Raw genomic sequence first — 121,896 nt, 5'->3', positions numbered from 1 at the left:
ACCCAGTTAAGTGCTTGATTGCAGGCTCTAAGAGTGTTGGAGGAATAGTAAGGGTGAATGAAGCTTAAATAATGGATTAAAAACAGGTTGTTACAAGGTGAGGCTAATATAGAACATGGAATGAGTTTGCCCAAATCGATGCTCTCTGAGTAACCCAGAACCATTACCATGGGACCAGTTTTCAGTTTTGCCTCTCAAATTGCTTTTTGATATCATTCAGCAAGTGAAATGATCTGCATCCTTTGAAGTCTCACCCTCCTTCTCTCCACCTCTGGCCATCAGTGCTTGTAGATTTCTGCCTTCACTCCTCATTTCATTAGGATCAGGCTGTGAGGCAACTGGGAATTTACCCCCTGCTGCTCAGGTTTATTGCTTGTTTGCATGAAAGGGAAGTTTGAGCAGGACAGAGTTAGTGTAGCATCATTAGCCATATGCCTTGTTCCAGGTGAGCCACAGCTGGTACCAGAAAAGGGAATTATAGCAGTGGCACATCTGGTCCAGCTGTTCCCACCTGCAGAGAGTGTCTCAGTGGCTGCTGTTAGTCAGAGCAACATGACAACTTTACTAAATGATGGCTGGAATCAGACCAAGACATGGGTCAGGGGGCCATAGAGGCATACTTGCCCCTGCCCTTTCTCCCTATTCCACATGTGCACTTCAGCTGTGCTGAGGCACAAGCCTGAATGTGGACTATAGGCTTCCTAAAATCAGAAAACTGTAGTGTTATAGGGGCTCTCCTGGATATTTGATTTTCTGCTCAGCATCAGAGAGTAATGCAGTGCTTCCCTACGAGATGACCGGGGCATGCAGGAAGACATGGCTGTGTATGGACGTGGATAGGCACTTTGGGAATGTATCTTTTCACCGTGGGATAAACACCATGCAATATGATATCTGTGATATCATGATCCTCCTCATGATCAATTAGTGAATGGCCTCCTGGAACTCACTAGCTGATAGGACAGTAGAAACTTCCTGACTGTCTTTTCAAAAGCAAACACAATCCCACAAGGATCTTAGTTTCTATTTCAAGAGGGAGGTAGAAACAGAGAATGAGTTACCAGAGAACTAAATTCAAATTTGGGAAAAAAAAGTCCATATTCTTACATTTGTTTTCTGTTCGTGGTATTACATTTAGAAGGCAGATTTTCTAATTTGATACAGAGCACATAAGCTGAAAATAATGTGGAAGAAATACTGGAGGGTTCTTCTCATTTAGCCAGTGCCGTTTGCTTAGTAATCTAAAGGCAGAATATCTAAACTAGCCAAAAGTATGTGCAAAGCTGAGAGATGCTGTGCTATTCCCAGTCTTCACACAACCTGGAAACGGTGATCTGATTGTAGACAGTCTTGCAATTCTCAGACTTAAACAAGTGAAACAAACTCAGCCATCAACCCAGCGAGCCAGGATTAGGCACCAGTGGAAGACAGGGATTTCTGATTGTATCCCGTCTCGCCAAAGATTCACCACTGCCCCTGTAAAAACCTACACCGCATTAGGGCAATGCCCAACATCAGCACATTACAATCATTCCCACAAAGATGTGCACATGGTAATCCTACACTGGAATGGCATCCTGGCTGTGAAGCACCCTTGTGTGTAGGTAGAAAAAAGTAGACCTAACATTGTATTGTCAAGGATCCCACTCTACCATGAACATGTCCCACTTATGTACCTATAAACTACCCACCTGATCATTAGTTGCTCAAGAACAGTGACATAAAAAGAAGAGCAGGGGAAATCTCCCCTGCAGTAAGCCTCTAGGATTGTTCTGTCCTTTTCTTTCATTTCACAGTTGCCTCACTTTGTCACCACATGCAGTCGAAGTGAAACTGGCCCTTGTTGAACGGACTAAGCGCAAGTGATTACGTGAGGTTAAACTCACTGAGCAGGGGTAGATGTAAGAGTGCTTCTCCCTAGTTAAAATCTGCTGGATTGGCTCAGAGTGCCTTGGTTGTTTGGTGAAGTCAAACTGCAGAGAAGTCCAGAAGCTACAGCAAGGCCGAGGAAGCATTGGATACTCTGCGGCAGCTCAATTGTGGCCCTATTGGTTCCTCAGAGGTTTGGGGTTTGCTAAGTTTAGGTAATGTCTTGCTGTGGTAGACCCTGTCTGGAGCAAGCACTGGTGTGGGCAGCTAATATGTTAGTCATATATATCTGGATACCTGTGGTTTTAGGGGTAGGGAATCATCTGGGTGTCAGCGTAGAAAACACTGCTGGTATTTTAACACGTACGTTGTACCGAATCCCTGTCCCGCTGTCCCTGTAAACACCATTGTGCTTTTCATCTGCCACATTTGCAGCAGCAGCAACAGGGAGATTTCCTCTGAAATGGGACTGCTGACCCAGCAGCCGCCCGGACAATGTGACGGGTGCTCCCAGGCAGCACAAAGCCCCCCTTCCAGAAAGCCGTCGCACAAAGCCGAAATCCCGCGCGAGCCCCAACCTGCTGGGCTCGGCACATCCCTGCCGCCAGTGCGGGGCCAGGCGGCCGGGCTGAGCGGCGGTGCTCGGCAGGCTGGAGCGACAACATGCCCTTGCCGAGGCGCCGGTCGTCCTTCCTGGGGCAGCAGCCCTCTTCCTCCGCGGCCGAGAGCTCGGGGCCGCCCGGCCGCCGGGTGAGCGTCGGAGGTGCAGGGAGCCTGTCGAGACCCCCCGGCGTCTACGTGGGCACCGTTCCCACCGGCGGCGTGAGCAGCCTGGGCACCCGAGTGTCCCGTAGAGCCCTGGGCATCAGCAGCGTCTTCCTCCAGGGTCTACGCAGCTCCGCCTCTGCCGTGCCCCTGGCCCCGGGGTTGGATAAGGGCAGGGGTCTCTCCTACGAAAGCCTGAATGGCTGCTTGGTGGAGTACATCGAGAAGGTGCGAGCTCTCGAGCAGGTCAACCAGGAGCTGGAGGAGCACATCAGAGTCTACCTGGACAAGAAGGCGGCGAGCGTGAGCAGCTGGGGAGCGCTGCGGGAGAACTGGGAGGCGATTTACCACCAGGTGAGTGCCGGAGCGCTCTCGGCAGCCTGGGGATGGGGACTCGGGGAGCTTCACGAGTCATTAGCAGCCCTGAGCGGCGAGGGTGGTGCTGCTGATTAATGTCGCCTGATTTCAAGGCGCGGTGCCCTAGACAGAGGGGTTTAAATCTATCTTCATGATAATTAGCATTATCATTTCACAGTGTGTTGTGGAAAATGCCTATTAAGCAGGAGAATTGCCTCCAGGCATCCTGCACATGGGAGCGATTGAAATGCACCCCGAGGCGCCATAGTCTGGGCTGATTAGAATGGGTGGGGGATTTTTCCTTATTTTTTTTAATCTGTGGTTATTACACTGAGTATTAAAATTATTAAAAGAAAACTGCTAGGACTGAATTAGGTTATCCCTCAACATGATATCATTACAAGCACTTTGGGGTTCTTTTTAATTAGCAATTCAGATTTTTACTTTATTGCCTTGTTTGCTTAATCACATTTTCAAAGGCCCTATTTATTTAAAAATAATAATTACATGGCTACAAATGAGTGACTCCTTTCCTTCCCTTTGTCATCACCCCACCATCCCTTACTCCCACCTTCTCCGTACGGCACAAATGTTTATTGTGAAGGTGCAAAATAGTCTCTGTATTGACCTGATGGACAAGAAACAGTTCCTTTTACTGACCAGTAAAACCAGTAAGACTTTGCAGACTGATGTCCTGCTTGCTGTGAACACAGGACTCTGAGGTCTCTCTCGGTGCACCATGCAAGTGCTGGCTTCTCAGCTCCCAGTCAGTGGGAGCGTACGGGACTCTGAAGAACTGGAGTCCGGCGTGTTGCACACATCTTCCCAGCATCACTTGTGCAGGTGCAGCAAATGCCATCGGTGGGTCTTCAGAAAGCCCGAAAGCCAGCTTTAAAGTTCCTTGGGACAATTCTGTGTTTTACCTTGGGGCTGTCCAGTTTTACTTGGCATTATTAGGTCAGGTCTTCCTGTAGAACGCTACAAATGTCATTTGAACTCTGAATATGGGGGCATAAGATCATGTCAGAAACACCCAGTTAAGCACCAACTTTTAAAGTTGCTACCTTTTTGTACTGGTAAATGACATAGTTGCTTGCTGAAGGGACTAGCTGCTGGGGTGCTCTGAGTCTGGGGTGCTTACGAAAAGCAATCCCCTCAAAACTGTTATTTCGCTGAGGCAGATGGGGACTTTGCTGAGGAGCAGGGAGTCAATGCTTTGCAGCCGCCATCCCATTTTTTTCCAGATGAGTGTCCCATTTTGCAGTTGTAGACTTCACCAGTAAAACCTATTGGGGCTTATGGTTAAGACCAAAAACGTAGGATGGTAAGTACCTTAGGAAGGACTATTTGATTTTCTTTATATAAAACCCCAAAAGTGCAGTGCAGATAAACCTGCTCGTATAATAATTTTTCATCCGTATTGCCTTCCTGATGACCTTTTTTTATAGTCATCCTTGCACCTTGCCTCTACCTTTCTTTTTTACAAGTAAGAGCATCTCATGATGAAATATGGCTTGAATATTGGGCTCTTCCTATAGAAAAATCAGAAAAATAAAGCTATGTAGTAATAGCATTCGTGATTAACTTAGAAAATAAGAGAAAAAGATCAGCATAATCCATATCTGTTTAAACATCAAAACACATTAGAGAACACAGAAAGTTTTCCCAATTACTTCAAAGTGACATCTCTTAGTGGCTTTTGTCTTTCCCAGGTAAGATCCAAGCTGTTGTGTACAATTCTGATTAATAGATTCCTTCAAATTTGTTTTCTGAGCATCTAACCAAAACTGAAAGTAGGACCTCATCCAGCCCAAACACCGATTAACTCATTCATCCTGGGGTTAATTGGAAAAATTATGACAGCATCAACATCAAAACTGTCACATTTATTAAAATAATGTCAAAATCAGCTGCTGCAGAAACAGCTGAAACCAAGTCAGAACCCTCCTGCCATGACACATTCCAGTCAAAAAAGCAAAAGGCATTTAGGAGCAGGGTGTAATGGAAATGAGAGATACCTGGCAGATACATTTCTGTGGGTAATTTTTATAAATATATTTAGATTTTCTGTAGATGTCCATGTCCACCTTAATTTCTTTAAGAGTCACATGTCCTGCTTTCAGCCTCCAGTAAAATCTGAGCTTTTGCTTTGATTCCTGGCCAGCCCCATGCATTCAACTGCGAGGGATGCCCAGCAGCCATAGAAGCCCCTGGGTACCATTCGCATGAAGCAGCTGTGAAAGTTTTGGGGTGGAAAGCCACTTGAGCAGCCACCTGGTTTAACCCAAGCACTCGTGATAGGAACAGTTTTTGAATAAGAAGCAGCAAAGAAAAATATGCAACTGGGAGGGGGGTTGTCTAGACAGGAGCCCTTTCTTCTTGCCCTGCTAGAGAGAAGACAAGGATATGGCCACGTAGGACTCTCCTGGCTCCAAAATCAGAAATGTGACAGGCCCATTTCTACACTGGTGCAGAAGGGGTCCCAGTGGACCCAAGTTCCCATTTCCCTCCCAACCTTCCTGAGATGTGCTCCGGCATCCCAAATTTTGGGTAGTTGTTTTCCCAGCAGTAACAACTGGGTGCCAGCATATCTCCCAGATACAGAGCTGAAGGAAAAAATGTGTCAGTGAGCGTCTCAGAGGGCATGAGTCCTCAAGGGAAAAAAAAAAATTGTGTTTCCTTGCAATTGTCAGAGCTATGGCTACAGCAGGGGATCACTAGTGGGAGCTGAATGATGGGAAGCCACTATCCAGCTCACAGCATTAATTATCTGCCTGGGCATCTGGCTTTTAGCAGAGCAGGTGGACACATGCTAATTGGGAGGATTTTTGAAGAAAAAAAGAGGGAAATGAGAAATCCTTGCCAAGAGGAATTCATATGACAGAAATAAAATTTCATGAGAGAAACACAAATCCATGACAGAAATGCAGATTTTACCCAGTGCATACTCCTCTCCTCCAGGCTACATCCCAGTCTTCTTATGGAAAATACTATTTCCACTCAAATGTGTCTCTTCTGAAGAACAGGAGGTTCTTTGCAATGACAGTTCCTTCCCATAGAACAGGGCAGCACCTGGGAAAAGTGGATGTTTGAAACAATCTCAGGCTGTTTACAAAGAGAAGAGAGTAGCTCAGCTTCTGTGATCGTTCAATTACAGTTGTGTGGGAGACACAGAGACTTATTTTGTCTATGAGATGGCACGTAGAGCAGTTCAGATCACAGGAGTAAACACACAGGCAGAAGGAATCAATGTCCTGGACCAATTTTATCACTGCTGTGACTGATCATGACACCCTGTGCATGGCTGGGAGCATTTGAAAGACTTCAGAGCTTTTCCGTAGAGCTACTTTTATTTGCACTTGGCCTTACTGTAAGCACTGAACTCAGGGTTAATATTAAGCCTGGAGAATATAAAGGTCTAACAGCCCAAGGAATTGCCGCATTTGGACTCAAAGTCAGTAATTTATTTCCTGTGGGGCCAGGAGAGCCACTGAACGTTACTTGTAACACCCTCGAACACAACACAATGCATGATCAGTGTCTGTAAATGGGTGAAATAGCACTCTGCTACTCATCTAAGGGTACAACAAACTCCCACAAAATGGCACAAAGCTTGATCAGCTGCTGTACAGAGCATGGCAAGAAATCAGTTTTAATTATGTTCTCTCAGCCACCTCCAACAGCGCAAACTTGGGCTGCCTTCTCATGCAGCTGCGAAGGGGGTGTGAGATTTTCTCCTCATGCTCGGACAACATTACAGTTTTACAGATCATTTCTTTAGGAGGTGTCTCCTGCTTTGAGAACCAGGCATTCTTTGATGCAGTCCTGTGTACTTACAAAATATCCAGTGTATAAATGAAGTCAGGTTTCCCCGGCTGCAGCAGGAATCAGCAAAGGACCAAGAATCTTCTCAGGCTCTCTCCTGGTATTACCTTTCCCAAGGCAATGCAACAAATGCTGCTCTTGTTGCCTTTGAGGTTTCTTCCTTCAGGCTCTGAGAAAGGGTTTGACATGGAAAGCATGACCAAAAGCATTATGAGTTTACTGCTTGGCAGTGAGCTGCATGGTTTTAGCCTGATTTTAGCTGTGAACTAAAATGTGTTGGAGGCAATGGTCTGATATCAACTATTTCCTTGTGTGTGTGGAAGGAAAGACTAGAGTGGCATCTTCTGATCTTTCTTCATGGAGGCATCATTTGTTTTAATTGGAGCGAACTTAAAAGCCAGAGAAGTTTCCATTACATGAATAATTAAACCATGAGATTCATTATCACAGGGCACACCTGAGGCCATAAATTTAGCAGCAGTCAGAAAGGATTCAGGCATTTGTAAGAATAGCAAAACTATACAAAACTATAGATAAAGCACAGCTAAGAATTTGAAAGATATAGTAAATCTTGCAATGCCAAATTTGGCCAGATCTCTGTTAAAAATTGAAAGTTGTCAGTCACCAGGGATAAGGGATAAATTCTCCCATGTGAGTGTCTGTATCACATCACACTTTATCAAGTCCGGAGTCTGCACACTTCCTTGAAGCAGCTGGTTTTCCTTGATGCCGACTGTAACCCAGCAAATGGGCCAGTATGTTGATGCAGATTTTCGCGATATTTTTTCCTAAAAATTAACGTTGCATCTTCATGTCCGTAAAATCACAATGAAATCAAAGGAAATTGTTGCTGCTTTGTAGTTAAGATGTTTAACACCACAAATATTCAGTGCTAATTCAAGAGCTGAAAAAAATTGTGATCAAAAGGTGTATGTGCATCACAGATCCGAGTGTTGAAAGACAATAAAAAAGCTATTATTAGTAATAGTATTTGCATTTTTTTAACACTTCCCATTTTGGCTCTCTAAATGCTCTATAAATGCCACATGAGCATCACGGTGACTCCCAGAAGCCCTGTGAGGCAGGACAGCACTGCCTTCTGCTTTACAAGCAGAGGAGGCGACATCTGAGTGTTTGCAGCATTGCAAGCCATCTCATTTCTGATGGACACAAAGAAGGGTGTTTCCTAAACTGCTGCTTCATGTGTTTTAGTACGTGTCAACAAAGTGGCTACGAATCTGTCTCACTAAGTCTGTATGCTTGCATCCAGCTGTTGATTATTATGACAATTAATTAAATCAAAAGAGCCACTAGATGGAAGTCTTACATCTCTTCTTCTGGAGCCTAGGAAAGGGCTTTCACAGCTCATGCAAATCAGAGAGAATTATTCAGGAAACCTGGTTTCTACATAGAAACTACTGTGTCATTACTTATCCTTCAAGTTCACCGTTGGATTTAAAGGGTACCCTACACAGGTGATTTCCAGGACAGCTGAAAAGCTGATGCCTGCTGGCTCCCACTGCAACACTCATCCCTGAAGACTTCCAAGCATTAGTTTGGGGGGTTTTTATACCATTTCTACTTACATGGCAGAATTCAGGTTCTTGTGCAGTTTTGGAAATCCCTGGACTTTTCTCACTGTGACATTAGCCACTGGTCTGTGAAGAGGAGAATCAGAGTATTGACCAAGTCATCAAGAGTATGATACCATGGTTCTGGTAAAGACATCCACTGTGGGGCAGGTAAGAAATCACCTCAAATGCCTCCATAAACCCACCAAATCACTACTAGAAAGCCCTTTTAAAAACCAGTCTATCTCCACATAGAGGCAGAAATCCAGGTAGCAGCAACTCACCAGCTATCCCCTGCTTCCACTTTCATTGTGGTCCCAAAGCCATTTTACAGTGGATTCAGGCTCTAAACTTAGCCATTAACGTGCCTCTGAGTGGCACTGTGCAGCTCACAGGATTTAATATTACTTTTGCTCACAGGATGTTCCCAATTCCCTCAAAGACATTCATTTTCATCAGACTTTAGGTCAGATGTTATAACCACATGGGATCCCTGCCAGAGGCAAATAGGTTTGTTCTAACAGGGCAGGGCAAATCACAAGGCAGCATTTCTGCTCCTTGATTTGAGTCAGGAAGAAAAATGAAAGCTTCTGTGAAGATCCACACAGGTATGAGTTTGCAGGAAGACAAAATTACCTCTATAGGAAAAAAGAAAAGGAAAAAAAGGAAGAAAAATAACCAGAATTTCAGAGCTTGTATCAAAGAAGTGCCTCTACTTCTGTGCTGCTGCCATGTAAAAACTAAATGTTGTTTCTCCATCTTTCAGGAGAAACTCAGGTGTCCTGGTACAAGGGAACCTGAGGACAGCAGAGTAGTATGTCCCCGAAGTCTCATCCCTGCTCAGCTGCTCTGAAATGCCACAGACAGACAACGTGGGGTTTGGGAAGTTAGGCTAGTGCTGGTAACGTGGGGTCGCACAAAGTGAGGGAGAAGGAAATAAGGGGTTGAACAATGAAGAAGAGACAGTTCTGTGTGCAAGTGAGCACATAAAAGTCTTCTGTACTCGTGGGCTGCACAGCAGGGCTGGCTGGTGTCTCATGAGGGACCATCTCTTTGCCCACACCTGTGGCTTTCGGGACATCTCTGACTCCTGCACTTTTGCTGCACTATCTAATTTTGCCATGCTGAAACTGGGGAGTTTGTTTGGTTTTTTTTTTGAGTGGCAGTATTCACGGAGCCTCTCTCCTCTGTCTCAATTCTATTTTCATGAAACTAGATGTTTCTGAGATGGCCTATCACTCTATCATATCAGTTGGAACTGGCCAAGAAATCCCATAGTTGTTAAAGGAAAGTAGGTTGCCCACGCAATGGCATGAAACAAGTTCCATTCCAGTCCCAGGCTTCCAGCCCCAGCCACCTTCTCTTTTAGTTCCTAACAGTGGTTGAGAATTAAGAAAAACACTTTTTTAACTCTTGTTCCTCCTCAGATTGAAAAGATGTAGAGTGCTTTCAACTTCATGGCATTGACAAGTCCATAATGGATAGTTGAAGGAACAGGTTATTCCTCCACATCTTTCATTATCAGATGCCTTCACTTATTTGATATTTGTTTGTCCAAACATCTTTGAGACATTTGGAGCAGTAAACCACTCTTCATGAGGGTAAATGTTAACTACCACCTAGAAATTCTTCAGCCTTGCATGCCCACCTCCACCCCATCACCAACAGCCAGACAAAGAGCAGGTAGGAACATACTAAGGCAACAGTACCACTAGTGGTATTTGAGATCACTTGTCTGGATGCAGCCTTGATGTTTCCACTTTGCGTGGTCTGTTTCACCTCGGAGGTGCAGAATGCTTTGGGGGATTCACAATCTTATTTAGTTGCAGAATTAGTTATCTGAAGAAAGATTTTTCTGCTTCAAAAACTCTCCTTGCCGGCTTAAAAATCTGCTCTTGTTCATGTGGTGATTTAGTTTCAACTGCAAATTTTCATGGGTGTCTCCTGAAAATGGCCAAAGAAATGTTCAATACTGACTTCAGGGTGTCTTTGGTCACCTCCATAGCTCAGTGCACATGTGACTCCAGGGCAGGCAGTGGTCTGTTTTTACCTTTTTATCATTTTATGTAACCTTCTTGAATCACAACAAGCTGCTAAGTCACAAATCTTTCAGGTTTTCTTACCCCTTCAGTGCCTCTTGGACGTTAAGAGATATACCCCAGAGCCATAGCAATGATACCACAGTCTTATTTGACCAATCTTTCCAATCAGTGTAATAATCTTTGAAGACTGCCTGCTTCTCAGGTCTCATATCTATCGCAAGAGCCTTCAGGATCCCATCAGAGAAGAAAAACGACGCTCTGGGAGCTGAGGAGGGCTCGCAGGCGGCATGAGCAACAAGTATTCCATGGCTCACTGAAGAGGACGACCCTGAAGAGGACTGCTGATATGGGAAGTAGAATAGGAACTGCATAAGTCTACTTAATCTGTATCTAGAAAGTATAAATGGGACTTAAATGATGAACCTACCTTGCGCACAGCAATGAATTTTGCCGCTTGCAAACCGCTGATGATCAGAATAAATGTGTTTCTACAAGAAGATGCTTAGGAGGAATGAACAGTTTGATGACAAATTACAGCCTATTGCAAAGAATTTATATGTACAAAACTAATTGATTAAATTATCTGGAATGAGCACTTGAACAGCCCTAGGATAAAGGATTATTTTCAGAATCAAAGCTGTACATCTGTTAAAGATCCATGAACAGTGCACACAGCACATGCGCTGAAGTTTTTCATTGCTTGAGCTCTGTTGTCTCTTTCTTCTAGGTGGGTGAAGCAGTCCTTGAAAATGCTCGTCTTATGCTGCACACCGAGAATATTCAAGCCTGTGCTGAAGATTTTAAAGACAGGTAGTCCTGTGGTGGCACCTACCTGGCCACTTTCTTTGAAACTTTGCCTTGGCAAACACTTACTTTGTAGGGGAGTAATGCTTAGTTTGTAGAATGGGTTTGTTTTTTAAATGGTATATTCAACCCCCTGATTTGGGAGGGGTTTTGCAACAGCAAAATTATTGTGGTGCTAACATTATTTTGGAGGATTTTGAACGTTCATAGTAACAAAAATGTGCACAAGCAATATTACTTAAGCTATTCTTTGATACACAAGTATTGGTCTCTCACTGAGAAGTCAGTATTCATTTAAAATTGGGTTGACATTTTATAAAGGCAGACTTCCATGTGCTTCTTAGTTGTAATTTTCAGTAGCCCACAAGTGGTTTTGGAAGCAACAATCATTCTGCTACAGCAGCTGAAAAAGAAAAAGCTGAACCACCACAAACATCAGTGTGGAAATGTTAGATAAGAAAACAGAAACAGGCTGCACTGATTTTCCTTGTCTTTAGTGAGAGAAAAATAAGTAGTAAAAGAAGATATGAAATACTGGCAAGCTACTTTTTTAAAGTCTTTCTGTTTGAAAGGCCTAATATTCATGTGCGTGAGTGCATGAAGGTCCTTTAATTTTACTCAGGAGACAAGATCCTTCCAGCTTATTACTCATAATGGACTCGTTCATTTACATATAGCTTATTGCAAGAGCTGACACAAAAATTGTATTTCAAATTATTTGATTTTTATTTCCTATGATATTTATCATCCCTTAAACTTCTTTTTCTCTCCCTGTGGTATTATTTTATTTAATCATATAAAAAATATGTTTATCATTCTTAGGTTTGCTTTTTATTTCAGAAAGGTGCAACTCGGAGGTACTCATTTATTGCTTTATGTCCAGCAAATACTATTGAAAAATATCAGCTGACTTGGGCAAGCAGTCTACATAGCAAAAAACAATCTCAAATCAATCCACTGCATAGTAAAAACTCCTGATTCTCACTGGGATCAGTGCCACTTTCCCAAGCTGTTGAACTCCCAGCAATGAAGGTTACTCTCAAGGAGCAAAATGCTTAGGAAGCTGTTTCCCATCAGCTTTCAGCCCTCCTGTCTAACCTTCCTGGCCACCAGGTCCTGAGGTTGGATGGGTTTAGCACAAAAGTTTCATACCCAAGGAGATTCACAAGGCAATGCACATTTTTAATGGAAAGGTAAAACAAAAGGTTATAAACAAGAGCAACACAGCAAGCCATGCTGTGGAATAGAACTGCCTGCCAAAATTTCCCTGCCATTATAACCATGGTTTGGAAATGAGCCATTTGTTCAAACAGCAATTCTAGTTGACAAACCAACCACTGAAATTTCATGTTCATTTTGACTACTGGGATTTGGTCTGAAGGATGGGCCGGGACCCTGGAACCAGACTTTCATCACCGTGTCCATTAGTAAACAGTAATGCTTGATGAGCATGTGTTTTCTTTAAGCATTTCTCTGAAAAGTTTTTATGTAGACAAATGAGTAGTTATTATCATTTTACAGTCAAGCAAACTGAGAAAAAGCCACCCGTAGTCATACTGTATATAAATACTGGATATAGCAAGAGACCACATGCCTCTCTATGCTTATTCTGGAATCCTACCAGGCTGATAACCACCACAGTGAACTAACTTGGCCTGTTTTCTTACACTCTGATTTAATGACAGGGTACTTCAGGCAGTTAAAATCAAGTATAGAGAGACAAGGTGAGAGCAAAGTGTATTGTCTGTGTTTCTGTGCCTCTGTCTGGGACACACGAGCTAATTAGCACAAATGGTGTCATTAAAAAAAAAAACACAACAGGTTTTTCTTGCTGAGCTGTGCTTTGTTAAGGTTTGGCTATTTTTTTTTTCTCTGCAGGTATGAAAATGAGCAGCCATTCAGAAAGGCCGTGGAAGATGAAATTAATTCCCTATATAAAGTGATTGACGATGCTAATTTAACTAAAATGGACCTGGAGAGTCAGATAGAGAGCATGAAGGAAGAACTAACTTTGCTGTCAAAGAATCACGAAGAAGTAAGTCCAGACTTGGGACACTACAAAGCCAATGTGTGCCTGTTTCATCTGGTTGGTATCATACCTCTGGTGCAAAGCAAACATTAAAAACTCTGCCTGCCTTGTCTGGGTGGGGGAATTTTCCTGAAACCTACCCGTATTTCTTTCCTCCCTGTTAACTTAAAGCACTAACCCCTGAGGCATGATCAAATTACTTACATTTAACTTTTAACTCTTTCTTGTTTGATAAATATGACACGGAAATTATGTCATCATTTCTTGTCGGACACCACATGATGGTCATGGGGGTTGCACAGTCTTGTAGGTGGACATCTCAACACTCAGATCCGATGTGAGGAGAAAATGCACGTGCTCTGGTCCTGCTGCTCTAATGTTGAGCATTGACTAGGTTCTTGGGAAAATACCCTGCTTGGCTTAGCCAGCTGCTCAGTTCCCAAGCTGAGTCTCTCCTGAGCAGCACACCACTGAAGCAAGTTGCAGGGACAGTGGCACAAAGGAGGGGTTTAGGCCCCTTCAAAGAATCACCATCGAAGGTGTTAGCAAAAGCAGGTTTAATGAGTTCTGAAAGCGCAATTTAAGTTTGATGGCAAGGTTCACCCTATTACTTACGACATAGATGAAGCTCACAAAGGAAAATAGGATTAGAATCAATCTAGGATGGTTTACACAGAGGTGCAAAGGGTAAAAGTGCTCAAGGGTAAGGGCTCAAAAGGGTTAGGGGAGGCCCTCCTGTTGAGTCACGAGGTTCAGAACAGACCCCCTTGCTTTCTAAACTCCTCATGGAGACTAGGTGCAGCTGAGTCCAAACTTAACCTCAGACTTGGTCAATAGTTTATAGTTCAAGGGTTTGCCAGCATCTGATCATTGACTAATTTAACAATTACAAAATGATCCAATAGGGTTTCCTATTCAATAGTCATACTATACTTTGCTATAGGGTATTTAAATCAATTCATACACTCACACACACAGACACAAAGAATATGTAAAAAGGAACCTGTTAAAACTTTCACCTCAAGTTCAGTGAAATAGTCGTTCAGATGCTTTTGCATCTCTCAGCAGGTGAGGGTTGAGCCTTGAGGAGTAGCAGGGATATCAGCCTGGGCCCCATGATCAGCTTTTGGCAATGGTCCTCTGAGTATTGCAAACTTGGAAGCTCACGAGCTCTGAGAGGCCCCACTCAGACGGATATTGCTGCCCTCAGCCCACTGCAGTCAGGAGAGCTCAAAGGGCCTCACTCAGAACCACTATTTATAGGGTCACAAGATGATTGGCTCTTGTCATCTGTCAATCTCCATCCTGGTCATCATCCAAGATGGTAATTACTGGAATTTTCTTCAGAAATCTTGTAGCAATAATACTGTTCCACTTGGACTATGATTCAGGCAAACTGAAGGCTACCTGAGCATAACTGAACTATCTCTTGTCCCTTTCCTTGATTAGGCGAGAGAAGTTTGTTAGGCAACAGCAGTTCCTGGGAACAGTGTTTCTGATAAGCTCAAGGGGAGCTTAACTGCCCAGGAGCCATTGACTGATCGAAGCTGAGGCCTAATGAGAATTCCTGAGATCATAGAGCAGCCCAAGGGGGTGAGAGGAATGCACCACTGCAGAGAGGCAGCTAGAAGAGAAGCCCTTTACTACCCAGTTTTGGAATACTTTTCCACTTACTCATTACACTCACCAGCACTATTTGCATGAATTTAGTTTACTCCCTTCAGCAGAGGTTTCGGGATTGAACACAAATCAGCGTCTTTACTGATGGGGGCTTGAATATAAAGCTGTTACTAATCCAACATAAGAGACAGCAAGCAACTGTGCTGGTTCCTCAAAAGTAAAATAGAGCTTGAATTGGCTCATGGAAGCAAGGCACTATCCTACCGTATATTTCTTATGGGTTGTTCCTCCAGCCACAAGATTTCAGCAACACTGGTGGGCATAGGGAAACTTGGTTTGCCAAGATGTGGTTGCATCACCCTCTCCCTGCTTGCATCAGTCTAATCCCATTGCTGGTATTTTGCAAAAAATAACCAGTGACTTAATCTTCAGTGCATGGCATGAGAAAGATGGATGTTGTTTTAGATAAGAGGGAAAACATAAGATTGATAAGAAATAAACAGAAGATTGATAAGAAATAAACAAGATTGATAAGAAATAAACAGAAGATTGATAAGAAATAAACAAGATCCCCGATAAACTTTCAAGCACAGACCTGGTTTTCCCCTTTCAGCAGCACCAGGGGAAGCTGCTTAAGAGAAGTCACAGAACAAAGGCTGGAAGTAACTACTGCAATTACTCCAGCTGAGCTCTGGCTCAACAAAGTCCCAAGGACTTTCCCAAACTGATTCAAACCTTCCTTTCCCCCAGTGCTCCCACTAGGAAATCCATGCCAAGTCCTTTTGAAGCTTTTGTGAACTCAGAGTGGGCACGTTTTGAGGCTGTCATTCTTGCAGGTTCATAATTCACATGACTCCCATCCATTTTTTCCAGTGTTGTCACTGTCAGGAGCCACTGCTTACAAATACAATTCCTAGGTGCTTTTATACTACCTTTTTTTTTTTTTTTGCTTATGCCAATAGCACATAGAAACAGGTGGATGTAAAAGGATTGCAGTGCCAGACAATTCAAATATCTGTGCAAAACTCATTTGTTCTCGTGTTCCTGAACACGATGTACAACTGATGTGCTACCTTTAGGCGTGCAGCTCTAGACACACTAGTTCTCTACTGATTACATGTTTTTGGAGCACTTATATGCAAAAAAAGGAACAAAATGTTGTCACAGAGAAGGAGAATACTCTTCATCTAACGTGCTCATGCATAAACCACACGTGGTTCACACAAGTTACAAGCCTGTAGAGCTCCTGCTGTGTTGCTCCTGCTTGTTGTGTCTTCCAGTAGATGCCTGCCTATGCTACTGCATGATGCAGCAGAGAGGGAAGAGAAGGGTTTGTTATCGTGTGAGCTGTTACCTGTTGACCCAGAGTCCACACTGCAGCTTTACTGGCAATACAGTTGTGGTGAGTTTGGGTCCCAGGTGCAACAGTGTGCACGTGTCAGGCTCTGACTGCTGGAGAAACTTGCCACTGTTGAGAGGGCTGTTCTGGGTAGTGCCTTGGTGCAGGGCTTCAGTCTCCTTCCACCAAGGGAGAAACCACTTCCAGTACTCCAGATCTGCACTAAGAGGCCCCATGCAGAAGCAAGGCAAATCCACATTTGAAAAAGAAACCCTCCAGTGCACTAAATCATTAATGTAGAGACACCTTCTGGGACAAAATTTAATTACTCTCTCTGTTTATGGCACCAAAAGAGCTCTTCCTCGAGCTTCTCTGAAGATACCATTCAATTGTCCAGTTCACTTTCTTTTATGTCTGTTATTTTTGTTCAAGGATGTGAAGGTATTATACAAACAGCTTGCTGGATCTCAGCTGGAAGAACTTGATGTTCCCATGGGAAGTGGCCTGGATGACATTCTGGAAAAAATCAGAATCCACTGGGAGAGAGACATTGAAAAGAATCGTGCTGAGACAGGTGCCCTTCTCCGTACCAAGGTCAGCACTCTGTAACCCACTCCCAACATCACAGGATTTGAAGCAAACACAAAATATTTCTAATACTCTGCAGTATCTTTGGGGTTTGGTTTTTTTCTTAATACGAAAGACAATAGAAATCTAAAACATTTTGGTCCAAGTCCATGATAAAATACACTCATAAACATCAGTGGCTTTCTTGGGATGCACAGAATTAAACAGTGGTGGTAATGGCCCTGTTCATATTGCAGGTATCTGTGGGAGCCTTTTAAGGGCTCTGAAATGTTGGCTAAGAAAAAAAACTTAATCAGTTGATACCTTCTGTGTAGGATAAGTCACAGTCATTACCCATCTTACTAGGACCGTTCCTCCACTGAATAATTTACAGGGGTCTGTAAATCAGGAGAGGCAAAATACATTCCTCTACACTGCAGACTCCATATGGGTTTCTCCTTGATATTGTTTCCTTTGGCAGCAGTGGGAAGACTAGGTATTAACTAAGAAATGAAAAGGCATGAAGATAATAGCCCTTCCCTTTAAAAGTTCTCTCTCCTGCGGCTAAGTTGGAAATATCCTTTTAATGCAGCTTTTTCTGTCCTGAAGTGTCACTCATTTTCCAGAGTAGCTGTCTGAAGTCAGTATTTTTGCAGAGCTGAAGCTTAAGTTCAGTGGATGATCTTATATGATAGAAGCCATCTCACTCTGAGTTGGCTCTTACAGCAGAGCATGAAAGAGCTAATCATAACTACAGCAGTGCTATGGAAATACTTAGCAAGAATATTTCCCCCTGTTCCAAGGTAAAGAGCTGCCACGAGAGGCATAGGGGCTATTGAAATAGCAAGAAAAAAAAGAACCAAAACCAAGAAATATGTTTGCAGGGATATATGTAAGTTCTGAGTTAATTTTCAAAATAAAGAAGAAAAATCCTGTGACAACAGTTGCTAAGAAATATACAAGAAGCCAAGCAGAGGAGTTTATCCCAGAGATCCCATCAAGTTTGCAAGTGTGCCAAACTGTTACTAAACAAAGTTTTCATGAGGGTAGTCTGCAGAAGCCTGATTTTCAGCTCATGCAATCCAAAGGAAGTCAATGACACAGTAATAAAATACATAAGCCTGGAGAGTGTCTCTATATGAAGCACACACAGCCCTGAAACACAGAGCGTCTTCAGTAGCCTCCTGAGCTTTTCCCCAAAAAATCTGTTCCTGACCCACTGACAGGTTTCAGCAAAATGAGCATCACTCTGATGGCACCAAATTCTTCAGTGTTCTCACTTTCCTGTCCTATTTGTTTTTCCTTGTTCTACTCCTGTGCAAACACACCCTTACAACTTCTTATTTCTTTGATGCCTTCAGTATCTGATCTTTCAGCTGCTCAGAGATACCATTTGGGGACAAAATTGCCAGCTCATAATGGAATGCTCTATCCTGTCTTTGGTACCCAACCCATCCCTACCTGGCCATCTTAGTCTAAGCTCTTACTAGTTTCAGTTGTTCCTGGTTTTGTTTGGTTTTTTTAGTGGGAGGAAGAAGCAGAATATCACAGATTTCTGGAAAGATCAGTTCTTGTTCTGCACAGGTTCTGGTATGATATTCTAGGGCCTTTTGACCCCAAATATAACTCTCATTAAATCCAGATGATGCAGTTTTGTATCTCATATCTCATGCAGATACAGATCTATTTAGATTGTTACTATTTGTACAAATACCAAGAGTTTAGCTTTTATCAACTAAGCTTGTGGACTAATGTCATCTTTTGTGGCTAAGTTGTACCATTGGGTTATCCACACTGTGCAAAACTTGCCCTTACTCTTTTGTAACATCAGAAGAAGAAAAAGCAGTTCCCTCCACTTCTTTGCTCTTCATTACCAGTTTTTCAGTGTGTCTCTGTGAGGGTTTCCTTGGTCCCTAATATTTTAATTTCCATTTTCTGCACTGACTCCCTGGTGTAGCTATGACCAGGTCACAAGGTGTTTCAAATGATATCCTAATACTGACATGAGGGCAGTATTTTTGTTATTTTCTGACTAGTTTCTTTGCCTTTTTTGCTTTGCCTTGTGATTAGACTTGCAGTCTTGGCTAGATTTTTCAAGGGTATTCGGGCACCAAAACACATCAGTTTCAATTCATACCTAACGGGGTTTCACATGTGACTTGATGAGTAAGTAACCTCAAAACTCCAGTCTGTTGGTTTCACCTGTGCACTTTTTTGTCCGCAGTGCTCAAAACTTTTCCCTGAATTGACACAAGTGATTTAAACCCTTGTAAGACATGCAAGCTATTTAATATTTTTCCCTGGAAAATGCTTTACTTAATGATGCACTGTTCTCTGATGTAGTTTGATTCTACATGTCCACTATTGCTCATTGCTAATCTGTATTGTTTTCTGCCATCCATAAGTCTTTCTACTTCAGAATTCATTCCCAAAGCAGTAAACCTTGACGCATCAAGCTGTTAAGGTTCTGTCTTAATGGACCTAGACCTTAGTCTTCCTCTTCATGTGCTATCTCTTGACCAGCTGTTGATCCATGGAAATGTTCTGCCCTGAGAACATGATTACACAGCTTCTTCTGTTGTCTCCTACACTAGAGAGTTTTGAAAAATCTTGTGAATTATGTCAGTTGTTTCTCGCTTCTTTGCTACTCTGCTAAAATGTTCCCAGAACTCTCAAGAGCTTATCAAAAAGTAACTTTACTTCTTTAGATATCATGCTAATCAGACCCTGAATGTTGGTGTTCTATCCCTAATCATCCTTTCATTATCATCCTTTCATTATCTGAAAAACAGACTAATGGGGGATTCTGCGCTCATACAAAAAGCCTGGCTCATAACTGTACATATGTTCTTGAAATCCACAGATTCCTAGGAAACTTGAGCAGCAACATGATAAAAATTTAGGATGAAGATTTCATCCTCTCCCTCCTTTAATCCACTTGTTTGTGGTCATCACAATTCGATATACCCTTTCCCTTATGGAGCATCTCAGGAATAAGAAAACACAAATTACTTAGTGAAGAGGGCACAAAGATTATTTCTGCACTTCTCTACAGAAGGAACCCCAAAACTGAGGCCAAGTGCCCAGCAGCACCCTACGCATGGACTCTTGGGGCTGGCAATCCTGTAAGGAGGATGGGGAAACCTCGTGTGTCCCAAAAGCTTTAGAGTGCATTCAGTGTGTGCTTGACACACTTGCTGTGTCATCCTCAGTATTTAGAGCCTGGTGTGGCCACCTCCATCTACTCCATCTGCCTGTTCTATCATTCACACCACTAAGGTCAGGTGGCTGTGACAGCTTAGGGTAATCCTGGAGGTGTTTCAGTGTCACCTGTGGAGAAGGCAAGCTGGATTTATAGGTAGCATTTGGGCCACCAGCAGGGGAAATGTGAGAAAGATGCCAGGCTTCAGATAATTTGTGTAGGCTGTAAATATAGATGCAAAGGCACCTTCCCTTCCCTGTGTATCTCGTTAAAAAGAGGCATTTGTAGTCCTCATACCGTAATAACTTGCAGACTACACTCTCAACACAATTTACTTCAGAGTGGAAGGTCCATGATCACTACGCTGGGTTCACCAGCACTAGTGAGGTGGAATTCTGTCACTGAAGCACAAGTCCCTACAGAGTATTTCTAGAAAATACAGGCTCTGTGTAATTTGCTGGAAAGGACAGGTTTGGTGTTTGGAATGAAATTCAGCCCTACACAACACATGTTCCTAAATCCAAAGTTCTCTTTGAGACTTAACTGGTACTTAAATTACCTTTTGCAACTATTTCATTCATGATGTCCAAGGTGCGGGTTTCACATGATGGTACAAAGAGAATTACAAAAATTATTTCTGGTGCATCGTCCTAGATTTTTAAAAATTTAATCTTACTTTTAAAATAAAAGAATGAATAATCAGAAAAGAAGAACAGGATTAAGACGAATTTTTAGAGTGGAATGGAAGTATTTTGCATAGTTTAATTTTAGCATCAACTACAAGAAATACAGGTATTTGCTAGAAAGCCCAGAGCACTGGATTGAAAAGCCTTGATCTCAGCCCTTATTAAAAAGTATAGGCATTTTATTTTTACTAAGGTACTTTTTCCTTCTCCTATTTTCAAGGAGCCTGAACCAAACACATATAAATAATTCCCCAAGCCACAAGAGTATGAAATTGCATAATGACTTAATTCAATTAACAGAAATTATTTTTCTGACCTCTGTGATACGACTTGCTGACTCATAGAATCTTATGTGAAAAATCGAGGTTTGAACCCTTCTGGAAACCAATAGACTAAGTGAAAACACTTAATTTTTAAAAAAATACTATAGTATAGCTACAAAATGAACAATTATAGCAACATTTTCTTTTTATAGGTAATTTTAAATTCTAAATTCTGAACAGCTGTTGTTGACATGGATAAAATATATGAGCTGTAAAATGCATAAGCCATTTTACAGTAAATGCACAGAAAACAGGATAATTTTGACACTAGGAAGTATCCAGAATTGTTTAACTGAGGGATTTAATATACAGGAATCAAACTTAAGGTCAGAATTGGCACAAACTGTGAAAGCATTAACCGTCAGTTTGGTATGTAAGGAAGCCAGAACATAATTTGAATAGGCTGCGATGACAGTCACCGTCTTTTACCAGCAGCAGGCTGAAGCGACGGCTGCTGTGCGAACCCAGGAGGAAGAGCTGGTGGAGGGCCTCAGAACCGAGTTCCATGAAACCGCTTGCAAAATACAGAGCTTGCAAGCAGAAACCGAATCCTTGAGAACCTTGGTAAGCAATGCTGGGCTTTCAAGTGGGTACATTCTGTGAGATGTCAACATGCCTTCTGAGGAGAACATCCCCATTTGGGACGCGGAGTCAAGACTGAGTCCCATTTTCCAGTGGATACTGCTTCCAGAGATGCCAGACATTTCTAAGCTCTTCTTGATTGACATGGTGCGCTAAGTGTCCCATATTTGACAACCAGGCTCTAAACTTCAATCCTCAGTTTCTTCATACTCAGTAATAATTTCACTGAGATTGCTGGGTGGGTAGTACTTGACAATGTGAGCAAAATCTGCACCTTTTAAAAGTAGTTCAGCTTTTATAATGATAATATCTAATATCAAAGTATCTAAAGAGAGGAATTCTCAAAACATCACATCTCCACCTAAACATAGTCAGTAGCGACATTGGCCAAACCTGAATAAAAATCACTATGAAGCATATGAAAACTGACTGACTTATCTTCTGCTGTCCTGCCCTTACAGAAGAGGGGTCTGGAGAACTCTTTATATGACGCCAAGCACTGGCATGACATCGAACTGCAGAATCTAGGCTCTGTCATTTCCAAGCTGGAGGCAGAGATGGGAGAAATCAAAGTAGAAACCGAGCAGCAGCAGCGGGACCGTGAAAATCTGCTGACCAGCAAACAACAGCTGGAGAAAGACATTGCTGCATATCACTGCCTTCTGGATGGAGAGCAGAGCAGGTACTTTTCCTTAAAAGCAAGTGTGCCACAGGGATGGAGACCATGTGCTCCCTGGGGAGGGGTTGCATGGCTGCTGGAAGCAGGAGTACTATAATCGTTCTCTTATTCATAAGGCTGGGTGGTGGATGGTGAGGTTTGGAGAAGCTGCAAAAAGGGAAGAACACACCAAATCCCATCAAACAGAGATTCCTAATGTGTTGGAGAAGGATGGTTTCCAGCACTAAGAGGAAGGGAACATGCCATGAATTTCACTTTGACAATTTAAGATGTGATAGTAAAAGCTACTGCAGCATCTGGGAGCTGCATTAGTTGCTGCAAAGAAAATGTGTTGGTTACCTTGGGTACATTATGCCATCCCTCCTCTTCCTTCTACAGTCCAAATATTAAAGCAGTGATCCTGGGGAAACTCCCTTTCTAAGCAAGTAAGTTCTCTCTGAAGTCCAAGGGTAGAATTTGGATCACTGACCGTACCTTTTGTAAAGAAATGTTGTTCAGGCTCTTAACATTTGTCCTCTAGGAATAACCTCTACAATGTCAAGTACAGTAAACACCTTTACAGTGGTTGGGTTGAGTTGCTTAGTTGGGCTTTGCTAAGATCCTTAATCACCATTAGTCATGGAACCTCTGATAATCTGATCCACAGATTTTGACTTGCTCTTCTTCTCAAGCCAAGGAGAATTTTTAAAATAATCTGATCCTGCTGAAGCTGATAAGATTTCTTATTTGTAGTAGAGACCAATTTTTATTTTCTTACTTCTTTTACTTCCAGCTGATTATGAAACTCCCAGCCCACAGAAGACCATTGCCATTAAAGCAAAAGAAGATGTCACTGCCAGTTATGTTCGTGGAAGCTAAAAACCCATCAAAGCAGCCTGCTTTATTCAGTTTGATTCAACAATCAAAGTAGGTTGTAGCTTGAACAACTTTATTAGACCCTTCTCATGTAATTGCTTTGCTTACAGATTTCAATTTACTCATGTTGTTAAAATTATAATAAAAATAAAGAATATCGGGGGTTGTTTGACTTTTTCTTTCCTTCCCGTATTTTTCATGATAGCTGAAGGGGGTTGGATTAAGAACATCAGCCCTCCACTTCCCAGCAACTTAGCTCTTTTCTTTTGTAGTACAAATGTATTAAGACTGAACTAACCCTCCACTGCACACACAGCACCTGGATGGAAATGGCGAGTGCTCTGTTGTGTCACAAGACCATCAGCTCAGTAGTGTGAAGTCTAATTCAAATAACACTGAAGCAGTCAAGTGCACTATTAACTCAATGCAATTAATTTTGCAACACGTAAACCAGCAGAGTCATTAATGTAAACATGCCAGCAGTACTTTATAAACACATTTTTAACTCTGGACTAAACTTCTGGAAAAGCTGAAGGCGCAGGAGAGCAACAGCAGTTCTGTGTGCAATCCAGGTCACATCCTTTTACTAGATACTGGGAGTCTTGAGCCAGGGTGTCAGTCTGTGCAAATGGGATATATATCTCGATATATTTTTGTTTATTTTGTTTTGTTTTGTTTTGTTTTTTTTCTGTATGCTTGGCTTTTTCTTGATATCAACATCCCTCCAAGGCAGGTCAGCCAAACATCTTCTGAACAGGCACCCACATAACATCAACATGATGGGTGACCCTAAGTAGTTTCCTTTATTTTGATGGTACTGTGATGAAAAATATTTGCCATCTTTCACTTCTGACTTTCTTTTATATTTTAAACATTGATAACTTCATTGTATTGCACGTGCAGTATGGTCACATAAAGTATGAAGACGGATCCTGCATTTTCAGAGAAACATAATGACCATTTGCCCCTATCACACAAAATTTTAGGAGATGGCTGTCTTTCCTTCACAAGTCTCCACACAGGAATGAAGTTAACCATACATGCACTCACTGGATTAAGACTTTACAATGGGTGACAACACAGTTCATCAAGCAGACTCAAAGACTACTAAGAAATGGCACACAGCATATGATAAAATCACATACCCTCCAAACCCACTAAACTCAATCCACCAGTGAATTACAGAAATAGGCACACAAGTGTTGTCATGCGTTTTCTAGCACATTTCCCCACACATGAAAAATCCTTTCTGATATAGTTACTTGACAAACAATCCCTCATTCAATCTCTGCAAAAAGTCCATCTGGCATGTACCACCTGCAAGATTTTGATCAAAAAATTGCTGGATTAAAAGATTACCCAGCAACAACCAAAAAAAGAAAGGTAGAAGATGGCAGATTCCCTCTTTTTTTTTTTTTTTTTTTCTCACAGAATGTAGGCTCCTCGGAGCAGCAATATTACTTTCTCACACATCAGTGCAGACAACTTACTAAACTTGGACTCTATCAGGAATAGTGATGATGAGATAAAATATAAACACACAGTGGTACAAGAAATGAGATAGCACAGACCCTTGGACTGTGGCTAACTGGATGGTGTCTAGGAATGGTCACTTTTTGGCATTAATAAAACATAGCCTCCCCCTCATTCTTGACACAGAAGAGAGAGCAATTTCCCTGTGATTTGAAAATGAAGAGGGACTTCACAAAGCATAAAAATACACAATCTGGATTAAGATCTCTTTGCTATCTTATAGTGATGCTTCAGGCATGAAAAGCAACTGCTGGCTATCACACTGTGAAACTGCTCTTTATAAATGCCACTGATGGAGATAAACCTGATGAAATTCTGAGTCTACAACTATACTGCCATGTGAAACAAAGATTTATATTTTTTTAGGTTTATTATATGCCATGATCCAGCATATTTCATAAACATTAAATTAGGTTCATACTGAGATGTTTATTCATTGGAATGGAAATAGTTTCTTGCAAAATGATCAAGGTGTTTCAGCATGGGGCAGTATCTGGAAAAGGAGGAAGCATCTAAACATAAATAATGAATTTCCAGCATCTTTTCTCTCTATCCTTAGCAAAGACCAAAAGCCACAGAAAAGACTATTTTTGTCAGTAGTCCATCAGAAGTCAAATGTAGCACGTCTGGCCCTTCTAAATCAAAGTGCTTCCACATGAAGAGCTAAAGCTCTTGTGAAGAAATCTCTCCGTACTTTTACACAGACTGCAGCCAGCTGCCTAGGAGCCCCTCCAGCACGCCTTGCCAGCCTGAATGTTGTCTAAGCATTAACAGCCTTCACCATGTGAGACAGGAGATTGAGAACGTGAGAGACTAAAGGCTTTCACAACTATTTGTACACGCTGAGGTTCATAAACTGATTTAGCTGTATATTTATCCCCTAGTCTAGCAGTTGCTCTATTAGATACATGTGAACATGTTTCCAGCTGATTTTCCTTAGAAAACCAGGATGAGAAAACAGATTTTATGATGCCTTGCTACAGTATCTCTGACACCCATATTCCTGTGAAGGGATTTGTGGCATTTGCTGTTATGAGCGTACAGATAATACAGTCTAACAGCCAGCTGCTGCACAAAAGGACATCTCTACTCCCCCCCACATGCTATGTATTCCCATTGCACTATCTTCTGTTAGCACCAACACTTGGCTAATGTCTCAGGAGACAGTTCAAGAATCAAAATCAGCAGAAAATTAGCCTTGCAAAATGCTGGGAAGCTTTCCTGCCACTCAGTCCCCTGAATCAGGCCACTGCAGGGGCAAACCTGTACCAGTAGCAGCAGAGAGATGGGAGGAGAAGAGGAACTAGTGCAGACTGTAAAGCATGGCCATCTCCCTTGGTGACAGCTAGTCACTAGGTCAGATGAGCTGTACTATGAAACCATTTGTGTACTTTATCCTCCTCCTCAGCCAGGCACAGTTTCTTCTGCACTACAGCTTGAGCAGATGCTGCGGCATCCTTGGGAGAAGCAGAGGGCACCAGCCCTATGGGAGTCCCTGCCTCACTGAAGATTTCACACTGAGCAGAAACATAGCACACCAGATGATTGAATTGGTACTGTAGCCTATCATTCTACTGTTTGCATTTCAGTATAAGCATTATTATACTGATTCTATGGTTAAAAGATTATTTTTAATGTCACTTTCAAGCTGGCATTGTCTAAAATTTACACTTTAACAAAACACCATGCACTGCTGCCACCACTACCTGCTTTCAGATAGCAATTACTGGTGGAGAAATGGGCATGATAACACTTCTCCCTTCTGGTTGTAGAGGTCTGGAACTACAGCAAACTCTGAGAGCCCTGGAGCTGAGAGGAAGGTTAAGCTCCAAAGAGAACTGGGGCCCATGCTGTGACAAGAACTCCGCCAGAACTCTTCTGCAAGCTGCTTTGCACCTAATGGCACCTTTTCCAATTTCCTCAAGCAGGTATCTGCCAGAGAGTTACAAAATGAATTATTCTTCTGCTTGTGCTCTGCAAATGTCACAGCAGTTTGCAGCGCTATCACCTTCATGTCACAGAATGATAATTAGGTACAAAGAAGTAACAGTAAGATGAAACACTGGGGGACTGGAAATGGAAGTCTGCTCTTAACTCCTGCATCACCCACAACTCACTTCGACTTTCCTCCTTTCGGTTTCTCCACACGAACAGTGGCTGCTGCATTGCTTCCCCCACATGCGGTAGTGCTTCGCTCCTCAGGGTATACAAAATGCACCAAGATGCACAGGGAACAGCATCATGGCAAGACTGGCCATGCTATAGGATGGAGAAGAGAGGCGGGCAAGCACTATTGTGTGCCATGACGGGCGTGCTGCACTGTGCACTTCTAATGTAGGAGAGGAAAGAGACAACGTCCTCAGTGCTGTGTCTTGCCAAAGGTGGGTCACACAGGTCAGTGATACACAGTGCAGCAGAAAGCTGTCCTCTGTGCAAGTACTGAGAAATGTTGAATTTGAGAAAGGAAAACACAAATACTGACCTTTTTTTCTGCATCTAACTTTTTACACAGCAACAGTCTTAGCTGTAAAAGCCAACACAATGCATTCGCAGAGAACTACAAATGCCATGTGTCAGCACATTTTCACAATTTTACATAAAAATAAAACTGAAGGTGGGAGGCAAATCCAAGCATAACCGCATAACTAATGCTTCCTTTAAAGCGCCAACTGAGACATGCCTTTAAATCTGGATCTAAGCCTTCTGAGGCCTAAAACGTTGCTGTTATTTTCCATGGTTTCCGCTGAGTCTGTTCCAGATTTAACAGCTGAAATATTTCTTGCTACTCTGCTCCTGACAGGTATTAAGTTTCTAATCCAGAGCTGGGCATTCCAGCCTTGCAGCACTGTGTTTGCAAGAGAGAAGTGATGCAGATGCTAAAAGCAGCAAAAAGGCATCAGGTTCACTTTCATCAGCCTGATAATGGGGTTTTCCACAATAATGCAACTAAAATATTTTACCAGCTGCAGACATTCCAGAATCAGGCACAGCACTATACTTAGTGGCCATTATTAGCTTATCTGCCACAAAAGCCGAGGGACACAAACTGTCTGCTTAGTTGCATGTTATTACCAGTGCTGAGCCTGCAGGTCACGGCACGGTGCAGTGCGGAGGTACGTTGGCTTCCTGGGCAGTAATGGATCACAAACAAGGGAATGCAGCGTTTCAACAAGAGGAATGTCAAACACTCTTCCACACCCAACTGTCCTCTGTCACCTTCCACGCAACCCCCTATCAGCTGAAGGGGACAGTAAGAGGGGAGCGCCAAGGAAGCACAGAAAATGAGACTTAGCTACCAGATTTGTTCCCTACTTCAGTAATTATTTCTGTCACAAATAGAAAATGTTGTTGATCACATGGCATTCTAGGTGTTACCAGATGAACTGTTACACTTGCAGCTTTTAGTTCTCAAGGCCTGCTCTGTGCAGGCTCAAATCCTAGAAGAATACAGGTAGTAGAGAAATAGAGGGAAGACATAGGATGACACATAAAAATAGGACTGTAACACATCTCCCAAAGGCAAAACACTTGGCTACAGTGACTCAGTTACTCGAAGCTACTCGATGCTTCACGAAGACATCGTGTATTCAACCTCTTTCTGCAATATGACAATGGCACCTCCCCTGTTTTTCTCAAGCAATATGGATGGAAAACACTAAATAACAGTACTTTCATGGACACAAATTGAGGCTGTCACTCTCCAAAGTTTGGAAAAACTTTTCATTTATATGTTAATATATAAACATATATGTAACGATTTGAAAAGAAAATATCACAAAGCCCAAAATTATACCAAATAACTCAAGAGTACAAACATGCTTACTTTTACATAACTGTAATACAAACCAATACATATTTGATAGGGAATTCTCATTTGGGCTTACACTACCAGTAGGAACTTCTATCTCCTTTTGATGGCTGACCAACGAAGTAAGTAATCAGATACAGTGTTTCATGTAATTATTTATGACTCATGACAGTCTGAGGCTGTTTTTCCAAATGCCCTGCCTCAAAACTTCTGACAACGCGTTTTGAAGCTACAGTAAACTTTTTAAATACCCATGTTTTTTTCCAGAGTTAAAGGTCACTACAGTACCCAAATGGGAGAGGTGACAATCTGCAGACACCCACTGTAAAGTCAGTTTTCCAGTAGATATTCCCTAGGCTTCCATGTGAGTCAGGAAAGCAGTTAGGAAGCTGACGCCAACACATCCGGACATCCTAGACAGAGTGGTGTTTCAAGGCTTACTCACTTAACCACACCATCTCCAAGATGAAAGCTAAATTACTTCTTTGCACCCTTTACAATGGCAGTGTAAGCTCACGGCTCTTGCTGGGGTGCGGGACCGCAGTCCAGGCTGGGAGTGAACATCACCTCGCCTCACGGGCGGGGAGCTGAGCAGGCTGAGCAGCGCCCGGAGCCCAAAGGACCGGCTGAGGGCTGGGGCCGCTCCAGCAGCTCTCTCAGCCTCCTCGACAGTGACTCTGAGTCCAAGCAAAATGTCCCTCTCTCACGGCACAGCCCGATGCACGACGCAGCCATGGGTTTCCCCAGGAGCCGCGGCCGGTCTCGATCCCAGAATTGTTAGGGTTGGGAGGGACCTCTGGAGATAATGTAGTCCAACCGCGCCGCCGAGGCACAGGTCACCTCGAGCAGGTGACACAGGAACGCGTCCAGGTGTGTTCGGAATGTCTCCAGAGGGGAAGACTTCACGATCTGCCGGGGCAGCCTGTTCGGGTGCTCTGCCACCGTCAACGCAAAGAAGTTCTTTCCCGTGTGAGGGGTAACTTATGTTTTATTTTATGGCCATTACTCCTCCTCCTGTCTCTGGGCACCACTTAACAGTACGGCACCATCGTCTTGGTACCTGCCCCTGCGATATTTATATGCAGCGATGAGACCCCCTCTCAGCCTTCTCTTCTCCAGACTCAACAGGCCCAGCTCCCGCAGCCTCTCCTCATAAGAGAGATGCTCCGGTCCCTTAATAACCTCTGTGTCCCTCCGACGGACCCTCTGCAGTAGCTGGGCACAGTATTCCAGATGTGGCCTCACTAGAGCTGACTAGAGGGTCCCTCGACCTGCTGGCCACAGTCTTCCCGATGGGCCCGAGGACAGGACTGGGCCCCTCTGGCAAGCCAGGGTGGCGGGGTGTGTCACACCGCACGGTTCGCGGGCAGCCTGCCACACCCACACGGAGCCCATCCCTGCCCGCCGGACCCACCCTGCCGCACGGGCCATCCTGCCCGCACGGAGCCCATCCCTGCCGCACGGAGCCCATCCCTGCCCGCACGGAGCCCATCCCTGCCCGCACGGAGTCCAACCCTGCCCGCACGCCCAGGGGCGGGAGGTGCCCGCGCGAGACGGGCCCTTGCCGCGCACGCGCCGCCCCGCCCCGCCCCGCTCGGCCAATCCGCGGCCGCGCCGCCGCCGCCCTCCCCGCGCCCGCCGCGCGCGGGCCTCACGCGCGGCAACGTCAGCGCCTCTCGCCCCTTTCTCGGAGCCGCCCCCCGGGGGGGCCGGCGGCGCTCATTGGCCGGCGCGCGGCGGCGCATGCGCCCGCAGGGGTGCGGCCCCGCCCCACCTCTTTCCGAGCCCCTCCGTGCCCGCGGGCCGCGTCAGGCGTGGGGCGCGCGACCCGCCGGGCGGGCCGGGCCGGAGCCGCCGCAGCCGCCAACGCCGCAGCCGCGGGAGCGCCGCTCGCCTCGCCCCCCCCCGCCCGGCCCCGCCATGGCCGAGACCGAGGAGCGCAGCCTGGACGACTTCTTCGCCAAGCGGGACAAGAAGAAGCGGAAGGAGAAAAGCAGCCGCAGCGCCGCCGCCGCCTCCTCCGGCGCTTCCAACGCCGCCTCCAACGCCGCGGGCGCGGCCGCGGGGACCCCCCGCCCGGCCGAGGGCGGCGGCTCCGGGGCCACCGCCGCCTCCAGCGCCGCCGGCGGCTCCTCGGCCAAGGCGGCGAGCAAGGTGCGGGCGGGGAGGCCGCGGGTTCCTGCCGGCAGGGGGCGCCGCCGCCGCCCGGCCATGCGGCGCCCAGGGCCGTGCGGGGCCTGGCGGGGAGCCCGAGCCCCAGCCCGGCCCCACCCGGGGCCGCCGGGACGGCGCTGCCGCTCCTGCTGCTCCTGCCGGGGGGGCGGAGGAGGGGGGGGGTCGCGGGAGCCCCTCACCGCGAGTCCCAGTCTGGCGGGGGGCGTGAGAGCAGGGCCCCTTCCCCCCTCCCTGTGTTCCCTCCCGGGTTTCCGGGTGCTGCGGCCGGAACCGGGAGTTTGCGGCAGGTGCCAGCCCTGGGCCACCTGGGGCTGTACGGCGTGGCCTGTGGACCTTGGCGATAAGATTTCCCCGGAGTCCGCTCTATGCCTCGCTGCCAGGAAGGGTTTTACTGCCAGTAATTTTTTTTTTTTTTCCCTCGTACCGTATTACAGCGAAACGATGAGAATGCAGGAGAAGCTTAAGTGCCCCTAGTTGAGTTAGTGCCTCTGTTTCTTCCTCTGCCCTTCTCTGCTCTGGCCCCACCATCAGCACGGAAGTAATGTAACTGAAACCAGAAGCATTTGTAGGAGCTCTAATGCTGTATATTTCAAAATGAATTTTAAGAAATACTCTTCTGTTTCCTGATGGTGTTTAAATTCGGGAGCTTGACATATGCAGTAGTTTTCTAACGTATCTTTCTGCTTTAGACAGGACAGATAGAACCTAAAAAATAGCTTGGACCTTTTGTTTCTTTATTTCTGCTTTGGGTGGTTTTTTGCCTCGATACTGTTTTCCTTTGGGGGCTTTAACAAGTAGTAATCTGAGGATTTCTTCTCTGTTTTACTGCTACAAACCAAATCTTCATCTGTCCCTGTGATAATATTGTACACTCTCAGAATATAAAAAGGTGGCTTGTGAAAGGGTTTTTGGAAGTCAGATACCTTGCTTCCTTCATCATTACATAGAGGATAAATGATTTAAGGATATTTTCCTGTGCTAGGTTAAATGCCGAAACCAGAAGCAGAGATAAGAGGTCTAATGCTGGATATTTCAAAACAAATTTTAAGAAATACTCTACTGTTTCCTGATATTTAACTCTGAGAGCTTGTCAAGTGCAGTAGCTTTCTGAGTAGATCAAGGTCAGTGGTAATCTTTCAGCTGCTGTTTTACTCACTTGCTGTTAAAATAATACATGGCTTTGACTGAAGCTTGTGCTTGAATTAGAAATAAAAATCACTAAATGTGAAAGGTACGTTAGCTTGGAAACTGTGATGTTTCCATGGAGATGGGAATATAAGAAATCTAAAATATTTTAGAGCTGTAGGTTCATGTCTCTTCCAAAAGACTGAATGTTTAGCAGACGGTGCAGTTACATGGGGTCACTTTCTACTTCTGCTGTTACTCTAAAGCAGGTCAGAGTTTTTCTGCTGGAGATTGGCAGTGTAGAAGGTCCTAGCACAGGGCTCTAAAGGAAGCTTTATTCCCAGCTGTTCCATGGAAAGGCGACTGTACCTTTGTCAGACCTTGTTCTCAAGGTCTTCCTATTTAAAGTAGTATAACTGCATTTCATGTAGTGTGTAGGAATTATGTAAACTATTAATTAGGCTCTGCATGTCTTAAAGCTGTGACTGGGAACATGGTGAGGCCTGCTTATCTGTTCTGGTCCATTTCTGGCCTACCTCAATAACCCCAGAATCTGCTGATGACACAGTAGGACAAATTTAACTCCTCTTAGGTGAGTCCCTCTTTACCCAAACACATAATCAAACTCCTGTTTTAAAACCCTGTAGTGATGCTCTCGAAAGATACATGTTTTTGTGTACTAAGATTGCTGTGGGTTTGAAGCTGACCTTCTTACTGCTATGAAAACATTTCTAAGAAAACAAGACTGTAAACATGACTGTGAGTGTGAAAAAAATCAAATGTACCAATATTAATCTCTGTCATAAATCCACTGTAAGCCATTCCAGATGTTCTTTACTGTTTTGCTCATGAAATAGGTGATGGAAAAGTAGATTTAAAGCTTCGTATGCATTCAAACTGTCACAAAAGCTTACTGTGAGTGACAGAGAGAGGGTTTGCCTTGTATTTCCCTGGTCATGACTGCACGATCCTCTTCCATGCTTTGTGTTGTCCCTTGACTTCCTAATGGACTTTTACTGAGATGATGTGGTTTTCTTTCACTTGAACGACTTCTTTGCTGGGGCATTTCTTAGCTGTTGTAGTGAGTTAAAGTCAGCTCGCAGGTGCGTCCCTGGTGACACTTAGTACATTAGGGGAGGAGGGTGTGCAATCCTCTTCCCTCCTGGCAGTGGGTGGACACAGTTTGATTTCTCCTAGAACTGTGCCTTCACCCTCAGTTTTCTTTGCATTACCTTAGTTACATTCCCTTTTTCTACTTTTGTTGTAAAGAAAGTGACAACTTTATTTTTCTCTTCTTACAGGAAGAGGATGATTGGAAGGAGTTTGAGCAAAAGGAAGAAATTGATTATAGTGGTCTTAGAGTTCAGTCCATGCAAATAAGGTACTACTTTTTCTTTATTTTTTTTCTCCAGTGTAATCATTACCTATGTTTAAAAAGAATGGATTTTTTTTCTTTAGAGCTGCTACCATGGAGTCCAGTTATAGAGAGGTTTGATATATTTCTGATAGTATAGAATTTTGCTGTTGGGTAACTTATGTTTGACTGATCTCTGCCAATATTCTCTATATTTTCTAATTTTCTATTCATGTTCTAGGTCTGTCTGTTTTGCTTGGGACTCAGATTTTTACTACAAATGCTCAGCATTCCCCTCCATAAAGATAGTAAAGAATTTCTCTGAGGAGTGCAGGATAGTAATTCCCACTGAATCATTTGGTTGCTGTTAAGGGTATCTGACTCAATCTATTCAACATCTTGAGTTTGGGAGCAAATTCCTGAACCATTGCGTCTTTATTTCAGTAAAACAAAAATATAAATCTAGTGTCCCATGATAAGATCCCAGTGGACTGCATTTATGAGTCTCATCCATGGTTTCTTGTTTGCTTTTTCATTAGACATTTCCTGTTGTCTGGTCCTAAGTAGGTCTACTTAAGTCTGTCCTGGTTAAGAAAAACTTTTCACTGGGTCAGAAAATGGGTTTTTATGACCCCAGTCATAGCCTGAGAATGCCAGATAATCCTGGCAATTAGGTGCCATGTCCAGATATAATGATGTTCAAAATAATGTTGTCCTAAAATCATCATATCTGTAACCAATGCAGTAGATGTTTTCTCCACTGTGTGGGCAGGTCTGATATAATCTTTGAATTATTTGCTTTTTTGGATCACATAATTCCCCCTACTCCTTTCAGTTAACTAGTCCTTTTCGGTTGTTTGCTGTCCATGCCATTGAAGTGTCACAGTGGATAATCACATGTCTGAATAGACAAGTAACCAGTGGGCTGCAGCTTCACTGACCACTGGTGCTGTTTGACTGGAAAGCCAGTACTTTGGTTTTCCAGACAAAGGCTGGCATTCGAAATGCTTTTGGTGCTCTGGCAGATTTCCAGGCACATGGAAGTTTCTGTCACAGGACTTAGTAACCACTCAGTAGATTGAAGGGAAGAGCGGAGAAGTAAATGGAAGAAAAAACCACTAGAGGTTGTAAATTATCCATCTCTGGAGATCTCTTTGCTGAAAATAAGATATAGAGTGTCTGTGGGGGTGGGTTGTTACTTGTACTGGCTCTGTTGTAGTTTGTAGGCATCTGCTTCTGACTCTCATTTAAAATGGGGTAGTGATGGGTTTAGGCCCTTGGACCACCTTACTGTGATTGTTAACGTGTTTGGATGAACAGTAAAAGGCCATTTAGTTTTCAGAAATTACAGGCGTATTTTGCTGTTCTCTGATTGCTGTTTACACAGAAAGCTTTCACAGATCGTGATTAGTAGAATTTGGTCTAGTACAAACTTCTGAATTAACACTTTTTGCTGTTGAGATCAGCGTGTGGATTTTTTTCAACAGCCTCACCCTCCACATCTGTCCCATTCTATCAAACAGCTTTCTGTAGTAGCTTTGACTAGCAAATTATTTTGGCTCTCTTGACTATTTCTGTGCAAAATAAAATAGTCTAAATAAAATACAGTCAAGCTTTTGCATAGGATTTATCTTTAAAAATGACGTATTTTATTCTCTTGTGGGTTTTTTTGATTGCCTGCTTTAAAAAAAAAAAAAATCTGAGTTCGAGTGTAGAATATGTGTGTATGGGTAATATGAGAGTGTTTCTCACGTGGTTGTGCCTATAGGGAACGTGAGCTCAGGACTTGCTTTTTTCCCACCAGTACTCCGCTATTTCTTCCTCTTGACTAAAGCATTTTATGAAAGCTGGACTTGTAGACCTTTCCTGCTTTGTGTTCTCAACCCTTTCAAATGCATGACTGTCTTACTAAGAAAAAAACATTGAAGCTCAAAATAAGATACCAGTTTCTTTGATCACTTAGTTCAAGGTTTTTTTTTTTAAGTTTTCCTTCTCAAGTACTTTTTTCCTTCTCAGTTGCCAAGTTATGTAGCAGCGTGCCAAAAATTGTTCAGATGGAATTACTAGTACAGTGATTATGGGACTAACGTAGTCTGATTTAAGCTAGTGCCTTAGTACAGCAGCCATGAGGTCTTGTTTATGGGGACTCTGTAATCTCTGGCAAGTCTTAAACCTCTGCTTGTAAGGTATTACTCATCATTTCTTTTTTTATAGTGAAAAGGAAGATGATGAAAGTGAAAAAAGAGAAGAACCTGGTGACAATTGGGAAGAGACTGGTGGTGGTGGTGTAGACAGATCATCTGGTCCTTGGAACAAGTCAGCTCCTGCACCAGCACCTGTCATTGAACCAATTGGTAAATATAACTCAGAGTTGTTTTTTCCAGTCGGAAGCACATCAGGTTGAATTGAGCTGCTCTCTGGGTAAAGCTCGAGGAGCAGTTCTTGTTCAGGCACCCATTAACATACTAGAGGCTTATTTGGCATGCTAGTAAATGAGGGAATTTTCCTGTGAAGGCATCTGAGGAACTGGATTGAATTTAAAGTATCTGCCTGATACTTTAAAGCACAAGTGGAAGTATTTTTATTTTTGACTTCAAAGGGGCAGGGGGGAAGCATTCTGTCTTTTCAGGAAGTCCATTTACTATACAATCTGCAAAATATCTATGGGAAGCATTTCTGTTGATCTAAAAATACTGCTTTAACACTTTTGTGGATGTTCAGCCAATATCTGATGTCTAACGTGGCAGTTCTTGATTAGGCTTCCATGGTTAGTAGCACACTTTTCAAATCAGTTCTAGGATACAGAGAACATGACATTGCAAAATTGATTCTTTAAGTAGGGTAGAACTGTAGATTTTTAGTAAGTACAATTTATTAGCCATGATCTGTGTTCAGAATATTCTTTTCCACTGAGAAATTACTGAAAAATAATCTGCTTTGTTCTTCCTTGTTTGTACAAGCAAGGAGGTAAAGTTAATTAGTCATGTTTTAATTTGACTACTGAGTATAGATTGAATTAGGTGATAGTTGATTTCCTACTTTGTCTAAAATATTTGCTTCCAGAGCTCTAAAAGGTGCAAAAACATACTTAAAAGATTTGTAGAATTTGGTTTGTGTGTTGATTGTTATGTTTGGTTGGGCTTTTTTTTTTTTTTTTTTTTTTTTCAACTATGAATGCAAACCCATTCTCTTGTGTAACTCTTGTTCTTGTAACTAGTTACAGAAGCCCCAGAACCAGTCCAGACTGGTGGTGTGTACAGGCCGCCCGGTGCCCGGGAGGGTGGCAGGCCACGGAGAGCACAGCAAGGACCACCAGAAATCTATAGTGATACCCAGTTCCCATCACTGCAGTCCACCGCCAAGCTTGTAGACAGTCGAAAGTAAGTACATTCCACTGATTCCCTAAGAGACATAAGTTAGCTGCCTTTTCTGAGTTCTTATGTTGTGTAGGACTTAAGCCTGAATCTTTCCACAGAGAAAGAAATTACTAAGAGGTCTTAACTGTATTTTCCAGCTCTGTTCCCATGAAATAACTTTTGTAGGACCTAGCCCAGTAAGATAGCCAAACAAGACTGCTAGTTATGTTATGTTTGATGGCTGAAGGATTTCCCTGAAGCAGAATATTTATGCACTTGACAGCATCTGGTTCCCTGAGACACTAGCCATGGGGAGGGAGGCTCTGTGTTACTTCCTTCAGCACACATGTAGGAAGTTCTGAGCACACTACCTTCACACTACCTTTAGAGATGTGAAGGTAGCTGAAGTGGAAGAATGGGGTTTGATACAAATACAGTCCATGCACTTGCTGTCTGAGCTGTGGTAAACAGTGATGAGCTCCCCAAGTTTTGCTGAAGTGTTTTGTGTTATGTGGTGCTGAAGACTTGAGTCTCACCCTGCTTTTGAGTCCTGATCTTACCATAACCTCAAGAGGAGAGATAGCTAGGCCAATACTTAATTCACTTGGGGTTTTTTGGGTGTTTTGTTGAATTTTTTTTTCTTTTTTTCCTTTTTGTTATTGTTGTAGTTTGATTCTTTGGGTTTTTTTTTTTTGTGCTTGCTATACTACTGTTTAATACAGCTTAGCAGAAGCTCTGGGATTTTTTTTGGTATGGCTTTGTCTGCTTGGCAAATCAAACATGCTGTCATTGATGCTTTAGGGTTTGAATGTTACAAATTGAGTCAAGGTGAAATTCTGAATGAACATTCTGGAAATTGACTTCTGCTTTCTAGAACCTCTTTTTCGTAATTGCACTTAAATTTACTTTTGAGAATGTTAATATTGACATTTATAATCTGAATCGTACTGGGTGATGATCTTATTTTGGAGATAAGATTTGCTTGAGAATGTTTGGCTATTCTGTTAAACTTTAGATCTTAGTGTTTGTTTTGTGTTCATAATGTTTTTGTTGGGATGGGGTGGAAATAGTCTAGAAATTCACAATTCACAAGCCTAGTGATAAGATATTTACTGATTACATTTATTTTCCCTTAGGGATAAAGAAATGGAGAAGAGCTTTGAAGTAGTAAAATACAAAACTAGAGGTAGGGATGAGGTGTCAAAAAACCAGGCACTTAAACTTCAGCTAGACAACCAGTATGCTGTGCTTGGGGATCAGTAGAGCCGCACACACATTACAATTAAGGAATGCATTTTTGGTAACCCTTCTACTAAGGTAACTAAACTACAGCTAACAGCTATGATGAACTTGCCACCTTATTTCTGCTGGATCTACTGCAGCGAGTGCAGACTACTTTGACGTAAGTGATTGGTTCTCCTGCACTATGGAAGCATAATATGTTGCAACTTCTCCATTGGATATGGGGCAAATTAATGTAAATGATTGAACAAGAGTCATCAGTGTTCTTTAATTGCTCAGAAAGATACCTACAGCCAGTGGTCATTTCAAAATCTTTTTATGTTCAGATACTGAGCCTTCGTAAAGGTTGACTACCTCAGACTTGCTGCACTCATTGTGGACACCATGTGGATCACAACTTCTGGAAGAGAAGGTTACAGCTGTTTTAGTGGTCATCTGAAACTTGAAACCAGCTCTACTGGATTCCTGTCAGAAATCCTGCAGAAGTCAGCCATTTTGTTCCAATTTGCTATAACAAAGATTTAAGTGACCTTAACGACAAACCTGTTTGTTCCCCTTCTGAGGAATCCTGTCACGTGTAGCCATAGCCTACTAGAGACTTCTGGAGCGTACCATACCACTCATACTATCCAAGTATAACAGAGCTGTAGTTTGTTTACCTTTTTAGACAGCTGTACAGAAGTAACTACAAAACAAATTAAAACTCATTCGGTATCAGATTTGAGGAATGATGGGTTTGAATGGTCTGTTTGCATTAGCCATTTTCACAGTTGTCTGTTTAAGTGTTTTTTGTTTTTTTTTTCTATTGTCCACAAAAAAAAAAAGCCTGCCTTGTTTCTGGTATCAATTTGCAGTATATTTGAATGATGATGAGATGTTGTAGTGAAATAGGGTTTATTTTGGTTTTTGTCATGAAGTTTATCTTTCTCACCCTGAAGCACTGAGAGTTTTTTGTTTGACACAGAAGTATCTGGACTCCAACTACAGGCTTCAGAATTTGTCCTTTAAAATGAGATACATGGCAGTAGTGATACTACATAAAAACTGTCTTCTATCAAAAATAATTATTTGTTTGCTGAAGAGTGATGGTTACTTGACAACCAAAATAACTTAGCACACAGAGGGATAACTAAAGCTGGTAAGCCTGATGTGTTTGGCTACTTCTGTGAAGCATGCAGGTTCTTTGAGGCAGAAATCCTCCAAGTATGATTCATAAACGATGTCTCTTCACAGAAAGTTTAGTAATAATGGAAGGCAGTGACTTCCTTAAGTTAATTTAGTGGAAGTAGGCAAAATGGCACTGATACACTGAGAATATAGGACATTGCCTGTAACTCTATTTTGGTGAACCAAACCTGTCAAGTACCAAAAGTGTTCTGCTGTAACTGTTTTTCTCTTCTCTGAATTCTTACACCAAAAGCGAAATGAAGTACAATAGTGGTGTGCTCCAGTGTTGAGATGTTTCAGAGTAAATGCCAAAAAATAGACTCAACATCCCCAGGAGTTGCCAATTGCGAGAAAAACAAGGGAACAAAACAGAGTTTGCTTACGTGTGTGGGAGTACTGTGTATGTGCAGAAAATGAGGATAGTGCAGGAATCACCTAATTGGGTTCCCTTTGACTAACTGCTGACTTGCTTTAAAACTGCTTCTCTGAGGCCTGTGTGGATTTTGCTGTTGACTTTGGTGGGGCTGGGGTTTCACCTGATTTTTTTGTGCACGGACTAAAACTGGCCTTGCCCTTGCAGAGTTCACTGTCTCTAAACTTCTGCTAGAAGCTGCTATTAAAGAGAGGGCTCAAGAGACTGTTCTTAAAGTTGGAGACTTCATTTGGAAACAAAACTCTGCTGAAAGACTGATACCTTGGACTCTGAGCTATGTATCTTCCTTGAAAAACCATTGTTGCCAGCCAAACTGTTGTTGTCACAATTTCTGTGGAATTCATGGTAAATGGACATGTCTCTTGATGGGGTAGAAATGTGAAGTCTTAAAACACTTTTCCTAAAGTGATCTAAAGAGAGTGAGGTCACCATTGCACCTGAATGGAGTTTTAGTCTCCTGTGTAGGGTGGATGAGACTATCCATTGTACCACCTTGTGGTGGTTTAATACCTCCCAGCTGTGAGTGGTATAGAATAGCAACACAGCCATGCCCACATGGCTCTAAGCTCTACCCCATCTCTGCAACCAGGACATTATGCACCCCTTATTCTAAAGTATCTGTGTCATGCCCAAATCTTAGACCTTCCACGTGTATGTGTGTGTGTGTATATATACACATAACTGTACACAAGCACAGGCATCATTTCACTAGTCAAGGGCTGTCCCCCAAGACATCTGTTGAGTTCATTTAGTCCCTGTCTGTGGGCTCTGCCCACCCTGGATGTCTTCCATGTCAGGAGAGCTGTTGTGCTGTCAGTTGGTTGCAGGCTGCATCAGGAGCTCACAACTGGTGTAACTGGAGCAGTCCATACTCATTGTCCATGGTAGTTATGACACATGGTGGCAGTGTCATTCATCAGTCAATATTACATACATAGTTCAACATTACAGACTGTTCTCTCCCAAAAATCAAATCCCCTTGAGGTGCACATAGCATTTCCCTGTCCCTCTGCATTACCCACTGAAGTGCACCCAGGCTCTTGGGCAAAAACAATCCCACAGATGGGTTTGCCTTTGCTTGAGGCAGGACTAGTCCAAACTGTCTTCCCTGACTTCTCATATGCACCATGGGGATTTCATCTCCTCCTGTGTTCTGAATGGGCGGAGTCAGCGTGATTGGCAGAGCCTCGTAGTGTTAACTAACCAGGTGGCCTTTGCTAAATATAGATCCCAATGTGTGAAGGTCCCACCATCTATTGCTTTCAAACAGTCCATTGTACATTCAGCTTTCCCAGAGGCTGGTGCATGATGAAGAGTATGATACATCCACTTAATTCTGTGCTCTCTGGCCCAGGGGTCTGTGAGGCTGGTTTCGAAATGAGTCCTGTTGTCTGACTCAGTTCTCTCTGGGGTGCCGTGTCACCACAGGGACTTGCTTGCTTTTCAAGGCCCAGGATGGTGTTCTGAGTGGGGGCATGAGGCACTGGGTATGTCTCCAGCTATCCTGTGGTTGTTTCCACCAGTGTCAGCACATAGCAGTTGCCTTGGTGGGTTTGGAGCAATGTGATGTAATCAGTGTGCCAGGCCTCCCCATATTTATATTTTGACCATCATCCCCCATACCACTGGGGGTTTACTCACTTGGCCTGCTTTATTGCAGCACATTTCACAGTAATGGATAACCTGGGCAGTTATGCCTATCAGCATGCTGTGTCTCTTCCATAATGACCCTCAGGGGCCCACTGAGCCAGAAATAATTCACCCTTATGTTGCCAGTTCAGATCTGAGATGCTTTAATCTTGGCAGCTTGATCCACCTGTCCATTGTGGTGCTCTTCAGTAGACCAAATCTTGGGTATGCATGCATCTTTATGATGTACTTTTACAGCCAGCTTCCCTACCCTGGCAGCAATATCTCATCACAATTCAGCAGCCCAGTCTCCACTTTCCACTGGACTTTAGCACTTATAGGACTATTAATGGGTGAGTGAGTCTTGCTGCCCACTCCCTGGCTCTCCACAAATCATCTTATGAATGGGGGTGTTAACAACCTGCTTAGGTGCAGAGAGGTGAAGTGTGCTTCTGTGTAAATGTGGGAAGGAATTTAAGTTTGAATATACCCGAAAGCGAGATTAAGACAGAAACGAGGTCAAATGTTGGTATCCAAAACAATAATTCTACTATATTAACTAGAAAAGAGGCAGAGAGAGAAAGAAGGAAAAATAAAAGTGGAAAAAGGTAAGAATAATTATTAGAAGCACAGGAAAGAGTGTTATTACCACCATGAACTAGACGCTGGATCTTGTCCTTGGTGATGGCAGGGGAGATCTCTGTCAGGTCATTCTCTGGCCTTTTGTCTCTGCAGTGTGAGTGGTCCAGCTCATCCTGGGTCCAGCCAGGCTGGTCACGGTGCTGCACAGGCGGTGCTGGGGCTCAGCTCATCTGCATCCATGGAGTGTGTGTCCGTGGTGTGTGCCGGGCAGTGAGTGTGTGTGTGTGGGCAGGGTTTTCCGCCTTAGAGCAGTGCAGCCCCGGCTTGCTGGAATGTGGGGGAATCTCCACAGCCGCGCTGAAGTCCTACAGCCGCCTTGTACGTGTGGGGTCAGCGTGTCCCTATGGCTCGTGAGGGGCAGGGCTCCTGCCTTCAATCTTCCATGCGAGGTGCCGGATTCCGAGGCGTGTCTTCAATCTCCACTCCCAGGCATGTCTTAGGCACTTGCTTATATAGGGTCAGAGGTGGCAATGCCTTATGGCAGGTGGTAACTAAGTAGCAGTGGCACATTTTACGTGCACTGCAGGCAACTGCTGCTGTAACAGTCAAAACAATTTGCTTCCCACATCTGGAACAAAGACAAAAGGCAATTACAAAGCATGTGCTGCTTCTACCAGTTCTTTACAGGCACTCACAGTCTCGGTTCATGCATCATTGTTGACGAAGCACTCCTGTGGTGCATCAGTACCTGTTCTTCAGCCCTTGGCAGTCCCACAGCAGAAGGGTTCTGTGAGAGACCAGGCAAGGTATTCAGCTGTCTTAATTTCCTCTGTCTCCATAGCAGCTATCCCAAAAGCCCATCAGTGCCCTTTGGGTCCTTGAAGTACCCTCTCCTGAGATAATCTATGCCAAGGATGCACGAGGCCTCTGGGCCAGTCACAATGGGGTGTTTTGGCATTTATTCCCAATCAGGCTCACTGTAACCTCTAGTACAGTCAGCTCTTGGGATTCCCTGCCACCACATAAATATAGGTGGATTCTGTCCCTACATATCTTGATGGCATCAGGTTACATTGTGCATTGGTGTCAACTAAAGCCTTATATTCTTGTGGGTCTGATGTGCCAGGCCACACAGTCCAACAGGTTCGATTGTCCCTTTCCTCCACTGGAGGTGGGGCCACTCTAGTCCTTGCTCACTTCTTCTAAATATGACTTGGAGGTGCCTTCAAGAGGACTGGATATAACATCATCCCTTCTTCTTCTGGACTTATTCTTCCTCTTGACTCACGTACCCACGTTACTAGGGCAGAGATGGGTTTTCCATCCCTCTTCCTCATGTCTTCTCTGTGGTCATGCAGGTAAAACCCAGGTTACCTCATGGTGCATACCCTCTCTCTCGAGCAGGCTCTGCTATTAGGCTTGCTCCTAATAGCGGAGACTCTGGTCTGTACTGGCAGGGCATGGGACATTTCCTCTTTATTTACTGGAAGTCCTTGGACAGTCTCTCCATGGATGAGACACAGGCCTATATTGGGGAGGAGATACTTTATCCATATAGCTGGAGTTTGGTAACCAAATTGTCCACTCTTTATTCTCCTTCCTTCCCTGACATCACTGACAGTGAGTTGCCATATGACGATGGCATGCTCCGTGGGAACTCCTGCCCCATGGTTTGGGTGCACTGGATGTCATTTAGATTTATGGGGGATTGCTCATTATTTGAATCCTTACAGATCGCCTCCAGCACAGCTAATTGCTCCTTGGTGTTCTGCAGGTCTTGGTGCACTAAAAGGTCATCCCTGAAAAATACCTTTCCCTCATGCAGAGCTTGCAGAGGCTGAGAGTTTCTGGTCTTTTCCCAGTCCCCTGGCCAATCCCATCCCACGAAAGGGATCCTATTGTTTGGCCACATAACCATTTAGTGTCACACCGTTGGCCACAATATCCCAGCATTGGAGCAGCCAGGTCACCAAGGACTCGCCTGACTGCGGAATGTTTTTGCCTAATTCACAGCTCACCCAGGGATAAGGATTGGATGATTATCTCTGGCCCTGTCTCTTCCTCTGGTTGTGGAGGTCCTGCTTCCTCTTCATCACTCACTACACAGACTGATTTGGTATGGGATTTCTTCTGTATAAGGGATGACTGCAACTGGCATAGGTTGTTCCTCTGGTTCAGCTTCAGTTTGAGTGGCCACAGTGCCTGTTGGTCTGCTTTCCTCCTCCTCCTCCTCCTCCTCCTCTGAGGGTGCTGTCAAGTAACGAGCAGTGCGTGGTAAATAGTAGCCAGGGCCCAGCACATTGCATAACTTTACAGCCCTCTGGAACTGACAGCATTTTTCTTTCAAATATTCTGCCACTTTTTCAGGGTCCTGTGGTTATTCAGGGGTGAACTTCCAAACCATTGGATCAGAGTACTTCAAAACTGGCCCATTTTGTCCAACATTCCATGCCACTCATGACTATCTACCCCCATGGCAGGTCCCTGGACAACATCCCTAGAAGTTTCTGTCCTGACTCTAAACAGGATGTAGATCACACTGACTCTAAATGTGTTGTAGGTGTAATAAGGAGACATTGCAGACACAGCAACAAGAACATGCTCTCCTTAATACCCAAAGGGAATTCAAAGTTTTCAAAAGCTGTTGTAGCAGGCCTGAAGGAGGAGAAGGGGGTGAAAGGCTGGGGAAAATCATCCTCCCACAGGCTGGGTACGGTTATTACCTCTGAATTCGCAGAGGTAGCAGCCAAGACCAGGACAGGTGAACACACTGTTTTACCCCCACATGACCTCCGTTGCCCTTGATGTTATAATGCCGTAGACTGATACCACACAGGACATCAACAAAGCAATCCTGATCCCTCTCCCTGCTTGAAAAAGGACATTGTAAGGAACACACAGTTCATACCCTGAGGTGTATGCAGGGTTAGGTACCACACCCACATGAACAAACCAAGCAACATGGTAACCAGGGAGTTCTGTACTTAATACACAAATGCTTAGATCAAAATTGTTTCCAACCCGCTTTTGGCAGATCCATTGTTATCTCAACCCTCTTGTGCCTTATGCTGGGAGCCAATTAAATGTGGTGGTTGAACACAGGTGGGAATTAAACTCCAAGTAAGCCACTCCCCTTGTTATCTCCTAAGTCCTCAGCTGAAGGTTTGGCTTCCTGCCCAGTGACTTTGAGTTTAATGTACTTCTGCCCCCACCATCTCCCTTCAGTGAGAGAGGGACAAAGGGACTGTGGGTTGATAATAATTTACTGAAAGCAAACAGCCGTGGAATAAGAAACACACAGTAACGACTACATTAATAACAGAAGTATACAAGAGAGAAGGTGCTTTCCACACAAAAGGTGTTCACCACGTCAGCTGAATTGTACGTGGCCACTGGGACAAAAACAAGGTGGTGGACATTCCTGCGGCCTGGCGGGGACACGCAGTTATTCCCAGAACAAAGACCGGGTGGTGGATGCTCTCCTTAGCCAGTGCCACATGGCCCTCCCTAGACAGTGGATGGGAGGTGCTGTCTGTGGCTAACATCCCATCCCCAAGAAAATGAAAAACAGTGGCAGACAACCCCCCCTCCCAAAAGCTGGATCATCTGCACTGCGCCACCTGCTCTTCTGGAGCATTGGGCTCGGCTGTGGTTGGCAGTCTTTGGTTCAGCTCTGCTGGGCTGGGCTCAGTCTCGCTGCCACTCCATTCCTGGACTACACCACTTTTTTTTTTTGGAGCTGTGTCCCGGCTACATTCACCGAGGAATGGGAAGGGATGGGTGGTGGAGGGACAAAGTCTTCAGCACTGGTCACTGAGAGTCTACAGCGCTACCGCAATTTCTCCGAGGAAGAGAGGGAACAAAATGGTGCCACTTTGGGGTGCGCTCACCTTTTCTCCCCCTAAAACCACCCCCCCAGTGTGATATGGATGGTACAGAATAGCCCACCTGGCTCTGAGCTCTGTCCCCTCCCTGCAGCCAGGACATCTTTATTTGAGTTTTTTGGGCATGAATTCTGGCAGTTCAAGAAAACCCTGTAAAAGTCTCAAATCAAATAAAATGGTAATATACATGGATTCTGGAGTCTAATGAGTCTTTACGTTTTAGTTTGAGATCATGACCATATGGTAGCTGAGGAAAGGCAGAGCATTTGGATCTCTTATGGGACAGGCCATGGAACGGTCAGTCAGCCGATCAGGTGGGCTCTGTTTCAGAGCTTATAGCAGTGCATATCAATACAACTTTTATTTATGGATAGAAGTTTAGTTTGATACTTGCCACAGTGTCTTCTTACTCCACCACCATGTAGGACTGGTTTGAGATTGTGAATTGAGTACGAATGAAGCTTTGATTTGCTTTTCACTTGGAAGTACCTCTGCTAAATTAAAGAATGGGGAAAAAAACCCAGCCTCTGGATGGTTGCTCTCACTAGAGTCCACCAGGTACTGATAACTGAAGGTTTTGGGGATTTCTCTCAAGCATATCATTCCAGTTTCTTTCTGGAGTTAAGAAGAAAAAAAGAACCAGAAACGCAGCAGATTTCCGTAGTACAGAATGTTAAACTGTTTTAAAGTGTTCCTTGTGTTAAATATCGTTGCAAACAACTATCAAAATGCCAGTTGTCAGTATCTTCCTTGTACCAAGTAATTGTTCTACATGCCTGGAATTTTGAAAGTGGAAGCTTGGTACACTTTTGAGACTCTGAAGTCCAACTTTATCTGGTTTGTTGTTGCATTCATTAGAGGCATGCTAAGAATACCCTTTTCATTCCTCCAAAATGCTGGTTGAAGGCTCATTCCATAAATGAAGGGTTGTCAGTTGTAGAAATAAGATTCTTGATACCAGTCAGTAAAATGCAGTTGTGTGCTGCTTCAGGAACTCCCTAGCCTGTGGCATGATCTTATTATGGGTTACTTGTTAATTTCCAGTTTAAAGGTTCCGTTTTACTTGCTCTGGGTTAAATAAAAGCACAACCATAAAGTTACAAACTTGCTAATAGAATATTTAAATGTGCAGTGCTTACTGGGAAAGAAACAATTTGGATTTGTGGTTCTCAGTGATACAGTTTGTATTTAAGGATGTTAAAATGCCAAAAACTAGATAATTTTAATAAAGTTGGGCTTCCCAAATGCCTGCTCTAGCAATCTGGCATCTGTATTTACTTGAGCTGATGATAAATGTAGGGGAGGATTAGATTTGCCCCACCCCACCTCTTCTGGTTCAGCTGTGCCAGGTTTAATCTTATTGGCAAATGAAGAGGAACTGACAACCAAAAGTGACTGTCTCCTGTTCCTTCAGTTTTGTATTTGTAGCTTTACCAGTCATGGCCAAAGCACCTTTCTTACAAATAGGTGAATTTGTAAGGATACAAACTGTGTTAGAGGCTGACACCCCAGGGACTAGAGCTTTTGGTGTTTGACTGCAGCTGCCAGCTCTTGGAAACACTTGCACCACACCATGGCTGAGACAGCCGTACTGTTCGGGTCAGGTAAACACAATGTAAATTTGACTGGCCTGTACATTTTGGAGTTCACTTATCTGAGATTTTGCAGTAGTAGCTTTTTGTCTTTCTAATTTCTAGATTAGAAAATCTAATTTCTGCCTGGTTGAGCAGTTTTAGACTTACTTGTGGTTTTCTGTCAAATACCCTAACTAAAATGGAGCAGATGATTGGACTAACAGGGCTTCATATGCTTTAAAGGTTGCTTATTTAGAAGATAGTAATATTATTCTTTCTAATATTGACATGGCCAGAGAAATGGATACCTCATTTCATATGATCACGTTGTGTCTGAGGCCCAAGAAACTAAATTTCACCAAAACTACTTTGGATACTTTGAAATCTTTATTAATAGCCACAGTCCAGGTTTTTTTGCCTGACTATAACTTAGTTCCCAAACTATCCCTCCCTGTTTTCAGCTTTTAATGTCACAAATTGGTTTTAATGGTAAATAGGGGCTTTTATTTGGGAGTATAAGAAAATAATAACATGCTTATTTAAACTTCTGGTATATGAATTAGATGTGTACAGAGGAGAGGAAGTCATATATTTGCAGATAAAGTCTTCAGAAAAAGTTCAAAAGACAGCTTGTCTGTATTGAGGTTAATATGAGAGCCTGCAAGCTTTAGCAGGTGGAAGAAGAAAGGACAGCAGAAAACAGAACTGAGGAGTCTTAAGTCATAACTAAATATCTAAAGTTTGGCTTCTGAAGCACCAAGTGTAGTTCTACCATGGTCTCTTTGAAGTGAAATAGAGCAGGAAGGAAGATTTAAAAAATCAGTAAATTAGGGAGAGTAGTAATGATGCAAATAAAACACAGGCGGTATAAGTAGAGAGGAATTAGGAAGGCTGTTTTCTAAGTGATAGTATTAAATGCATTACCTGAGATAGGGAGTGAAGTGTAAGATGTTGGATAGGAGAAGTGCTGTGGGGTAGGCACCGATTTCACAAGTGACAGGTCTATCTGACTAAATCAGCCAAAATGTTTAAATTTCAGTACTTGGGGAAGGCATCCTGTTTTATTTCTTCCTTTCAAAGAAAAGAACTGGGAAAACCTGTCCAGAGAGAAAGTAGAATTTTGCACTGCTACAAAGCTGTCTGGTCTGTTGTCTAACGAGAGAACCGAGAAAGGACAAATTCCAAGATAGTCCAACAATCTTATTAGGAAATAACTTGTCTATTTAAGAAAATTAATCTTCACTTCTGCATGATAAAAAGCTGAGATATTGTTTCAAATAGCATCTTGTAAATGGTACGTATATCATGGGTTTATGTTCAGTTGCTTAGAATATGTGTTTATACAGCAAGGTATAAACAGTGTTCAGTAAAGTGCTTCTTAGCCAGAATGCAAATATTAAAAATGTATCACAGTATTAATGAGTCACAAGAAAAAGTAGCACGTCTGGAATATTGGAATGGGAGGTATCATCTAAAACAACTGCATGCACTGAAGAGAAACAAGCTGTTTCTGTAGCAAGAGCATGGGAAGCATGGGACCAAGAGAGTGGGATTTGGCCTTGTTTTTCTACTGAGCTGCTATGTTCAAGTAATTTTTCACTTTGCCTCAGTTTCCCCAGCTGTACCAAAAAAACCCAACAACCTACCTCACAGGGGTGTTGTGAGGCCAAAGCTGTTTGTCAAGGGCTGGGGCTGATGGAAGTTTCTACAGAGGACTCTAACTCTTTATTAAAAGATCTTTATATTAGCTTTCATTATAGTATTTTAATACTTCTTTGGCAAAGGCTTATTTCTACAGAATGTAATATACATCCTATTTAAGTATAATGTAATTAGACTTATTTTAGTATGTATGGGTAAGGGGAAAGTTCAGGCTGAGTACTCTATCTGGTATTTCATCTCTTCAGTTATCTGTGCAACCCAAGTGGCATATTAATATGAGGCTCTTTGTTTTTATGTGGAACATATTAAAGTCAATATTGCTATATTTTGTAAACTCCATGACTGAAATAAAATCCTGCTCACAGTTGATAGCCATCTCTTATAATGTGGCTGTTTTAAAGTTTGTTCAAACCACGTGAAACCGGAGATGTTCACTCCTAAGTGGTATTTTGTCATAGAAGTGTAGTTTTCTTCCCCTTTCCATGTCCTGCTCTTTATTCTTTCACATATTTAAGTTGTAGTGGCATGCAGGTACAGTGGAAGTAGAGGAGAGAGAGTAAACTTCAAAACTTGTAAAATCTGGTACTAAGGCAGACAGTGGTGGAAGAAGATGAAGGGAATGAACCAAAGGAAAATAGTTGCCCATGGAAAGATTTCTGTGAAACAGATAAAGAAATGATCAGAAAATAGAGCTGAGAGGGGTAAGCAGAGGGACAGGTAAGAGAGAAAGGAATGTAGATAAAGAAGAGGCGATTACCATATTTACTATTATCTCCTGTTTTATCAGTTAACTGCAGCCGAAGGAACATGAAGAAGTAACTTATGAATATGCCCTTGTCTGCTGTTGCTGTCGATTTCAAGGTTCATTGCTCAGCTTTTACAGTGGGCCCTCAAATAGAAGCAGAGAACACAATGGTGGCCTGCATGCAGACAAATTAGAGCTCTGGTGGGTCCTGGACAGAGATGAGGCCCAGCATCTCTCTTCTCCTACTGATATTTTTATCATTGCAGCATCTCTAAGGCAGTTTTTATTGTGCATCAGCTGTGACAATTCTCTGTCAGAAATGATAACTGTTAAATTTCAACAAACAATAGTTGCTTCAGAGGAAATGTGTAACTAGCTGAATGATAAGCACTGAAGAATAACATGGGGGCTTTTTTGAGTAATTATGGTGGTAATGAGTGATATTCAGATCAACATATTGGCAGGTGGCTTAAAATTACTTTGAGTTGATATCTCGTTATACAGAGGGAAGGAGAATTACTTTTTAAGATGTTTATTATCTATTCCCCTCTTAAATAAACTACCTTAGTCTCGCTGTCTTCCCAGCTACAAAGAGCTGATTCTACTATTCTCTCACCCTTTTCCTCCCTGTGTTTTTCTAATATGCCACTTTTTTTTTTTAATGCTGATGAAAGAGCAGATATTCATTGAGGACCTCTAAGAGAAATAGATGCTGTAATATTTTTCCATATTGTTCTGTCTTTAATACAGCCTAACATCTTACTCGCTTTCTTGACTGCAACTTCACACTGAGCAGATGTCTTCATCAAGCTGTCCATGGTGATGCCTAGATCGTCCCCCTGAAAGATCACAACTAACTCAGAATCCACCAGAGCATGTATGAGTTGTGTAAAACCTTTCCAGTATTCATTGCCTTGGATTAATGTTCTGTTGACATTCACTTGCCCCTTAATTGCCAAGTTTACAGAGTTAGTTAGAGTATCCTGGCAATCACCATCAACCTAATAACTTCTATGGGGATTGGCTTTTGCCATCTGATGTACTGAAATCTTCAGTTTTGTGTACATAATTCACTCTTCTCGCCAGTGATTAGCATGGCGAGCTCTTACTAATTTTTACTCAATCACCTGACCTTTTCTGTTCCTTTTCCTGTCTCCTATCTTGTGTATTGCTAGCTCAGTTACAGCAATGAAGTCATTGAGTTGTAACAATTTGCTTTATTTCAATTAACTTGCCTACAGAAAACCGTTAGTTGAGACGTTGTCATAAGCTTCCTTTTTTAAATTAAAACAAATCACTTATTCTGTATCTCTTTCAGAATATGTACAACCATAGCAAAATGATTCAGGTCATAAAACCAGGCTGATACAAGAGAAAAATGTATTAAGAGAGAGGTAAAACATACATGAATCTGGTCTCCCAGAGCTTAACTTCATGGGTTTCAATGGAGTTACTTGGTCACGAAGTTGGTTTCATTAAACCTTGATTTAAGAACGTCACTTGAAGTCTAGGTTGAACAGCTATCAAGTGCAAGTGAACAAGGCGTGTAGCAAACTTGTTTTTAATTTCTGGGTTATTCTCCTCTCTGTGGCAGATGAAGCAGATGTATTACTTGGGCTCTGGCCAGCAACCAGCTGGGCTCAGCCATGCTTAGTCTAATATACCTGCTGTAGTATTCAACTGGACATCAAAACTAAATTACAGTATTTGAGATGAAGCAACACTGGAGGGCAGGCTTAGTCTTTGTGGTTTGTTTCATCTCTTCATTCTCACCTTGTGCTTTAGAGAGCGTGCAGCTGTAAGTAGTGTTCAGCCTCCAAGCACTGACTGCATTTACCAGTCATGTTACATTTATAGATACAAAGGAGGTGTTGTCAGGGCAAGCTCAAGCCTGTTTAGATGCAGAGCCTGCCAGTGTCTCAATATCAGAAAACCATATCCTAGAGAACAGCTGCTTTCCAGTACTGGTTGAGAAGAATGTACCTTGGATTTTGCATCCAAGTAGCTGTGTCCGTAGGTGTTCTATTACAGGAGGTGGTAGTATTCTGTCAAAAACCAGTTGTGGCTGCTGGGGGTTTATTAAGGTGTTGAGGGTTGGGATTTTTTTTTTTTTTTTTTGGTTTTTGAGGAAGTGCAGGGGGAAAATAGAGCTGAGGAATTTGACAGTTGTTCATACCCTCTCCCACACCTCTAAGAGACTCATCTCTGCTGCTACACTCACCAAAGCCGTGTCTTGCCACTGTAATTCCGTATTATGTTAATTACTAACCACCCAGTAACTTTCAGGACTGACAAGTTCTTTGACCACGCACTGTGTCTTAAATCTGGGAATGAGGTAAAAGGCAGACTGGCACAACAGTTTTCTAGGTAATTGGCTCTGCTCATTTTTTTTTCCTGCAACTCAAAACCCAGCAAAAATCTGATTTGACCTCTCTTCACCCTAGGGTATTCCCTCCTTCTGTTCATCTACGTTATTACCATGCCAGGGATTTCTTAGTCAGGTGCCTGAATTATTCACCACTTACTTAGAAAGCAGCAGGCAAGAACTCCTGAGTCTCTATCATGCTGCATTTCTTCTGTCAGGGTTGTAGTATCACAAACATGCAAAATTGCCTAGGAAGTAAATGCAATCTCCTTTAAAAATTGAAACCTAGAGCCTCAGAGGCTACGTGGGAGCCCAATTCCCACTGAATACAGCAAAATGAAGGCAGTAGCGCTGCTCACAGTACAGCACAGCTCAGCTGTGGGAAGGAGTAGGGTTGCATGACTTGTAACGTGCTAGCTTAAACAGAACTGTCTTACCTGGACAGCAGGGTCTAGCCTAAAGCATTTTAATTTTTTTTTTTTTTTTTAAGAAGAGAGGACTGAGGGAAGAATAGTAATAGGACATCTCTGTAAGTAGGAAAAAAAAAAAAAACAACGAACTGAATTTGCTTTCAGCAATGTACCAGAATGTCTCACCACCAGACTTCACATGAAGAAAAGAAGATAAAGCCATTTGAGTGATTATTGTAGTGCAAAAGAATGATACTGCCTGGATGGGAAAATGGTTTGGCTGGGAGCCCATGGAGCACAGCAGAAACTGTTTCAGCAGAGTACAATACGATCTATTTCTGAGAAACCCTGTGTGGACCCCCACAGTTAACACAGGAACCTAATGGTGCCTGTATATTTATATAATTAAGTTTATAGTCATAAATTAAGTTCAAAACCTGAACTATATATATATATATATATTTTTGTCAGTAGATTTTTTTTACCCTGATTTACCTATCATGGCTTCTGCATATGACAACTCCTAACTGTGCAGTGCACACACCTGTTGTTGTCCTTTTGTCCCATGTTAGAGTAATGGTATCAAACTCTGTAAAGCACTTTCGTGATGTTTCCTGTGAAGAAAGCTGAAGAAAATAAATTTATCTTAACAGCACCAACTGAATTTATACCTCCCAAGTTTGTCTTGCTTTTGTTGCATTTGTCTCTGTGTGACATGCAGACAGCAGCGTGCTGGATTCCAGGCTCAAGGCAGAAGAGGGGCTGGCTCTGGCTGGAACAGCTGTCTTCTGCCTTTGTTCCCCCAGCACTCCCTCTCTGTCTTCCTGCATCCCCCCCTAAGTTTAAACCAGTGTCCACCAGGGCAGTCCACACTGGTAAACAGGTAATGCTCAGATCCCACATTACTGGTTCCACTGGGGGTTGGTATGTGGCTGATTTTAGCTGCTCCCCTTCTGCCCTGCCCCCAGGATTCACAGCAGCTGCAGGAATTGTGTTTCTCCAAGACTTCTTTAAAGCTTAGCTAAGTGGGTCAGGGAGTGATTTTTTTTATCTGTAAAGTGAGAGTAGCAGCACCACCCTTACACAGCAGCTTCTGGGGACTGGGAAGAAGAAGTCACAGAAACCTTAGGTCTTGCCTGGTAATATTCACACCTATTTAAAATGGCTGAAATGCAAAGCAGCATTTCAGAGGTAGAACAGAGTGAAATACATGAAGTACAGTTAATTCAAAGTTAATTTAGAGTTAATTCAAAATGTGATATAAGGCATTAATAGCAGCATTATTTTCAGTCCATTACTGGACTTGGAACAACAAATCAGAGATGCTTGACATCCTCAAATAACAAAAAGCATCAAGCTGTTATGAGCAAAAAAACCAAATCAGGTGATAAAACTGAAGTCACTGCAACTCAACATGGCAATCTTGCCACAGCCAAATCCTCACTGACTGGGGCACAGATTTCACTTTTTAAAAAGAATTAAATCCCTCACATTCATGTGCAATCCTTCGTGACAATTCCTTCAGGTCATCCTGACAGTGGGCCGCAGAGCTCGCCGACAAAACATCCGCTGCACTGAAGCAGGAAGCAAAAGCAGGAAGTACAGCCTTGCACACAAAGACAAGCTGCCTTCCTATTCCCTCTCACCTGGAGACCCACAGCTCAGGTCCCTTGTCCCTTGCCCCAGCAGAAAAGGGTTGGTTCTCCCCAGCCTAGAATGATTTTCCAGGTTAAAGCGCAGGACTTAGATGCTCGTGGCTCAGTCTTGGATCTTCAACAGATACTGATGCAAAGACTTTCCAGAAAACGGTATTCAGCAGCTAGAAAATGAAAGTAGAGTACAACCCCTGCCTTCAAAACAGGAAAGAGGCGAATTAAATAGACTTCATCTGTTACTTATATTTTCCGAGACAACTCCACTGCTCCTGTGCATATGGATGCTGTGCTTTTCTGCTCAAACACACTGCAGCAATCCCAGCTGCTTAAATACAGCTCTTCAGATTCCATGAGCACGGACTAACTCAGTGCACTCACGTACATTAAGTTCAGTAAACAGAGACCCAGACCCCACAGTTACTGAAAGATCAAATACTTTGTCAAATATTGTAGTTGTCTGACTAAGAACATTTCCAGCTGCTGGAAATGGAAGTCTTTGGCTCTGGTTTCTGCCACAGACTCAAACAGGGAGGAGCATGGTCAGACAAACTTCACCTCTTGGATAACAAGAGTTGGCTCTATGTTTGTTGAGCAGATTCATTAGCACTCAGGACGGTAGCACCTCAACAGCACCTCTGATCCATTGAAATAATTTATTACACCCTCTATGAGTACAAAAATTTACAAGCTCTTTTTTTTTCTCTGGCTTCCCCTTCCCCTCCAACAGAAAATACCAAAAGAGGAAAAATTAACATATTAATGTAAAATCTAAGTCCATTACTGTATGTGAAATACAAGAAAATTCTTAGCAATTTGTATTTTCCCCACAATGCACAGATGAAAGATGTCATAAGCATCTTACAAAGTATTTCTTAACTATTATTATACAATGGTGTCCCCAAACAAAATCATTAGTGGGATAGTTTGGACATTTAGGAGACAAAGAATTTTTTGGATGAATTCTTGCCACATATTTAGATGCTACTGGTAACCAAAGCAATCCTTCCTATGAGTATTACTGTAAAGTTATTTTAATCTCAGGACAAATTAGAAGCAAAACTCAAGGCTTTTAATTTTTTGGAGGAGAATAAAAAATATAAATATGAATTTAAAAATGTACAAATTAAGAACAGAGAATTTGCTCAGTGTATTCTGGATCGCTTGACTCTGCTCATTTCTCCCGTTGCTTTTCTTTTCTGGGATAATCTGGTTCCAAGAGCTGTGTTATTCTGACGGTAAGACTCAGCTTCTGGCAGGCAGTAAGAATCCACAGGGGGAGGTGGGTCCTTCAACAGAGGAAGGAAAAATGAGTGGGTTAGTTCAAGAAGCTTCCAAGAAGAAAGAAACAGCTCATTAGTTGCCTAAAACTGAAAATAACGGACATTGCACACCTAACATTTAGAATATGTCTTGTGAGCAGTTCCATACCCTGCAACAGATCCCACTGCCAGCACCAGAACATGTTACAGCAGTTAAATTTGAGGCCACAGGTCAAAGCACCTCAGTATAGGCACTCAGTGGCCACAGTTCCTGGCCAAGGAGGGACGTGACTGGATTCAGGGGCCTGTGGGGTCGTGGAGAGCACCCTGAGGCACACACACCTGGATGAGATAGTCAGCGATGTATTCCGGCTTCACACAGTTCACTCCATGGGCCGCTGCCTCTGCTACATTGACCCTGGCGTCATCTGGCTTCAGCTTACTGAAGTCAGCAAAGAGATGAGTCGCTTCTTTAAAGAGAGACACAGAATGACCAGAGAACACCTACAGACAAAACACGACAGGCAAAAGCGAGTTTAGTTTTGTGTTACTTCCCCAAGACAAATGCAGTTCATGACCTTTAATTTCACTCATCAAATTAACCTGAAATCAGTGGGAAATAAAATACCATTTACAGCTGCATTCTGTACCATCACGTACCTTCCCAGAAGAGTGATCCCATCAGAGCTGGGCACAGAAATCCTATCCTCAATTCCCACCAGCACTACTGACTCGTGTGACCTCAGACAAGCTGCTCTGCCTGACCACTTGCAAAGTGAAGATGACATATCTTTTTCCTCCCACCCTTTGACTGTCTCAGCTACCTCATGTAAGCAATTTAGTTCATGAAGGCCTTTTACTCACGTGAAAAATGCCCAGCACACTTTAACAGAAAAAAACCCAAACCAAACCAAAAAACAGTTAAAGAAACACACATATATTTCATTATTATTTTCAATCAACTACATACTTCTGCTCCTCCTGACTGAAGAAGGCGCCTGAATCCTGCTTCCTTGGTTTGATCAACATTCAGGATCACTTTCCAGCCACTGAAAGCTCCCTGGAGAAAAGACAATTTAGTCAAAAGTTTGCTGGTACTGAAAAAGTACAAAGACTTAATGGATGTATAATTTGCCCCTTTTGAGAATATCCATCAGATAAAGATTTGCAATTACCTAGTTCTGTCTTTAAGTGAAAATGCCAGAAAAAAAATTCACAGAACATACAGCTGTTGGGCCGCAGTCAGGCAGCTTGCCACCAAACCCTCTCACAGCCTGCACAGCAAGATGAGCAAACCAATGTATGAAAAGACCCTTGGCAATGAGTATGTTTTCCAGAACACGAGACACTCATTTATAGAAACTTATCTAAAAAAAAAAAAATTACTTTGAAACATTTCCCCCATTCCCCCACCACGCACTTAGTTACAGTAACAGCACCGAGGGCCAAGTGGTTGCCTCCTACAAGCACTCACAGTGGTTTCCAAGTAGGCAAAGAGGTAGGCAAGATTTGCTACAAGCATTCATTTAAAAAAGATTACTGTAAAACCCACACAAGTCAAGATTTATCCTGATGTAACTGAAACACCACCTTCCTATGAATACTCAGCTGCAATGCCTGATTTGAGAGAAGAGTTAATTTGGGGAGTTCAAGTCCCACTTCCAAAAATCTCACTGAAAGACTGTGGAACTTGCATCACAAAAACCACAGAAGGTGATTTAGGAAAGATTCCAGTACCAGTCATGGTTTCCTCACAAAGCTCAGTGAGGTTGGCTCCTTAGTCAGAGCTCTGAAGCATAAACATCATCTTCCTGGCTGAGAGATGTTTACATACATAAGTAGCCACATTCCAGCTTTGCAAAACATGAAAAACGGTTCGAAGGAGATGAGGACTTTTAATATACCAGCATAGAAAGTTTAAAGAAAACCACCCAAAATTACTTACTGGAATATATTCAGGCAAGACATTTTGTTCTTGATAACAAGACAGGTTACCTTCCCCTGCCAGTTAAGTTTCCAAGTTTCTTGTTGACAATCCCTGTCCTGTCCACCCACATTGTACCACTTATATTACAGGAATATCTATATACCTCAACAATACCCATTTCTTGCCTCCCTTTATGAATTTTTTTCCTCCACCTCATGGCTGCCAGTGCTAGTTTCTTCTGGTTTACATTGATTGCAGGCAAAACATTAAGTATGGAATTACTTCCCCACTCATAATCTTCTTCCTGGAACAACCATTAACTCGAATTACAAAGGAGTCCTGCCAACTTTACCAGCAGAAAAACAGATTTAAAAACCCCACACCAAATAGAATCCCTTCAAAAAAAAACCCCAGAACAAAACCATCTCACTCTTCTTTTGTATATGGATTTTATTTGACCAAAACAGCTCTAGGTAAAATGAGAGATACGGCTCTTAATTGCACATACGTATCTAAATCAACTCACGTTTTCTGTGACATCAAATCAGGTACACAACCAGATTCCCACTGCAGTTATCCAAATGGAATTCAACAGCAGGGCAAAGCAACTCACTACACTGCACACCATGATTTTTTATTTCTCTAGTGTCTTCTAAAACAATGAAATTTGGTTTTGCTGCATTAAGATATGAACAGTCTACAGGCATTATTTTAAAGTTCACCTGGTCAATGTAAAAGAACTGCTTGACCCAACAAAAATAACTGGGAGGTGGAGCCTGAAGAACTGGCGTTCAAAAATATTTGTGCACATGGTCATAGAGTCAGATTGTTTAAAACTAATATATGTCCATTTATTGAAAGGATCAACATTTAATTCCTGGTGTAACAAAATCCATGTAAATTTAGCTGTGATGCCAGTAAGAATTTACCAAAAAGTACTCAAACCCCTCAATTTTCAAAAGCAACTATAAAAAGTATAGGTATTTCATTTATCTTATATCAGGAGTTTGGTCCAGAACTCATTTTCAGACAAAAACTTCCCTGAATTTGGATTCTCTAAAACTACCAAGGCTCAGGCACCGTAAACTGCTAACTGGATTTGAGAGGCTGTCTTTTCCTACTAGCACAAACAAAAAACAAATGCAAAAAGTACAACATGGTAGTGTCTCAATAATAGGGTCACATGCCTGAACAAAGCAGCCAGCTCCTCTACATGCCTCCAGGTAGGAACGGTGAAGCACCCACTTTCCAGCTGCCATCGAAGCCAAGAATTTTTCATTTCGAAGAGGATGTCCCACAATAATGTGTGTACAACTTGGATCAAAGTACTGCTTCTCAAGTACTATTCCACCTTGAAATGAGGAATGACTTTGATTCAAATTATCCAAGAGTCATGCTAGACCACAGAAAGGATCAACTCAAAGTGAGAATTATCTGAATTCAGATAAAAATATACTCAACTCAGATTTACACTGTAAGTATTGTCATTGAAATGACACGGGCAGAAGCTGGCAAGGACGGAGAAGCAGCCAGGAAAGAGCAGTTCTGTAAAGTGCCACTGCAACACAGACAGGAATGGGAGACACCAGAGGACAGCAGATCCTGGGTACTCCCAACAGTAAAGAATGAGGCTTTTGTGGAGACAGCTACAAGAAAACTGCCAGAAGACAAACCCATTGCTGTTTTTATGGCAAAGCTGATCACTTGCATAGTAATAATACTATATTCAAGGAATCGCTCACAAGCACAGAAGGCCATGAATTTGAGACCTCAGATCTGATGAGTCACTAACAGAAGCCCTTTCTTTTCCCCAGCAAGCCACAACTGAGCAGACACATAGTATTCTTTGCATTTCACAAATATCTGGTACCTAATTCCTCAATCAGATGGGAGTAATCAAATCTTTCTTGAGGATTAAGGGAAGACAGCTGAAATTTACGGTGTTTTTCTGGTTCTTCGTCAGCCTTCTCATCCTCTGTAACAGCCTAGAAATACAGCAACAGATTTTGAAAATATGACAGAACGATTAGGTTGACAGCTGACTATGTCTCTGCCAAACATTCTGGGTTATTTTTATATTAAGTTTTCTTTTAGCTGGGAAAAGCAGAATCAAACCTGCCAATCACTTGACAAAAAGCCTGAATCTTACAAAATCATCCTTGGGCTCCTGCTGGAACATCCTCTTGGTTCTCCCTTTCTTCAGGGCACAGCTGAACCAAGCTGTCAGAAAAACTAATCCTCCACTCACAGACACTGAGTGCCAGGTTGAACACACAAGGAAAGCAGCACTGATCTATCACACTGCCTCATTCATTCAGACTTTCCATAAAGTTTGAATTCTGTATTCTTTGAGGGCCTTTCCACCAACATGACACATTATGGCTCTGAAGACACAGGGCTGCCTAAAGTTTGAGCATTAGATGATGAACTGCAGGCAAAGGACTAATCTCATTGTCCTTTCCCTTTCCAAGTTCAGAATAAAACAGAATTTTATACCAGGTTTTTGGCAAAAAAATTTGTCCATTTGTAGCTAAACATAAAATTCCAGATACCACCAAGGAAACCTTGGCCTAACCTTTCTTCCATCATCCTAATGTGGCTGGAGGAGTTCCAAGTAATACACAGTTACTCTTCACTCCAAAGCCTTACCTTAGTGTTCCAGCAATAACTAACAGGACAAGAAGGTTTATTTGTCTGAACAAACAAGCTTTATCTATTTGAGCAAACAGTATTTGTTCAAAATCTTGAAAAAAGGGGGAAAAGAAATTGAACTGCACAAAAGTAAACCACTTCAAGATTTTAAATGCACATATTCACCTATTTTATACTTAACTGTCAAGTTCAAAATTTCTTGAAGTGTCACTACATCTGTCAGAACACAAATCATCATAAACATTTCTTCATAAGACAAACCTTTTCTTTGGGCTCTGGTGCCACAGGAGGGTTAGCCAGTGGAAAAGCAATGCTGGGGGCCTGTGGAGTGGGAATCAAATTATCTTTAATCGGTGTTTCAGGATCTCTACATACAGGACTCTTTGGATCTTCAATCACCTCTCCATCGCCAGCCTCAGGAACAGCTGTGAAAGTAAAGCATTGTTGCATGACTTATCTTTGGAAGAATATAATTATGGGTAAAGTAAAAAATAAAAATAAATAAAAATCCCCACAACTGCTGCTACAACATATACAGTTATATTTCACCACTACCTTTCATAAAGATGCTCTTCCTTATACCACAAACCACCAACTGCAGTATTGCAGACTCATGTCCCCGAATGCCTTGCTTTGAAAGAAACCTGAAAACCTCAAATGACCTAATTTCTCTGGCTAAACTGCACTGATTTGGTTGAACGAAAAAAAAAATAATTGAACGCATTTAGGTAATTTTCTTCAACCTTCTGTAGGACAAGGGCCAGTTTTCAGGAAGACTATTGCCACCAAGCAGAAACTCTCCAAGTAGGTTGGTGGCAGGAGGGAGGAAGTGAGGAGAGTGAAATAAAGGATTCTGTTATCTCGAACAGGAAGAAAGCAAAAACAGATTAAAAAACCACTTGGTTTTGGCAGAAAAAGCATGTTGTTTCCTTAGTCTTAGCAGCAGACTTAAGACTTCAAGAAGAACAGGGAATATAGATAATCTTCACTGAATCCTGACCCAAGCATGTCCACAGCAACTCAACACATCCCGTTTTTTGGGTCTGTGAGTTATCTTCCTATACCCCCATTCTTCACCTATGAATATTTCCACTACAGTGAAAAAGATTTTGCTACTTGTATTCCAATTTGAGTTCCACTACATCTACTTAAGGTATTACCTGGAAACCAGCTGTGGTTCCAAAAAAACCACTGAAAAACTTTGGAAGATTTTATGAAAATCTTTTTTTTCCATGGCTATTTTTAGACAGGCACTGCCTTGGTATTTGACCACAGATGGACAGGAAAGTTTCTCTCTAAAAAATAGCACCACATAATAGAGCTCAAAGATGTAAAATTGTATTTTAAAAGTCTCAAAGATCAAATGGATGCTGTCACAAAGAACCAAGGATACTGCATTTCTGATTTTACCTATATCAGCCATCTCTGCATCAGGTACAGATCCTCTGAGGGCAGACTCATCCACGTTCTTACTGGCGTTACTCTGACCTTGCTCAGTGTACTGGGAAGAACTATTAGGCCACTGAAGGTTGCTGACAAGTCTTGCTCTCTCCTCCCTCGCAGTAGGATCGTCCCAGATGATCTGCTCACTCTGGGATGGCTCTGTGTTTATATCCGCGAGTGCTTGACGGGACTGCCTAAGGAAAAAAGCACATGGACCTTAAATACTCATTCTAGAAGGCAATGTGTCAATGATCACATCAACTCTAGCATTGAAATGACCTCATGGTCACTGGTATGGCTTGGAAAGGGAAAAATTTCAGTATAAGAGCTATTCTGGCATGCTGGCTTTGTGAACCCAAGTGTCAGCTTGGCTGAAAAAAAGGCACACAAAATATCAGGAGGTGTTTTTATTATGAGCATATTAATAAGTTATTACCAAATCAGTGTACCTTACTCTTTACTGAGCCTATTTATTTGCAAATAAAGACCAAGCTACATGAATAATTTTGCAAGGTTTCCATTACTTTCTTACTGTACCTCAGCATGATAGAATAAAAATCCTATTCTCTGTTTAGAAAGAAAAGAAAAAAAGAAGAACCATTCAGAAAGACGCTTTGCAGGAATACCTACTACTTGTATATGACCTACATGCTGAAATATTGCAGCACTGCTTTCTTAAAAATCTTTAAGAACACAAATATGAACAAAAAGAAAATAAACCTGTTGGCATAATTCAACTCAAAACTAAAAACCAATCATACTATTCTGTGATTTTTTTGAAAACCAAAAGATACCCACTATGGATTAAGACAACGTTCTGGCTTTATCTAGCACATCCAGTTAAAGATTCTGAATTGTAAGAGAAGCAGCTCAAGTACATCAGTAGAGACAGACAATACACTTGAAAACCCTGGAGACCTATTCATGTTTCAAGAAATGTCTGAACAAGCACAGGGAGGACAAAATAAGATACTTTGAAACACAAATCAATACCTGAGAGCTTCCAAGACCCTACTGCGGCCGTTTCGCACAGACCGTGTGCTATCAGGAGTGGCTGGAGAACCATCAAAGCTGCTCCTTGAAAGGGATCCTCTTTGCCCTTGTGGTTTCACTAGTGATGTGGCAGACATGATCTCCTGCAGCTGCCTTTGGAAGTTCTCCCTCATTTCTAGTGCTTGAGTTAAAACTTAAGAGAAGGAACAAAACTCATATAATCACAACTGTTATATTGAAACGTGAAAAGTGAATGACTGTTCACTGTTTCAGTGACAACTGGAATTCCAGTCAACTTCCCCTGGCACTGGGACAAAGACTGTACATTAAGTAGAGGAAAAGATATTTGGGAAAAAATATCTAGGAAAACTATGTATGCCCCAAGTCACCTATTCTCAGGCACGAGAAGAAATCTCCATTTGGTTGAACTGGACTGAATTTCCTCACAGGATCTAACAATTCTCCAGGAACACGTTTATTTACATACCATATCCTCCAAAAGAGCAATTTGCCATGTTAAAGATGAACTTCAGTGTTTCAAAAACAAAAACCCAGCAATTAAATAAGTACTTTGCAATGGATGATCATGATTTTCTTGCAGGCTGTCCAAGCCTTTAAAATAGAGAGGAAAACCCTTTCCTCACATCCAGCAACAATAGCTGTAACTTGACCAGTGTATAAATATGGTACCTAAAGCTTCTAGATCTTAACACTCAGCACCTGAAACTGTAAAAGGCTCATATTGATAGTTTGATGTCCCAAAACTATTTTGAAAACATTTGAACAACTGAACACATTTTGAAAATATTTACCTCCTTTGGATTCACTGTTTACACTTTGTTCTTCCCCTGTAGTGATTCTCCCCTTTATTTGGTCATTAATTACATCATCTTCAGCATCATCTTCATCCACTGGAATAATCTAAAGCCAATGAAGAGAAGCTGATTTCTCAAATAGCAAATTTTTTTCCTTTCTAATTGTGTTTTACACTTTTATAAATTCTGAAGATTATTAATCTCGCCTTAGAGTAAACCTAACATTTCTTCTAAGGCAATTACAGTAGATCAGGGAACAGTAGCATCAGTGACAACTCCTGTTCCACAGTCTAAATGTCTGCTATGGAAGTTCACACTTTGGATTTCATTACCTTCAAGAGGAGGCAAAGACTGAACCTACATCATCTCAAATTTGGAAAGCAGCTCCTGAAATGCCTATGTAATATTCCTAGAAGAGGAATATTACAAATGCAAAAGAACCTTAAGGAACATCTGCAATAGCTACTATTAGCTACTAATTAAACATGATAAATAGGACATTGCTGAATAAGCCTCAATGATTTTTATTAATATGTTAATAACTATTAAGTGAACCAAATCACTTCAAAGAACATGAATTCTTATCACACATCATACCACATCTTCCTCTGCTGGGTTTCCAGTTGACTGAAGTTTACTGGAGGAGGAGCGCCTGATGTCTTGCACTGCACTGATGTCCAGGCTCATTTTGGGATTGTAAGTGTGAGGGAAGAGAGATTCAGGAAGCCGTTCATATGCTTGGGCACTCTGTAATAACATCAGTTACTAAGAGAAACGTGAGGAACTGACTGAGATAAAAGAAATGTCACACCTAAACAGCAAAATTTGTTTTCTCCTCACAGAGAACAAGGTGAAAGTGCATCAGTGAAAACAGGCCACTCAATTTATTAGTTCTAAGCAGGATGCAAAACATCAGTCCCTATACACGTTCAGAATAAATGCATACAGAAAATCCACTGCCATATAACTGGTTTTAAACCTCCATTTCCCTTCACTTTTAAAAAAGGGAACAAAACAAGCTTCATACCTCTAAAAGCCAGTGTTCTGAAACAATATGTATACCCCGTTCTTTAACAGATTTGTACTCCTTATTGTTGTCATTCTGTCCTCCCTTGTAGATGAAGTGTGTTACTGTCTCATCAAAGCACCATCTAGAAAAGAAAACAAAATACAACTTGAAGACATAATTTCTATGAAAAAGTACCAGAAATCCAGCTCAGAAATTGTCCTGTCCTTTGTTCAAGTTAAATATTTTTTATGCCTCAGTAACCAATAAGCCCACTTGCTTTGCCAGAAAAGACAGCATTCTTAGACACAAGAATGTTTCATGACAGAACAACTTCTATGCTGTTTGAAAGCACTCCTGAAGAAAATAAAACTAAATTGGATAAACATATGGAAGAGGAGGTGTTTTGCTTTAGTGTTTGTTTTGCTTTTATTCAAGTAAGTGAAGTTTTAAATCAGTTTCTGAAATGCTGTCACATTGAGCTGCAAGTGAAATACTGACTCTTGAACAATATGTGCATGTACACTAAGCAGTACAAAAAAACCCAAAATGAGGAATTCTAACTTTTAAACCGACAAAATCTAGTATTTGCTATTTAATGCTATCTAATGCAACTATCTTCAGCATTTCTAAGCTACTACCAAACATAAGGCAACTTCCCTCACATCATGAATAATAATTATACTTATATAATAAATAACAAAACACACAAATCAGATTTAGGGGAAGCAGAATTCTGTCTTAAATCATAAATGTTAGTTTGTAGTTTCTCTTCATGACAACCTATTTTTCCTAAGCTTTTCTAAGACTGACCTAGCTATGCTTACAGTCCAGAAAATAATTTGTTTTGAGCCAGGGAGAAAACCACACAAATTCACACCAAATATAAAATATAAAGCAAATTATAAACCATCCAAAAGCTAAACGTCTTCCAATATGAAGAAGAAAAATAAAAAAGTCTGCAAATCAGAAAGACTTTTTGAGACAGACTGATCAAGAACACAGAGACTGGGATGTGGCAGGGAAAGGCACACTAGGATGCAAAGACTCATATTTATTTCAGATCGCATCAGTACAGAACATTAGGAGCCATTTGTATTGGTTGGTACCTGCAGTCTGCTCCAAGAGAAGCTGCTACTGCATTCAGTTCCCTTTGCCTCTTAGCAAGCTTTTTACTAACATATATCACCACATTGGCCAGAGGCTTGGGCTCTTCTTCCTGGTCAAGCAGCAGGGATAAAAACAGGACAGTCACTACTGGAAGGTTTCTGCATCAATAACAAAAATACTACATGTTACACTAAATGTTAAAGAAAGATATGTAATAATAACAAAGGTAAGACAAACACACTTCCTCTGTTTTTGCTGCTCCCATACTCCATGGTCAAAACCCAGCACTATTATCATACCATACCATAGGAATTCCGAGGCAAAAGATTCACTTTCAGCCAATCTCCTGAGAACATATTCTGCTCCTCTCACCACAGACTGAACACTTCCTGAACACTGAAACTAGGGAATTATCGAACCTGATGCCACTGAAGTATTTCATTGTACTGGAGTGAGAAAAGTAAGAATAAGAAGCTACAAAATAAGAAGTGACAGCTGTCCCTTTCTGGAGGTCATTACCTTTCCTGCTCTTCCTCTACAGTAACTGGTACTAACATGACAAGCCATACATAAATGCTCCCTTTCCTCCTACATCTTTTTGTTTTCTCTCACTAGGGTGGATTAGACTGAAGAGGTAAGATGACTACAAGAAAGAATAACATAGTATGTCTTTATAAGAAGTAAGCAACTGATCACATCTTATGCTTCCTAGTAAGAAGGAGCACCTTAAAGGCAGGAAGGCAGGAAAAGAAGACATGCATTAAAGCTGAACTCCTAACTTTAGTCCAAGACAAAATATCTAACCCTGTTCAGCTGGAGCCTGGGAATTTCTTAAGTCGGACAAAATCATTGCATTCCAATACTACAAAGTCTAAATTGGTACATATTTATATGCCATGTCACTTAGCAACTGGTTAATATTCAAGACAGTAGTACAGAGAGTAGAAGAAGAGTTTAAAATTCTTTGCCTTCCATGAGGAAATTCTTTTATCTTACCTTCCTTTAACTGTCATTGAAGAATGCATAATCATAGGGATTTGTATTTAGATCACAAACAACAATTCAAAAACTCCTTTGTAACTTAAATCACAAAAAGATGTGGCTTTTTCTTGATTAAAGCTATGCTCCAGAAAACTATACCCCAAAATTTCCTACCACTTCTGACTGTGCAGCAGATAACTGAGGGCTGGCAGTAAGAGCTGCTGTGTGCCTTGTGCTGTTTGCCAGTGCCAATTTCAAGTTCCTGCCAATGACTTCAGAGAGAGGTGTGCTCAGTTTCCTGGTTCTTTGATCAGCACCTCTTGGAGTTTCCAAAGCTGCCAGAGCATCCTATCAAAAAAAAAAAAAAAAAAAAAAAAAGATACTTCTCACTCAAGTGCAAGTTTCACAAATACAATCCACAGTAAGACTTCATACTCCTAAACCAGGACGGTGGACTACAGGAGCAGTTATCAACTGCAACTGTAAAAAGTTGAAAAGTGGTACAAGACAATCCCAATTGTAGAGTCTGCATAAGCAAAACAAGAAGAAAACAGTTTATTGATCTCTCTTTTTACTGCCATCACTGAAAACTGCCCTCAGTGGAAAAGCCAGTGGTCAAACCCAGGTATTCACAATTCCAACCAATTACTTTAATTTACTAATGTACTGTCTGAGGTGTAGGACACACAAGCGTATGATGCAATAAGCACAAAGGAGCTTTGTTAAGGACACTACAGCATCTACTAGTCCATAAACTTTGTCCACAGCTTATTAACTAAAACTATATAAAAAAATGGAGCCAGTTTTCCTGGCTTTATTCAAAAGGGAAATCCTATATGTGAACAGTATAAAAATGGATAAGCACTGTTTTCTGTTCTGCTTTTAAGTTTATGCACATCTTTAATTGTACTGGCTCTACAGACTAAAAAATTTGCAAAGACAATCACCTTTACATCAAAAGACGGCTTGAACAACTTGTCCTTGGATAGAAATTTTGACGGTGTGTCAAGATGTAAAGACGGTTCTTTCTGTAGTGGTCCGCCCTGTGCAACAGGGGTTGTCTTCCCAATATGATGAGAGATGACAGCTTGGAAAGCTTTACTCTGGAACCTGTTGATATCAAGTGGGGTCACAGCTGGTTTTTTTCCAGCTTCAAGAAGATAAGCAGGCTGTTCTGAATCAGGATATTTAACAGTTGCTGGTGTCTTCGTAAGCTGAGTAATGAAACTCTCAGTATCTTTAAAAGAAACAAAGAAAACATAAGCAAGCAAACTAATTTTAATTCTGAGCACAGATCTCACATACACTTCCATTTAAACCACAACCAAAAGTTCACCTGATCTTTCTTTCCCTAAAGAATAATTCATATCCCCCCTAATGAATGCTCTAAACTGACAATTACATTTTAAAAGCCAGCATGTTCAGTGTCTCTTTCAGTTAACTACTTAGTTGGCATTTCATAGGCATGAGCTTGACCCTAACTGTCTGAAAAGGAGTGAGTAACCCCTGATCTACTAACACTGTTGGCAGTTCCACACATGGCTGTATAGCTCACATATGTTGTACAACAACTAACAAAATTCTAATCCGAGAAAATGATGTAATACACAACAAAACCTTCAACACTAAAGGTAACTCCTCCTCCCTGGCAATTTCAGATTTCTTTTGCACTCATAACTCTGAATCACACCTCTTTAGGTCATCATGTATATATCCAGTCCCTCATGCCTTTGGATTAACAGGACCAAGATTTAGCTAGGAATAAGCTGTTATAACTTGTCCATCATAAATACTTCTAGATAAGCGTGACTCACCATCTTTATAGCTGAAGAAGATTTAACACAAGAATTGCTTTTACATTTATCTGCTCATTTTTCATGCCCCCCCCACTTTGTTTCCCTAAAAACATAATAAACAGATAAGATGTGCCATGCCAACAGCATACCTTGTGTCCTCTGACTTAGTGACCCATGTAATTAATTTATGAGGGCACTTTTAAAACAGGTCTGCTAACATTCAGTATAAATCATTGTAGTCTGCATCTTAATATGGAAGAAATATTGCCAAATAAAAGGTGTAAAATAACTGGAAAAGGACCAGAAGACGGGGTAGGCATGAAGGACCGAACAGAGGGACTTCCCTGCATTGCAGACTAACAAGTACAAAGTTCTAAGCTGGATCTATCATCAGTTCCCATGCAAGCTACAGAGCAGCATATGTGCCAAAAAGGACAAAGCTGAGACACTGAGCCTGAATCCCAACTGACCAACAGCCAAAGGACTCCACTGGCTCCAACAGACTTGCAGCAAACACACAGTATCATTTCTGTAATCATGACTCAAAAGCAGGAAAAAAATATAGAAAAAATACGGTTACATTGAGGAATCTGGTCTAGAGGAAGGTGTCCTTGTCCATGGCAGGGGGTTGGAACTAAATGATCTTTAAGGTCCCTTCCAACCACACCATTTTACGATTCCATCTTAATATTTGGAAAAATATCCTTTAGCTCTAATACTGTAAAGGTGTTAGATAAAAATATTCATCATACCTGCCTTCTTTATCGTAAACAGTCACACAGACACAATCATATTTCTTAACTTGCTGATAACTAACCTTCAGCCTCTGCATTTTCAACCAAGAATTTGCTTTCATCTGCTCTCTTCCCTGTCCTTGCAGACTGCAAAAGCCAAGCTACAGTGACTGCTGGCAAATTCCACTTCTTTGCAGCTTCATACTTGGAACCGTTCGGTTCTCTCACCACAAGATGGGTACTGGCAAACATTCCTTTTTTTGCATTGGCTTTCCGCACAAAGAATTCTTGGACTCTACAATTACATTAATAAAACATTAATTTAGTCATAAAGAAAATTAATCTAGGGCACATTTATACTATTTATACTATTATAAAACATATTCAAGCAACAGAAAAAGAATCAGTAGAATTAGACACCTAAAGCCAACTACACTCTGCATTTTACAGCCTAACTTACACGCAGAAGAAAAAGAAAAATTAAACAGTAATGTTTTGCTTCTATCAGTATTGAAAACAATATTTCTCTTACTCCAGCATTCCTCACATATCCCATTTTCAAATGATATGCTGTGCCTAACATTCTTCTGTAAGATTAATGGAACAGGCTTGATTCCCTTCTGGAGTTAACATGCACCATTTCCAAATAATTAACAGTTTTCTTTTTATTACAGTTTTTCTGTTATCATCAAGGACACAGTCTTCCAAAAAGATGGCAGGACTGAGAACTCATCAGCAAATAATTTAGTCAAACAGCCTACAAATCAGATCTAACGATACTGTAAGCTACACAATTTTGCTATGTCATGACTGAACATGTTTTTCTTAATGTTTTTGAAAGATCCTGATGAACTGGGAGGAAATAATTCACCATGCCAGCTCCTAAGTAATGGTGCACTATCACTGGTTATGAGGCTGAACTGGACAATACTGAAGAAGAGGAAAAATGGTCCTCTACTGGACAACTGATGAGCAACTCAGAAGGCCTGACACCTGAAAATCTGACTTAAATTACTCTGTTCTAGAGCAGAGTAAAAAGTTACTGAGACCCAAACCACGGGGAAATACAAGACTGAGCATATTCTGGTAGAAATTAGACTGTGTGAGTACTGACCATATTTCTTTAAAGGAAAGGAAAATAGAAGAACTATATAATGATGTCTCATTGCTTCAGGGCCAGGTTTTGTAAAAAAATGGAACTCAAAAGAACTTTATTATTTGTAAAGAAAAAATGAAATGTACAATGGCAGTACATCGGCTATCTAAAAACAAGAAGAAATGGTGACAGGAGACATACCTGGCTCCCAGCAATCCTGCCAGATAAACAAGGGAGTCTCTCTCTGCACCAGTGAACTGGCTAAAAGAAAGAACACAGCCTTCCAGAGGGGTAGCTCCTTCCATTACCAGCACTGGTGTGAAAAGTGGATTGGACCGGAGATCTAAAAGGAGCTGCTGTTCCACACATGTTATCTTTAAGAAGATGAAAGACAAAAATGTAAATCAAGCCAAATACCAACAAAGCCAAGAATATTTCAGCGAATGTACAAGAGCATTTATGGACTCAAAAACAAGCAATCCTGCTTCCATTATTACACCTAAGGCAAATTATTTCCAAAATTCTTTTTTAGGCCACTTCAAGTTTGTCAAGTTTGACATACTGAGGCATTACTCAGAATTTTTCATTACTTTAAGTTCCAACCCTCTGTGTTCCCTTAGAGTAGTTTAAGGCATGATCTGAGGGTCTGTATAGATTTACTTCACAGAAAGTTACCTTATACTGAAAAATACTAACAGCAGGTGGTCTATATCATACACCCTGCCTTGGCAAATATGGTTAGTATTTTTTGACTTTTAAGCTGTAAAGGTGACTTCCTCCTCTGCCACAAATAAAAAAAGCTATAAAAAGCATGAAACAAGCAAAGATATAAAACGAAATCATTATTAGTCAACGAGCTCCTTCTACAGTTCATCATTTAGAGAGAGTCATGACAATGAAGTCCTGTTTAAGAGTCCTACAGAAAATGAAGTGAAACAGACAAAAGGAACTCTACAGATGCAGAGGCTTTAAAGCATGCTTTCATTTAGTACATTTCAAATGAAACAAGGCTAATCTCTCAGTATCTTATTTATATTAAAGTCACTAATAACTGTATTCTGACAAGACAAATTTCTAACATAGATATCTATTTATTTGTGGAATTGAAAAAGTATAACTCCCTTACCAGCCATGTATTTGTGACAACATCACCAACAGTTGGTTTCACCGTGCACCCCAGTAAAGGTACCACAGCATAGTCTGCAATGGTTCTGCTTTGCAGAGGCAGAACTTTCCCAGCATTCTCCTTTATAACATCTGCAAGGCAAGACTCGTCCTCTTCACCAAAACCCAAAAGAAGAAACATCTTTCTGGCAAATACACCTCCCTCAGCCGGTGCAGAAGACTCTCCCAAAGAACCATTACAGACAGAAGACTGATTCTCTCCTTGAACATTTGAGTTAGTAACATCATTGAAGGTTCTGGATGTTAGCTTTTCCACCTCATCTGAAAGGTTAAAGAAAAATAAAAAAACAACCAAGCATAATAATTGATTGGCAAGAACATCAAAGACAACCCAAAACAGTTTCATGAAGAAATGACAGTATTCTACTGCTTTCAGCCAGGTTTTAGTTAAAAACTGTTCTACATAGGCCTGTTTAAACTTGATTTCTGAAACACAATGTAGAAGTTAACATACCACATGTGGTTAGCTTTTTAATAAGCAAATCCTGAAAACTCAAATGCTAATTATGAGCAGTTAAACTTCTGAGCCTAGAACATACCTAATGTAGAATCATTATTTACATATTGAGAGAGGAAGTCATCTTCAACAGCTTTCTGGTGCTTTGGAACGTTCAGGGCTTCTTTCTTTGCAAAACTGTTTTTTTTTGGAAGAACTGACTTCATTTCATGTTGCTCCAAAATTGGGTTCTCTAACAGCTGATAGTTTAGAGGGATATAGTGCTCCACTGGTTGTAGGTCACCTTTACTATATGACTCCAGCAACCACTTTGGTGTCACTATATGAGGCCTAGAAAACAAAGTGTTATACGAACAAGTTACAGCAGGTTTCAGATCTGTGATTCTTCTTTCCCGCTCCACAAAATACTAGTAAATACACACACATGAAGTCTGTAACTCCCATACTAAGCAAGCTCTGGGCATTCTACAAACCTCAAGGTTTTTTAATCGTTTCAGTTTGAGAACAGCATTTCATACCTATTTTCTGCAACATAAATTATATCTGCCACTGCTGGGTTGCCAAATTCTTCCTCCTCAATATATTAACAAATACATGCTAACACCTCTTTTCACCCATAAGAACAGTTGCTTTTCTATTCACTGAAGTGACCCACAGCTACCCAAAAATACAGCATTCAAGAGCACACAAGGATGTACTTATGAACACATGCTGTAAGGCTTCTCATTTAAATCAAGAACCACTTAGTATTTTCAAATCAATATGTGGTTTATCAAAGAATCATACAATGCTTTGACTTGGAAGGGACCTTATAGTTTATCATCTAGTTCCAACTCCCGCTACCGGGAGCAGGGACACCTTCCACCATTTCAGGTTGCTCAGAGTCCCATCCAACGTGGCCTTGAACACTGCCAGCGATGGGGCATCCACAACTACTCTGGGCAACCTGTGCCAGTGCCTCACCACCCTCACATTGAAGAATTTCTTCCTAATACCTAATCTAAACTTACACTCTTTCAGTTTGAAGCCATCAGTCCTTGTCCTGTCACTACATGCCCTTGTAAAGACTCCCTCTCCATCTTTCTTTGTAGGCTCCCTTCAGGTACTAGAAGGCTGCAGTTAGGTTACCCTGAAGTCTTTTCTTTTCCAGGCTGAACAAACCCAATTTTCTCAGTCTTTTCTGAGGCTGCTCCATCCCTCTAATCAATTTGGTGGCCTCCTCTGGACTCGCTCCAACAGGTTGATGTCCTTTTTGTGCTGGGGACCCCAGAGTTGGTGGGAGAAAGAAAACAAGGTGTAAGTAGACCTTAAACAATACAGTTATCACAACCTGTGAGCGGTCTTGTCCAAAAAGTGTTTCAGTTCATCGTTATTTTCCCCCAAAATGACATGAGTAACGTCTTCATTAAGTTGATTAAATCGAACACCACCACCAAAATTAATAAGTCTTCTCATCTTGTCCAACTTCCTGCCACTGAAGCCGCATAGATAAATCTACAAAGAGAACAGAGCAATAAATAAGGCTTTTAAAATGTTAAAAAACTAAAGAAAGAAAAAATAAAGAAGACTATTTCGGTATAATTTGTTTCAACTGCTGCAGAACTCAAAGTAGTGGTGCAGCTTCTGAGAAGTAACAAAAAAGTTCAGCATTTATAATTGGATTAATTTATCTTTGAAGATTATCTAGTAAATCTTCAATGTTTCCTATTGGAATGGACCCCCCAAAAAAATCCAAAAGAAACCTCTACACCAATTCTAGAACCCATTCACTATAGTACTTATATATACATGTCTATAAATATAGAATTTTATACTTATACTACATATTTAATACAATTGTATACACACACAAATGTAGGTGCACACACAAGCTACAGCATGTGGGCACAAATGTGGTATTAGTTGTTGACTACTGAAACAATTTACTCAAGCAGCAAGTGCCAGGGCTCCAACATAGTAGCTTTCACATCTTTAAGACTAAACACGTCAAAGTATACATTGTTAAACATACTCGACAACCATCTAACAAATCTTCAGGGGCTTGAAAAGAACTTATGTCCAAGTTCTCCAGCTCATCAGGAAGAGGATCCAGTCGGCTGCTCATAACAGAACTACACACAGTTTCATTAACACCACTCAAATTGATATTGGAAATGTGGCTGACATCCGAAAGGGTCTGATCTTTAAATAAAATTAAAATAAAAAAAGAGACATTAGATTTGGCTCATCCCTCTGCTGCTTCACTAAACAACAAAATGTAAAGTCTGAAGAATGAAAAATACTATGTAAGTAGAACCTTGGTTAAATCACGGCCTTTATTTACGCACAGATTGAGTATGGTCTTGCTAGCAAGAGTATACACTTTTTGTTTATTCCCAAATAGATCCCACCTATGGCATAGCAGCAAGTGAGACTGGTTTTCAAGGTTTTTGTTCAAGTTTCGTGGATACCTATTAGAAATACTCTTACAAATAAACACGGTTCTCTATAGGAGAGAAACCAACAAGAAGGTTAGTGATTTAAGAGAAGAAGGAATCAGTAGCAGGTGGACACAGACATTAAAGGTGGCAGTGTCTTTCATGCTACCAATGTGTGCTTACAAAATACTTTTAACTTTCCTTCCGTTAGAAGCATGGAGTAAGTAAAAACAGGTATAGGAAGAAAAAAAAATAAAAATAAGAAAAGTTCAAAATCAGCATTTGTCCCCCCCTCAAGACTGCTGTAAGATTAAATTCATTACAAGCAATGCTTTTAAACTTCAAACACACGAACAGTTGTGCTTTTATAGGACTTGGAGATATACACCACCAATTGTTAAGCAGACAATCATACACCTAATTCAAATTCTTTTTTTTTAACAATCATTCACATGTTTCAAGTCTACACATGCTGGAAGTATTTAATGTGTATAAAAGCAATATATCGGGTTTTGAACTTAAGCAGTTCAAACTAGAACCCAAACTGTCAAACCAGAACTGCAAAAGTAGTTCTTCCTTCTTAACATAAATGTTTCCTGCCTTACTTTTAACATACTTTAAAATATCTTACTTACTATCAGGCTTGCTGGCATCACTCGTAGGTGTTGATGTACTGGGTGCATTACTCAGTTTTGATCCAGCCTCTATTTTATACATCGTCTCATCCTGACAGAAGCCTTTCTTGATGCTGTCAGAAAACCACTGCACGGACACACAGTGCACATTCCACTTTTTGGCACATTCATACTTCTGACCTTCCAAATGTAAACGAAATTTTAAAAAATCACAATCACTAAAAGGCTGAAGCTTCAGACAGTGATCGCGGAAAGATGGCTGGACATTAGGAAAATTTAGAATTTCAAATAATTTATTTTAATATGCAAGTTGTGTTATCCTGGACTCTGTTAATAAGCTGCTTATTCTCTAATTAAAGTTAAAGTACAAAATATCATGGATAGTCAGCTCATGGGTACAGTATGACAGGGCACTAAAGACACAAAAAAGGAAAAAAGGCTTTAAAGCTTTCAAGCCATGGAAAAAAAATGGTTAAAAAGTCCCAGCATATTTCACCATAGAGAAAGGGAGAAAAAAGAAAACCCTTCAATGCTTCTAACAACAAAACTAAAATCCTTTCATCTTCCCAAGAGGAAGGAAAAGGAGCTTTCATTTTATCTTAATACCAAGTTTGGAAGGCACAAATAATAATCAGTTAAGGAAGCATCAGGCCATTATCCAATTTCAATCACAGTATAAATTATGTACTATCCAGCTCTCCCAAAAAAATGAATTTTCTTTATCACCTCTAGGATTCACCCTTTTTTCTTCCCTTAAATACCATCTGTGTCTCTAGGGTTTTTATCTCTTTCGTTCTCTCTCTCTCATGCCTTTAGACCAAAGCAAGGGTGCCCTGTGTTGTTCCTTCCAACAACAGTGATTGCCTAAACAGAAGCAGTACGAGCAACACTGAAGCAGAGCAGGAAACGGTCCCAAAGCTCACACTTACGCATTTACGCAACTTCAACTCAAGAAGCAAACCCAGTATTTATTCTGCCAGTCCTACCTTTTGGCTCTTGAACTATGAGGTGAGTGCACTCATTCATCTTGAGCTGCCCTGTGTACTGGCCCCCGTGTTCGGCAGTGAGGCGCTGGACTTCTCTCCTGTCTGAGCTGCTCAGGCCGGTCACGCAAATCGTGCAGCCGAGGAACACAGGACAGGCATAGTCTTCGGTGCTGACATCCGTGTACCTTACCATGCTAAAGCAATGAAAGGGAGAAAAGGAAAGTAGACTTTTTCTTCTGGATAAAATCAGCTGGAAAATAAAAGCAGCCCGTGTTAACATAGGAATTACCAGTCCCCCGAATGAAATCAGTTTTGGTTTTTCGTACCTTTGCTGAGACTTATCCCACAGTGCCTTAACCCAAGAGGGAAGCAAAATAGGTTTCTTCAGAGAAGCAGCTACCAAGTATTTCTTGCTGCCAACTTCTCCAGCTATAAGATGGGTTACTGACACATTGAGGTCTCTGTACACACATCCACCCATCATCTGCACATATTTATGAACTTCTTCCTGGATGGGAAAAAAATATTATCGAAAGTTATCAAGAAAAAAAAACCTACATGACAGTTGTGTTCACCCTAAAAAAGCAAAACAACCAAATGTAGATTTCCATTGTCCATGTTTTCCCCAAAAAATCCATTCAAAAAATACAAAATGGATATATATGGAAGCCATAAAAACATAACTACAATTTCCATTCTATTTTCACTTATGATAAGTTAAACATAATATATACCCTTAATAAAACCATTACTATCACACTGTACAAGCAAAATTTGACATTTTAGGTAGCATTAGAAAGAGCTATCAGAATAAATAAAAAGTAAACTTCTATGATAAACTACTTAAACCACAGTTGACTGGATATTAAAGCTTTACCATGTAGTCTGAGTAACCAGAAATGTTGTCTGTAGCATTATAGTCACAGACAAACTAGCAAGGTAAGTGATCCATCTAATCAGTTAATAAAAATCCCTAAAACATACACTTACTCCCATATTAATACCCCTCAAATACGATTATATATGCATATACTTAAGTGATATATATATCTGCATGCACAGATACACCACTACATACATGTTTATATACTGCATATATTTGCAAGACTCGCTCTTTCTTCGTACAACCCTCTACATAAACTACACATAGCCTACAAGCCACAGAAGACCGGATAAATCTAGACACAGGTAGCTACACATACACAGTATGACTGCTGCCCTTCTGAATGAGCCTCCTGCAGCAAACACCAACAACAATCAGCTAAGCAATCCATTTTTTGGAAGGCCTTACCCTGACGTCTTTCTCCAGGCTGGTGCAAGACACCGTCACGTCGGCCATGGCCATGTTGTACACGGGGTACTCGGCTCTCGGGACGCACCGCTGGGACTGCATGCAGTACAGCACGACCTGGGGTCCCACGATCCTGCAACCAAGCTGCAAGAGAGTAACAGAAAAAGCACCGAGAAAATAAGCAGAGGGTACGCTGGTATCAGGAAGGCCTTCCTTGTCCCTGAATCCCAAGGAAGGTAGGGCCACTTGGTCTGTCTTCCCCCTCCTCTAGCATCTCCAGGTAGTTGACACTTTTATTTCTGCTTTCAGCTGTGGATTTTCCATACAATTCTTGTAGATTTTCTGGCCTCAGTAAAAAATGCAGATGCTATGGCTAACATGCCAGAGAATTCCAGTTAGCCTATCTTTGTCTGCTAGACAATTCCTTGCAGGTCAAACCAAACTATGTTTCTCGGGAGATAAAAAGAAGTCTAAGAACCAGCTTAGGGACTCCAGTAGAATCAGAGCTGACCATAGAATTTTTCCACAAGTTTAAAAATAGCGATTATGCCTTGCTAGTCATCTTCTCCCATAAAGAATGCAGCAAAAGGGATGCAGTGAAGTTCGTACTACTTCACTCAGTGCAAGAGAGATCGTGCACAATGTAAGTATGGACATGAGCGCTTCCAGACAGGAAAGAATATAGCTAGGAGTAAGTTGCTGGTTAGCATACCTTTTTGAGATGATTGAAACCCACACCTCTAAAAGGATCACAAATGTAAAGTGATTTATCATTTTCTTTTATGCTGAGTACTGTTTCTTCTTCAAGGATCTGGAGATGTTCTTCTGACTGGAATTCTTTTATAGACTGCAGGTAAATGATGCATACAACATTTATTAGCAAATCACAAACAGACAATCCTGGGCAAACTACACAAGTGCATCTCCTTGAAACAGCTCACAACAAAGCTACCGTACAAAACACCTCATGGGTGTCCCTTCTGTTCCCTTGACTCTTCACAACATTCTGACTCAAACATTCATCATACAAATTTTCAGGACCCGATTCTGCCTCACAGGGCCTTTGGCTCCCACTAAGCTCTCAAGCTGGAAAATGATGCACGGTGTCCTCCCTAAGTTTGCTTAGTGCTTAGATGAGTGACCACCACCCAGACCTTATGGGCTACATGTCCCTTCACTAAATGCTAACAGGGTTTGAAACAGTAGTCATGTCTTGAAATAATTTCTTCAACAAACTTTATTATAAACACTAGGCACCTGTGTTATGGAAACAGCTTTATTTCCAGGCGTACACACGCGAGCTAACTTATTTTATGGCACATACAGCTAAGTCAACCACAGAAATCCACCAAGCTCACTGAAAGAGGTGACCAAGCCCACTTACCTCAAGAGCTTTGGAAAAATACTCCGAGCTCCCGGAAGACTTTATGAACTTCACAAAAAACGGCTCCTTGCTACTTCTCATCCTTTAACGGAGAAGCAAAAGCCAGTGAGCGCCCCGACATTCCCGCCGCACCCAGGAACCCCTCCGGCCCCCGTCTTTGTCCCTGTCCCATGGGCCCAACCCACGGTGCCGACTTCTGACGGGGACGGAGGGGCGGGGGCAGGCCAGGTCCACCGGGCGGCCTCCTCCCCACGGGACCCAAAGCACTCAGAGGCCCGTGCTGGGCAGAGAGGGCCCGGCAGTCCCGGTGCCCCCACAGTTTCCCCCGCGGCCGCCACCGACCCCAGCCCCTCACCCGCCGACCGGCGCCTCGGCCGCGGGCGGGAAAGAGGCGGTGCCCGCACTGCGCAGGCGCGGGGCGGGACCGGCACGGCGGGGGCGGGGCCTGAGTGGTGTGGGCGGGGCGGGGGGGTGGTTCCACGGAGTTACCCCGGGTCAGGCCCGGGGGCGGGGCCTAACGGGAAAGGGGCGTGGCCTCCAGGCGGTGTGGGCGGGGCCGAGGGGAAAGACGGGAAGAGAAACTATGTCTGGAATCTTGGAGGGATAAGGGGTTGGAATGGACCTCAAAGATCATCTAGTCACAAGCACCCCTGCCAAGGGTGGGGACACCTCCCACTAGACCAGGTTGTTCAAGGCCTTTATCCAGCCTGGCCACAAACACTGCTGGGTGTGCAATCTATTCCAGTGTCTCTCCAGCCTCAGAGTAAAGAATTTCATCCTAATATCTAACCTAAATGTCCCCTTTTTCAATTTGTACCCATTACTCCTTCTCCTGTCACTGCAATTCCTGACAAAGAGTCTCCCTCTAGCTTCCCAGCAGATACTGGAAGGTGGCTGTGAGGTTTCCATTCAACCTTCTCCAGGCTGAACAGCCCCAGCTTTCTCACCCTGTCTTCATAGGGGAGTCCAGTCCCATTATCAACTTCATGGCCTTGTTGCAACAGTTCCATGTCCTTCTTATGTTGTGTACACCACAACGATACTCAGTTCTCTGGGTGGGTTCTCATGAGAGCAGATTAGAGGGTGCAAATCACCTCCCTTGCCCTGCTGGCCATGTTCCTTTTGATGTAGCCCAGGATTTGGTTGGTTTTATGGGCTGTGAACACACACTGCCAGCTCATGTTGAGTTTCTCATCAACCGTCACCCCCAAGTCCTTCTTCATGGGGCTGCCCTTAATCACTTCTCCATCCAATCCGTAGGTGTGTCTGGGATTGCCACAACCCAACCCAAGTGTAGGACCTTGCACTTCACTTTCATTCATGTAGCTTCCAAGATCTGGGCAAGAAAGCCAAATGCTCTCCTCCCGGAGCGGGTGGCTGGAACCTCGAACTTGCTCAGGAACTAAAATCGATGTCACTACTCCCACATCACACTGTAGCATCTGCCTGCGTCATTAAAGGGTGTCATTAAAGGGTCACCTGGCCCATGCATCCAGTGGATCTCCATTCCATTCTCAGTGGCCACGAATGTTCTCTAAGGCTTGCTGCTGTTTGCATAATCCTGATAATGCCCATAGTGTGGGGAGTCATTCCATTAGAAGATCTTCTTAAGAAAACAAATCACAGAATCACAGAATCATTTAGGTTGGAAAAGGCCTCCAAGATCATCGTGTCCAACCTACGACTGAACACTACCGCATCAACTAGACCATGGACTAAGTGCCACATCCAGTCTTTCCTTAAACACCTCCAGGGGCAATGACTCCACCACCTCCCTGGGCAGTGCATTCCAGTGTCTAATCACCCCTTCTGTGAAGAAATTCCTTGTAAAAAATGCTTCCAAAGGGGAAAGCACCAACAGCGCTGATGGGGTAGTGCATGTTTGTTAAACTGAAACCTTACAGTGAGGCCGCATGGTGGCACTGTAATCTTATGAACTGAAGGGAAACGTGTGCACAAGTACGCTGTAATTGTTAGATGTTAGCCTTTCCATCACTAAGCACATTAAAATTTTTCTGTATGCTTATTTCTTTTAAAACACTTAATATCAGTCACCTAGGACTGGTGTGAATACTGTGAGATCATGCTTTTCCCATCTGCAAAACAGAGGTAAACAAACCCGAATATAATGACAACCAAAATAACATACTTCTTATTAGATTAATAGTGATAAGATGTTCCTGTGGTATTTGATGATGCTGGTTCTTAGTCCACTTGTAAAACTCTGAATTTGTCCTCCTCGCTCTTTTAGTGTTATGTATAAGAATTTATCTTCCTTTTTCAGTCTTCTGGGCTATTCTAAAAAGCAAGGAGAAAGGACAGGGTTGGTAGTGGTGGTGGTGGTGGTAAAAGGATCAAAAAGTCAAACACACAGAAGTTAACCAACTTTAATGAATTGTATAATACAAAATATAATAACAGTTATTAACAAAGTCCTTAACTGAATGTGCCAGCAGAGCTACCAAATACTGTGTTTTCACTTATGTCCTTGAATGTGGATCACAGTTTACTGCTGAAATCTGGTTTGATTTCATTTGCTGAAATGTGGTGCTGAAATTATTTAAAAAGTGGTTTAGAGAAGTTGGGAATCAGAAATCTGGATAAGAACAACAAACAAAACATTCATTCTTAGTTTCCTATCTCCAAACCTCTCCAATACCATATGTCATAGGGAAGATATAAGAAATGCTAGAAAGGAGAACTTGACCAAAATCAATTAATAGCATGATTATGGTATGTTCTTAAGCACTTGAATAGCCTCATATTTATTTTATGTTTTTAATGTGTTCGCATTCTTTACAGGTTCTAAGCTTTACAATCAGTCATATTTAACCATGAATTATGGAAGCTTTTATGCTCCATAAAACACCTAAATGGCAGGAAAAAAACATTGCCATAGCTCTCAAATGATACTTGCTTCTAAAACAAAAAGAGATTCGTTATGCCTTTGAATCTGTAGAACAGGGAATATTTTTACTTATTTAGATGTTTTGATAACCTTTATAACATATACTTATCTCTCAAAAAACATCAGTGTCAACCGTGTTCAGAAATCATTTTCACATCTCTAATGCTGTTGTGGTTTTGCAGATATTGCGACTACATTCATTTCTTATTTTGAAGTTTTTCTCTTATGTAGGCTAGAAAAATGGTAAGCAAAATCACTGCACTGAAAAGCTATAATCCTTCTGACTCGTTGTTCTTGTTTGATCTAACCTGGTTAAAGCTCCACATGCAATACTTTATTTTTAAAATATGGTTACCACACTGATTTTCTGATCAATGATAGGACATTATGTTAGCTTTCTTAGTGTGAATAGCATATAAACCAGCAGATGATTAAAAGAGAGCCTTATGACATATCAAAGTCACTCAGTAATCAATCCCTACTAGTTACAACTATTATGAGAAAGATCTGAGGTTAGTACTCAACCATACAGAAAGGAAAATACACCTTGAAATATCAAAATCTGTTCTAAGTGTATGAGATTTTCCATACTACTCATAAAGATTCTGTATCAAGACCTCAGTAATTTAGCATTGTTTACAGAGATACACAACTAGTAAAAAATGTGACTCAGACTGAATTGAAATGGGTGAAGTATCTTGTGTAACATACAGTCAAGAGATGTTTCCAAAGAACCAGTGTAAATTTCTAACTTCTAGTCCACTTCAAAAAATCAGTTTATGAGACTGCTAGCTCAGACCCTCAACCTTTGTGTGGTTTTGGGCTCTATAGTATGAAACTATACTTTTACCTTCACAAAGAGAACACTTTTTTCCCTACATAATCCCACATTAGCACACCTACGTAGCTAAGTTAATACATCCTCTTCATTTATTTACAAATACCCAAATCTATGATCAACTGCAAGCTTTGATAAGCATGTATTCTTTGATTGTTTTTTCAGCTGCCTTAGAGCCAATATCCAGGATAGATTCTTCAGGTTTTCTGGACAGACTTGATTTCACAAGAGTCAATTCCACTCTTTCACTAGGCACAATTTACAATGCAGCGGAAACCTCTTGTTCTCCAGTAGACTGTGTGTAGGTGGAGCTAGCTCTCTCAGCTGTGTCAGCATAGAAAACAGGACAGTATTTAGAGAAGTAGGATGCAATCTGCTTTCGGAAAAAGCTGCGAAGATACTTCCTAAATTTTTCTCCAGCAAAGGCATAAATCACAGGGTTGATACAACAGTGGATCATCGAGATTGTTTCTGTCACTTGGATTGCTTTGTGCAGTTGACCATTGCCTTCACAAGTAGTGATGGAAAATGCACCTTGAAAGTCACGCAGGAGAATGCAAATGTTGTATGGTGCCCAGAAAAAAAAGTAGATAATCATGATAATGAAAATAAGCCTGACTGCTTTATGCTTCTTCTCATTCCTACATTGCAGTAATGTCTTTATAATTTGTGTGTAGCTGCAAATCATAATTAACATGGGAATAAGAAGTCCCAGGATGTTCATCTTTAAGGTGAGGAATTGCTTCCACACATCTCTCTGCTCTGGTGGATAATGAGCACTGCAAGTGTAGCCTGAGCTTTCCTTTTGAGTTTTGTGAAATATTATCCCAGGAACAGAAGCTGAAACAGCAACAACCCAAGTGATGGTGCTGGTGAGGATGCCGTAGGTAACTGTCCTGGCCTTTAAAGCAAACACTGCATGCACTATGGCCAGGTACCTGTCCAGGGTCAACAGGATTATGAAAAAGATGCCACTGTAGAAGCCAAGGAGGTAAACACCTGAGAGAATTCGACACAGCGCCTCCCCAAAAATCCAGTCGTGAACTGCGTAATAAGCCCAAAAAGGGAGAGAAAATACAAACAGCAGATCGGAAATTGCCAAGTTGAGCAGGTAGATGTCAGTCATACTCTTCAGCCTCTTGTATTTTACCAGGATAAGGATAACAAGCATGTTGCCTGTCAGGCCAAATATCACCACTAAAGAATAAAGTGGTGGCAAAAGTTTTGCTGCAAAGTGTTTTTCCTCAGTTCCAGGACAAGGTGTCGAATCACTGTAGTCGAATTCTGTTGTATATGCCAAGTCAATGAAATCTGTTGTATCGTTTCCCATGGTGTTTTGTTCTGGAAAGGAAGAAAAGGACAGTAAACCAGAGGAATCTCCAATCTTGGCAGTGAGGAGAGTGAAACATTTTGATATCCTCATCTGGAATATATTTTGCTGGTGAGGATACAAACATTACTCTGACAAGGTGTGAAAGAGAATGAAATTGCAGAGCTCCCAGGAAACCCATCTCTACATCTGTGGAATTACATTGCTTCATGCTGGAAGTATGTTGTGTGTCACTTCCCACATGCAGTCTGCCTACTGCTGTTTTCCTTCTCAGTAGAGCCTATCAGCTACCTGACTCAACCAGAAGCAGAGGAAAGATGAATATATTCAGAGCCGTGGCTACTTTTGGTTTGAGGACTGTTGTAGGGGCTGAGCTTCCCTTGCAAGAAGGAGCCAGGGCCTGGGAGATGAGTGTGCAGCAGAGCTGTGAAAGCCCTCGGGAAGTTTTGTTACAGTGGGAACAAAGGCTTGTGAGTTTGATAGAAGCCTCTCCAGTCTCCAGAGCCTCCCCTTTTCCCGAATCCCAAGCAGAACTGTGAGCCAGGTGCAGAAGCATAGCTAGCTTTGTGTAACTTGGTCTCTGAAACGTTGAGGAGAACTGTCTTCTCATAGACCTCTGGAAAACATGGAAGAATTCCTGTGTGTCCCGTGAGAAGCTGGGAAGAGGATTTTGTGAAGACGAGGGTCAGAGGGGCCAAATGCGTTCCCTGGTCTCTTAGTGGGGAAGCCAAATCAATGCCTTTGGTAGCCACTCAAATAGAGTTACTCGCTGTCTAGTTAAAGGGCTGCACTTTCTTGCTATACCATCATGACTGATTTTATCAGGTGCTTCGTGGCAGAGTGGTGGCTGCTCATAGCAGGTTGATGGTTTTGAAATGAGCATCTTCCTGTCAATTTGATGCCTGTTCTTAGACAAAGGCAACAGACTGCTCCTGACACAGAAGATCAGGCAGTGCCTCTGCCCCAGCTTGCTGTGTGAATCCTGACCACTCATGTTCCACAGCAGTGTTTGCTCTTTTCCTCAATGCACTTTTTTCAGTGGTGTGGTCTACCTTGTGTGATTGCAGGCGTCTTTTACAGACACCACACTCTCAAAACCACCACCTCATTCTCTCTGCACTTGAGTTCTGCAAGACTAAATGTAACTGAAGAAACTCAGCCCGTGGCTGGAGTGACACAGAGATAGGCCTCTGGTCTGCTTTTTGGTAGAAGCTGATGGTATTCTGTTCTGACTTAGAGCCTGTGAAATCCACAAAGCATCTCTTTGTGTCTGTCGATAAAACCGTTCAGGACAAAGGACTATTTTCTGCTGTGAAAACTGATTGCTTAGCGTGCTAATGTCCTAAATCCGTGTCAAAGTGGTTAATTTAGCTAAACCTAAGCTGATGTCTTAGAGAAGGTGCTCTTTGATGGGTCTTTGTTCACTTCCCTGTGATTTTACAAATGAGGTTCTGCTGCCAGCTCCTGATGCTGTAAAGTGCAGATATGAATCTGCCCCAAAAGAGGAAGCTTTATTGGAGCAAAATCTACATCTTGTAAACAAAAAAAAATGTTGTTTTTGCAAACCTCCTTCCCGAAGTTCCTCTTGAGTCTGGTTGTTAACTCTGCCCCTAACAGTAATAAGAATGAGGACATTCATATTTAGACAGTACTTTGGCATGTTGAGTGTGATGTAAAGTTTTCTTCTGGAGAACAAGGAATAAGATAAAATCAGTAAGTTGTAACAGTTTAGGTCTCAGCTTTGCCTACAATCAACTTGGAGAAAATAAGTTTTGTTAAACTCCACAAAGACCATCTTTCAGAAAACTCTGGCAATCTCTGTGAAACAGTTTTTTTCCACAGTCATACTAACTACATTACAATACAGAGATAATGGTTTTGTTGGTAAAGGAAGTGGCTGTGGCTCCAGTCTGTTGCCAGTAAATAAGTTGATTTTTAAAGTATCCAAGAGCTTATATTTCTTAAGTGCTTTCAGCAACACTTAAAAAAAAAAAAAAAAAAAAAAAAAAAAAAAGAAGTCACCTTTATAAAACACTATTTGGTCCAAAACACTGACTTCTTTATTTCAAAACATCATGAGGCTTGAGCAGCATGTAAATATTTAATATTCTCTTCAGCTAGACCTGCTAGATCCATGTTCCATGCCCTGACAGTATGTACTTGGTACTGCATGATGCTAAATATTCTCATTTACTATGTGCCAGTCAGCCATAGTGTCTACTGGGATTACGGGGTAAGGGACTGGCTGCTACACAGTGCCAGACTCAGCACTTCCCATCTTGCTCATTTTGCACCTGCAGGATGTTCCTGGATAAAAATGGGTATGAAAAACACCTTAGTCACAAACCCAGAGTGGGATTTTATGAGTATGTGATTGATAGGTTTCATGCAAATATCATTGCAAAATGCTGCCTTGATAGTACTGTGATAATTATTTTTGCAACAGCCCCTTCTTCCTGCTAACTGCTTTCTTAGTGCCATCCCCTCCTTTTCATTGACCTTATTGGAATGACAATCACATCTTCTCTGCAATTTATCTCTTCCTTTACGAACGTCTTTGCATGCTTAAATCGTGGTCTCCCCTTTGAGAGGTTCCTTCTGCTACCTGAGCCCCATTCCTCTAGTTTAGCCTTTGCTTTAGAAGCCTCTCTGCAAAAGTACTTACTACTCTGGATTGTGTGTAGTATCGAGCACACGCTGACAATGGAAACTACAGATACTAATTTGGAAACCAGAAAAAGGAACTGTAACTGGGTTTGTGCTTTATTCTATAATCTTGATGGTTTAGGAAACAGTGTGGGCCGCTGGCTAGAATGCTTCAGGTTGTTTATCTAACTAGGGGGATCTGACTGGGCTTATGGTTTCCTGACCATTAAAAAAACTCCCAAAATATAGTCCATGAAAATCTCCGAAGAGATTTCAAAAAGAGGTCTACATTATTTTGAATACAGTTTAAATAAATGCAATATTTCTAGAACCCTACAATCAGCTGTATGAATCTGCTAGTCTCTGTTGCTCTGCTTGAGACTAGCAGACATGCAGGTTTCAAGAGAAAGGTTTGCCATAGAAAAGATGAGCAAAGTCATGTCACTGTTTTGTGCTGAGTTTCAGGTCAAAGGTTTCTGTTTTAAAAGAGGTAAAGATTTTATTAAAGTGAGTTTCAGTTCACTTGCATAGTGCTATAAAATGATAATAATTATAAAGCTATAGCAAATGGAGGTAAAATGCTAAGATATGCTGCATGTAAACAGGATCCGTGAGTCAGAGTGTCTAAAATACATCATTGGATTTTATGTAGTCATCCTAGGAGAAAAATAAGTACGCTTGACTCAAATAAGATGGTTTATCTTGCAGTAACAGTTTTAAAATCTGTATTTCCAACATTGCACATCATTTTCAGGGAAAAAATCAGAGAGGCACACTCCATTATATTTCTTACTCAGCTCAATCTCTACATATTTATTTCTTGGCTTACCTGGTTCCTCTGCTCAAGTCTTCCAATGATTTTGCCTTTTAAAAATAGTGTATTCCATTTAACATATCCTATACATTTCCCCAGGGTAATTGTTAAAGATGAATACACTGGCAAGATCTACTAGTATTTTTCACTTCAGGCTTCAAACTACCTAAACAGCTACTAAAAGTTAAAAAAAAAAAAAAAAAAAGAAAAAAAAAAAAAAAGAAAAAGAAAAGAAAAAGAAAAGAGAAGAAAAGAAAAGAAGAGGCAAAAATTACTTACCATATATCTATAGAGCAAGTGATGTCTTGTTATATTACAACAGGAGTAATGCTAAACTGATTTGTCAGTCACAAGACGAAGGTCAAAAACACCTCTTCCTGCATGAAGAAGGATGTGCCAGTTTGAAAACTAGCAAAGAAAAAAAAAGTGTGTTTTTGTTTTAAAAAAATGAAGGAGCAGTTCTCTGGTTCTCTTTTTTCTAAAAATGGGTCATCAGACGTTACTCTTCTAGCTCTACAAGATGTGCAGAGATGTTGAAATTGTAGAGGATCCTCCAAGGAACTGAACTCAAAGTTTCACAACCCACAGCTGTAATTCTAGAAAAAGGGGTTTATATCGTTACTTTATCTTTTTCTTATAGCTAATCTCTTTGATCAAAAGCAGTTTGCATGAGGTTCATCCCTTTACATTTTTCAATCATTAAATTTCTCTTATGTTTTTCTGTCCCTTAACAAGAAGTGGAGCTTTTGGATAAAGTTCATGCTTCTATTCAGAATTACCTGCACTTTATTTGTCTTGGTCTGAGCTGCAGTCCTTATATTTTGAGAAATTTGACTGATTCTATTTTTCTTCAACCTGACCTTCTGGACTATGTTTTTTATTTTAATTCCTCTCATAAGATTTTGACTCAGTCTATATAGTGAGCCTGACCTTTTAAAACAGCACTGTTGCTTACTTTTTGGAATTAAGTTTCAAAAAAGCCTAATAAAATCTGATTTCTTGTCAATTTGTTTCCTTGTGGCTGATTCCAGTGATATTCAGAGTTAAATTGAAGCTGCACCATGAGCAGATTTTTAGACCCTTCTTGGACATTAAAGAAACCACACATTAGGTACTAAAATTAACAGACATTTTAAGTATTTCTTTATGAAGCCTGCTTCATTGTCTGTTGCTTGTTACATGCTACTGAACCCACTGGAGATTCTAAAACCTTTCCCAATTTCACTCTATAGGAACAGCAGAAACAGTCTCAAACCGGTTGCTGGTTCTGAGACATGCTCCCACAAAACTTGACCCCATCATCTGAACTAACAACAACAACTTAAAACTAAGGCCTGTGTTAGTCTGGTCTTCAGAAATAGTCCCTTGTTTCCACAGATTCATTGGCTTTATTAATCTGATTTTATTGATTCTAGCTTTTTGTTCTCATGGCTCAGTATGGTCAGCAAGTGTAGCAGGACATTTTATTTACTGATTCAAGGTATTGCACACCAACAGAGGGCCTCTGTCACTCATTGTTATAGCAGCTGAATAAAGGGAATGCTCTTGGTCTGCTCACCAGCTGGGTCTTACAGCCCAATGAGAGACACCCCAGAGTGAGCATGCATTGCTGGGACACCTGGCAGCCCAAATATGAGCTCACTCTGGCAGCAAGCTGTGACTTTATTATCAGCACCTGTAAGATAGGCACAATTAGCTCTACAGCAGCTTCTGACAAGTAGAGCTCCAGGGAAACCAGGTTTGATCAGGTCTTACATGTGGCTGTAGGTGAGCACAGACCCCTTGTGCTGTTTATGGGGCACTGGAGTGCTGGTGGCGAGCTTTTCATCAGTGCTCTTAGGATAAGATCCTTCTTTCTCTGCTCTCCTTCTCCCTTCAGCCTCTCTCCAGGGGCCCCTGCAAGAGCTGGTCTTCCATCCAGTCTGAAGCTCCATCACACCAACCTGGCACTGGCTATCTCAATATTGTCTCTCACCTCCTCTTCCCTGCTGCCTTCAGATTGCTTCTATCTAGTGTGTGTGAACACTGAGGTAGGGACAATGCAAGCAGCACGTGTGTTGTTACAAGTCAGACTTTTTCAGCTTTTCTCAATCCCTTGCCCAGCATCTCTTCAAAAAGTTCAGTGCTGCTTGTCGTGAGCTCCAATGGATTTTAAGAATCTTTACCTACAAGTGAACCTCATAATTTTACTAAAAAATTGAAGCTATTGTTCAGTTATAAAAGCAATAAGTCAGTGATATAGCTTCAAATTTTACCTATGAAGGTTTTACATTCAGAGATTAGTAGGAGTTATGTTTACTGGTGTGCCACTCATTCCCTCCATAAAAACATTCCTGGAAATGGAAGTGAGTTTCATTCCTCACCAGTGGGGCTCAAGTTGGTGTACTCAACAAGTGTGCAGTCATGTACACTGTCAAATCAAACTACATTTGTCAATCTCTTCTATCTAGTGACTGATAATATGATGCATCTTCACAGTAATCAGTCCATCACACTGAACTATCTGGTATGTAAGTGGTATGGCACTCCCACAAGGAGATATTGTCATTTGTGTGAGGTCTCCACCAGTACTGAAATGTCTGCTAGGAACACATACCAAAAGTTGATGTACCAGTGTGACATTTTGTGACACACAAATGTCATCAAGTAGATTTATGGGTACAGAAACCTGAAAATGCAACTAACAGTTTCCATTCAATTTATTGCAAACTTGCACCACCTGAAGAAAAAAGACTTGGGGAAAAAAAGAGTCCTGGGACAGAATGACAAATACTTTTCTTAGGTAAACATGATATGACAGTGCACAACACTTATCAAAAGTCTATAACTACAGCAAAGCATATTAATCCTTTTCATCTGGAGAAGAGGTCTAATGAAGGCAAGAGAACATAGACTGAGCTGTTACTTGTTCTATTTACAGCAGAATATTCAATATGTCCAAATTAGGTTTGTATTGGCATATACTTTATTTTGTGAGTAACAAGTGTCTTTGTTTTGAAGTGGTTGATTAAAGACATTCAGCCAAAACTGCTTTATTGCTTAGGGTATTAATACTTACCAGATTTTTCTTTCAGACTCTCAGCTTTTGGTGACTAATCTTTTGCTGCCACCGTAGCAATCACACCCAGTCTTAGTGTCTGTAAGATGTATTCTTCTGAGGACAATGGGGAAAAGATATGATGTACCACACCCTAAGATTTCTATCATGGAGACTAGTGAAAAAAACCCAAATAAAACATTTTACACAAAGGTGTAAAGGAAGCTGGGTTACAAACAACAAACTCTTCGAGGCACAAGCATTTCTAATCTGAATTAACACTTCTTCACATGGCTGTTTACTGGCAGGAAGGACAACAGGGTTTTTTTGCCCCTACTATTCTTAGGTTCTGTGTTTGTTTCTCTCTTGTAAATCTTGCACATACATAATTGTACATTGCAGTGCATATTAATTCCATTATCATGGTATCATTTTTGTTTTGGCTTTCTCCAACTTTCTCTTACTGAACTAACTGTGTTTCCTCATGCAGTGAGGAGGAAGAGAATGTTGCTCCCTTCTACTATTTTATCCAGGCTTCTGCTGTATGCTGCCTGTTTTTTATAGATAAGGGCTTGTCACAGAAAAATAGATTTTACTTTTGGGCCACAGTTGTGCATTTCACAAATTTTCAGCTCTCAGAATCTCATTTTTACATAGGCCTTTAATTCTCACACTTTGTTTTTTTAGAGTACATTTATAGTACATAAATTCTAGGTCTAGAAGTTGTGTTTGGGGCTATCAAAACTGTGCATTGAAAATGCTCCTCATTGCACGTGTAAATCCTGGGCTTTTTATCGAGCAGGTTAGGAAAATCACACACCAGATTTCTTCCCAGTGCGTACTAGGTCACAGAAAGGATGAAAGGAGTCTGGAAAATGGCAAGGTGTGTGCCGGTATTGAAATCAAATACCTTGAGAGGGTTAAAAATTCACTGTAGTATAGTACGGGAGAAATAAAAGAACTTACGGAAAACAGCAGAATAACCAAAGCTGCAGGAACAAAGAGCTGTGGCCCTAGAAAAAAGAGCAAGAGGACACTGTAAATCAAACTACAAAGGAAATGAAACTATTGCTAAAGAAGTCTCCCTGAGCTTAGTGCTTAGTCATTAACATAGTTAAGTACCCACCTATAGTCTGTGATCATCCCTTATTCACAGAAACCCCTTCTTCACGGAGCATGCAGGGTAGAGTAAGTGTACACTGTATCTTTAAATGGAGTTGAGAGAATGCTGAGCCAAGGACTACAGCTTTAAGTTGTTACCTATTTCAGAAATGTCGAATTTTTATTATTCAAAGGGCATAAAAATGAGCACCTGTCATACTGAAAGTGTGCTAGCTTTGTGGATTCGCCACCTAGCACCCATCTCTGTGCAGATATGAAAGAAGCAAATACCTCAATTCTGTGTGTGTGAACTGGCTTCTTGTGCACCAGATGAAAGAACCCATATTCAGGACAACACCAGGACCCAGGAACCAGAAAGTACTTTTGTGTGCCAAAGATTAGATATAGTGTGTAAATGTGCATACCTTATATTAGCAACCCCGAAAGTTATGTCCAAATGGCTCTTTTACTTCTGTCCATTTGGTTTCCGTTTAATTCAAAAGGTCAGAAATCAAAATCAGAAAAAAAATCAGAAAAAAAAAAAAAAAAGGGAGTGGGTATAGAATTTGGCTTATCCCATGGTGGACAAATGAGAACAGTGTGCAGGAATATGAGGAGGTGTGGATCATAGGCTGAAAAAAGGAATGGGCACAATGAAGTAGGGAGAATGACATGGTGAAGCAGCAGCATATTTTCATACTGAACTTGGAGTATTTAAATCCCTTACACATAGAACTTGGGAGATCAGGCACATGGCTTGGCTGGGGTCACTCTACACAGTGCAAGAAGATCTGAAATTGGCTGCAGAAAGTCTATGGGGAATCCTGTATTTATTCCAATGTTAATAAAGGGACATCTTTTCTTGCCCTCTTTTATTCCTTCTCTTTCCTTGTTTATAGCACACACAACCTTCTTTCTCCAGATTTCTCTGGTCTAAAATCTGTGGCCCCAGACTTTTCCCAAAGCTGTCGTAGTTCACTCTCCTCAAGCTTGCTGGTGGATAAAAGGTGTGTCATCTAAAGTAGCTTCTGGACTGGACAGGCAGTTCTATGCTTGCTTGGTTTGAAGTGTGGTACTGCCAGTGTTGAAGCCCATGGCTGCCTCTTTTTTCCATCTCCACTCTGAGAGCAGAACCTTTTTCTTACATGTAGAGAACATGGGCTACAGAGTAAAAACAGTTTCGCAGACACAGCTTTTCTTTATTTTTATTTCTATTTTTATTTTATTTTATTTATTTTATTAATTTCACTGCAATAACATGGAAACAGGAAGTAACTTAATTCCAAAAAGATAAGGATTTAAAATAGAACACAGCAGTAGTAATATCACAGTTACAGCAAGGTTTGTATCGCACTAAACTAATTTATTCTTTAATATTAAAAAGGTGCTTTCACTTTGTTTCAGTAAGAAGTACAAAATAAGAGAAAAATATTATTTCCAAGCAAGGAAGTTTACTGTGAGGATAGATTTTGGTCTTTTGTTTAGTCCATCTGTGGCTATAAACCACATAAGGTAGTGGCCAGGTAATAACAGCTAATAAGATAACAGCTACATAACAACTAATAGAAACATGCCTAGGCATTATAAGGCTAGAGGGGGAAGAGTATTTGCACCACATAGATTAAGGCATAATCTATACCTTAATTTAGGCATTAATTTAGGTGATACCTAAATTAAGAGGCTGACATTTCCAGGTCCTTCTACAACTGGACAGGTAATCTTCCCTTGAGACTATTTAAATCCTATGTCTACTTCTGCCCTGGGCACTTCTTATTCTCTACTGGCAACTTGAAGAGATGTGCTGTAATTTAGATATCTGCATCAGATGCCTGATGTTAAGTAGTGTGGAATCCCCTCTGGTGCCCTTACCTTGCTGGAGGTTGGTTGAACCTGCCCTTCAGATTTCCATAAACTAGTCCTTACATGCACGAGCAGTGCCCTTTGAAATAAATGGGGAGAAACAGGGAAGGAGAGCTCACTTGCATAAGGAGTGCTCACCTGCACTTCCGTACAGTTTGAAGTAAGAAACTCTGTGCTATGCCCCTCCTTCCTCTTAGTTGTTAGCACCACATCCCTAGAATACCACTTTCTTTTACAGGGAAACTCCTAATAATGGAATAAGTGTATGGCCATAGGACAACACACAGCATAAAGGTCTCGAGTCTTCAATCTCCTGGGAAGACAGAACAAGTATGACTCCTCTGGAGTTGGCTATTTTTGCAGTTCCGAGGCTACTGTCTTCCTGGAAGTGTATCCCAAACATCAGACTTACTGTGTGCCTGAAGAGCATGTTTCTCTCATACAGAAGCTTAACCTGACACACTTGTGTCGCGTGTAGCCGCATAAACTTTTCCACACACATGATTTATCTGTCCAGAACTAGGAAAGCCTCCTCTCAGTACTGTGCTCATAGTCTCCACAAAATCCTTCAGATTTCCATGATATTTTGTTCATACAGAATCTTGCATAGCAAATGCTGAGTTAATTTTCATTCTGGCCTTGCAGATCTTGGAAAATGTCAGTAACAGAACAGTGATAGGGTAGACATAAAATTAAAAAACTAAAATCAAAATACTATAACTTAACCATGTTCAAAAATGACTACAATATTACCTAATTGATAAACCCTTGGGTTAAATGGTCCCAGTAAGATAGAGGTCAGTCAACTCTCCCATCACAGGAGAGATATTGTCTTGATATATAACTCATATTAATCCTTGAATTCCTTTTTAGTTAAACACCTTTTATTCACATGGGGAAAATGAGGGGTAGGAGGGGAAAACGAAGAAAACCAAAAGCCTCTCCTTATCAAATGGCTGATCATGTAGCAGAAAGAATACAGACAGTTTCAAAAGGTACTTCACTAATGTTGAATACTGAACAGCTAGATCAATTCCCAAAGCTTCCTCCAAGTGTTTATCTTACAATGTTAACGTAACAGAAGTGGATCTTATGAGATGACCTATTACTCCTTACTCTTTTCAATATTGATAAATCTCACTGCATAGAATTTTTGTAAAGAAACAGGAGCCTACTATTCTGGGTCCCATTTAAATCTTGATGTGCTACAGCTATGCTATTAATATTTCCTGGAGGGTTCATTGATTCTCTTAGTTTAGCAAAAGAAAATGCTGTAATCCCAGGGAACAGTTAACCACAAGAATTGAGGGTCATACAGTTTTCAGTAGTGGTTGACATAAAGATCTTAAATAATGTCAGGCAGTCGTTAGGGCAAAACAAGTGGTGCAACATTAACTAAGTAATGTTCTGATGCAATTTTACAGTCCAGTAGAGATGTCATGCTCTGCAGTGGATGCTGTGAACGTGGAACTGGCTCTTTCTAATTTTTCATGATAAAGACTTGGACACTTTTTGCAAAGGTGAGCTGCAACATGCTTTCGGAAAAAGGTAAGAAGATATTTCCTAAATTTTTCTCCAACAAACGCATAGATCACAGGATTGATACAGCAGTGGATCATTGATATTGTCTCTGTCACTTGGATTGCCTTCTCCAGTTGGCCTTTGATATCACAACTTGGAGTGAAAAGTGAACCTTGAAATGTATGCAAAAAAGAAGAAATATGAAATGGTGTCCAGAAGATGAAGTAAAAGATCATGATGACAAAAATAAGTCTGACTGCCTTCTGTTTTTTCTCATTCTTAGATCTCAATAACATTTTAAGTATTTGTGAGTAACTGAAGATCATAATGAGCATTGGAACAATAAGTCCCAGAATGTTCATCTTTAAAATAAAGGAGTACTTCCAATTTATTGTGGAATCACTTGGATAATGAGCACTGCAAGTATAATGTAAACCTTCCTTCTGAGTTTTTTGAAAGACCATGCCAGGAACAGAAGCTGAAACAGCAACAGCCCAAGTGATGGTGCTGGTGAGGATGCCATAGGTAACTGTCCTGGCCTTTAAAGCAAACACTGCGTGCACTATGGCCAGGTACCTGTCCAGGGTCAACAGGATTATGAAAAAGATGCCACTGTAGAAGCCAAGCAGGTAAACACCTGAGAGAATTCGACACAGCGCCTCCCCAAAAATCCAGTCGTGAACTGCGTAATAAGCCCAAAAAGGGAGAGAAAATACAAACAGCAGATCGGAAATTGCCAAGTTGAGCAGGTAGATGTCAGTCATACTCTTCAGCCTCTTGTATTTTACCAGGATAAGGATAACAAGCATGTTGCCTGTCAGGCCAAATATCACCACTAAAGAATAAAGTGGTGGCAAAAGTTTTGCTGCAAAGTGTTTTTCCTCAGTTCCAGAACAAGGCGTCGAATCGCCATAGTCAAATTCTGTTGTATATGCCAAATCCGTGAAGTCTGTTGTATCATTTCCCATGGTGTTTTGGTCTGGAAAGGAAGAAAAGAATGGTAAACCAGAGGAATCTCCAATCTTGGCAGTGAGGAGAATGAAACACTTTGGTGTTCTCATCTGGAATGTGTTTTGCTGGTGAGGATACAAACATTACTCTGACAAGGTGTGAAAGAGAATGAAATTGCAGAGCTCCCAGGAAACCCATCTCTACATCTGTGGAATTACATTGCTTCATGTTGGAAGTATGTTGTGTGTCACTTCCCACATGCAGTGTGCCTAGTGCTGTTTTCCTTCTCAGTAGAACCTGACTCAACCAGAAGCAGAGGAAAGATGAATCGTGGGTAGTTTGGGGCTTTTGTGCTCCCTAGTGTCTTTCCGATGGAGTGTAGAAAGCCAGCAAGGCAGTCAGAGGAAAGCACAGTATCTGGAACACAGAGCACAGCTGTGCATCTGTTTAGGACCTGGCCACTTGCTCATGTTACCAGTCCATCCAGTACCCCTCACCCAAGGAGGACCATGCACTGTCCAGGTGTAAATGATGCCTGCAAAGGCACTGTGACATGGGTGAAAAACAGCTGACAGCATTTTTTCAGGTTGCTTGTGACCCAGGAGCCTTAATGCCTATGGGAATCAGAACACTGGAAAACACTAAACATACCTGCTGTCCTGGCTGTTGCAGAGCAGAAACTCAGCAGTGTTTGATCTGAGTTAAAATGGTAAAAACACTGTGTCCCTTAGAGAGCCTGGGCCAAGTGTAGGCAATGGCAGCGTGCTGGTTTCAGGCCGCTCTGGAATGAAAATCATGCACAGCCCTATAGAGAGAACAGAGGGACAAACACATTGGCAAGTGGTACAAAAGATGAGAGTTGCTGTCAGGGTGGCCTCTGACACCTGTGTCTGTTGTGGCACCTTCCTGTCAGTTGAAATACCTCCCCAGTGCTGCTTGGGCATGTAAGGAGTTTTGATTCCTTGTTTCAGTAGCTGTTTACTCAGGAGCTGCAAAGTTAAGACTTGACTGAGTGTCTTGGAGGAGGCACAAAGGCAAAAGGCAGATGTGGACATCGCTACGTGTGTGCACTACAGTTCTTCATGTGATGTTGTTCTTCATCCTTTGTTAGTCAGTGTTTCCAGTGGGGTTACACTGAGGAAGTGCAAAGGCTCTGCAACCTCTCTTTCCCTTCAGTTTTGGTTTGGGAAATATTGGAGGGACTGAGCTTCCCTTGCAAGGAGGAGTCAGGGCCTGGGAGGTGAGTGTGCAGCAGAGCTGTGAAAGCCCTCAGGTAAGTTCTCTTACAGTGAGAGCCCCTCCAGTCACCAAAGCCTTCCCCTTTCCCAAGTCCCAAGTAGAATTGTGAGACAGGCGCAGAAGCATAGCTAGCTTTGTGTAACTTGGTCTCTGAAACGTTGAGGAGAACTGTCTTCTCACAGACCTCTGGAAAACATGGAAGAATTCCTGTGTGTCCCATGAGAAGCTGGGAAGAGGATTTTGTGAAGATGAGTGACAGAGGGACCAAATGCGTTCCCTGGTCTCTTAGTGGGGAAGTCAAATCAATGCCTTTGGTAGCCACTCAAATAGAGCTACTCGCTGTCTGGTTAAAGGGCTACTTTTTCTTGCTGTTTCATGACTGCTTTTATCAGGTGCTTCGTGGCAGAGTGGTGGCTGCCCATGGAAGGTTAATGGTTTTGAAATGAGCATCTTCCTGTCAATTTGATGCCTGTTCTTAGACAAAGGCAACAGACTGCTCCTGACACAGATCAGGCAGTGCCTCTGCCCCAGCTTGCTGTGTGAATCCTGACCACTCATGTTCCACAGCAGTGTTTACTCCTTTCCTCAGTGCACTTTTTTCATTGGTGTGGTCTACCTTGTGTGATTGCAGGCGTCTTTTACAGACACCACACTCTCAAAACCACCACCTCATTCTCTCTGCACTTGAGTTCTGCAAGACTAAATGTAACTGAAGAACCTCAACCCATGGCTGGAGTGACACAGAGACAGGCCTCTGGTCTGTTTTTTGGTAGACAATTCAATTACATGGTGGGTCATTCTGAGCTGAAGCATGTCAAATTTCTAAAGTGTCCTAAGCTCATGTCAGCCTACTCAGCAGTTTGAGCAAAGGCTTATTTCCTGATATGTAATTACAGACCATTCAGGATCCAGAGGATTTAGTCTTGACCTGGATTTTTATCTCAGGGGATAAATATAATACAAATAACCTTCTTGAATAAATTTTATTGGTTACACAGAGTTAAAACAATTTTCTCTATGTGCATATGCACAAGTAAACATTTATATATAGACACATATAAATTGTAATATTGTAGAATCATAGAATAATTTAGCTTAGAAAAGACCTCTAATATTATTGAGTCCAACCATTAATCTAACAGTGCCAAGTCCACCATGTACCTAAGTGCCACATCTACACGTCTTTGAAATATCTCCAGGGATGGTGACTCAGCTGTTTCCCTGGGCAGCCTGTTCCAATGCTTGATATGCCTTTCAGTGAAGAAATCTTTCCTAGTATTCAATATAAATCTCTCCCGACCCATTTAGCCTTGTTGAATCTTTGTGTTTGTATACAAAGAAAATCATTAAATTTTTTTCTTTCTAGTTTGGAACTTATTCTGAGTTGTAACACCAGCAGAAAATAATTGTGGGAGCAGAAGAACTAAAGTTAACTGATTCCCTACAGATTTGTCTCCTTTGCTGTCCAAGTCTTATGTCCTGTGGGGGGTTGACGCCGGCTGGCAGCCAAACCCCTATCTAGTCACCCACTCACATCCTCTGACAGCACAATGGGGAAAAGAATCAGAACTGTTGAAGCAAGATAAACTTGCAGGCTAAGATAAAAACAGTTGAATAAGAAAACGAAACTGAAAAAAACCACAAGAGATGATACAAGGACAAATGCTTGTCACCTACTTACAAGCAGATGGATGGCCAGCCAGTCTCTGAGCAATGCCTACTTTGGAAAAACTTCCCCTTATTTTTTGCTGTGATCCTTTTGGTCAGTTTGGGTCCCTTGTTCCAACTGTGATCACAAATCTAAAAGACATCACCATAAGGGCTGCTGTGAAGAAAGTCCATCCCAGTCAGACCAAGTTCACCTTCCCACTACCAAAACTGAGCTCCTGCCCTACACAATTCACATTGATGCTGACTAGAAAGACAGCATGTACTGTGATTGTTTTGTTTACTGTCTGTGACCTGATGGGAACTCTCAGAGCATTTGCATGGGCTAGAAGTCGGATCCTCCTCTTCCCAACAAGCACAAACTATTAAAAATATTTTCTGATATTATGTATAAAAAATTCCTTCTCCTTTGTATACAGGCAATGTTAATCACAAAGAACTTTAGAAAACTGACCTGGCTTAAAAATTCTGCTGGAAATTACTTATTTGCATTTGACTTGATGATCTCTGAGGTCTTTTCCAACCTGGTTGATTCTATGTTTCCATGATTCTATGACTTTTTTTTTTTTTAATTCATCTTTAAACATTTTTCCAATATTCAATTTCATGCAGAAAGGAACATCTTCTGCAGAAGCTATAGCCCTTGAAAAGAAAATTGGTTTTGACTCTTGAATTATGTAGGTACAAACCTTCAAAGATTGATGTGTTGTAGCAAAGAAATCTCCAGTTATCTCTGCTCTTATGCTGTTTAAACATAATGTTCTTACCCAAACAAATGTACAGTAAAAGAATAGCATAAGTACTGAAAATAAGCATTCTGAGAAAGAGAAACTCGAGACAGTTATTAAATGTCTTCCTCCAAATCATGAGTATATGTGTAAGTGTGCTCTTCTCTTGTGTAGGCTAAGTTCAGTGCTAGTATGTCTGTTCAGAGTGTTTTGTTGTGCTTTGGATTTTTGGTTTTTGGGGTTTTTTTCAGTGTCTTTGCTTACAGTGCCTCAGATAAAACATTGAATTCAGAGTAATTCAAACAACAGTTGTAGCCACAACCATTCTGGGAAAGAACTCAAGTACAAAATAGAAAGTTAATAGTCTGGAGTGGAGGTTGCCAAACTATGCCGTAGGATCATGTGATGTCCTGTTATTGCTACAAGGGGTTCAAGCCCACTGCTCTGACCCTACCAGCCATTCCAGGCAAATGACGGTGTAATTCTCACAGGAGCTCACCTTCCCTTGTGTGCAAGTAGTACAATTCCAGTGTGGTACTGATTATTTTTATTCATGTAAAAACTCATTAGCAAAAATTGCAAGCCAAATCATGACTGGGCATAAAACCGATATCCTTAGCTGAGATATGGAGTACAGGCTTTCTAATGTGGTGGCTCAGAGACATCCCATTAAAAAGAGGACTCAGTCCCAAAGAGCATATCCCTTTAAAACATGGTAGTGAAACAGTTCCTTTAACAGATTAAATGCTTGAATAATACAGAGAAAACATGTGATAGGATACTAATGAAGAACATCTGCCATCTGCATCTGATAGGGCAAGATGTGGCTTAGACACGGAGAGTTTAGATTAAGTGTGCAGGATTTAACGTCTGATCAGTTTCTATCCTTAGCAGAATAATTTGCAAGCTATTGACTTCCTGGTACAACTTTGAAACCAAGACCCAGTAAGTTTCGGTAGAAAAAAAGATTATTTTCTGCAACACTTGTCCAGTTCAATTCTCTACTCTCATATTTAGCCTTATCCACACTGTAAACCAGTTACAAGACTCAATTGTTTTTACTGATAGTATTAGCTCTACTACTAGTGTCATTAGGCACCTATAGTTCCCCATATAGTGAACCTATATCTATATAAACATATTAAGATGTAAAAATAAGGAAAAAAAATTTAGCTACTCACTGATTTATCAAGCTGGTTTTGTCTGACTGTGTCTTCTTCTCCTTTGTGAACAAACACAAACTTAAACCCTATATCTGAAAATAGGAAACAGCACTTCCTGTGTGATCTGTTGCAAAACGTTATTACAAGAATCGAGGGTGATGTTCTTCTTTTCTGAAAGAGCTCAGTTTCCAAACTGAGGTAAGAACTGAGGGATGAAGAATTCATGGGTGTTTACTTGCTCTACTCCAGGTGGAACTGGAGCTGTCAGTGTCTGAACTACTGCATCTCTACAAGGGTAAGACAGGCTGGTTAAATTCAATAAAATCCCATTCTCAGGACAATAAGTATTTCTATTTGCTCTGGACACTCCTAATCTAAACTTAGTTTCAGTTTAAAGCCATTGCCCTTGTTCTTGCCCTTACAAATAATTTCTTTCCATCTTTCTTGTAGGCTCCCTTCAGGTACTGGAAGACCACAATTAGGTCACTCCAAAGTCTTCTCTTTTCCAGGTTGAAGAAACCTAATTCCCTCAACCATTCTTCATAGGAGAGGTGCTCCTTCCCTCTAAGCATCTTGGTGGCCCTCCTTTGCACTTGCTCCAACAGGTCCATGTCTTTCCTGTGCTGGGGACCCCAGAGGTGGATGCAGAGTTCAAGGTGGGGTCTCACCAGATTGGAGCAAAGGGGCAGAATCACCTCCCTCGCCCTGATGGCCACAATGCTTTTGGTGCAGCCCAGAACACACTTGGCTTTCTGGCAGTGGGCACACATGGTTGGGTCATGTCCGATCTCTCATCCACCAGCACCCCCAAATCCTTCTCAGCAGGGTTGCTCTCCATCTGATCATTCCCCAGCCTTTATTGATACCAGGGGTTGCCCAGATCCAAGTGCAGCACCTTGCACTTGGTCATGTTAATCCTCATAATATTCCCATGGGCCCATTTCTCGAGCTTGTTCAAGTCCTTCTGGATGTTATCCAATCCTTGAGGTGTGTAAACTGCCCTGCTCAGCTTGGTGTCATCTGCAAATTTGATGGGGGTGCACTCAGTTCCTTCATCTACTTAATTAATTAAGATATTAAATAGTGCTGGTCCCAGTATGAGTCCTGAGGGACACCACACATCACTGATGTCCATCGGGACTCTGAGCTGTTGACCACTACCCTCCGGATGGGACCGTCCAGCTGCTTTCTAATCCATCTAAGAGTTCACCCATTGAATCCATCTCTCTTCAATTTAGAGAGAAGGTTGTTGTGGGGGACTGTGTCAATGGTTTTCAGAAGTCCAAATACATGACATCTTTCCCTTGTCCACTGTTGCAGTTACTCCAGAATAAAAGGCCATTGAGTTGGTCAGGCAGATTTGCCCTTGGTGAAGCTGTGCTGGCTGTCTTGAATCACCTCCCTGTCCTCCATGTACCTTAGCTTAGCATAGGTGCCAGGAGGATCTGCTATCTGTGATCTTCCCAGGCACAGAGGTGAGGCTGACAGGTCAGTAGTTACCAGGGTCCTCCTTTCTGCCCTTTCTAAAGATGGATACAATGCTTCCCCTTTTCCAGTCACCTGGGACTTCCCCTTTTGCCATTAGTTTTCAAATATCATGGAGAGTGGCTTGGCAACTACATCAGCTAATTCTCTCAGGACTCTGGGATACATATCATTGTGTCCCATAGATCATTATCAACCAGAACTGATGAATAATATGGCCACTTCTCTGCTCCCTATGGAGTCTTTTCCAATTTTATAGGAAGGTTACATTTTCCAAATTTTCAGGCTTTTGGCAACATTTCTTGACTATTCTAAGACTTCAGGGTGTTTTCCTAATGTATTCCTGAAAAGTTGTAAGACAGTCTTGTGCTACAATTATAGCTGGATTTTGTTGTCATTTCCTAAGGAAAAAAAAAAAAAAAACTATGTGGAGTTTCAATAAAACAAGGGATACATAACCTGATCACATGTGTTCCAGGGAATATAAAAGAGATCATAAAGCTGTTTCAGTAAGAGCACCTAAGCAAAGCTTTAGGGAAGAGGAGTCTGAAGGCTGAAAGCACAAAAATGTTTCCTGTTGATCTGGAAGTGGCTACTTAGATTTTGCTTTAAGTATAGACAGCAAATCATTAAAAACTTTCAAACCTGAGCAGAAAGTGCCTTCCCTACAGGGACAGAGTGAATAACAGAGAAATACAAAACACATTTTCTTTCTAGACCATCTCCCTTCAAGTTTCTGTCTGAATTTGAAAAGTTATGGGTTTTGCCACTCAGGACATCTCTTCCTACTCAGTGTACAGGCTGCTTGCACGATTAATCTTTTGTGAACCACTGTGCCTGGTAATGAATTGCTTGGCTTGCAGGATGAAAAATCTTGCCTAAGGCACTTCATTTTTGCTGCCCCATGAAAAAGAGGGGTGGTCACCTGGAAGAGGGGCTTATCTCAGCTTTGAAAGTGGAACTCCTTTGGAATCCATTGCCCAGGGTCTACGCATGGGTATAATTGTCTGGGAGTACCAGAAGTAATCCTTGACCTCTTCTCTCCCTGCCTGGTGAAGCTGGGGTTCCTTCTACCTTTCTCGGGGACTTTCTGAAGTAACCAGAAGCTCCAGACCACTTCTAGGGAAGATCAAAGAAGAAGTCTTCCTTGGAAAACCTATGTGCTATTTTCACCATCTGTGAGGTAAGCAGCAGTCTTGAGTTTGGCATAGCGTGTTTGATGGGTGCTTGTGGTGGTGACTCCTGACTGACAACTCTATTCTAATTTGAGAAAAAAAGAACAGTTTTGCACACATTGTCTTGAAAGAATTTTAATTCTTTTTGCCTCCAATCCAGATGATTAGATTGAAGACCAGTGGACAGTATTTTCAGGCTGCCTGAAGGAGATCAGATTGCTCTGACCTTTGAAAATCAGGAATGGTTTCTTTCTGAAATGGTAATGCAAATAATCTGACACTACTTCAGGAGGTCTGATCAAGACTAAAATACAGAAAAAAAAAAAAAGAGAAATATTCAAAAGAAAAGAAACCTTTCATATTAGACACTCAGTTTTAGGCACCTGTGACTACATTTTGAGTTGTAGCTAAATTATTATTGTATTATGGGAGATACAGCCTGTTAAAAAAGAGAATAGAGCCACCTGAAAATGTCTTTTTCACATACATTGAGACTCTGAAGAAATCCATGGGGAAGAAATTATGTTCATTGTTCTAGAAAGCATAGCCTACAAGAAATGATTGGGAAAGGAGATTAGATGATCTCTGGAGAGATCTCTCAGAGTTAATTTCTATGAATTTACTATTAGTATTTTTCCTGTATGGGTTTAATGGGCATTATAAACTTATTTAATCCATATAACTGCCTAGGGGAGAGAAGTAGAGGAAACAGTGGGAGGAAAACCTTCCAGAGTCGGAGACATTGCCAGGTGAAGATTGCTTGCTGTATAAAATTAGAGTGCTGTTTAGGTTCTCCATACCCATATAAAATTAGAAAGAATAGTAAGAAAAGAGTACATGAACTTAACCATGCTAATCAATTGAAATTCTATAAACAGGGAACTGTTTATAAACTGTTTAACTGTACCAAAGAGAAAAATCAAAAAGGAACAAAAAATTTCTGCAACAAAACTGTCTTGTTCAGCTGGGGCTTTCTACAATTTGTCACAACACTACCACTGAGAAAACTGAATCATCATGTGCTACTATTGCTCCATCAACTGCTGAATGCAAGATAATAAGCCTTAAATTCGAAATTACCAAGCAGACTACCTGAACAGAAATGACTGGACCTCAGCTATATGCCACTAAGACCATACCTAAGTGATGGCCTTGCAGTTCACCTCATATTCTAGGCTTTCCACATGGAAGGAGAAATGCTGACCTCAGTCCCTGTGTCAAAGCATGTTTAAGAATTTTAACCAAAGCAGGACAGCATGAGGAGGGAACGTGCATACAAATGGAGTTGCTTCCCCATTCCTCTAGTGTGCTTCAGCCTACCCTTTCATGGTGAAAATAAATGAAGTTTTCTGTTAAAAAGGGAATTCAATAAACATGTTAATGAGACCTGTACTGTAGACTCCTCTTGGGCACCCTCAGCCACAACAGCCCTCAGCAGGCACTTTGCTGACCGTTCTCAAGCTTAGAGACACGAGCATGTGGCAATTTTGATTGAGCACAAGGAGGAGCCCAGAGGAGGACTTCGCAAGGTCTGTTGGTAATTCATTCCCAGCTCCTTCAAACAATGTTGTAGGCTGTAGGAATTGCCTTTCCCACCCTTAGCTGGCAGTCAGCTAGCTAATCTGAGGGCTCCTTCTCTCCCTAAGGGATAGAGGTAGGTATTTGCAGAGGGTGGCAGACAGTTTTGAGTTACTCCACTTCAGGTTACAGTTAATCACCTTATGGAGGGAGCTCTCTTTAACGATATAAACAACCTAGACAACAAGTTCTTAGTAGACAGCCAGCCTGTACATTGATGGAACTGTTCCAGATAACCTGAACGAAATCTTCAGGGCTTTTGGTGATGAGAAACCATTTATTTTGGAAAAACAGCAAGTCAATAGTTTTGGTTTTCTGTTCTTAGGAGCCGAGTTGGTTTTTTACATGTAAGCCTGATAATGCTGTCTACATCCTTGCTGAAGAGGAACAGGCCTATTCTGTAGATTTAAAGGCTAGTCCAGCTGCTGATGCCCCTAGAAGCAGGATCAAGTTTATCTGCTCATGCCCGTGAAAACTACATGTGTTACTAGATATGGTAGAGAGGTAAGGGCTTCAAAGTCTGTCCTCCTCTTCCCCTACACCTCATATCCATGTAGGTGTGCTTAAAGGGCACTGTGTTTTAGAAAGAGGTAGGAAGATACATAAAAGCAAAGCAGTTTCAACTGAAGGTATGTGAAAGTTGCACTGTTAGCTGCTCAGGGGTCACAGTACTCACTCAGCTATTCAAAGTTGCTCACAGGAAGAACTACACCAGGAAATATCAATGCAATCTGCCCATCGTGTTAGCCTCTTGAGTACAAATATTGTGATTCTCAGTACACAGGTCAGAATGCTTCATTCAGTTTGCAGGAGGCATCCTCCCAACTGAGGGACTGGTTATTCGGGGTTCTTTTTGTTGCACTTCACTACTGTGCAGGACCAGGCCTTATTTAATGTACATTACCCAGGCCTTCTCTTGGACTGCAGAATTTTGCTTTTCCCTCGTGATCATGCCTCCAGTTCTGTCAGGGTAATATCTGAGTGCTTCACTGATATTATAGTATTTGTCTTCTCACCATATTTATTGGATGAATCAATACAATTATCTCAATTGTGAAATGAGGAAGCTGAAGTCCCAAGATCATGAATAACACTGTCAAGCACCTCTCCATTTGAGAAACCTGTTTTGTGAACTGTTTTTCTCCCAGGCAAAGTATTCTGCTGTAGCAGGGCTTCCATCTGTCGTAGCTGCTGGTTCTTTGTCTTCTCATTGAGTCTTGGAACATGAGGAACACAACTTCAGAGGTTATCTATGAAAATCTATGTGGAAAGGGAAGGTGTTTAAGAGTGGACAGAATAAATTCAGGCCTAAATTCCCTGATGGAACTTGTGCATGTCCTGTGACAAGCTTGCAGATTCCAGTGGTATTTGTGGCACAGGACTTGGCATCTCTGAAGTATAAGTCTTCCTCGATTTTGCTTCTCAGGTATCTGTGGGACTACTCCGTGAAACTGAACCTGAAAGACACAAGTATCTATCTGGTGGAACCTCCTTTATTTCTCAGAGAAGTCCCCATGGAGAGTCCAGCCTGAAGCCAGCTTGGTAGACACATTAAACTAATTTATACACACAATGAATCTGACCCCAATCGTCTTCTGACAATTTTTATTTACAGGGTGGAGACACTATTTCCTTAGTAACTTCTGTAGAGAAAATAGAAGAAAACACTGGGCTTTACATAAGTCATCATAACCTCCTTTCTCACAGTCCACAGCAAACTAACCACACATAGTCTGTGGTACCACAGACTGCATAATCTTCTCCATTCTCAGCAAATGAGAATCACTGTGGTATCTTCTGTACTGTGATGTGTTAAACTTTAGTTACATTCTCTCTCCATGGGGTCTGGTTACACCAGGTGCTACAAAGCATCCTGGGAGTTGTAGTTCTGAGTACTCTTGTCACACATGCTCTGTTAAAGCTTGTATGGGATTGGCTTAAGAAGTTACCTGTGTGATGTGGCAGCATTTGAAACTGCTATATAAGCTGGGACTCCTGGAATAAACGATCTCTTGTTACACATCATGTTGGTGTCGCTATAGTCCCCATGGGACTTATTATTTATTATATTAATAGCTGCTACATCTCTCTCCGTGTCTTTGTTATTTTTTTAAAGGCAGTACTAATTGCTGTCTCATAATGGGAATGGAAGAGCTAGCTTACAGCTTTGTCCACAAAGTGAGATGTTTTTCACCTGCTCTGTCAGTTGAATGGCTGTGGATAAGTTGTTTGTGCCACTGTGCAAACCACCACCAGTGTTAACAAGAGTGGCAGGAAGCCAAGTCAGTCTGCATTTGTGAAGGTCTCAGATCACATTGCAGTAATTGTTTTATGCCGGTATATTTAGTACATGCAAACTAGTCTGCCATTCTTCTTGGAAGAGATTGTGTAAGCGTTAAGACGGAAACAAGCCACAAGTGAGTGATGAAAGTAACTTCAACTGAAAAGTCCTATGAGCAAGAGAATTCAAAGGAAAGCTGGTATTTCTGCCTAAGTTGTGCAAAGGTATGCTGAGATAGAGGCTGAGTGAATCTTAGAAAAAAAAAAAAAAAGTATTTTCATTGCCTGAAGTGCACTTGGTTTCACCTGAAATAACATCGCACACTAATGCTCCGTTTTGCTAGATTTCTTCAAGTCATAATATATTTTCAATATCACTGGATATTGGAGAAGTTTACTGTCTATTACTGGTTTTCACACTGACCAGGGACCATTTCTTTTCTCCTAGTTGTTCATATGTTAAATGCATTGTGCATTAAACACTAAATGCTTACACAGTGCTTACCACTGACACTTCCAACTTCCCTCCCTCCACACATTTAATAAAAAAGACTGTCAGGGAAATCTAAGCCCCCAAGCCTGTGGGTTTTTCCTCTGAAATCACGGAGTCTCTGACTGAGAAAAAAGCTGAAAAAAATTAGGGTCAAAGGCTCCAGACCTCAACCATAACCTGGGAAAATCTGTATCAGAAAGCTGTGACAAGTGAAAACACAATTTGTCAGCTAGCTTGAGAGTCAGTGTGAAGGAAGAGAACAGGATGACCCATTAAGGAGGGAGACAGACTGACTAGCTGAGACTGGAGTGCTCTGGGAGGGATGAGAGATGATACCTGATTATCTTCTCCAGACCAAGAGAAGGAAAGAAACTACTGAGAGAAAGAGAGAGAGAGAGAGAGAGTGCAGTTTGGGCATAGAAGTCATCTAAAGGCCACCAGAGTTTGAGCAAACCTCTGAGATTTTTGAGTTCTTAAAGACAGTTGAAGTTAACAAGCTTCAGAATGTGGCACCATGAGGTCATTTCAGCAGAAATTGCAAACCACAGAAAGTTTTGTATCTCACTTCTGGATTAGATTTATTAATGCATTTGGGATTTGCACAAGATAATGTATTTCAGTTGTAATGTATTTCTAGTTAAGAAGAGCAAAACCCACATAAGGTAGGAAAAAGAAAACAATGTGTTTCCATAGCCAAGATTCCAGTGTAAGGACTACAAATAGTTAGAGTGTGTAGTCACAAACGAGCAATATCACTGATTTTGGCTTATACAACTCTTCTTTATAACTTGAACTTAAATAGGAAAAGAAGGTAATATGTAGTTCTTACCTGGATCTTTTTAACTCTGATGTCAATCTCTGGAAAATAGTATGCAAATCCCAATGACTGTTGTGTCCTGCCTTAGTGAATTCAGTGGTGGATTTCAAACACTTGACAGAACCTGGCTTTAAATTGATTATCATACACAGAGCTGTGTAATCTCAGGCTTTCAGAGCAAAGCACATACACTCTCTCACACCTGTTTTGGGTTTACCCAAAGGGCTGCTGTTCCTCATAAATTTGTGGTACTACAACCCAACCTCTCTACCAAGGTGTTCAGTGCTGTCCAGTTGGCCTCATTTGTGTGGTAAATGTAATGCTCACAGTGGTCAGAAAAGAAACACTTTATACAAACAAAAAATATTTATTTTTAGTGTAACTGAATTTATTAGCACTATAATCCAACAATCGTTATTAGTTCAAATCTAATTATCTCAAAAAAAGAAAAAAAGGAGGGAAAAATAATAAAGACACAAACACATCTGGGCAGAAACAAGAATAACAATGAAGTAATACTTATACTAATACTAATAATGATACTAATACTTTGACGACTACTACTACTAATAATAATGCTGCATCATCAACAATAATAAATAGCTAAATTTGTTTTCTATACCCTTTTTGTGAGTGAAATGCTTTTACTTTTCCACTGCCTCTCTGAGTCCTAAAGTCAGTGACTTCAGCCAGCCGATCCTTCATGGAATTTTCCTCTACACCTCTTGCTCTTTCCATACTTCTCAAGGCCCCTGCTATCATACACGGACTGTACTTCTCTATGTTGCAGCATCATGTTAGGGTCCTGTTAGAAGGAATAACTGCTTTTTACTATTATCTGCATACGGACTGTAGCTGTGCCACAAAAGATAAGCAAAACTAGGACAGATTAAATATAGACTCCTACTCAGAAGCACTGTTGCTACAACTAAACCAAGTAACAATAAAGCTTTGGGCAGACCAAAATGGGTTCAGACAAAGCCAGGCTGGCAAACCTTAGCCCCAAGACCATGCACACTCAGCACAAAGCTGGTAGCCCAGGAATGGCAATACCTGCACTGTGTCACTCGGCTGCAAGGCTGAAGAAGACGCTTGGGAAGCACAGTCTCCATTTACAGGGTTGCAGAAGTCTCTCCCTTCACAGATGCCCTTGTAACAAGAATATTTCACATGGCAATACTAAGAAGATATAGAAATATATTTCAGGAAATTTTCATAATTTTGAGCTGGAGGTAGGCTAGAGAAATTCAACAGATTCTCTTTCACGCACCAGCCCTCCACACAGGGCAGCTTTGCTGAGCTTTGGTTTTTGAGAGCCAACAACTTGAGAGGTTGATATGGAGAAGCAAAGAGATGTGCTGTGAGGAAAGAGTAGGGACAAAACACAGACTTACCCTCTAGCATGTTTACAGCAGAAAAGAAATCAGTGTGCTAGAGACCCCTGAAAGAGGAGAGAGGGAGTAGTCCTAAGGAATGGGAAGTCCGTGTTAATGGAAGTGACCCAGAAGAAACAAAAAAGGGCAAAGAAACCAAAAGATTAAGAATACTTTTCAGTGAATTGAATTTTCTAAGTAGGAGGGGGCTAAAGCAGCTCCTGGAATTAAGTGCCCACATATAACTTCATGTTCTACCATACAACAGCTGTTATTGACATATTTTTTCCATATTGTTTTTAGACACCCTGTGCTTGGTCTTTTCACAGATCTTCCAATCCACCAGCAAACTCTGAGGGTTTTTCCTGTCTCCCATGCCTCTGTTGTCACAGACTACTGATGTCCATGTCCCTGAACTGCTGGTGAACCTCAGGGGCTCTACAATAGTAAGTCCTGGGGATATTTTGGTGCACAGCCTGTAATAAGTGGAGCAATATATTTGTGTTGTGCAGCTACAGGTACATCTGAGTGAGGTCGAAAACCAGCAGCCCTATGTCCTGTTAGTCACAGCCCTCAACTGCTGTTTAGTCTGAGCACAGGACGGGTTTTTTAACCTCGCAAGTGTGTGTCTCTGAAGCAGTTTCCCTGTGTGATGATACTGTAAAGCTGCTTGGGACTGGCAGTGGTAGGGGTCTGCCGGGAGACCACTGCCCTCAGCATCCAACGGACAGTAAGCAACAACTGGTAGGAGTGTAAACAATTTTTTCAGGTCTTTGGAGACATATGCTCAAGGTTTCCAAACTCATCGAGAAGGCTAGCTTAAGTAATTTAGTATTATAAGATGAAGCTAAATGTGATGATTTTTTTTTCCAGAGCTGTATCATCCTGAAGTATTTGCAGGGTTTCTGTCATTGTATCAACAGGTGGTTTCTATGGGTTGATTCTCACTTTTGTCATACTGCATAAACACCTCAAATGAGAATTCTTAAATGAGAGATAGAGAGTGATTTTAAGAAAGGTTGGATAAGTGAAACTCCAATATTTAGTCAGAAATCGACATCTGGTTTTGCCCCCTAGAAGTGGAAGAGGCGAGGAAAAGTAGATGTTTTTCTACAGCTTCTGACCTTCTGTCAACTGTCCCCACTAGGAGGGCATAGTCCCTTAGCGAGGTCACAGACCTCTATACCTGTTGGAAGCTAAGGGTAAATCCAGAACCAACCAGCACTTTGCCCTGCTCTCACACCAGGTGCAGCTCTTCGTTTTTTCTTGTGGAAAGACAGGAGCTTCATGGGGCCAAAGAGATAGAGAGCAAGAGTGTGCACAACCTCCCAGTACTGTTTCTGAGCAGGCAGAACTTCACTTGCAGAAATTTTTCTTCCTGTAGCATGATCTCTCATGTTCACTTTTTTAATCTTTCAGGAGCCCTCATCAAATCAGGTTTCTCATGACCTTAGCCTGGGGAGGTGGGCCAAATGCAGCAGGTCTAAAATTCAGCCTCATATCTTCTTAAGTTTGGGCTGCCCCATGGTAAGTCAGTAGAACTGAGGAACACTATGAAAGCTGTGACCTTGGCAATCATGGGCCAGAAAAAAGCCAGGAGGAATTACCAACAGCACCACATCTTACCTTATGGTTTTGCTTTTCTAACTCTCACATTTCTCCTTTGCACTGTTTTGCACAATATTATTACAATTCATTTATTTTAAAGTTCTGGGAGGTGTTTTTGAGGATGTTGAGATTTGGACATTTTGTTGCACACTGCCAAGAGGCCTTGCAGTAGAGTAAGGGCAGACCTTCCTGTCACAGTGTCATAGACATCATTCTACAAAAAGACAGAGAAACATGAAACAGGCAGGTGGAGTACTGTGAAACATGTTAGGTGAAAATCAATAGCTAGAGACTTCAAGCAGGTTCAGAAACATTTTTGAACTAGCTAGGGAAATGTTACCAAATGTGAAAACTGGTACTTAGCAGTTTAGGTGGAAATCTGATATCCATCATTTCAATACAGCTTGGTCCCTGGAGAAAATATAACTGCTTTAGATGTCCAACTTCTCATCAAAAGATCTGTTCTACAAACAGAAATAATTTCCTTATTCCATCCTTTTCTGAATAGTGATCAACTTTCCACTAATTTAATGGAACCAGGTTAGGCTACATATTTTGGCATATATATTCCCAGTGCCACATCCAGCACCAGGAAATCCAGATGACATCAAACCTGAATGTTCTTTGGTACTTTTGCAGTGGTATTTGCAGCTCACAACATCTCAGCACATGAAAACTAGCTGGTCTGGTTATGACTAGATTGCCAAATTTCTTCTATCAGTTTTACTGAACCCGTGAAACTGAGGAAATAGTGCATCTGCTACCTGCTTTATTCCAAGAAGATTATCACACCTACAGAAAAAAGCAGATTGTTGGTGACAAGTTTCTGCCTAAAAAAAAATGTATAAATGAAAAACCGCAATACCAGCTCCTTATTAGCATCATATGAGTGTAGAGCTGTTATTCAGAACTCTTTCAGTGCATAAAAGTGCAAAAATTTTTGAACACTGCCTAGTGTGTCCATAGATCCTCTCCATAGATCATATATAAGGGTAGCATAAACTCTTGGGGTTAAAACCAGTAAAAATAAAACTTCATGTTTAGAGAAAAGGCACAGTACTTCTGAGTGCTCCGCTGTGTACAAGTGCTTGGAATGATGCTGGGTATATTTGTGTCTCTGTTCTGGTAGTTCTACTAGTAAAAGGGGGACAAGCTTGTATTATTCCTCTTTGCAACCACATTATACAGAGAAAAACGTCTTCTGAGGGGAGAAGTGTCCTAAGAATCTTTAATCTTGATCTGTGAGAGACTGACTGTGCTTGAGCAGAGGCTGTAGGGCTTGGATCTGCACTTCTGGATTCTTAAATACCAGTGTTTCAAACATAGCAGTGGAAGATGAGGAGCAGGGGTTAGAAACTCTGCAGTGAGCCCAGTGAAGCCTATTTTTCACTCTTAAGTTAAGGCTTCTCATATCATTTGTGCTAAATTCTGTGACACACGCACAGAGAACAGTAGGAGCTGGAGAAAAGAAATAATAGAAAGCCGAGTTTGACTCTTGTGTCAGAACCCAGAGAAAACCTAGTCTACTGCTGAAAAGACAGCTGCATTCATGACACAAGAGTCTCTTTGGGACATTTTAGGTTCACCCTTGCAGAATTTCATGATGAGATTGGAAAGAATCGTTCATATCTGCGACATATATTGGTGTGTCTTGCTTTGAATGACACATCAACCTAAAATGAGGCATAATCTTTTAAAAATTGCAGTGCTTTTGGCCATCTTGTCTTTTTGAAATATGAAATTCAACAAGACAAATAAACAATTATTGAAAAATAAGGACTTGGGGCCTTATCCCTTATTGCTTATTATTTCCTCTGAATAACAAGACTCCAGATATGATCCATATTGTTATTTTAAAACCAGAGTCCTTGAATATTACCTTTACCTAAAAGCAGTCTTTTTTTGGTTTTGGTCTCTTTTTATACAACTGTCAACAAAGCAAATTGTTGGTGTTTCACAAATGCCCAATTTCAATCAGATTAAAAAAATAAAAAAAGCTGCCTAAAAAGCTCCAAGGTGTGAAATTATTATTCCCCGACATCTAGAGGCCTAAAAAGGTGCAAGGAACTCTACACTGACACATTATACCCTTGAAGGCAGCTCCTTGGTGTTGTACATCCCATGCAGTCTGGATGGGATTCTGGTCCCCTCCTTGATCAGTCATTGTGTTTCTTCCCTACAGTCAGAAAACCTGACTGCCAAAACTTGACTTTGTGCTGTCTAAGCTGATTTCATTGGGAAAGAAAAAATCTTCCTCAGCAGGAAAGTGGAGGTGAGACTTATTTTACCGAACAGCTTCAGGGTGCCTCTCATTTCCACCCATGTATTTTACTTGATACTCACCCAAAAATCATCCTTTCCTTATCCTAAAGTCAGCTTGTGAGTCATTAGGCAGACTTTCAGGAGCCATGAAAAAAAGGTGCAGCTGATACATTTATTCAAAAAAAGCATTTCTAATACGTCAGAAAATATGTACAAATGTAAAAAAGAGATCGAGCCTACTTGCTACATGCCATTTTGTGGTGATTATATTTAGCAACGAGCGCTGGAAGCACAGAGTTGGAGGTCCCGCAGCTCCAGAGGTGATGCTGTTGTCCTGCATGCTCTGATGATGATGTTTTCAAGCGTATGAGCCTCCATAAGTGACCGGTACAGGGGACGCCTGGAGGTATTGCTTTGTTATTTTTGGAGGCATCACCACCAAAGGCTGCTCTGGGCAACAGCAGCTCCCTGGCTGTGGCCCTGGGGACATCCCACAGTAAAGCAGTCCTGAGCTGAGGGGACTCTTAATCTCAGAGCTGAGGCAAAGGGGGAATGGTGACAGTGACTAAGGTGATTCCCTCTTTATAATGTGAAGCAATCTTATGCCTGTCCACTTCCTCACTTCCTAAAAGGGTTTCCCATGTCTGTCTCAGGGATGTAGGGATTCAGGTATAGAACAGCTTCCACAAGGCAGAGCATATTTGGGGATGAGGCAGAAGCAATGCTTTCATCAGAGAAGAAAATAAATACTACAGGAAGCACCCTGCTTGCTGAAATGTTTTTAAAGAGCTCTAAAAAACTTAATTAAAGATCGTTCTGTGGCAACCTTGCACAGTCACTATTTTACAAGTGCACCGGTGCTCTTGGGAAATTAACGTTGCAACTTATTACGTCACAATTCACAGCATATCCCAAAAGGAGGTGCAGGTATACTACTTCTCCCAGGGGGATGCTGCGCACATGGCACACCCTCCAGGACTACATCAGACCTCCAACCAGCCCTTCCACCAGCAGAAGGCAGCTCAGGTGGGCTCACATGACCCCGGCACTGTCAGACCAGCCGGAAAGCTGGGTGGGTGTTGAAAATGACTGGCCAGCCCCAGCACCTCCGGCAGGGCTGGAGAGGACACGGGCACAGGACTGAAGCAGTCCCTTAAGGTGGGCCTTGAATGTCACCCCAGCGAAGGCATAGATGACGGGGTTCAGGCAGCAGTGGACGAAGGAGATGGTTTCCGTCAGCTGCAGGGCCAGGGCTATCTGGGAGCTCACCTTGCAGTCGTTGATGATGTGCAGGCTCTGCAGAGAGTCCAGGAACAGTGCGATGTTGAAGGGAGTCCAGAAGAGGAAGAAAACAATGACAATGATGAAGATCATCTTGATCGCCTTGATCTTGTTCCGATTTTTACATTTTTGCAGGTTTTTCAGTATCTGGGCGTAGCAGCAAAAGAGGATGCTAAATGGAATCAAGAGGCCCAAGATATTGACTGCAAACTGAGAAGCAACCTTCCAGTTATTGTTGCCTGGCGGATATGTGGGGACACACTGCACAGTCTGCTCAATTTCCAGCTCCTGGTTGAACATGATGTTGGGCACAGAAGCCAAGCCAGCCACCAGCCACAGCATTAAACTGATAATTACGCCACAAGAGGCTGTCCGTATCCTCATGGCATAGACAGCATGGACAATTGCTATATACCTGTCTATGCTCATGAGGGTTATAAAGAAAATACTGCTATAAAAACCTGTGTAATAAATGCCAGCCATTATCTTGCACATAGCATTGCCAAAAACCCACTGGTCTGAAGCGTAGTGGGCTTGGAAGGGGAGAGGCACAACGAAGAGGAGATCAGAGGAAGCAAGGTTCAACAGGCAGATGTCTGTCATTGTCGTCAACCTTTTCCTGGTCAGGAGAACCCAAAGGACCAAAGAGTTTCCCAGAAGGCAGAAGACAAACACGAGGCAGTAAAGACTTGGCAGAAAGAGGGATTTAAACCTGCGAAAGCTGTTTCCTTCGTTGCACGGAGCAGTGTTTTCATCATATCCATAGTCATATTCAGTCGTGCCAAGGGATTGGCTTGTGGGATTCATCTCAGATACCTGTACAGGAAAGAGCAAGGGGAAAATGGCTGGGTGTCCTGGCACAGTACTGCCAGGGTGGCTTCTGCCTCTCTCTGTGCTGAGTTGAGCCTCTGGGTCAGCCTCCAGGAAGAGAGAGGAACTGCAAAATGCAGTCTCAGTCTCGCTGGCTGGACAAGAGCAGCTGTACCACCCAAAAGGCTGCCTTGACAGCCTGCCAATCATTCTTATATATGGGTAATATGAGTACTGGGATATTCTTGGTTTCCCTTAAACTGAGGTGCCAGTGGGCTAGTCCCTCATCATTACGATGACAGGGAAAAATTCATGTTCTGAATAGGCATAAGGATAAAAAAAGGGTACAAAACTCTCCATCTGATCTAAGGATCTGGATTTTCTTGTGCTCCCTGGGGTGGGTAAGCTTTTTGCCTGTAGCATAAAAACCCTTACAAATGAGTCATGACTGAAGAAACCATCACCCAGCAGCAGAACTGCATTTTTAGCAAAGCTGTTCAGGGTTGGATACTGCTATGGAGTCGTAGAGACATGCAAGCTAGTTTTCTATGGGTGGATCCCTAGGATCACATACAAAAAGCTCTGCAGCAACAAGGAGTTCCCAGGGACACACAGCAGCACTTGCAGGGCCAAGCTCTGGGTTGGCCCTGACCTCCAGGCAAGCTGGTGGGCTGCTTGGCTGAGCCTATTGCAGTTTAGTGCTCCAGCCTGTTCTACCCAACTTCAGTTTTCTAGTTCAGAGAAAAGCAAAACAATTCCTCTCTGTAATTTCTGAAGAGTGCAATGAAGGCAGCTTTAAAATAATAAAATACTGATCTGCTCTCTAGGAGTGAGTCAGTGCTTCAGCTACCTTTCTTCTTGTTTCGGATGTCAGTTCATGACCCCTGTAAAAGGCCATGGTTTGCTGACTTAAGTGTTCACATTTTAAGAAGTAATGATTCTTTCAAAAGAATTTGACTTGTCACAGCTAAAACTTTTGAAAATTTGTGCTGCGCTGCACCTGTGTTACACTTGCTTACGGGTTGACCACATCTTGAAAGAACTTCAAAGTCACAGAGTTTCCAGGAAAGAAGAGTAATTTGTAATAATCATTGTTATTAAGTTGTAGCAATAATAGGAATTGTGATTAATTCCATAAAAGTAAAGGATAGGCTCTCCTAAATTAAAAATTTCTTCTCAGGTATAAAAAAGGAGAGAGAACAGTGCAAATTTTTGTACTGATAAAGAAGGAGTCACAATTCACCCCTTCTTGCCTGACTGTGCCACTTGTGTGGGGGAACAGAAGGGTCTGTATGCTCAACACAGAGGAAGTTGGTGTTCATCCTCTGCTCCAGGCATGGATGCTACTCAAGGCTCACTGACCTGCCTCAGCTTTTCTTAGGGCACCAGGACTGTTTCAGCTGGTACGTGCCATGAAGAGAAATCTGTTACAAATACAGCACTCAACCCCACTGGATTCATTATTCAGAAATAACAATGACAGAAAAGCAGTGCTGCAATCAACACTGATGGTATAATTCTCTAGTGTATTGAGTTTTCAGCTTTAGCTAGCATATCTGAGTTATTAAGTTTAACTTTGTATAAGGTATAAACCTCTAAATATTGAATGTTGAGTCACTAGATAATGGCTCTTCATGCAGAAACAGATACTGGTAGATAATATTTCCTACTAATGCTTTTGATGTGTGAACCTGGCACACTGTGACTGTAAGCGTTGCAGCACTGGCTCACTTTTCTTAATTGCCTGTCAGAGACCCCTTAAAAGCAGTTTATAGGCTGAGCTATCAAAAGCAAAAAAAAAATTTAAAAAATAATTGATAATCTGTTATAGATACATAGATCTACAAATATGTAGATATATAGAGATACATAATTCTAGATTTATAGATATAAAACATCTGGTTTTGGCAATATTCAAGTGTTATTTCTGAGCTGAACAGAGGCTGGAGGTGCTCTACTTCAGACTACCCTTACATCGTTAATACCTTTGAAAGCTTCCAGCCAAGGCACAGCATTTTCCATTTTCTCCCCTCTCCACATCACTCAGCAAAACAGTCAGACTGAAAAAGTGGTTTCACAGAGGATTTCAAGGGAGAGTTAACTGCTGCAGCTCCCTTTTCCGTGGTTGTCAAAGTTGGCCCACTAGTAGCACATTGAATATGGATGGACTTTACCTTTGAAAGTAAGAAGTCTCTGCCCTCTCAGATGGCCCCTGTTCCCTTCTCCTTCTACTCTGTTGCTCGGGCTCAGGAGTTTACAGGAGGTTCACTTCACCACTTGCGGAGACAGATGAGATTTGGTGATATGTGGGTGCTGAAGGGGCACCTGTCAGTCACAGCATAGGCTTGGAGGCCAATAGAAGATTTTGTATCTGTGATAAACAGGAAAAGAGGTGAGTGGGCTATCAAACACCTTCTGTGAAACAAAAATCAAATATGTTTTTTTTGTAGACAGTGAATGGTGGTAGCACTCCTTTTAATGTGTTTGCTAAACCCCACTTCTTTACAGTCACCCCTGACTGAAGTGAAAAATTTAAAAGTTCAGACGTCTCCACCACAGAAGACACCCTAATTAATTTTCAACTTTTTACAGAGGCTGATCTAAAATTTCCAGGTCTCATTATTTTTGTTTTTCATTTTCTTCAGCTAATAACAACTTGTATATGCAGCTCATTTATATCCCTTCCCATTAAAAATGTATTAGCTTTTTGAGCAAAATAAGAACTTACAGCTACTGACATCACTTTGCAATAATTGTTTAAGCAGTTTTTATTCAGTGGAGACACTAGACACTATGGATATGTTGAGGTTTTTTAAGATATATTTTAGTCCCTTTAGGATACATGGTAAAGGACAAAATATTGAAACCAGGACAGACTTGAAATTTTTTTTTTTACTCAATAGCTTTAAATTTTTGTTTAGTGCCATTCTGTAAATTATGGTGCTTTGTAAGTCAGAAAAATAATTTGCTTTTCCTCCATTAATCTCAACAGGCACCATTTTCATGATTTATAAGAGCAAAGAGAATACCAGAGATTCATTCAAGAACCCCAAAGAGGTATGTGGCAGATCCAAAATATGACTGTTATTGAAGTTATTAACCTGTTCTTTGGTTGCAGCTCCAACCCAGAGCAGCTTTCCAGTTTGCTGGCTACTGCATAAACGAATAGTGAAAGAAAGTCACAAAGAGAAAAAAGCTCCACACTGCAGGCAGGAAAAAAAAAATGTGAGAAAATGAACCAGGAAAAAAAAAAAAGAAATAACCCAAGGAAGGACCCAACACTAGTCAGCAGCAGTCACAAAGAAAAGACTTGTCTCATGATGTATTCAAAATGCTAATGGTGATCACAGCATTACCCTGCCTCCAAGTACTCAGTTGGTCTTATTACATAAGAGAGACCAGCTCTTCTTATTTAGTTTACTTTTATTTTTTTTTCAGAATTAATTTTTTAACATTATTTCAATGGAAATTTATGTTATTTTATTCTCTAGATCTAATTATATGATTAATAATATGTCAATAGTATGTCCTGGTGTTATAGACACACAGTGCAACATAATGTAGCTTCCTTTTATTTATGTTTTTGTTTAGCTTTCATTATTTCCTCTTAGGATCAAAGCAGTAATAAATTGAAGACAATCCCTTTTCCATTGTATGCTTTTTTGCATTTGTTTGGCTGATAAGTTATTAAGGCTTATAAAAAAATTAAGCAATGATTTGAAATGAAACAAATAAAAGAATAAAATACTTCTGCATTTTAAAATATTCATACATATTCTTAAACTGAAAAAATCTTATATTTTTTCATTAGTTGTTTTCTGTTGCACAAATTATGATCTCACAAAATTACTTCAGTTCATTCAAAATGCATATTTTCCAATGGAGTAATCTCCCATCTGTGTACTGTCACCAGCCACAATACTGCATGGTCAGGCAAAGTGAGGCATGAAGCTGGAAGAGTGCAGTAGGAAAACATCCAAGGAAGTGCCATGTGTTTTGGAGAAAGATGGAACAAGCAAGAAGATGCAGAGAACTTTAGAGGTGAGGAAAAGAGCTTGAATTCAGGTGAAAAAAGCTAAGATAGAAGTGAGCATTCCTGGTGACTGATGTGGCTGGAGAATGGCTGGCTGCTGTACTTTGGGCAGACCAAGGAGGAGTGGGCTGGTTTTGTGGGTAACAGCTTGGTAATAAGGAGAATGAGAAAAAAATTATGGTGATACCAGTGTTTTAGAGGAAAACAGCAGGATTCTGGAGTGCAATGTGACATTTCTAAGTGCAGCTCTGCTGTGTTTTGAGAAGTGATATAGAAGTTTGAGTCCCTGACCCTACTCATCTTTCAGAAAGGTGTGTCTGCAGTGCTTCTGGGGTGGTTGGTGTTCCTGACAGACGGCCATCTCCTTTTCTAAACACAGGAAGAGAATTATTTAAAGGCAGCAGAGGATGTGATTTGCCAAAAGCAGTGAAAGGAATGGAGTGGAGACAGATTTAGGAGATGAAAAACGTGGCTTTGGAAAGGTGCTGTTTCTGACTGGCAGGTGTGAAGAGAGGTGGGAGGCAAAATCCACAGCACAAGGGGTGGGATTGGGGACTGAAATGACAATAATTATGATGTTGGCTGAAATGAAATGAAATGAAATCATGGCGATGAAAACTAACGGGAGTTGCCTGGGTTGGGGAACAGGGAAGAACGGCAGATTTTATTCTTCTCCCCAAGCTGAGCCCTACTGACTCTCCTAGAGGGACCCTAAGAGGAACATGGACAGACAATGTCATAGAGATAAATAACCACTAGTGTGTTACAAACATAATGTGCTGAAAGCTGTAGGTGTGCTAAACTTCCCTTGAAAGCTCAGAGAAAGATATCTGGTGGAGAGAGGATGGAATGTACACACTTGTAATTTTCTTCAGGTCAGCTGTGAACCACTCTGTAATAACTTGTAAACTTCCCCACAATTTTTCAGTCTGGGAGTAGCAATCACCATATCCTGAGTTATACAGGGGCCATGGAGGCAAACAGAGATTTTCTACAGAGCCAACACACAGCCCTTTGTTCTTCTTCTGAGGAGGATAACAAAGCAGAAAATGTGGTAAATCGCAAGAGGTGGTAAGATATGAACACCGAAATTCAAGGTCACCTGCACTTGAAAGTGCTGAACTCGAGCAGAAAGAGATACAGAGATGCTACAAGGTGGCAGGAGGAGCAGTGTGAGAGAGCTGGGCTCAGCCTGGGAAAGCAAAGCCATGGGAAGGATACTTCTGCTGCATACAGACAACTCAGTGAGGACATGGACAGGGAAAAAGAGGGTTGTCTCACCTTACAAAAGCACAGCCATATGACAGTAATATTTACCCCCTTGAGTTTGCTAGTGGGGCACTGGGGTCATGGAGTAGCCTTCCTATGGGAGGAGAGCCAGCCAGCTGGTATAAAATGGTCCTTAGTTGAGTTTGTGAGGGGGATACCTGACATGGAGGGGACAGCAGTCATCAGGCAGTCTCTCCCAGGGCCTCAGGGATGTTCCCAAGGTGCTGGGTGAGAGCTGGGGGTGGGGTGGGACAGGAATATCTCAGATCTATTTGCTAAGAACCTATTCTCTCCAGTTCAGTTTTAGCTGGTCACCAACAGCAGTGCTAATGATGCCTCTCCATACTCTCGTGGGATCTCCTGTGAGGAAGAAATACCTTACAGCAAAATAGAGACAGTTAACTGTGAGTATGTCTGGTGCCCACTGACCTACAGTCAGTTTGAGTTTGGGTCCATGCATCCACTCAGGACTGTGAGCTGCGAGAGAGAAGAGCGATGTGGTCAAAAGGATCGTGCAGGCACCTCAGTCACCACTCAAGTTTAAAAATGCAGCTAAAACGTTGCTGTAGGAGGAGTTTTCTGGTTTGTCTTTGTATGTTTTGGCAGTGATTTCAGGGTCAGGTTGCAGCAGCCACAGCAGTCCCAGACAGATGGTGGGTACTGTGCAGTCTCCATGTGTCTGTGCACCATGCTGCTCACACTTCCCCTTTAGCTGTGCTGCTGCAATCACCACTGCAGAGGTTCTGGTATTTACACTTGTACTTACAGTTTCTGCAGTTTTATCTTCTGCTTCAGTGGGAGGAAAAACCCATGCAGCCCTTCATATAGCTGAAGACACTGTCAGCCCAAAAGTGACCAGCATATCAGAGTAATGGTAGACTTCCACTCCTCCAAACTACTTGGGGCCCCAGGGCCAGGGAAGTGATGCTCCTCTGAAGCCCTATGTTAAATGGAAAGACTGTGCCAAATGTGTTTTCTCTGCCTTTGCTCAACAGCAAAATAAAAGCAGCTTCATAGTCAAAGGGAGGTTTTTCCCTTACAGATTAGCTCTCACATCTCAGAGAGCTTACTATGCCGTATTAGCAGAGGGAAAAGATAGTTCAACAGAGCAAAAAACCCAGGATTAGCTGCAATAGTGGTTATGTGATGTTCAGAGTTGCTGGGTTGCTCAGCTAAAATGCCTTGAAAAATACCAGTAGTCATTAAGGTTAATGAGAAAAGCAGTGAGAACAACTCAGTTTTTCCGGAGAAGGTAAAAGTGGGGGGTCGGGCTGAGAACATCCTCTACAGCATAAGAACAGCATGGTAGGTAGAACTTTCATCAAAGTCCCATCCCAGATTCCTTCTCCTCGCCATCTCTCGGCCCCAACAATCCTCTCCCAGGTGGGGGACCAGCAACTGCCCTCACCCAGCTGCAGCACTCTCCCTCTCGCACCCCTTTCTCTCAGGGCAGCAGGGATGGGCAAAGGGGGACACTGAGACCAGGGTGCCCAAGGCGGGAGGGCACCTGTGAGGTACAGGACGAAACCCCACAAAGGAGCTGTCTTTTGAGGAATCCTTGCATGATTCAGTTACTATCACGATGTCTGGGTCTGCCAGCATCCGTTATCAACACAGCATCTTAGTTGGACCCCATCATCTTGATCA

General features: G+C 41.7%; 5 protein-coding genes across 14 annotated transcripts; 2 read left to right on the top strand and 3 right to left on the bottom strand.

Annotated features, from left to right (window-relative positions):
* The first annotated feature begins 2,517 nt into the window (after positions 1–2,517).
* BFSP2 (beaded filament structural protein 2) lies at positions 2,518–23,274 on the top strand. Of its 2 annotated transcripts, none has more exons than XM_050316678.1 (7): positions 2,518–2,988; positions 11,157–11,239; positions 13,112–13,268; positions 16,654–16,815; positions 21,432–21,563; positions 22,043–22,263; positions 23,033–23,274. In XM_050316678.1, the coding sequence occupies exons 1-7, from the start codon at positions 2,533–2,535 to the stop codon at positions 23,034–23,036; spliced, it is 1,215 nt and encodes a 404-aa protein (XP_050172635.1). In that variant the 5' UTR covers positions 2,518–2,532; the 3' UTR covers positions 23,037–23,274. The 2 variants fall into 2 exon arrangements, with proteins under 2 accessions (XP_050172635.1, XP_050172643.1); XM_050316686.1 differs by having other exon boundaries at positions 2,533–2,988; positions 21,435–21,563.
* A 7,018-nt stretch (positions 23,275–30,292) lies between these two features.
* Positions 30,293–52,837, top strand: CDV3 (CDV3 homolog). Of its 3 annotated transcripts, none has more exons than XM_050333322.1 (5): positions 30,293–30,610; positions 33,058–33,137; positions 35,325–35,464; positions 36,328–36,490; positions 37,603–38,425. In XM_050333322.1, the coding sequence occupies exons 1-5, from the start codon at positions 30,377–30,379 to the stop codon at positions 37,727–37,729; spliced, it is 744 nt and encodes a 247-aa protein (XP_050189279.1). In that variant the 5' UTR covers positions 30,293–30,376; the 3' UTR covers positions 37,730–38,425. The 3 variants fall into 3 exon arrangements, with proteins under 3 accessions (XP_050189279.1, XP_050189287.1, XP_050189297.1); XM_050333330.1 differs by lacking the exon at positions 37,603–38,425 and adding an exon at positions 50,135–52,837 and having other exon boundaries at positions 30,295–30,610; XM_050333340.1 differs by having other exon boundaries at positions 30,300–30,610; positions 38,035–38,425.
* A 2,024-nt stretch (positions 52,838–54,861) lies between these two features.
* TOPBP1 (DNA topoisomerase II binding protein 1) lies at positions 54,862–78,369 on the bottom strand. Of its 3 annotated transcripts, XM_050333308.1 has the most exons (27): positions 77,982–78,262; positions 77,310–77,444; positions 76,598–76,741; positions 75,633–75,814; positions 75,307–75,500; positions 74,321–74,500; positions 73,280–73,449; positions 72,599–72,762; positions 71,351–71,598; positions 70,753–71,072; positions 69,828–70,000; positions 68,614–68,825; positions 66,948–67,237; positions 66,175–66,348; positions 65,019–65,128; positions 63,931–64,054; positions 63,501–63,650; positions 62,901–63,009; positions 62,089–62,281; positions 61,063–61,289; positions 59,914–60,077; positions 58,871–58,985; positions 58,188–58,351; positions 57,164–57,304; positions 56,044–56,133; positions 55,416–55,577; positions 54,862–55,100 (listed from the first exon to the last, which is right to left on the bottom strand). In XM_050333308.1, the coding sequence occupies exons 1-27, from the start codon at positions 78,060–78,062 to the stop codon at positions 54,957–54,959; spliced, it is 4,560 nt and encodes a 1,519-aa protein (XP_050189265.1). In that variant the 5' UTR covers positions 78,063–78,262; the 3' UTR covers positions 54,862–54,956. The 3 variants fall into 3 exon arrangements, 2 of the variants coding, with proteins under 2 accessions (XP_050189265.1, XP_050189255.1); XR_007631002.1 differs by lacking the exons at positions 54,862–55,100; positions 55,416–55,577 and adding an exon at positions 78,337–78,369 and having other exon boundaries at positions 56,122–56,133; positions 57,164–57,300; positions 58,184–58,351; positions 77,982–78,063; XM_050333298.1 differs by lacking the exons at positions 54,862–55,100; positions 55,416–55,577; positions 56,044–56,133; positions 57,164–57,304 and having other exon boundaries at positions 58,214–58,396; positions 77,982–78,263.
* Positions 78,370–80,378: 2,009 nt separating this feature from the next.
* LOC126643680 (C-C chemokine receptor type 5-like) lies at positions 80,379–99,839 on the bottom strand. Of its 5 annotated transcripts, none has more exons than XM_050322240.1 (5): positions 99,804–99,839; positions 97,908–98,026; positions 95,639–95,792; positions 94,562–95,015; positions 80,379–82,614 (listed from the first exon to the last, which is right to left on the bottom strand). In XM_050322240.1, exons 4-5 carry the CDS (start codon positions 95,002–95,004, stop codon positions 81,987–81,989), a joined length of 1,071 nt encoding a protein of 356 aa, XP_050178197.1. In that variant the 5' UTR covers positions 95,005–95,015; positions 95,639–95,792; positions 97,908–98,026; positions 99,804–99,839; the 3' UTR covers positions 80,379–81,986. The 5 variants fall into 5 exon arrangements, with proteins under 5 accessions (XP_050178197.1, XP_050178215.1, XP_050178189.1 ...); XM_050322258.1 differs by having other exon boundaries at positions 80,379–82,665; positions 94,613–95,015; XM_050322223.1 differs by lacking the exon at positions 80,379–82,614 and having other exon boundaries at positions 91,912–95,015.
* A 14,043-nt stretch (positions 99,840–113,882) lies between these two features.
* Positions 113,883–114,959, bottom strand: LOC126640437 (C-C chemokine receptor type 8-like). The gene has a single exon (XM_050316237.1). The coding sequence runs from the start codon at positions 114,942–114,944 to the stop codon at positions 113,889–113,891; it is 1,056 nt and encodes a 351-aa protein (XP_050172194.1). The 5' UTR covers positions 114,945–114,959; the 3' UTR covers positions 113,883–113,888.
* Positions 114,960–121,896: the final 6,937 nt, after the last annotated feature.

Source organism: Myiozetetes cayanensis, unplaced genomic scaffold (genome assembly GCF_022539395.1).
Source record: "Myiozetetes cayanensis isolate MyiCay16 unplaced genomic scaffold, myiCay2020 scf1, whole genome shotgun sequence".
Lineage (NCBI taxonomy): Eukaryota > Metazoa > Chordata > Aves > Passeriformes > Tyrannidae > Myiozetetes > Myiozetetes cayanensis.
This window is presented reverse-complemented; position numbering and strand designations above follow the sequence as displayed.

What these genes read in the sequence shown, in the direction of transcription:
- BFSP2 (XM_050316678.1), top strand. Translation starts at nt 2,533, where the DNA reads ATGCCCTTGCCGAGGCGCCGGTCGTCCTTCCTGGGGCAGCAGCCCTCT. An exon ending in TGTCAAAGAATCACGAAGAA is followed by an intron (nt 13,269 to 16,653) that starts GTAAGTCCAGAC and finishes TTTTTGTTCAAG; the next exon opens with GATGTGAAGGTATTATACAA. An exon ending in GTGCCCTTCTCCGTACCAAG is followed by an intron (nt 16,816 to 21,431) that starts GTCAGCACTCTG and finishes GTCTTTTACCAG; the next exon opens with CAGCAGGCTGAAGCGACGGC.
- CDV3 (XM_050333322.1), top strand. Translation starts at nt 30,377, where the DNA reads ATGGCCGAGACCGAGGAGCGCAGCCTGGACGACTTCTTCGCCAAGCGG. An exon ending in CGGCCAAGGCGGCGAGCAAG is followed by an intron (nt 30,611 to 33,057) that starts GTGCGGGCGGGG and finishes CTCTTCTTACAG; the next exon opens with GAAGAGGATGATTGGAAGGA. An exon ending in AAGCTTGTAGACAGTCGAAA is followed by an intron (nt 36,491 to 37,602) that starts GTAAGTACATTC and finishes ATTTTCCCTTAG; the next exon opens with GGATAAAGAAATGGAGAAGA.
- TOPBP1 (XM_050333308.1), bottom strand. Translation starts at nt 78,062, where the DNA reads ATGAGAAGTAGCAAGGAGCCGTTTTTTGTGAAGTTCATAAAGTCTTCC. An exon ending in CTGCTGCACAGTCAGAAGTG is followed by an intron (nt 65,129 to 66,174) that starts GTAGGAAATTTT and finishes CTGCTTGACCAG; the next exon opens with GAAGAAGAGCCCAAGCCTCT. An exon ending in CCATCTGATTGAGGAATTAG is followed by an intron (nt 58,352 to 58,870) that starts GTACCAGATATT and finishes CCTCATTTCAAG; the next exon opens with GTGGAATAGTACTTGAGAAG.
- LOC126643680 (XM_050322240.1), bottom strand. Translation starts at nt 95,004, where the DNA reads ATGGGAAATGATACAACAGACTTCACGGATTTGGCATATACAACAGAA. An exon ending in TTAAAGGCCAGGACAGTTAC is followed by an intron (nt 82,615 to 94,561) that starts CTATGGCATCCT and finishes CAGGACAGTTAC; the next exon opens with CTACGGCATCCTCACCAGCA.
- LOC126640437 (XM_050316237.1), bottom strand. Translation starts at nt 114,944, where the DNA reads ATGAATCCCACAAGCCAATCCCTTGGCACGACTGAATATGACTATGGA.